Source organism: Bufo bufo, chromosome 1, assembly GCF_905171765.1.
Source record: "Bufo bufo chromosome 1, aBufBuf1.1, whole genome shotgun sequence".
In the NCBI taxonomy this organism is placed as follows: Eukaryota; Metazoa; Chordata; class Amphibia; order Anura; family Bufonidae; genus Bufo; species Bufo bufo.
Window position 1 is genome coordinate 502,553,551 of NC_053389.1, and position 144,179 is coordinate 502,697,729.

Genomic DNA, 144,179 nt, shown 5'->3' on the forward strand with positions numbered 1-144,179 from the left:
GGTCTTGTCGTCAGCACATTGTTTAGAGAAGTGCCATGCCAGGGAACTCCTTGAAGCTGCCTTTGGGGTGCTCGGTCCCAGATTGCGGCAGTCAGTAGCAGGCGGAGTCTCTTGGCGGCGGGTGTTCTGATTTTGCCCACTGCTCCCTCTTTTGCTACGCTGTTTGCTCAGTCTCACCACTGCCTCTTCCTCCGAACTCTGAAAGTCAGTGGCACGACCTTCATTCCATGTGGGGTCTAGGACCTCATCGTCCCCTGCATCGTCTTCCACCCAGTCTTGATCCCTGACCTCCTGTTCAGTCTGCACACTGCAGAAAGACGCAGCAGTTGGCACCTGTGTTTCGTCATCATCAGAGACGTGCTGAGGTGGTATTCCCATGTCCTCATCATCAAGAAACATAAGTGGTTGTGCGTTAGTGCATTCTATCTCTTCCACCCCTGGGGAAGGGCTAGGTGGATGCCCTTGGGAAACCCGGGCAGCAGAGTTTTCAAACAGCATAAGAGACTGCTGCATAACTTGAGGCTCAGACAGTTTCCCTGATATGCATGGGGGTGATGTGACAGACTGATGGGCTTGGTTTTCATGCGCCATCTGTGCGCTTTCTGCAGGAGACTGGGTGGGAGATAATGTGAACGTGCTGGATGCACTGTCGGCCACCCAATTGACTAATGCCTGTACCTGCTCAGGCCTTACCATCCTTAGAACGGCATTGGGCCCCACCAAATATCGCTGTAAATTCTGCTGGCTACTGGGACCTGAGGTAGTTGGTTCACTAGGACGTGTGGCTGTGGCAGAACGGCCACGTCCTCTTCCAGCACCAGAGGGTCCACTAACACCACCACGACCATGTCCACGTCCGCGTCCCTTATTAGATGTTTTCCTCATTGTTCCCGTTCACCACAATTTTGAAAATGGCAAATTTGGGAATAGTTTTTCAACCCAGAACAAAAACTGTGCTTTTACGGTCACTACAAATAATTTGACCAGCTCAAACAGTACAGATTTGGTTGAATAGAAATGTGAGGCCTATTTTTTTTTGCGCTGTGTGACAGGTATACGTTTAATCACAGAATTAGACTTGTATCTGCACGGTAGCGTGTGGGTGTTAAGTTTTTCTGAATGACACTATCAGCACCTTGAATCTAAGATATCCTTTTTGGGATAGATTTCAAGTAGGCCTCATATAGCATAAACTACTTATTTTGAGAATGTCAAATTTGGGAATAGTTTTTCAACCCAGAACAAAAACTGTGCTTTTACGGTCACTACAAATAACTTGACCAGCTCAAACAGTACAGATTTGGTTGAATAGAAATGTGAGACCTATTTTTTTTTGCGCTGTGTGACAGGTATACGTTTAATCACAGAATTAGACTTGTATCTGCACGGTAGCGTGTGTGTTAAGTTTTTCTGAATGACACTATCAGCACCTTGAATCTAAGATATCCTTTTTGGGATAGATTTCAAGTAGGCCTCATATAGCATAAACTACTTAGTTATTTTGAGAATGTCAAATTTGGGAATAGTTTTTCACCCCAGAACAAAAACTGTGCTTTTACGGTCACTACAAATAATTTGACCAGCTCAAACAGTACAGATTTGGTTGAATAGAAATGTGAGGCCTATTTTTTTTTTGCGATGTGTGACAGGTATACGTTTAATCACAGAATTAGACTTGTATCTGCACGGTAGCGTGTGTGTTAAGTTTTTCTGAATGACACTATCAGCACTTTGAATCTAAGATATCCTTTTTGGGATAGATTTCAAGTAGGCCTCATATAGCATAAACTACTTATTTTGAGAATGTCAAATTTGGGAATAGTTTTTCAACCCAGAACAAAAACTGTGCTTTTACGGTCACTACAAATAACTTGACCAGCTCAAACAGTACAGATTTGGTTGAATAGAAATGTGAGACCTATTTTTTTTTTCCGCTGTGTGACAGGTATACGTTTAATCACAGAATTAGACTTGTATCTGCACGGTAGCGTGTGTGTTAAGTTTTTCTGAATGACACTATCAGCACCTTGAATATAAGATATCCTTTTTGGGATAGATTTCAAGTAGGCCTCATATAGCATAAACTACTTAGTTATTTTGAGAATGTCAAATTTGGGAATAGTTTTTCACCCCAGAACAAAAACTGTGCTTTTACGGTCACTACAAATAATTTGACCAGCTCAAACAGTACAGATTTGTTTGAATAGAAATGTTCGGGTCCGTGTCACGGACACCCCAAAATTCGGTAAGAACCCGAACTATACAGTTCGGGTTCGCTCATCCCTAGTCACCACCAGTTCTGTGAGAATGTCTGGCAGACGTCCTTCTCTACCTCTTGCATGATGTTCTTTGTTTTGGTTTCACTTTGTCATCTCCTTTCCTTCTCCCAGGTGTCACCTATTTAGACTAATTGTCTCACTTTATATTCCCTCCCATACTGCCTCACTTTGCGGTTTATACTACTTCCTGGATGAAGTGTTCACTGCTGGAGGCTGCTGCTGTTTACTCAGATAAGTCTTTTCATGCATTGTGTTTCCTTGCTGGCTTGATTCTAGGTGACCCTGACTCGGTGGTCGTGTCCCCTCACTATTATAGGGTTTTCAGGTGTCGCACAGTCTTAGGTACGTGGGCATGAAATCGTCTGCCATTGAGACCCTTGCATGGGCATAGCAGTCAGGGAGAGCTCTTAGGGTTTTATAGGGCTCACCTATATGCTCCTTAGTTTGGGATCAAGCCAGTCGGACGTTTATTCATAAGTTCCAGCTATCTGCAACATCATCCGTGACATTATAAACCGCCATAACCGTCTTAAGCATGGATCCAGTTTCAGCCTTGATTGACCGCATGCAAGGTCTTTCGCTGGAGGTAGCAGATCTCCGTAAAACTGTGTCTCAGTTTCAGGTGACCGGTTCTGCTTGCGTTCATGGAGTTTGTTCCGAGCCTAAGATCTCGCTTCCGGATACGTTCCCCGGGGGTAGTGAGAATTTTGTTCGCTTTAGAGAGGCTTGCAAACTCCATTTTCGCCTACTTTCCCATTCCTCTGGTGATGAGGAGCAGAGGGTGGGGATCATCATAACGCTCAGTCTTGGGCCTTTTCGCTGCCGGTGGGGGCACGGCCCCTCCGATCGGCGGATGATTTTTTTTGTAGCCCTAGGGCAGATATATGATGACCCGAGTCGTATTGCTCTGGCTGAATCTAAACTGCGTTTTTTTTGCCAGGGTAAACAGTCCGCAGAGATATATTGTTCTGAATTTCGGAGATGGGCAGCTGATACTGGTTGGAATGATGCTGCACTCCAAAGTCAATCTTGCCATGGTCTTTCGGAAAGATTGAAAGATGCATTTGCTTTTCATGAGAGACCAGCCTCGTTAGAATCTGCCATGTCTCTAGCTGTTCGTATTGACAAGCGTCTTAGAGAGAGAGAGGAGACTACTCCTTCCTTTCATATTCAGCATAAGGACAGTGGGGCTGTCTCATTCAGTGCGCAGGGGTCTCAGTCGCTCTCAATCCCCTCTGAGGAGGAGGCCATGCAGCTGGGTTTGTTTGCCTCTGATAGTAGAGGATTCAGCTCTCAGAGGAGGCTTTGTTTCTGTTGTGGGGGTATAAATCATTTGGCTAATGTTTTCCCCTCTAGGAGATTCATGGAGTTTTCTGAGGGTAATAAAGAAAAAAACACTCTAAAAACTTTCCATTTGCTACTATTGGCAAGGTTGATGCAGGAATTGAAGGTTTGGCGTTTGCTTGTAGTTCCCGTTTTCTCCTACCTGCCAGGGTGGCGCTAGACTGCAAGAACATTGTTTGTGAGATTTTTGTAGATATTGGAGCAGCTGTCAATCTCATTGATAATCAATTTGCAATAACGCATGGTTTCCAGGTATGCACTTTGGAAAAGGTTATACCTGTTTTTGCTATCGATTCTTCTCCACTTTCTCAAAGATCGTTAAAGGGCATAGTTCACAATATCCGTTTGACTGTGGGTGACGCTCATGTTGAGGATATGTCATGTTTCATCCTAAGCGGTTTACCTACTCCTCTAGTGTTGGGGCTACCCTAGCTCACTAAACATAACCCCACCATTGATTGGCAAGCAAGGCAAATACACTCACCTAAAGAATTATTAGGAACACCATACTAATACGGTGTTGGACCCCCTTTTGCCTTCAGAACTGCCTTAATTCTACGTGGCATTGATTCCACAAGGTGCTGATAGCATTCTTTAGAAATGTTGACCCATATTGATAGGATAGCATCTTGCAGTTGATGGAGATTTGAGGGATGCACATCCAGGGCACAAAGCTCCCGTTCCACCACATCCCAAAGATGCTCTATTGGGTTGAGATCTGGTGACTGTGGGGGCCATTTTATTACAGTGAACTCATTGTCATGTTCAAGAAACCAATTTGAAATGATTCGAGCTTTGTGACATGGTGCATTATCCTGCTGGAAGTAGTCATCAGAGGATGGATACATGTCCTCATTCTGTTTACGCCAAATTCGGACTCTACCATTTGAATGTCTCAACAGAAATCGAGACTCATCAGACCAGGCAACATTTTTCCAGTCTTCAACAGTCCAATTTTGGTGAGCTCGTGCAAATTGTAGCCTCTTTTTCCTATTTGTAGTGGAGATGAGTGGTACCCGGTGGGGTCTTCTGCTATTGTAGCCCATCCGCCTCAAGGTTGTGCGTGTTGTGGCTTCACAAATGCTTTGCTGCATACCTCGGTTGTAACGAGTGGTTATTTCAGTCTACGTTGCTCTTCTATCAGCTTGAATCAGTCGGCCCATGTTTTTCCCTTTTCACACCATTCTTTGTAAACCCTAGAAATGGTTGTGTGTGGAAATCCCAGTAACTGAGCAGATTGTGAAATACTCAGACCGGCCCGTCTGGCACCAACAACCATGCCACGCTCAAAATTGCTTAAATCACCTTTCTTTCCCATTCTGACATTCAGTTTGGAGTTCAGGAGATTGTCTTGACCAGGACCACACCCCTAAATGCATTGAAGCAACTGCCATGTGATTGGTTGAGTAGATAATTGCATTAATGAGAAATAGAACAGGTGTTCCTAATAATTCTTTAGGTGAGTGTAAATCGTTGGAGTGAGTTTTGCAGAGAGAATTGCCTCACGGCATCTCTTTCAGAGGTTTCTACCAAGACTGTACCATCTTTTCTCTCTGAATTTTCGGATGTGTTTTCCGAGAGTGGTGTCCAGGAGTTGCCCCCTCACCGGGAGTACGACTGCCCTATTAATCTCATCCCAGGCGTCAAGCTGCCAAAATCACGTTTATACAATCTCTCCCAACCTGAAAGAGTCACTATGCGTACTTATATCTCTGAGAGGCTGAGAAAGGGACACATCCGACCCTCGAAGTCACCTGTTGCCGCTGTTTTTTTTTTTTGTTAAGAAAAAAGATGGTTCTTTAAGACCTTGTCTGGATTTCAGGGAGCTGAACTGTATCACAATTCGTGACCCATATCCGCTTCCTCTGATCCTGGACCTGTTTAACCAGATTGTTGGGGCTAAAGTTTTTTCTAAGTTGGATTTAAGAGGGGCATACAACCTAGTCAGGGTCAGGGAAGGGGACGAATGGAAGACGGCCTTCAATACCCCTGAGGGTCATTTCGAGAATTTGGTTATGCCCTTTGGTTTGATGAATGCTCTGGCCGTCTTCCAACATTTTGTGAACAGCATTTTTTATCATTTAATGGGGAAATTTGTTCTGGTGTATCTAGATGACATTTTGATTTTTTCTCCTGATTTCAAGATTTATCGGGACTACCTACGTCAGGTCTTGCTGATTCTGCGGGAGAATAAATTGTACGCTAAACTGGAAAAATGTGTGTTTGTGGTTCCGGAGATTCAATTTCTTGGTTTTCTTCTCTCCGCTTCTGGTTTTCGCATGGACCCTGAGAAGGTCCGCGCTGTGCTTGATTGGAAGCTTCCTGAGAATCAGAAGGCGCTGATGCGGTTTTTGGGTTTTGCCAATTATTACAGAAAGTTCATTTTGAATTATTCCTCTGTTGTTAAGCCACTCACTGATATGACTAAAAAGGGGGTAGAGTTTTCCTCGTGGTCGGTAGATGCGCTTAAAGCCTTTTCTAGTATCAAAGAGAGTTTTGCTTCCGCTCCCATTTTGGTACAACCTGATGTCTCTCTACTTTTATTGTTGAGGTGGACGCTTCTGAGGTGGGTGTGGGTGCGGTCTTATCTCAGGGTCCCTCTCCTGCCAAATGGCAACCGTGTGCCTTTTTCTCAAGGAAACTCTCCTCTGCAGAGAGAAATTACGATGTGGGAGATAGGGAGTTGTTGGTCATCAAATTAGCTTTTGAGGAATGTCGCCATTGGTTACAGGGAGCCAGAATTACTGTGTTTACCGACCATAAGAATCTGGCCTACTTGGAATCGGCCAAGCGTCTGAACCCGAGACAGGCCAGATGGTCTTTGTTCTTTTCTAGGTTTAATTTTGTTGTCACGTTCCGCCCTTTGGTTAAAAATGTGAAGGCAGATGCCCTGTCACGTTGTTTTCCGGAAAGGGGTGAAAGGGTGGTCATCTCTGCTCTTTATCCTGATTTGAAGGCAGAGGTTCAGGCAGCCCAGGCAGAGGCTCCTGATCTTTGTCCACCTAGGAGGTTGTTTGTGCCTCTCGCTTTACGACACAAGGTTTTTAAGGAGCACCGCGATACTGTCCTTGCTGGGCACCCGGTAAGTAGAGCCACAGTGGATCTCATTGCTCGGAGATTCTGGTGGCCGGCTCTTCGTAAGACGGTTGAGGGTTTTGTGGCAACCTGCGAGACCTGCGCTCGTGCCAAGGTCCCTCATTCACGGCCATCGGGTTCTCTCCTCCCGTTACCCATTCCTTCCCGTCCTTGGACGCATCTGTCCATGGATTTCATTACGGACCTGCCTCGTTCCTCGGGGGAGACTGTGATTCTGGTGGTAGTGGACCGTTTTAGAAAAATGGCGCATTTCATTCCCTTTCCTGGGTTACCCAATGCTAAGATGTTGGAGCAAGCGTTTGTTGATCACATTGTTAAATTGCATGGAATTCCTTCAGACATCGTTTCTGATAGGGGCACGCAATTTGTTTCCAGATTCTGGAAGGCCTTCTGTTCTCGCTTGGGGATTTAGTTGTCGTTCTCTTCTGCTTTTCACCCGCAGTCGAATGGTGAGACCGAACGATATGGAGACATATCTGCGCTGTTTTGTGGCGGAGAATCAGGAGGATTGGTATTCTTTTTTTGTCCCTTGCTGAGTTTGCTTTAAATAACCATTGCCAGGAGTCTTCTGATAAGTCCCTATTTTTTGGTGCATATGGGTTTCATCCGCAGTTTGGGACATTCTATGGAGAGGGGTCTTCTGGTTTACCTAATGAGGAGAGATTTTCCTCGTCTTTGTCATTTATTTGGCAAAAGATTCAGGGTAATCTGAAGAGGATCAGTGAGAGATATAAGCGTGTGGCAGATAAGAGATGTGTGCCTGGTCCGGACCTTAATGTGGGTGATCTGGTGTGGTTGTCTACAAAGAATATCAAACTGAAGGTTCCCTCCTGGAAGTTGGGTCCTAAGTTTATTGGGCCTTACAAGATCTTGTCCGTCATCAATCCCATTGCCTTCCGTCTTGATCTTCCTCAGACTTGGAAGATCCATAATGTTTTTCACAGGTCCCTATTAAAACCTTATGTCCAACCCACTGTACCCTCCTCTTTGCCTCCTCCTCCGATTGTTGTTGATGGTAATCTTGAATTTCAGGTCTCTAGGATTCTCATAAGTATTTTCAGTGCTCAGCTCTGCATTATTAGATGTTAATTTTCATAGCTTGCTAATGTTTGCAAGCTTTTGATATACATTTTTTCAGCCATTACACAGATTGTGCCTGCTGGAAAATGCATGCTATTTTTCTCTGTTTTCAGCCAGTTGGCAGGCAAACTGTTCTATTTTTCAGGGGTATCCTGACAGGATATGCAGTAGTCTTCCTGCCTCCAATCCTGGAATCTCCACAGAAATTGAATCAGTGTTTCTGAAATCTGATGTTCTCCTGAGACAGCTTCAACAGCTACTGTGTATGTGGGAATTAGCTTTGTTAATGTATACTATGGCCTTCAGCCTCCACTATATATGCAGGCCTCAGTTTTAGTCCAGCCTCGAGATATCTTAGTCTTGTAGCCAGACCTTTGCTTATAGATATACTGCATCTATTGCACCTGTTTATGCCCCAATCTCTGCTCTCTTGCTCCTTGTATCTATGCGGAGAGAGAGTAAAGAGCGAGGGCTAATCAGATCTTAGGGATCGATTCATCCGAAAGATAAGAAAAACTCGAGGTGCCAGTGGAATAGAAGTGTTTGTGATGATTAAATAAATTACTAAATAGCCGAAATAGTGGATGGAAAAAATAGAGAATAAAGTCGCCAATAGGTGATATAGGGGAACGGCTGCTACTGGGATAACAACACAGAAGTCAATCCGCATGTGTTCAACGTGAAATATATTGGGCGGTAGTGTTTGGGTTCATTAATTCAAGAATGGACCCAAAACAGGCTAGCCGGTATCTGTCCCAGATGAGAGCGCCAAACCCTTATGGTGAATAAGTAGTTCTGAGGTGGTGACAAATATAGAGGTGAGATACCAGAAATGTAGGTAGAGGTTATGCTACACGTGTTACTCACCTATTTAATACTGATCAGTATAGTACAGGGTTTTGAGTTTAGAAGTTTTAGGGAGACCACAGCGAAGAAAATTGCTCAAATGTTATAAAAAATGATGATAGTAATAAGGGAATGCTCAGAGAGGGCCACAGTGTCTGAATTAAGAGAAATATTAAAATGTTCTTCCAATATATGGTTTACTTACTTCACTGGGGGGTGGTTTGCTGGATAAACTCAAGACACCAGCAAAACCTCCTACCCCCCTAGCCAGAATGATGGCAGCCCAGTCACAGATAGCTTCAAATCAATTCCTTTATTGTAGAATTCGGCTCAACGTGTTTCGGGGTACAGGGATGGAGACCCCTTCATAAGGAGCTTTACATATAACAACAGACACACATTCCTTGACATATATAGTTTAAAAATACCGGCAAAATATACAGGACATCGCTCAGGGCCAGGGATGTGCACGCTGTTTGTGGGTTCCGGTGTCGCGCATGTTTTAGCTCCTACTTCCAGTTTCTTGCGTTCCACCGTGGAACGTATTATCTATTTCCGGTTTCCTTGTGTTCCAGCATGGAGCGCTGCTTCTGCTTCCGGTCCCCTTCGCTCCTTACATGATTAACATCGATGTATGATGGGATTCAAGAGACAATGTTTCTAACTATTTAACACATATAGTAAAATCATTAATTCAATAAAAGGAAACATTATTTGGCAAAAAACTATATATTTAGCTAAAAGATATGTGTGTATATATATATATATATATATATTCTCATTACTGGGTCAATCCTTATTCTTTTTTCTAAGTTAGGATAGGATTGTGAAAAGTAGCAGACTGGAAGATATAAAAAATAGCATACTGAAATATAAATATAAAAAATATATATAAAAAATATATGAATTATTCACAAAAATGTTGATCTGTATGAGAACATATATATATATAAAAAATGTATAAAAAATATATACGGTATACCGTATTTTTCACCCTATAAGACACACCGGCCTATAAGACGCACCTAGGTTTTTGAGGAGGAAAATAAGAAAAAAAATATTTTTAACCAAAAGATTTGCTTTTGGTGGGTTTTGAACTAAGGGTGGTCTGTGCATGACACTTTTATGGGGGATCTGTGGATGATGCACTGTCATGTGGGGGATCTGTGGATGGCACTGTTATGGGGGATCTGTTGATGGCACTTTATGGGGATCTGTGGATGGCACTGTTATGGGGGATCTGTGGATGGCACTGTTATGGGGGATCTGTGGATGGCACTGTTATGGGGAGGGGCATCTGTTGATGGCATTGTTATGGGGTGGGGGATCTGTGGATGGCACTGTTATGGGGGGGATCTGTGGATGACAGTGCTATATTTTGTCATCCACAGATGCCCCTCATAACAGTGTCCCCCAATACACCGGCCCTCCGCTCACCGCAGTATTTCTAGACATTAATCCTTAACCTGTTAATAAGTTTAACTAAAGCTGCGCTCTCCCCTGTTCCCCTGTATCAGTACAGCACTTACTAACAAGCTTCTATAGCAGGCAGAGCGGATGGCAGCAGTCGCGTGCCTGCTCCTCCCACTTTATGAATGAAGCAGGCGGAGCAGGCGCGTGACGTCAGTGAGTGACGTTACTGCTGCCGTCCGCTCTGCCTGCTATGGAAGCTTGTTAGTAAGTGCTGTACTGATACAGGAGAACAGGGGAGAGCGCAGCTTTAGTTAAACTTATTAACAGGTTAAGGATTAATGTCTAGAAATACTTCGGTGAGCGGCGGGGCCCGGTGCAAGAGTACAGTGACTGCATCGGGCCCCGCCCCCAAGTTACGGACTCCAGCCCCTCTTCTTTCCCCGCTCATGCATCGCAGGCTGCGATGTAAAATGGAAGCATTCGCCCCATAAGACGCAGGGGCATTTCCCCCCCACTTTTGGGGGAAAAAGTGCGTCTTTAGGGGCGAAAAATACGGTATGTTAGGGTGTGTAAAAAATATATAAAAATATATATACATTTTTATATATATTTCACACTCTATATTCTAAAATGTATACGGCAAATTATAAGACCTCCCTGTATCTAAAATATGTAAAAATATATATATAGAACTTACAAAAATATATATATATAATATAGATAAACATAAATATAAGCTAATAATTATATAATGTAATGAGAACACATATAGATAAAAAATAGATGTAAATATGGATAAATAAATATGGAGAGATATAGAAAAATGGACAAATATACAAAAAGGAATATGTAGAAGGAATCTCCTGAGGGTATTAGTGGTGTTCGTTGATATATTATATATTGGTATTAATTTGTATATTATATGTCGTATATTCAGGGATCCCTAATATTAAAGTTCAAGAAGATTAATCAGATATTTAGTCCCTTAGTGGCTCTTTTAAAATATATAAAAAGGATATATATAAAAAATTATATAAATGCAAAAGATATAAATGAAATTGAATTGGATATTTTAATAGTTAACATATTCAAGGGATTCATTCAGACCAAATGCTGTAAGGGTATTTAGTTGGTAGATCCAAAACATCTCCTTCCTACATAGTTGTTGAAAGGAGATGGGTACACATTCCAAGGGGGTTACTTTCAAAGCAGCCGGTTTCCATCATGCGTTATTGCAAAATGGCGTGACACACTATGAGTGGCAACTTTCCTACTTATATTTGATGGATTTTCGTTCATTCGCTCTTGTAATGTTTGTGTTGTGCGACCTACATAGTATAAGTTACAGGGAGACTGCAATAAATATATCACATTAGTGCTGCCACAGTTCATATGGTGTTGTAGAGTGATTGGATTTTTTATATGTAATAGCTGAATTTCCCATGTTGCACAATTAACCATCTTGCACTCACTCTTTACTCTCTCTCTCCGCATATATACTATGGATCGGTTGAGGAAGTCATCCCCACCAATCAGAGGAAAAGAGGCTGACTCTGGATGGAGCTATTTAAAGAATGATATCCATGAACTAACTAAAAGAGTCAAAAAAGAAGTTTCTTCACTCTTCACATCCAAGAATTCGAGAAATTACAAAACATCCCAAGCGACACTTGGTTGGATACAAAAATTGAACGGAAGGAAAGAATTTAAGGACAATATTGTGGACTCCACTAAAGGTTATATTCACAACGAGATTGACAGCCTTTTTCTTTCTATATATGTATCGTTGGAAATAATTCCAAGAGGTCTAAGATCAGCACTGAAACCTGCTTTTTATAATGACCCCATTTTTACCAGTGAATGGTTGAGGGTTAGTGACGAATGCTCGAGGAGATTTATGGAAACATTGGTCGCTAAACGTAAACTTATATGTCGTGATTTGGCTACCAAACTAAAAACTATCTAAATGTAAATGCTCAAAGACCCGAAAAAAGTCCCCCCCTCATTGATAAAAGAGAACACTTAAGGGGATATGAGTATAATGAGGTGAGGACCAAATGTAAAAAACTCATGAGAGACCTGAATGACTATAAAGAGAACCAGATAAGAATCTGGGAAATAAAAAACCACAGTAGATTCAGTTGTTCAAAACCTACTGGATCATTTGTCAATCTCCCGAATAACCGTGAAAGTACTGATGCCCGCATTCCCTCCCACAGAGACATCACCAAATCATACACTTACCCTGTAATTGACAGCCAAGAACATAGAATGATTAATAGACCATATACCTATGCCCAAGTGGTAAAAAAAACGCAGAAGAGTAGAATGATATGCAATAGTAAGTAGAACCAAAATCCCTCTACAAGGATGAATGGACGGGAAATCCCCCCTAAAATTTGTACTAATCATACTGCCCAGTTTAACTACCTTTCCCCTACAAATGAATCGGTTGGTAGTAATAAGGATCACGGGAACTGTACAGAGCCGGAGATACTTAACGGTTTACAAAAATATCCCTCAGCTCCCACTCCTACTTCTAGTCCTATCAACAGGACTGTTCCATTTGATGAATCACATCATTCCTTAAATAACTCAGTTTATACTACACCACTTCCATCCGGTAAACAAAGGAGTCCTATAATTTTTTTTACAAAAGACCGACAATACACATAGTCTAACAGTTTCGTTACATCAACGTACCCTCAATGACTCCTCCATAGGAAGAGTAGTAATGAATACCTCATTGCCCCACTTCATGCATGACACTTTACCCAACATTACTACTCATTCTACCTCTACCTCCAGTTCAGATCCTTTTTTAGCATTACCCTCCAGTCTGACAGAGAGCCCTTTTTTAGAACACATTTCAACACTAACAAGGAAACGACATCTGACGATCTCACCCACCCCTTCCCCAAAGAGCAGCATATCCAGCACACAAGACCTAAACACACTGATCTCCATATCAGGCCTTGCATGTACAATCACCCCGAACCCAATTCAACCATTGAAGATTACTCACTTTTACACCCTCATTTCGAGCCTACGAAAAAGACAAAATCCTGCTACAGAGGATACAGAGGAGGCCGAAATCGAAATGCCAGTAAAAAAACCTCAAACACAAAATTACACCCCCTCAGAATTAAATAATGATTTACTAAAAGAAAGAGGTATCTTTAATTTATCCAAATATCTGTTGGGACAGAATGAAATGGAACTTCTAAGCAAGGGCCTTTCATTCTGTCCCACGAATGAGCCCGATTTATTTGAGTTATTTATAGATCTTAATCATTTTAGGAAACTAACACTCCAACGGCATTTTAGCACAAAAGATCCCTTAAAAAAAAGATCCTTCTAACTGACAGGGATCCAACAAATGGGACTTCAGTCGCATATCAGGTTGCTAACTTAGAACAAGATGAAGCTACATCAAGCATGGAAAATCCAATCACTCCAATTCGCTCAGATGTCAAAAAGAAATCATCTTTCTTTCCTCTAAAAAGTAGGTGCCCTGACATCGAAAGCTTTTTTAATATGGTAATGGGAGACCTCAAAGATACATTCCCTACAATAGCTCTTCTAAATCCTCTGACTAATTGCAATAAGAAAAGGAAATCGATTATACACAACTCAGAACCCAATAATTTAAGCCCTGACCTTTTAGCAGCCTTAAAAAGCCTGAGAAATAACAGGGAGATAGTGATTAAAAGTGCAGACAAAGGGGGCGGTATAGTGATCATGGATGTGAACTATTACAAAGCCAAATCTCTCAGAATACTCTCAGACACTGATTACTTAAAAATGATCCCACAAAAGAATATAAGGAGTTATTATATGATTTCATAGATATGGGATTTGAAACCGGTGTTCTTGACAAAAAAGAGAGAAAATTTTTGAAAATAGTTCACCCTGCTATGGCTCGTTTTTATTTTTTACCAAAAATAGACAAGTCCTTATCCAATCCCCCCGGATGGCCAATCTGTCGGAATACATTGACGGTATACTTCAAAGATATGTCATCTCACTACCTTCCTACCTCCGAAATACATTGCATCTTATCAACGCCCTTGAAACCATCAATTGGGAGGAGAGTTACATTTGGGAAACTTTAGATGTAACATCTCTTTATAGTAACATAATACATACATTGGGGATCAAAGCAGTAAAGGATTTTGTAGGCGCCGATATTCGTATGCCACAAACACAGAGATTTTATCCTGAAATCCATCGAGTTCATTCTACAGCACAACTATTTTTCATATAATGACACCATTTATATACAAGAAAGAGGAACAGCAATGGGGACAAAGTTTGCCCCATCATATGCAAACCTTTTCATGGGCTCTTTTGAGAATCATATAGGCCTCCTTAGACATCCAAACATTGTCTGTTATAAAAGATTCATCGATGATATTATTCTGATATAGAAGGAAACATCAATGATCTGGAATCTTTCATAAGGACAGTCAATTCCAATAATTGGAATTTGAACCTCACTTTAGAATGCCATCCTAGAGAGGCCATATTTTTGGATTTACATCTTAGCAGTGCTGGTAATCATATCTCCACCAAAATGCATTTTGTGGACGCCAATAGCTGCCTAGATTTTAAGAGTTGTCATCATTATAAATGGTAAACAAATATACCTTTTAGTCAAATGAGTAGAATCAGAAGAAATTGCTCAGACGATGTTAATATGAGAGAACAGATAGATCTTTTGAGCACCAGATTCACTGAGAAGGGTTATCCCCCACAGCTTATCAAGGAATCTAAGAATAGAGTCCTTAAGGAGAGTCAGAAGGATAGTCTAAAACAAAAAAAATAATCGTAATAACACCTTACACCCACCGGTTTTAGGTCTGATCACATGATACAATTCTAAACATAAATTGATTAGACAAATTCTAACTAGACACTGGCCAGTCTTACAAAATGATCCCATTTTGGTAAAGACATTCGCAAAAAATCTAAATTAATTTTCCATAGAGCTAAAACTATTAAAAACATATTGGCCCACTCATGTCCAAAACTATCTCTGAAAACGCCAACCCAGATAGTGTCCTATGGAGAAACAAAGAAAAAGGGCTCTAAAAGAACACAATTTTTCAGCAGCCGGGACTGGGAAACTGGTCAGAGTTGAGGGTAAGATGGATGGTGCTAAATACAGGGATATTCTTGAGCAAAACCTGTACCACTCTGTGCGTGATTTGAGGCTAGGACAGAGGTTCACCTTCCAGCAGGACATTGACCCCAAACACACTGCTAAAGCAACACTTGAGTGGTTTAAAGGGAAACATATAAATGTGTTGGAATGGCCTAGTCAAAGCCCAGATCTCAATCCAATAGAAAATCTGTGGTCAGACTTAAAGATTGCTGTTCACAAGCAGAAACTATCCAACTTGAAGGAGCTGGAGCAGTTTTGCAAGGAGGAATGGGCAAAAATCCCAGTGGTAAGATGTGGCAAGCTCATAGAGACTTATCCAAAGCGACTTGGACCTGTGATTGCCGCAAAAGGTGGCTCTACAAAGTATTGACTTTAGAGGGGTGAATAGTTATGCAAATTTTTCTGTTATTTTGTCCTATTTGTTGTTTGCTTCACAATAAATAAAAAAATCAAACATCTTCAAAGTTGTGGTCATGTTCTGTAAATTAAATGATGCAAATCCTCAAACAATCCATGTTAATTCCAGGTTGTGATGCACCAAAACACGAAAAAAGTCAAGGGGGGGGAGGGGTGAGTATTTTTGCAAGGCACTGTATACACCCCCTCTAGTACTTTTCCAGGCACAGTGTTACAATTGGCATATAGGAATAAATACAATTTAAGGAGGATCTATAACTAGTGGTGTACCTTCAATGTAGGCAGACCACACAATTTCATATGCTTAGTAATTTAAATGTAAATTCAGAAATCTGGGGAGTTGTGCTTTGCGTTGCCTGGTAATGATTGTTGTTATGCGTACTGGGAAACTGGGTAGGGCAGGGAGGCCCATTCTAAGTTTTGGTATGGGACCCTATGAGATCTGTGTACGCCCCTGCCTGTATCCTCTCCTATAAACCAGGCATTCCTTTATTATCTCTGCTAGAAGCTAGCAGTTGCTAGCAGTTTGTAATGAAGGTCTATCTGTGTGTTACCAATTGGGGGAGTGTCCATAAATAGTCTGACACTATTTAATCAGTGCAGAGACACAGCTCTCAACTGGTAACATGCAGATGGACTTCCATTGCAAAATGCTAGAATTCATAACTTTTGGCAGGAATAATAACGGAATGGCACAGTATAGAGTCCTAAGAATGGATGCTCCATAATTGTTATTACCAGTCGGAGAGGGGTGCAAGTAGTTGCTAAAACAGACAGGTCAGGAGAGGTGACAGGTCCTTTTCAAAGGCGCAGTACAAAAAAGATCAAAAGTAAAAGTCACCTAATAGGACAAAAAAACATTTTAACACCTTCCTGACATGGTAATTTTCCATATTTACATTTTCTTTATTTATTCCCTGCCTTCCTGGAGCCATAACTTTTTGATTTTTTTTCATTCACATAGCCTTATGACGGTTTGTTCTTTTGTGGGACAAGTTGTACTTTCTAATAGTACCAGTTATTATTGCATATAATGTAGTGGTAAGCTGGAAAATTCCAGGTCTGGTCTTATTCAGTGGCTGGGAGAGGGAGACTGGTCAGAGTTGAGAGAAGATGAATGGAGCAAAGTGCATAGATATTCTTAATGAAATTCTGATCCAGTGTGCTCTTGACATCCAAGTGGACAGAATTCTTACCTATCAACAAGACAATGACCCTAAGCACAGACTACATAGGAGTGCGTTAGGGACAAATCTCTGAATTTGAATCGCTTTGAGTGGCCTAGCCAGTGCCCTGACTTGAACTCAACAGAACATCTCTGGAGAGACCTGAAAATGGCTGTCCACTGCCGGTCCTCATCTCAACTGACAGAGCCTGAGAGGATCTGCAGAGAAGAATGACAAACTCCCCAAATCCAGGTGTGTAAACCTTGTGGCATCATACCGAAGACTACTGGAGACTTCAATCGCTGCCAAAGGTGCTTCAACTAAGTACTGAGTAAAGGGTCTGAATACTTACAGTGGCGGAAATAATTATTTGACCCCTCACTGATTTTGTAAGTTTGTCCAATGACAAAGAAATGAAAAGTCTCAGAACAGTATCATTTCAATGGTAGGTTTATTGTAACAGTGGCAGATAGCACATCAAAAGGAAAATCGAAAAAATAACTTTAAATAAAAGATAGCAACTGATTTGCATTTCATTGAGTGAAATAAGTATTTGAACCCTCTAACAAAAAAAGACTTAATACTTGGTGGAAAAACCCTTGTTTGCAAGCACAGAGGTCAAACGTTTCTTGTAATTGATGACCAAGTTTGCGCACATTTTAGGAGGAATGTTGGTCCACTCCTCTTTGCAGATCATCTCTAAATCCCTAAGGTTTCGAGGCTGTCTCTGTGCAACTCTGAGCTTGAGCTCCCTCCATAGGTTTTCGATTGGATTAAGGTCCGGAGACTGACTAGGCCACTCCATGACCTTAATGTGCTTCTTCTTGAGCCACTCCTTTGTTGCCTTTGCTGTATGTTTTGGGTCATTGTCGTGCTGGAACACCCATCCACGACCCATTTTCAGTTTCCTGGCAGAGGGAAGGAGGTTGTCGCTCAGGATTTCACGATACATGGCTCCGTCCATTTTCCCGTTTATGCGAATAAGTTGTCCTGTGCCCTTAGCAGAAAAACACCCCCAAAGCAAAATGTTTCCACCCCCATGCTTGACGGTGGGGACGGTGTTTTGGGGGTCATAGGCAGCATTTTTCTTCCTCCAAACACAGCGAGTTGAGTTAATGCCAAAGAGCTCTATTTTGGTCTCATCAGACCACAGCACCTTCTCCCAGTCACTCTCTGAATCATTCAGGTGTTCATTGGCAAACTTCAGACGGGCCTGCACATGTGCCTTCCTGAGCAGGGGGACCTTGCGAGCCCTGCAGGATTTTAATCCATTGCGGTGTAATGTGTTTCCAATGGTTTTCTTGGTGACTGTGGTCCCTGCTAATTTGAGGTCATTAACTAACTCCTCCCGTGTAGTTCTAGGATGCTTTTTCACCTTTCTCAGAACCATTGACACCCCACGAGGTGAGATCTTGCGTGGAGCCCCAGAGCGAGGTCGATTGATGTTCATTTTGTGCTCCTTCCATTTTCGAACAATCGCACCAACAGTTGTCACCTTCTCTCCCAGCTTCTTGCTAATGGTTTTGTAGCCCATTCCAGCCTTGTGCAGGTCTACAATTTTGTCTCTGACATCCTTGGACAGCTCTTTGGTCTTTCCCATGTTGGAGAGTTTGGAGTCTGCTTGATTGATTGATTCTGTGGACAGGTGTCTTTTATACAGGTGACTAGTTAAGACAGGTGTCCTTAATGAGGGTGACTAATTGAGTAGAAGTGTCTAACCACTCTGTGGGAGCCAGAACTCTTAATGGTTGGTAGGGGTTCAAATACTTATTTCACTCAATGAAATGCAAATCAGTTGCTATCTTTTATTTAAAGTTATTTTTTCGATTTTCCTTTTGATGTGCTATCTGCCACTGTTACAATAAACCTACCATTGAAATGATACTGTTCTGAGACTTTTCATTTCTTTGTCATTGGACAAACTTACAAAATCAGTGAGGGGTCAAATAATTATTTCCGCCACTGTATGTCATAAAGATTTAAAAAATTCTGTTTTCACTTTCTCATCATTGGGTATTGAATGTAAAATGATGGGTAAAAAAGTTAACTTTTTTATTTTAGTACATGGCCCAACATAACAAAATGCAAAAAAAGTGAAAGAGTCTGAATCTGAAGACTTGAATGCACTGCATATACCCTAACTACAGAGTCTTTTGGTAATACTTTGCCTCTGGCTTGCAAGTACAGCAATTGCAAAAATGATTAATTAGGGAGTCTGAAGGTCTAGAAATAATCAGTATTTTCTCTCCTTACAGTTATTAGGTGGAGTGCAGCGTGCGGAAATATGGGTCATTTTAAAATTTAATTTAATATAGTTAATCCCCTGAGATGGGGAAGTTTGAGAAACAACAATTTCCTTGCATAATGCGGCCATCATTGTTTTTCTATTCATTATGAGAGGATAATGAACTTAAGAAGAAATAAGAGAAATCTGCCAATACAAATGAAACCATTGAAGCACCACTAATTGAGGTGAGGGAAAATCTTGAACATTATTTAGCTAAAGATGAGACATGCTGTACAATTAAGTTTATTAACTATATAATTCAATAATCTTCAGCATTCTTGTATATATTGTATACTTTGTGTATATAAATATTGAGCAGTACCAGTGATTGTTGAAGGGAGTTGGATATAAGAATTCATTATAGGTATTATATGTCCAGATTCTGGTGTAAAATGCAGCTTATAGCCGTCTGTACCTCCAATAAAATAGACCTGTTATGAAATATATAGAAGTGTTGATTAAAAAAACATATTTGTAGGTGTGTGTGGTATTCAGTTTAATTTCCATTTTCATCCTTCATTTTATAGAATAAGGTTCCTCTATGTTACATGGTGGCTGATTCAGCAATCTACTTCTAGCACATGATGGTAGAAAGAATAGGAAAGCCGCTTACAATGCTCTTTTTCAGCAGATTGTTCAGGACTAAAGAAAGAATAAGGAAACTCAAACACAAAGCAGAACAGTGTTGGGAGCACAATATATCATCATGACAGCAGACATTTATTGTGCTAAAGTGTCAGTTTACTAGGGATTCCAATGCAATATTTTGTATCAATGTGTAACATACACGTTAAGCTAAATATGGTTGAAATGCTGTAGGAGAGACCAGAGGCTTCATATGCTCCAGATGTCCATTCCAAAAGGTTTACACATTTTTGATTAGGGAACATACTGCCAAATTATAGATCAAGAAGTAGCTTAGGCCTATGATAAAATATGAATTGCCTGAGATATGAATATGAGACAGGCATTCACTTGACCTAGTCTTCTCCCAGCTCTGTTCAGTTTCTGACTTCAGTAAAGGGACGCACTACCATAATTTTTTTTGTCACATATTAACAGCATATACAGTTGCAAGAAAAAGTTTGTGAACCCTTTGGAATGATATGGATTTCTGCAAAAATTGGTCATAAAATGTGATCTGATCTTCATCACAACTTCGTCACAACAATAGACAATCACAGTCTGCTTAAACTAATAACACACAAAGAATTAAATGTTACCATGTTTTTATTGAACACACCATGTAAACATTCACAGTGCAGGTGGAAAAAGTATGTGAACCCCTAGACTAATGACATCTCAAAGAGCTAATTGGAGTGAGGTGTCAGCTAACTGGAGTCCAATCAATGAGATGAGATTGGAGGTGTTGGTTACAGCTGCCCTGCACTATAAAAAACACACACCAGTTCTGGATTTGCTTTTCAAAAGAAGCATTCCCTGATGTGAATGATGCCTCGCACAAAAGAGCTCTCAGAAGACCCACGATTAAGAATTGTTGACTTGCATAAAGCTGAAAAGGGTTATAAAAGTATCTCCAAAAGCCTTGCTGTTCATCAGTCCACGGTAAGACAAATTGTCTATAAATGGAGAAAGTTCAGCACTGCTGCTACTCTCCCTAGGAGTGGCCGTCCTGTAAAGATGACTGCAAGAGCACAGCGCAGACTGCTCAATGAGGTGAAGAAGAATCCTAGAGTGTCAGCTAAAGACTTACAAAAGTCTCTGGCATATGCTAACATCCCTGTTAGTGAATCTACGATACGTAAAACACTAAACAAGAATGGATTTCATGGGAGGATACCACAGAGGAAGCCACTGCTGTCCAAAAAAAAACATTGCTGCACGTTTACAGTTTGCACAAGAGCACCTGGATGTTCCACAGCAGTATTGGCAAAATATTCTGTGGACAGATGAAACCAAAGTTGAGTTGTTTGGAAGAAACACACAACACTATGTGTGGAGAAAAAGAAGCACAGCACACCAACATCAAAACCTCATCCCAACTGTGAAGTATGGTGGGGGGGGGCATCATGGTTTGCGGCTGCTTTGCTGCGTCAGGGCCTGGACGGATTGCTATCATCGAAGGAAAAATTAATTCCCAAGTTTATCAAGACATTTTGCAGGAGAACTTAAGCCCATCTGTCCACCAGCTCAAGCTCAACAAAAGATGGGGTTTTCTACAGGAAAACAACCCAAAGCATAGAAGTAAATCAACAACAGAAAGGCTTAAACAGAAGAAAATACGCCTTCTGGAGTGGCCCAGTCAGAGTCCTGACCTTAACCCGATTGAGATGCTGTGGCATGACCTTAAGAAAGCGATTCACACCAGACATCCCAAGAATATTGCTGAACTGAAACAGTTCTGTAAAGAGGAATGGTCAAGAATTACTCCTGACCATTGTGCACGTCTGATCTGCAACTACAGGAAACGTTTGGTTGAAGTTATTGCTGCCAAATGAGGTTCAACCAGTTATTAAATACAAGGGTTCACATACTTTTTTCACCTACACTGTGAATGTTTACATGGTGTGTTCAATAAAAACATAGTAACATTTAATTCTTTGTGTGTTATTAGTTTAAGCAGACTGTGATTGTCTATTGTTGTGACTTAGATGAAGATCAGATCACATTTTATGACCAATTTGCGCAGAAATCCATATAATTCCAAAGGGTTCACATACTTTTTCTTGCAACTGTATGTGAGTAGAGATGTGTGAATTTCTTGAAATTCGTTTTGGGTCCAATTGGTCAAAAAATGTGATTTGGGTCCGAATCGATTGCACCCAAATCAAAAGTGCTCCAATTGGCCTGAAAATTGGTATATTACCGGTACTCCTAGGACTCTTTTCTTATCTTTCTTTTTAATTAATTTATTTTTTTCAGTCTCTCTCTCCTCTCCCATTTTAAGCTCTTTAACAGAATGACAACAATAGTTAATAAGGTCAGAGTAATTCTGATATAGTTATGGGTAAATGCATGGTTGACAAGTGTTAAAAAACAGCTGGATTTACTGCTGGATTTGTTATGCTATTAAAAATTTAAATGCATTACAAAAATTGTCCCTCTTAGGGGTCAGATGCCTTCCCATATTTATACACACAAAATGTAATATTGGAATAAGCAGTGCCTTGTTCTGAACAGGTGGTCCAAAATGTATGCCTTAATAGGAGCCGATGCCTGCCCATGTTTATACGCACACACGGCAGTATCAAAAGAAGCAGTAGCTTGTTCTGAATAAGCATCTAAAATTTCTCCATTTTTCTGGGAGCAGCTCTGCCCGCCACTGTGATGATTGGTCATCATGGCCACTGTCGTTGTCATCATTATCATCAGCATTGTCCTCCTGCACCACCAACTCCTCCATTTCCAGTGGTATCTCATCCTCCTTCACTTCTTCCTCCATGAGACTTTGTCTGTGTGGGTCCTGAACAGCTACAGGGCAGCTAGCAAGATGTGGAATCTGTATTACTTCCACCATCCCTTATTGCATTAGCATGAGCATTTTCTCTATTTTAAATATCAGGTGAATGAAATAGTTGATGCCAGTTGTCCCTACTGAAAAATCTTGTGGCCTCTTAGAGGTCCTTAGTATCTGACATGCATCTCTGATGAACTGCCACTGCTTGAGCTTAAAGTAACAACTTATTTGATGGTCTGGTGCAAGTTGGACCATCGCAGAGCAAACAGTGAAAAGGCAGACCGTTCTGTATCTGAAATTCCAGCAGGATGTTTTTAGCCACATAAGAAAAGCTAACCTACCCCTGTCAGCACCCTGTTACACCCTAAGCCAATCTGACGCATTTCTCCCTGTATCCATTGTATGGTTTTTGTTATCTTATGCTACACATAGTCCTAGGACAGGTATCTTGCAGCATCTGCATCTGTATAGTATTACCCTTATGGCTGATTTGTCCCCTGATGAGCCTGACAGGGAGAACGCTTCTGGATGACTTAGGGTGTAATAGGATGCTGACAGGAGTAGGTTTCTGTGCAGGGTTCACCCACCATCAGGGCAATTCCCTGTGATTAGGAGTAGACAGGGTATTTTTAGGGAAAGACTTCCTGTCCCTGTTTATTGCTATGCCTGCCAATCTAATTTTGCTCCTGCCTATGCCCCCATTTTTCCTTGTCTATCGTTGTCACAACTAGTTGTATAATGCTAGCCCGGTTTGTCTATTTATGACTACAGCATGGCAAGGTGACATAGTATGGATGTGGAAGCAGCATCAGGAGACCACAGAGTGGCAAGGTCGCACAGTGTGGAGGTGGCAGCAGCATCAGGAGACTCCAGAGTGACCCGGTGACAGAGTGGGGAGGTGGGTGTCAATACCAGTACCAGCTGAAGATGGTGGGTAAAGAAGAAGCACTTGGCATCAGATGTGTGGCATGAGGCGGGTGGCAGCATCAAAATAGTAGCTTAGGCAGGTAGCCAAAAGAAACCGGTCTGTTTTGTCAAAGTGTTGGTGTAGCACCATTGATGATCTAGTCTGATACATCAGATATTGGTGGGTGGAAATCCTAGCTGATCCACGCCTAATTCATCTTTAAAAAGGTCAGTCTCTCCACATTTTGGGTAGACAGGCGAGTTCTTGGGGTAACTATGGTCCCCGCCGCACTAAGCACCAGCTCTGATGCCACACCACTGGCCGGGCAGGACAGCTTTTCCAGGTCAAACTCTGCCAGTTGCAGCCACAAATCCATTTTGGCTGCCCAGTAGTCCAGCGTATCTTTAATGTGGGGTGGCAGGGTGCTGTCGAAGTATGCCACCACCTGCTGGTTCAGGTGCTGCTGGTGAGTAGTTTCTTCAATATGCAGGTGAAGAAACTGCTCAGCAGCGACTCTAAACTTAAGTTGCTGCTCATGGAGCTGGAACTGCTTCCACCCCCCCACAGCAGCCATGGCAGAGGAACGTGAGCGCAGAGGGTCTCCCCGGTCAGACCTGTGAGAGGATGGACGATGGCGCAGATAGGGTGTTGCCAACTGACTACATAGGATGTCTCTATAGTAGTTCAGTTTGTCCTCCATCTCAGCGGGTGAAAAAAAGGCCCCCTTTTTGGACTGGTAGTGAGGGTCTAACAAGGTGGAGAGCCAGAAGTCATCCAACTGCTGAATGGTGACAATTCGGCTGTCACTACACAAGCAAGTGAGCATGGATCGGGTTATTTGTGCAAATGACTCGGAGGAACTCCCTGCCTCCATCTCCACTGTATACTGCCACGGTGTGTCTGGGTCCTCTGCCTCGTCTTCCTCAACACCCTGTAGCTCCTCTGGCTGCTCCTGCTCCTCCTCTCCTGTCACCTGTGTATAAAAACCAACCATTTTGCTACACATTGCTTGTGCTCCAATGTCCTTCTTCTCCTCCTCCTCCAGTTCAGCCCCCACAGGGCTCATGTGGCCGTTAGATCTAGGCGCCACATCTCCAGTTCCCTGACCAGTCAGATTTACCAGCATCTGTTCCAGGACATGAAGCAGTGCAATGAAGTTGTTCATCCCGTAGTCCTGGTGACTGACAAATAACGTGGCCTCCTCAAATAGCCTGAGCAAACAGCAGGTGTCACGCATGAGCTGCCACTGTGTGACATCGAAGTTATACAGGGGAGTACTCCTGTCCGCTTGGATCATCAAGAAATCGGTTATGGCCTTTCTCTGTTTGTATAGTCGGTCCAACATAAGGAGGGTGGAATTCCAACGGGTGGAAACGTCGCATATCAGCCTATGTTGGGGGATGCCGTTCTGCCACTGCAGCTCAAGGAGGGTGTGCTTTGCGGTGTACGAGTAGCTGGAGTGCATGTAAAGTTTCCAGGCCATTTTTAGGATGTCTTGCAGATGGGTGGAAGAGTTCAGGAACCGCTTGACAACCAGATTGAACACGTGTGCCATGCAGGGCGCATGGCTCAGCCCTCCTTGACGCAGCGCCAACACCATGTTCTTTCCGTTGTCGGTCACCATCGTTCTGATTTTGAGTTATCGCAGAGAAAACCAGGATTCGATTTCTTGATGAAGGACACGGAGCAGTTCCTCCCCTGTGTGACTCCGTTCGCCCAGGCAAAGGAGGTGCAGAACAGCGTGACACCGCCGTGCCCTGCACATGTGGTATGCTGGAGGGGCACTGTGAATTGACCTTGCAGTGCAGGATGAGGACACAGTGGAGGATGAGGAGGTAGGACATTGTCGCAGAACCAATGGCGTGAGAACGTGGAGGCAGAAGCGGCGTCACCTGGCCAAGTTGCTGGTGTGGCTATGCAGGAACCACATTCACCCAGTGGGCCTTAAAGGATATGTATTGTCCCTGACCGTAGTTACAGCTCCACACGTCGGCGCTGCCGAGCACTTTGGCAGACAATGACAGGCTCAAGGACTGGACTTTTTAATAAAATATTAATAAATTACAAAATTATTTACAAAGAACTTTTCAAGTTACTCAAACTTTTCAACTTACTAGAACCCCATCCCGACCAGTCTCCCACCCTAAACCCCCATCAACATTCACACATTAACTCATTCATACTTACCACAATATTTACATATTTACATAATCATCATCGAGTACTGTCCGCACGTCACTGATGTCCTTCTCAACGGTCTCTGGGTCAGGAGCCTGACCGCTCACATAACCAGCTTCCACGCCACTCTCCTCATCACTATTTGCCCGCCTACCGGAGGAAGCGGCGGATGTCTCCTCCACACCTCGGCTACAACTGCTGACTGTCCTCTAGTAGCTCGTCCTCACTGTATAGTGGAGCTGAGCCCACAGAATATAATACTTGTCTGGCTGAGGGAACAGAAAAGGACAGAGACAGGTTGAGGACAGGTGAGGACACAGGGCCTGTTCCCGGGCCATGCCAACTAAGGGTTGTGTCTGACGATCGAACCAACTCTTGGCTGGGGGTCTCTGATGTCACTTGGGCGGAAGTGGATGACCGAGTCAGCCATTCAAGAACCGCTGGGTTGCTGGTCAAGACACGACCGCTAGATGACACCGCTAGCTCAGGCCTCTTGATGCGACTCCTGCTGCCATGCCCCTTTACTCTGCTGCGGCTGTGCCTGCACCAGAAACATTTAGGCCTCTGCCACTCCCCTGTGCAGGGCCTGGCACTTCTCTGTTTGACATACTGTTAGATCAAATAAATAAATAAAAAGGAAATTAAAACACCCTAAAAAAGTCTGTAATTTTCTCACTTCACCACACTGCTATTGGCTAATAAGCCCTTTTTTCACTAATACACGCCAAAAGGGCTTTAGAACATATAACTGCACTGCTGAACGGCAAATAGGCCCTTATTTTTTCCCACTTATACACGCCACAAAAGGCTTTAGAACATATAGATGCACCTCTGAACGGCAAATAATATATCTTTTTTTGCCACTAATATACGGCAGAAAGGGCTTTAGAACATATAACTGCACCGCTGAACGGCAAATAATATATATTTTTTTGCCACTAATACACGCCAAAAAGGGCTGTAATTCTCACTTCACACAATGGCTAATAAGCCCTTTTTTCCCACTAATACAAGCTCAAAAATGCTTTAGAACATAACTGCACTGCACCAAGACAAATAAGACAAAGAAATATTTCCTTGTAATAAACCCTGTTAATGGCTGTATCAAACAGCACTTGCACCCCAATAACAAGAACGGGTTGCTGGAATAACAGAGCTGTATAATGGCAATTTTGATCAGCAGTCAGTGCAGCAAGGTGTAATAGGATTGTTCCTATTACCTAGGCTGTAAACTCCCCTACTGAACCCTGTTCTGCTTCATTACTGTGGAATTATTTCTCCCTATCCTTTCCCTGAACTTCTATACAGCAAAATAAAAGTTTTAAAGTCTTTTCTACCACTGTCCCTAGTGCCTGCTGACGTCTCTCCCTGCACTAAGTACACTGGAAAATGGCTAAATCCAAGATGGCTGAGGCTATTTTTAGGGCTGTGACATCACAGGGCTGACTGGCTGCTGATTGGCTGCATGCTTTGCATTGTGGGTGATCCCTTGTTCACAGAGTTCCTTGCTCCATGTCATAACACATGCAGCAGGCATTTTAGGAAAAAATGCGATTAGTTACCACGAGGCATGAGGAAATTCCGTGCAAATCAAATTTTTCCTGAAATTTTGATCGAATTCCACTTTGTCAACTTTGATTCCCTCATATCTAGGGATTACCATTAGATCAGTGGGGGTTCTACTGCTAGGAACTAGTGTTGAGCTCGAATATTCGAATAGCGAATATTAATCGCGAATATCGCAACTTCGCTAATTCGCGAATATTTCGAATATAGTGCTATATATTCGCTATTTCGAATATTCGTCATTTTTAACATGTGAAAACATGATTCCTCCCTGCTTCTTTCTTGTGGGTCAATGAGTTATTGGCCCACAAGCAACTTAAGCAGGAAGGAATCATGTTTTCATATGGAAAAAAAATGACGAATATTTTCAAAAAAACGAATATATAGCAATATAGTGAATATATTCGTTATTTAGAATATTTGCATTATTTTTTCCTATCTGTACAGTTGTTCGCATACTCCTCCCCGACAAGCGTCCCTGTCACCATCGGAATGCCAGTGGGTTAGAAAATACCATCGGATCTGAGTTTTCCCTAAGATCGTGAAAACTCAGATCCGATGGTATATTCTAACCCACAGGCGTTCCCATGGTGACGAGGACGCTTGTCGGGGAGCAGTATGCCAAAGTGGAATAACAGTACACATAAAAAAAAAAAAACCGAATATTCTAAATAACGAATATATTCGCTATATTGCTATAACTTAGTTTTTTAGAATATTCGTCATATTCTATAAAACAAAGTTATAGCAATATAGCGATTGTTTTTTTCATAGTCAAATTTTTATTGTCTCTTCTGATCTTCAGTTTTGGAAAAAATTGACACTCTAAAAAAATTACTATAGCACTATATTAGCTAAATTGCAGTCTATATGTGTATTTTACGAATATTCGCTATATTGCTATAACTGTTTTTTAGAATATTCGTAATATTCTAAAAAATGAAGTTATAGCAATAAAGCGAATATTCGTAAAATACACATATAGACTGCAATTTAGCAAATATAGTGCTATAGTTATAGCAATATAGCGAATATTCGTAAAATACACATATTAGCCATAGCCATAACCAACCAATAGGAAAGTTGCCTTATACAGTTAAAAGAAAATTGCAATACGCGAATAATTAAATCACATATTATTTGCGATAAATAGAATAATGCCGAATATTCCATTTTGACGAATATAAGACGAATATTCAATCGAATATTCGCGAAATATCGCGAAATCGAATATGGCATCTCCCTGTGCATAGGTGATAACTTCAGATTACGGAATACCCCTGTCTTTCTAATACAGACTCAAATTGTGCCGAGGAGTAAATGTTATACAAAGTTGGTAAGCACGCAAAAGAAAATATGGCTAGCAGCAACAACACAATATGAAAACTATGCAAAATACTCTTGGAACTGAATAGAAAAAGCAATGGGATCTTTGCGAAATCCAAACATGAACTGATCTACACTGAACAAAAATATAAATGCAACACTTTAGGTTTTGCTCCCATTTTGCGTGAGCTGAACTCAAAGATCTGAAATATTTTCTACACACACAAAAGACCCATTACTCTCAAATATTGTTCACAAATCTGTCTAAATCTGCGTTAGTGAGCACTTTTCCTTTGCCGAGATAATCCAACCCACGACAGCGTGTTCCAGTTCCTGACAATATTCTGCAACTTCGCACCGCTATTGAAGAGGAGTGGACCAACATTCCACAGGCCACAATCAACAACCTGATCAACTCTATGCGACAGAGTTGTGTTGCACTGCGTGAGGCAAATGGTGGCCACACAAGATACTGACTGGTCTTCTGACCTCCCCAGTAAGGCAAAACTGTGCACATTTCAGAGTGTCCTTTTATTGTGGGCAGTCCAAGGCACACATGTGCAATATTCATGCTGTCTAATCAGCACCTTGATATGCCACACCTGTGAGGTGGGATGGATTATCTCGGCAAAAGAGAAGTGCTCACTAACACAGATTTAGATAGATTTGTGGACAATATTTGAGAGTAATGGGTCTTTTGTGTATATAGAAAATGTTTCAGATCTTTGAGTTCAGCGCATGCAAAATGGGAGCAAAACCGAAAGTGTTGCGTTTATATTTTTGTTCAGTGTATTTTGTAAAAACAAGAAAAATCCTACTAGGCTCATGTGAAGTGCAGATGTAATTTTCTGGAGTGGCCATTCATCTTTTTGTTATATGGCCAAATATAAGCAGAAAACATCATAGAAATAGTGTTCAATACATAGAAGCAGTGTAGAGCGCAGAAATCATAACAAACAAACACAATGAGAAATGCTTGGGGAAAGCAATTTTGCTCTCTGGGGCATGTCATACTAACTCTATGGCTTTCAATTGTTACGTTTTGCGCAATCAGTAATGTGTGCTTGAAGACAGGACAACAAAGCAGTGTTAGTCGGCAAGACGCTTTCCGTTTAGAAAGATAGAGAGTTGTGACCTTTTGTGGCTCTATTCCCTAGCAGAATCTTAACTTTCTACAGATAGATTAAGTTAGCCAAGAGTGGTCTACATTATATGGCTTCAGCAACTGGGTATTAGATATCTGTTATTTTCCAATTTATAAAGCAGCAGGATAAAAAATGGTCATTGCCATCTTCCCTTTATGATTTTCCGACAAGTTCTATATTTCATTATTTTGATTCAAATAACGTTTGAATCAACTAAAAGGTTAAATCTGTAAAGATAGTTGTAATGTATCCCTTATCTATTTTTCTATTTATCTGGCTATCATTTATTCTGTTCATTTCTCTGTCTATCTCATTGCTATTCTATCTATCTATCTATCTATCTATCTTTTTATTTATCCATGTTACCTTACCTCCATCTCAATAGAGTTAATGTCGGAACTCTGACTTGGCCTTTCCAAAACACAAATCTTCATTTTTATCCATTCTTTAGTTGATTAACATCTGTTCTTTGTGGCGTTGTCTCGCTACATCACCCAGTGTCACTTTACCTTGAGGTCATAGACTGCTGCCTGAAAGGCCACTATACACATTAGGGTATTGTCTGTCAATCGAACCCACTGAGAATGGGTAGTTCGGCTGACTGTTTAATGTGTATGGGGAGCTCCTGACTCTCCCTAACATCATCTATATTTTCACTCTATCCGTTTGTTCTCCTGGGAGATATGCTGCCCTTCATAAATGTCTGGCAGAGGCTTTCTCCCCTCTCCCCATTAAATATACATTCGGCCGAGCCAAATGTGTATGAGGTAGTTATGAGGGGTTCAGTAGAGAGCTGTTGGCTGAATGATTGCTTGTCTGAAAGCTGTAGAATGCGTGTGGCTGTTTTCTCCTGAAAAATATTTTGATGCACGTTAGAATTTATTGTTCCCTGAATGATTGCAAGGTGTTTAGCAAAACAGACTACCATGCTTCACAATGGGGATCAGGTTTTGGTACTGGTGTTCAATGCAGTTTTCCTTCATAATATTGTGCATTTGTGCTAAAAAGCTCTTGTCTTATCTGTTCATTTCCACGAAGCAGTGAGGAGCATCCAGGTAGTCTAAGGTATATTCGAGACTGGCCATAATCTTTTTTTTTTAAACTGCAGTAGTATCCTTTGTGTTGTGCTTCCATAAGCACCATTCTTGTTCACTGTGTTTCTAACACTGGATACATGAACAAAAGTTTTTCCAGTTTGTGGAGTCTTCTGTAAGTCCTTTTCAGGATTGCCTGGAATGACCTTAACAGGATACTCACTACTAGGATGAGTAGCAACAGCCCTGAATTTTCTCTGTTTGTAGATAATTTGTCTGTGGATTGATGTACACCCAGATCTTTAGCAAAGCATTTTATTAGTCTTGTCAGTTACATGCATCTCTAAAACACATCTTCTGAGTTCTTTTGAAAGGGATTTGAATCAAGACATGGTTCACACTAATTAGTCATTCTTGAGAACGGATTTGTCAGTAACTAGGTGTTGTGTGCCTTTATTTAATGTGCAACGCACCTGTCAAACACACTTCCTATCATATCACTTTATTTGAAAAACCTTTTGCCAATTAGCTCTTGGAGAAGTCATTAACACAGAGGTTCACTTACTTTTTCTCCCGGCACTGTGGATGCTAACTCAATATGCTCATTAAAAAAACATTAAACTTTTTTGTGTTAATTTAATTAGATTGAATTTGTCAATAATCATGACTTACATTAGATTAGATAACAATCAGACCACATTGTTAATCAATGCTGAATTTCAAGTCAAATGAAAGGGTTAACTTAGTTTTTCTTGCAACTGTATGTGGACTGTGTGAAATATCTTTTTGCATTCATATTCTTTCATCCCTTTCATTTCTAATATTTTTGCATTATTGCCTCACATTTGCACACACACAGTTATATACAGTTTAAGACTGTGAATTTGGAACCCTAATGTATTGTTCAGAATCATAAAAGAAGGAATTACATTAGAAAAACTATTTCAGCCTGCTTATTGATATGCCAGCTCATCTCCACCCTTCTCCTGGGCTGAACAACTTTTATTAGGTATAAATAATAGCTGTCTCCCAGTCCTGACTCATTATACGCACACATAGCTAACAGATTGCACTTTGACCATAGCTTCTCAATCTGATTGTACTCAATATGGTAATTTCTGTCAAGCACTATGAAAGCTGAAGTAGCTCATAATTGACATTCTGGTTTACATTTGCAATGAAAACCCAAGAATCTTGCTGCTGTGCTATAATATAACAGTTTAGACTTATGAAATCTGATGCTAAAATAATCTTTGAATGCTGAATTGCCTCAAATAGCATGGATTTTTTGGTGTGAATATTAAATTACAGATATAGCACGTTGGCACCTAAATCTCTAAAATTATTTTATCATATTCTTAGAAACTTTTTTTCTGTCAGTACTTATTTATAGTGATGGACGAACATCGGCCGGAGCGTTTCGTGAACCGCGCGTTCGTGGCGGACCCCATTCACTTTAATGGCAGGGAACCTGAAAAACCTTCAGGTCATATTTGCAGCCACCAAATACTTACTAGAAATGCACAAATAGTCCCGCAACATGGACAGTGACATACCAGATGGGGATCAATGGCAAAAATTCCCACAAAAAATATGTATTTTAATCAGGGGCCATTTTTAAGCGCCTTAAAGGGAAACTCTCAAAAATGTGCCCTGCTGGAGCCTAGAAAAATGTTATTTTAGGCCACGGGAATACAGGCCCCAAAAATTAGACATTTACCTGACAGAAAAGAACAAGCGATTATGTAGCTGTAGTTACATTAGGCGTTCACTGAATAACAATTTTACTGTAGGGTAGTGGAGTACAGGCCCCAAAAATTAGGCAATCACCTTACAGAAAAGAATTACAACTTAAGAACGGTGGCTCACTCTGGGCGAATTATGGATAAGGTGCTGCAAAACCCAAAATGGAGGGACACCCACCCTCTAATTGTGAATATTATAGAAAGAACCAAGGCAATGGGTGAGCACTCTACATTTGGTCTTAGTGGTAAAACTGTTTAATAAACTTCATAAAATGAAATACTTATATAGCATAGAATAAAATACGTATTAGCATAAAATAAAATACAATTCACATAAAATTTAATTGCAATTCACATAAAATTAAAAAATCGCGGGTAGGAATAGTCCCTTGAATCCAACAAAAATTTGCTGAAAAGTTCTGTGCTACAGCAGAATGGTAAGAGTGCTTTGTAGTTGTTTGTAATCAGATTATATACATATATATAAGAATGTCCAGTCTGATCTCCGGTTTACAAGCAACCTCAGATAGTAGCTAACTCCAAATGGTGTTACACATGTAATTAGGTTCCTTATGTCTCTATAGGAAGACTGTTAGTAGTTTTTCAGTTTTGTGCCAGTAATTTACAGGCTTATATAAGTAAGTTCCTCTTACCTTCCTTTTTATTCTTGCGTGCCTCTGTTTAGTTAGGCGAGGGTCGGGCGGCGTGGGACAAAGCCGGCGTCTCGCTGCGTACTCCTCGAGCCAACTTACCCGGGATCTGAACAAAACAATGCCTCAACCATTATAACTAATATTAAGAATCGAGACAGATACTCTCTCTTTTTATTACGCTGGATGAAAGTCACGTGATCCAGGTAAATCCGAAACATCGCTCCAACTCCCCCGAGATCCCGCGTAAGTTGGCTCGAGGAGTACGCAGCGAGACGCCGGCTTTGTCCCGCGCCGCCCGACCCTCGCCTAACTAAACCGAGGCACGCAAGAATAAAAAGGAAGGTAAGAGGAACTTACTTATATAAGCCTGTAAATTACTGGCACAAGACTGAAAAAACGCATTACACGATTTGCCATATCATCTACTAACAGTCTTCCTATAGAGACATAAGGAACCTAATTACATGTGCAACACCATTTGGAGTTAACCTACTATCTGAGGTTGCTTGTAAACCGGAGATCAGACTGGACATTCATATATATATATATATATATATATATATATATATATGTATATAATCTGATTACAAACAACTACAAAGCACTCTTACCATTCTGCTGTAGCACAGAAGTTTTCAGTGAATTTTTGTTGGATTCAAGGGACTAGTCCTACCCGCGATTTTTAAATTTTATGTGAATTGCATTTCAATTTTATGTGAATTGTATTTTATTTTATGCTAATACGTATTTCATTTTATGAAGTTTATTAAACTTTTTTACCACTAAGACCAAATGTAGAGTGCTCACCCATTGCCTTGGTTCTTTCTATAACCTTACAGAAAAGGCCTTTTATGCCGCTGTATATACATAAGACAATGACCATTCTTTGTTCTGTGTGGTGGCGGATATATGTGGGCTGGCATGAGGAAATTTAATTACATGTGGTTGTCACAGGTGTTGAATTCCTCTGAGATCCATGCCTTATTCATTTTTAGAAATGTGAGGTAGTCCACACTGTCATGAGCTAGGCGAATGCGCTTATCAGTCACAATCCCCCCTGCTGCGCTGAACGTCCTTTTGGACAGGACACTCGACGAGGGGCAAGCCAAGAGTTCCATGGCAAATTGTGCCATCTCTGGCCACAGGTCAAGCCTGCACACCTAGTAGTGTAGGGGTTCCTCGCTTCTCAGAGCGTCTACATGGGCCGTTAACTCGATGTAGTTGGACACCTGTCGGTCTAGGCGTTCCCTGAGGCTGGATCCGGAGGGCAGTTCTCGATGGGTTGGCTGCAAGAATGATCTCATATTCGAAGTGACCAACACATCTTCAAACCGCCCTCTTCTTGCAGGCGCGGTAGGATTGGTACCTACACCTGTTTCGCTGTGGGTGGAAATTCCTCTGTCAGCGCCTGCAACAGCAGATACAGCATCTCTCGCAGCAAGGCCTGGAAATGCTGCATTCTGACAGCCCTGTGATGCTGGTAATATGTCTGCCCTTTTGTGTTTGTACCGGGGGTCTAAGTATGTTGCCACCCAATACTGGTCCTTGCCCTTTATGCTTTTTCTAAGGGGGTTCCTCTTCAAACACTGAAGTATGAAGGCCCCCATTTGCAGTAAATTGGAAGTGGTGGAGCACCCTGGCTCCTGGTCATTGCCCAGGAGAATGTCGTCCTCGCTCTCCTCCCCCAGCCATGGACAAGACCAGGGATCCCCGAAAAGTTTAAAGTCCCCCCCAAAGCCTGCTCTTCTTGCTTCTCCTCCTCCCCCCAGCCACCATCCTCCTATGACTCCTCTTCAGATTCCTGCTGACTTGTCTCAGATGGAGTAGCCCCCCTGGGAATTCATTCAGCATTGCGACTTCCTCATCTTCCAGCTCCTGCTCCTCGACGGCTTGATCAATGACACGGTGTAATCCACGCTTCAGAAAGAAGGCGTAAGGTACGATGTCACTGATGGTGCCCTGGCTGCGACTGACCAGTTTGGTGAGGTCATCAAATGGCCGCAGATGTCTGCATGCGTCGCTCATGAGCAGCCACTGGCACGGTGAAAAGAAACCAAGCTCCCCAGAACCTGTCCTGCTTCAGAGTTTGTACAGGTAGTCGTTAACGGCACATTGCTGATAGAACAGCCAATCAAGCATATACAAGGTGGAGTTCCAGTGCGTCGGGCTGTCACAAATGAGACGTTTGACTGGCAGGTGGTGTCGCCTCTGAACGTCAGCAAGGTGTGCCATGGCTGTGTAAGATCTTCTAAAATGGCCAGAGATTCTCCTGGCCTACCGCAAGACGTCCAGGACCCCGGGGTATTTGGCCAGAAATCGCTGCACGACTAAGTTCAGGACATGTGCCATGCACGGCACAGGTGTCATTTTGCCCTGCTTCAGCACGCTCAGCAGATTGGCACCGTTGTCGCACACCACTTTACCGACTGTAAAATTGAGCGGGGTTAGCCACTGATCGGCCTGTGACCGCAGAGCTGAAAGCAGTGCAAGACCGGTGTGGCTCTTGACTTTCAGGCACAACAGCCGCAGCACAGCAATGTCTCACCTGGCACGTCGAATAGGTTCTGGGGAGCTTGAGGGGTGCAGCAGAAGATGCGGTTTCAGTTGTAGGTAGGCGCAAGGGGCCGTCATTGATGTAAGGTATGTGTCACTGAGGTTCCTGGCCTCAGTGAGGTAAGAGCCGGTAGCTTTAAGTGTCAGCGGCAGCTAGTGCTGACTGACACTGTTTTGTTGTTAGTATGGCTGCAAAGCCGATCCGGGCCGGCTTTTAACTGGGAGTAGCCAAAGTGCTGGGTGGGTGGCTTCTCCCCACGCTCCAGGAAGGGTCTTTTTTGGCCTATATAAAACCCAGCCAGCAGTCTCAGCTATGTGTGGTTTATCCTCCATCTGACAGAGAAGCTGGGGAGTCTCTGTGTTTTGGAACCTGTGAATTTGAGCCGTGCTAAAAGGGCTAAGGGCTGCATGCCGTGAAACATGCCCCTAAAGCCTGCTGTGGACTGCAGATGGAAAACTGCTAACCAGGTGAAGATTTTGTTCTATGGACATTGCATGTTATGAACAAACACCAAGACTGTGAACGGTCTTTTGTTTTTCCTTATGTGTGAATAAACACCTTAACAACTGTTTAAGTTAAAGACTTTGTGATTGCCTCTATACTGCGTCCGCTAGCCTGTCTACCAGAGCAAAACTCCACACAGTGGAAAAGGAGGATTCAGTCGAGGAGGAGATGGAGGATGGAGTAGGAGGAGGAGAAGAAGAGGCAGGCCTTCATGCAATCCGTGGCGGTAGCACCAAATCCACACGGGTGCCACGGGTTACATGCTTGACAGCCTTCAGAAGGTTCACCCAGTGGGTAGTAAAAGTTATGTACCTTTCCTGCCCGTTTTTGCTAGACCACGTGTCTGTGGTCAGATGTATCTTGGCACTGACACTGTGTGCCAGAGATAAATTTAATTGCCGCTAAACGTGGCCATATAGCTCTATCCCAAATATTTCCTTCCAGGGACCTTCCATTGCGGTCTGCCAATGGCCACAAATTTTCTAAAGGCCTCTGAGTCTACCAGTTTATATTGCAGTAGTTGGTGGGCTAGCAGTTCCGACAAGCCAATGGTCAGCCATTGGGCAAGAGGGCTATCCGGCATCAACTTTTTACGCTCGAACATTTGGGCCATGGAAGCCTGCCTTCTGCCAGAAGAACGTGACGATGTCACGGTAAAAGGTGGAGGGGAGGACAAATGGGAGGAGAAAGGAGGAGAAGAGGGAGGATGTGGAGCGCCGGAAGAGTGGCTTTGTGGGTTCTGACGGTGGTGCTCCCACTGGGCTCGGTGATGAGAGGCCAGGTGCCTTCTTAAGGTGGTCATCCCTAGGTGAGTGTTGGGCTTACCGCGACTTATGCGTTGACAGCACAGGCTGCAAATGGCAACACTATTGTCAGCAGCTGACACGTTAAAAAAAGCACCACACCGCGGAGCCAGGTGCCGATGCCCTGGGAGCGCAAGATGTGACCTTGCATGGTGGATGGCTTGCTCCAGATACATTTGCAGTCTTCTTTTTGCCTCCTGTGCACTGCGAGTTCTGCCTGCTTCTCCTTCCTATCTGCTGCTCCGTCTCTCCCTCTGGACTCCCGTCCTCTTCCTCTCTTGTGGGCATCCAAGTGACGTCCATCGACACGTCATCATCGTCACCTTCACCACCACTAACATTAGAGATCTTGGAGTAGGCAGCAACAGCGGGGATCACCCTCTTTGGGCTGATCTGGGTACTGTCGCCAGACCGCTGGGTGGTGGCCGTTGCTACCTCCTCTTCCTCACCTGATGCCAAGAATGGCTGTGCATCAGTAAGGTCTGGGAATGGATGGGAAAATAATTCCTCTGACTCGAGTGGAGGGGCTATTGTGGTGGTGTCTTTGGGGGTGCACACAGCAGAGAGTGAGGAGGGTGCAGATACAGAGGATGAGGAGGGTGCAGAAGCAGAAGGCTGAGTGAGCCACTCAACCAACTCTGGTGAGTCCTTTGACGTAATCGCACGCACCTTCTCCAACTTCCCACTTAGGCTCTGGCCAGGTGCACCTGCCAAACCCTTACTACCCCCGCGGAAAGGCCCCAGCATTTGCTAAATGCCAGAATGATGAGGGAGAGAGAATGTTTTAAGGCATTTTTATTACTTAATTTGGGTCAAACTTTTTGGATATCCTTCCACAAGCTTCTTACAATTATTGTCCGGAATTTGGGCCTATTCCTCTTGACAAAATTGTTGTAACTGAGCCATGTTTGTTGGTTGCCTTGCTCGCACCTGCCTTTTCAGTGCTTTGTGATGGCCACTCCAAAACATTGACTTTGTTATCCTTAAGCCACTTGGCAGTAAGCTTTAACTTCCTGGCTGATGTCTTGAGATGTTGCTTCAGTATTTCCACATAATCTTCTTTCCTCATGATGCCATCTATTTTGTGAAGTGCATCAGTCCCTCCTGCAGCAAAACAACCCCACAACATGAGCTGCCAGCACCATGTTTCACAGTTGGGATGGTGTTCTTAGGCTTCCAATCTTTTCCCTTTTTCCTCCAAACGTAACTATGGTCATTATAGCCCAAAAGATCAATTTTAGTTTTGTCAGACCACAGGACATGTCTCCAGAAATGTAGGTATTGATCCCCCATAACAGTGTGTCATCCACAGATCCCCCATAACAGTGTGTCATCCACAGATCCCCCCATAACAGTGACTGGAGCAGACCTGCTGATAAACACACCTAGGCCACCACCAGTCAAGGTAAAAACTTAGTTGTCAATAATGTAATGTAGTGTAGGGGGCCATGTAATGTTTTGAGGCCAAAATGGCACAGATGACCACCAAGAACATCTAAAATTAGCTGGTCAAGTAAAATGTTGCATGAAACAATCATTAATTAGGTGGCCGACAAAAAGGGGCGGGCTAAAGGGTGTGGTCAATGGGCTGAGTCAAGGGGGCCCAGGCCTTGAGCTGTGTAAGGGGCCCCTAAATTTCTTATGGCAGCCCTGGTTGAGCCAGACTTGCAAGTCAACAATTCTCTTCCTGATATCTTGGCTGATTTCTTTAGACTTTCCCATGATGCTACACAAAGAAGTAGTGTGTTTCAGGTGTGCATTTAAATACATCCACAGGTGTGCCTCTTATTTACTCAGATGTTGCCAACAAACCTAACAGAAGCTTCCAAACACATGACATCAACATACGGGCAGTCCAGAATTGTTTAAAGGCATAGTAATCATAGTGTATGTAAACTTTTGACATTGCAGAAAGTAATAAAAAATGCCTTAAACCAATAAACCATTCTCTCTCTCATTATTCTGGCATTTGGCAAACAATAACAATTATAGTAATCCTAATTGACCAAAAACAGGAAAGGTTTATTCTGATTTCATGTCATATATTGAGAAAAACATGCATATGTGTCTTTTTATATAGTGTACACTGCGTGCAGAATTATTAGGCAAATGAGTATTTTGACCACATCATCCTCTTTATGCATGTTGTCTTACTCCAAGCTGTATAGGCTCGAAAGCCTACTACCAATTAAGCATATTAGGTGATGTGCATCTCTGTAATGAGAAGGGGTGTGGTCTAATGACATCAACACCCTATATTAGGTGTGCATAATTATTAGGCAACTTCATTTCCTTTGGCAAAATGGGTCAAAAGAAGGACTTGACAGGCTCAGAAAAGTCAAAAATAGTGAGATATCTTGCAGAGGGATGCAGCACTCTTAAAATTGCAAAGCTTATGAAGCGTGATCATCGAACAATCAAGCGTTTCATTCAAAATAGTCAACAGGGTCGCAAGAAGCGTGTGGAAAAACCAAGGCGCAAAATAACTGCCCATGAACTGAGAAAAGTCAAGCGTGCAGCTGCCAAGATGCCACTTGCCACCAGTTTGGCCATATTTCAGAGCTGCAACATCACTGGAGTGCCCAAAAGCACAAGGTGTGCAATACTCAGAGACATGGCCAAGGTAAGAAAGGCTGAAAGACGACCACCACTGAACAAGACACACAAGCTGAAACGTCAAGACTGGGCCAAGAAATATCTCAAGACTGATTTATCTAAGGTTTTATGGACTGATGAAATGAGAGTGAGTCTTGATGGGCCAGATGGATGGGCCCGTGGCTGGATTGGTAAAGGGCAGAGAGCTCCAGTCCGACTCAGACGCCAGCAAGGTGGAGGTGGAGTACTGGTTTGGGCTGGTATCATCAAAGATGAGCTTGTGGGGCCTTTTCGGGTTGAGGATGGAGTCAAGCTCAACTCCCAGTCCTACTGCCAGTTTCTGGAAGACACCTTCTTCAAGCAGTGGTACAGGAAGAAGTCTGGATCCTTCAAGAAAAACATGATTTTCATGCAGGACAATGCTCCATCACACGCCTCTAAGTACTCCACAGCGTGGCTGGCAAGAAAGGGTATAAAAGAAGAAAATCTAATGACATGGCCTCCTTGTTCACCTGATCTGAACCCCATTGAGAACCTGTGGTCCATCATCAAATGTGAGATTTACAAGGAGGGAAAACAGTAGACCTCTCTGAACAGTGTCTGGGAGGCTGTGGTTGCTGCTGCACGCAATGTTGATGGTGAACAGATCAAAACACTGACAGAATCCATGGATGGCAGGCTTTTGAGTGTCCTTGCAAAGAAAGGTGGCTATATTGGTCACTGATTTGTTTTTGTTTTGTTTTTGAATGTCAGAAATGTATATTTGTGAATGTTGAGATGTTATATTGGTTTCACTGGTAAAAATAAATAATTGAAATGGGTATATATTTGTTTTTTGTTAAGTTGCCTAATAATTATGCACAGTAATAGTCACCTGCACACACAGATATCCCCCTAAAATAGCTAAAACTAAAAACAAACTAAAAACTACTTCCAAAAATATTCAGCTTTGATATTAATGAGTTTTTTGGGTTCATTGAGAACATGGTTGTTGTTCAATAATAAAATTAATCCTCAAAAATACAACTTGCCTAATAATTCTGCACTCCCTGTATATAAGCTTCTGGTAAGTATGGCATTATTAACATCCTCAGTATTGCCCCTTTGCATTTATCACTTACTATTTTGCTACCTATTAAACAATTAAAATGTCAGAATTTAAAATGAAAATTAAGTGAATATCTTAAACTTTAAGGAAGCACATTTCAAATAATTTATATTCATATTTCACCATTTGCATGAAAAGTGATAAAGAATCTCTTCTATCTTGGGGGAGTATCCTCACTGGCTGTTTGCATTTGGTATTTTTCAATACAGTGTTTTTTTTAATCACTTTTTGTGATGTATTTATGTGGTTGCAGTAATTATTACATGAATCTATAACAACTGTATCTATTCGTTAGTGAAGTGTCCAAGTTCTCCACAGCAGAGGGTCCCATTGTTTTTAGCATGCAAGATACATTCAATTATGGCATGTGGTGTGGAGCCATACTGGGTATTAAAGGAAATTTGTCACCAAAAATGTTTTCTGCCAGTTAAAATCAGATAGTAACATTTATCCTTTTTACTAATCTGTTTTTATTCTCTCAGTGCAGATTTTTTTTATTCTATTTTCTGAACATGATTATGGGGGCGGCCATCTTGCCTGAGCTGTTCTTAACAGCAATTACTAAGCATTAAAAAAATAGCTTTACGGCAGCCCCATGGTCCATAGACACAATGGACAGGAGGGGACCTCATTGACTTCTATGGTAGAGTTTTCTAGGCTTACTCTGTGATCTGTATAGAGGTCATTATACAAGGAAAGAATAGATCAGCTTTGACAGTCACCTACTGTGTATGGTGGATCCTGGATTATCTGTCATTCTAATCCTGCCTGTAATGATATCACCTCTGTGTATAGATAAGCAGGGAACTACAGTAAAGTGATCTGTATAGACCAACAAGTGGCGCCTAATTTTAAGTTTAGTGACTAGTGTGAAATCTGCAGGAGTTTATTGTTTTTGTTTAAATATAGATACTGCCATGGAAAACTAAAAATAACATCCCCAAATATTATTCAAAAATGATCATTTAAAAAAATTATTCAAACAATAGGTCATTTTCTGATGACACATTCCGTTTAAGTTGCTAATAGCCTATTTATAAGGTATGCTAATGCTGCTAGTGGTTTGATATATGGTTTGATCCTGGCATCAAGTTCTGGTAACGCAATAACATTCAAAGTGCTACGAGAGCAGAACAGCAAGACTGGCCCTGGTGCTACTGGGGAGGTGGGGTGTGTGTGATGCAATAGAGAGTTAAAAATAAAAATAAATACATTTTTGTGTATAATGAATTGGACACTACTGATAGGTGCCTTATGCTTCCCTATAAGTAAAGGGCTATTTACACTGCCCGATTTTGGACAGATTGTTGCTAACGAGTAGAGATGAGCGAACTTCTGTTTTAAGTTCGGCGTCTAAAGTTCGGCTTCCGGTTAGCGGAGGATCCCGATATGGATTCCGAATTCCGTTGTGGTCCGTGGTAGCAGAATCAATAATGGCCGAACTTAAAACAGAAGTTCGCTCATCTCTACTAACGAGCATTTGTATGGATGTTTGTTAGTAATAACCTGCCTGTGTAAACTCTCATTCATCAGGCAATAGGATCGTTGGTGCGGACACCTAAACCATCATTTGTCGGCAGCAAACAGTGTCATCTAAACACACTCTGCTGCTGGCAAACAATGATTCTGTATGGGAAGGAGCAATGGCATTAGGGATTGCTCCCTCCCATACTGTGGAGGAGATCACTGCATGAGAATACAGTTGTCTCCTTCACTGACGAGCAGAGGATGGCTATGAAGGAACACTTTCTTCCTCACAATTGCTTGCTACATCAGGCAATGTAAAAGGACCTTTAAGGACAGAACCAGGACCCAGCAGCAGGGATTGGAAAATGGAAAGATATATAGGGATTATGTATTATAAAGAGCACTAGGGATTGGTGGGAGAAGGGCAGGGCCGGACTGGCCTATCGGGATACCGGGAAATTTCCCGGTAGGCCGCCGGCCCTGAGGCCGCTTTAAGATGTGGCTGCACTTTCGGTAGTCCGAAAACTCTGGTACAGTGGAGCTGAGCAGGCCGGCCGGCCAGCCTCCGCGGGAGCAGCACTGCCTCCCTCTGACCACCTGGTGTCGCTGTGATTTGCAGGCGCCGCCCATTCACTCGTCCCGGAAGCCCGTGATCCTGGCCCGCCCTGGAGGTCCTGTGTGTGGCTACTGGCCGCCCCTCTCTTCCTGCGAGTGGTCTCCGGCCGCCTCCCTACCCCGGCGCACGTCCCAAACTGGGGGTAAGAAGGGGCCAGGCTGTGTCCACATTTGACTGTGCAGGCTGTCAGAGTTATGTAGTGTATATTAGTTTACATACAGTCTTATAAATTATAAGACTGTATGTAAACTAATAGTATACACTACATAACCCTGACAGCCTGCACAGTCACATGTGGGCACAGCCCTGGCATCCAATACATATCACGGAGAGCTATACTGTGCATTATAAGTTATAATGCACAGTATACCTTTCCGTGATATGTATTGGATGCCAGGGCTGTGCCCAAATGTGACCGTGCAGGCTGTCAGGGTTATATAGTGTATATTAGTTTACATACAGTCTTATAATGCACAGTATAGCTTTCCCTGATATGTATTGGATACCAGGGCCGTGCCCACATGTAGCAAGTGTCGGTGCATTATACACAGCAGCACGGTGTCCGGTACTCACATGAAGACGTGGTAGACGAATGCCCAGCCCCGGGGTCTCTCCAGCACGTTGTATGGGTAGTTCTGCAGCCTCTGGTACTTCACTTCCCTCCGGCAGATCTGGCTGCTGTTGTACAACAGAGGCTTCCCCAATAAGCTCATGCGAGCTCCCTACTTCCCCCGGCAGCTCTCCTGCAAGCCCCCTCCCGGTCCCACACCGCTGCCCCTGCCAGTGTCACTTGTGCCTAAGAGAAGCAGCCCGTCCCCTCTACTGGAGCCCCGACCCGACTCCACATCTTTCATGCTGTAGTAACGGTCTCTGCCCCTGCCTCTTCCTCTAGAGCTGCTTTTCATCCAGAGCCCAGAGCCTCCCACATCACCTCCACTATGGTTGCGGGGCATGGCATCACCAGTGTGGGCACAGAGGGCAGAGCGAGGTGCACTGGGTGCATGCACAGAGCAGACCTGGGGACAGGGTGGCAGCACTTCCTGGCTTCAGACTGTCAGATCTGATCACAAGTTGGCACCAGCCATACATACAGGAAGGCTCTGTGTGCAGGGTGCCAGGGGGGTCCAGCAGTGTCTGTCACTTGGAGATGTCAGGGGCAGAGCTCCTGGAGACACGACGTATCCTCATCTAAACACTCTTCTGTGCGATTCCTCTGCTCTGTCACATGAAGCCACATATTCTTCTCCAGAGTACAAGCTCTCCTCAGTCAATCTGATTCCCTGCCCTCTGTGGAGGCACCATGCCCAGTCTTTTGTACAGCACAGTGACACCAGGTTACACACCAAGATGTTCTCCACTCCCAGCCCCTGACAACCTGTGTGACACCCTTTCACAAAGTGCTACCTCCAGCCAGAGCCCTGCTGTCAACTGCTCCAATCAGGGCCGGCCTTAGGTGTTCAGGCGCCCTGTGCGAGCTAACCTTGTGGCGCCCCCCCCCCCTCCTCCTTACACCTGGTCGCATAAACACACACAAAGAGGAAAAAAATCTTTGTAACAAATATTTTATTTTTATTACAGATAATTTAAGTGCAAACAAGTACAATAATAAATAACTGGATTGTCTGGTAACAATAATGTATGTCAAACACATTAAATACAGAAAAAAATTGCTAAATTATATAATATATGTGCAAATGCAATAATAACTGGGAACAGTGGTAGATAAAATATACACCTCCTGACAAGTAATATTAATCTAAACCTCAAAATACAACTTTACGTGCTTTTGTCTTTGCAAACTCATCAATCACGTTGTTCATGTCCAACATCTTCAATACATCGCTTTCAATTGATAATACTGATAAAGAGGTTAGTCTGTCATCAGTCATTGATGATCTTAGATACGTTTTAATGAGTTTTAACTTGGAAAAGCTGCGTTCTCCTGACGCCACAGAAACAGGAATTGTCAATAGAATCCGAAGTGCTATTCACATGTTTGGAAATGTGTCAGTCAGGCCATTTCTCACTATGAAATTGAGTGTATGGCGTGGTGCTGTGGCATCTTGAGGTAGTAGGCTTTGAATATGCCAAAGCTCCTCTGAAAGATCTAGACCATTAATGTCAGATTGGCTGCTCTTCTCTAATGCCTTCTGCAACTGCAAGCAACAGTCCCTTAAGTTTTCTCTTGCTGGAAGATGTCTCATATCGTATAAAAATCTCCATACTTTGTTGTGCTGTTCCATTTGAGTAAAACGCTCCTCCAAAGATTTAGAAGCAGTATCAACCAAAACATAAAAAAAATCAATCTTAAATTTCTTTGTGGGATCTGTTAAAGGTTCATCTTGGCATTCATAATCAAACAAGGCTTTTTTTTCTGTGGATACGCGAAGGCTTTTTAAAAACAGGCTCCACATTCACTTTTTCTGCTAGTTCCTTTGCAATTTGGAAGGAGCTTTCAAATCCAGACTCTGAAATTTATTAAAAATTTGTGACATTTCTGGATTAGGTTTGAGACTAAAATTATATCTGCAGCCTCATTCTGCATAGCTTTGCTCACAATATTAACTTGGTACAATATATCATACCAAACACACAATGACATTATAAATTTAAACTCCACAATCTGCTGAGATAGTGTGTTAGCCTCATGACAAATGTTTGGTTCAGTGTGGGTTTCCTCAGACAAAAAGATCAATGCTTCTTGTATTTCGCCTAGATTATGTCTTAGTGGTTTTAGGCAATTTATACGGCATTCCCACCGCGTGGTGCACAAAGGCTTTAGAGTGAGACAGAAACATGGTCAGACAAAATCTTCCATCTCTTCACGGATCCTGAGAATAGAACATAAAGGCGCTGAATGATCCCAAATAGTAGCATCGATTCCTTGCATGAACGTACTGCATCTCCAATAACCAGATTAAGACAATGACAACCACACGGTACAAATACTGCTCTTGGGTTTATGTTTAAAATTTTGGACTGAACACCATTGTTTTTTCCTGCCATATTGGCTCCATTGTCATAACCTTGTCCACGACAATTATCAATGTCCAAATTTTTTCCTGCAAGAAATTCAAGGAGGAAATCACTCAATCCTTTTCCAGTCGTATCCTCTACTTTACAAAAACCAAGGAAATGTTCCTTTACTTGAATATTTCCAGAAAGGTCTTCCAAAAAACGAATGGTAAAAGACATCTGCTCTTTATGGCTTATATCTGGAGTGCAATCAAGAATAATGGAGAAATATTTAGCATTTCTGCAGCGTTGTAAAATGTCCTCAATTACCTGTTTAGCCATAAGATTTATTATTTCATTTTGAATTGTTTTTCCACAGTAGTGGTCCGCAGTTTCTTTTGATACTACCCTGCGTAAGTGTTCTGCCATCACACTGTCATATTTTCCTAATAATTCGACGAGACCTAAAAAATTTCCATTATTAGATGTAAAAAGTCGATCTGAAGAGCCTCTGAAGGCCAGATTATGTTTTGCTAAAAACTGGACAATATTCAACAGCCTCTCCATCACAGATCTCCAGTGTTGCCTTTCATGGCTCATGAGATTTTGGTAGTTTTGATCAATCGCATGTTTTGATTTCAGTCTCAGTTGTGTTTCAGTCCACATCTGCTGGGCTGTAAAATGGCCGCTGGAGGTTTCATACGATTTCAAAATATTTGACATATGAGTCCAGTCATCTGATCCTCCAAGGGCAAGCAATGTTTTAGGAGTCTTATCAAATAATTTGCAAGAGAAACAGAATACTTTATTGGCCGATGTGGAGTATACCAACCATCGCCGTGTTTGTTCTTCACCACTGTCTAATTTTCTTTTATAGAATGCTGAAGAAAAATGCCGATTATAGGCATCTTTTTTAAAATCAACACCTTGTACCTGTACAGGACCAACATCTAAAATACTATCAATATTCTTAGATATCAATTTTGGCCATAAAGCAGGATCTGTCAAGTTTGATTTTTCATATGTGCTTATGGTTTCATCAAAAGGGTCTGGGCCAGAAGGTATATTAGAATCCTCTTCTTCCAAAGATGTTCTAGATGTTGAAGGCTCACTGACCTGAAGATGTACATCACTTTGGCTACTGCAGCTTTCTTCATCTTTTTCTTCTGTGGTTTGTAAACCACTAGGGGCTGGTGTTCCAAAATATTTTTTTTTATTACTCCAGCACTCTTTTTGTCCTCTAAATCCATAAGAGCCCTTCGTTTTCGATTCTGTGCACCTGACAGTTTTTTGGGACCCATAATGCTGCTACCTGCTACTACACTATACGGTATCTGAATCTATGGGACTCCTGTAAATATACCATAAAAGTTTTATCTGCAGTCCTATTTACCACCACAGATAACACAGTGATAACTCTATGAGTACAGATAATGTAGTAGATGTCACCTGCAGTCCTATGTAACACTACAGATAACACAGTGATAACTCTCTGAGTACAGTCTACAGATAATGTAGTACATGTCACCTGCAGTCCTATGTAACACCACAAATAACACTTAGCTCTCTGAATACAGATAACACAGACAGTGATGGCTCTCTGATTTCTGAAAATGTAGCAGTGTTACCTGCAATCCTATGTAAAACCACAGATAACTCTAGTGCTGATAATGTGGTAGTGTTACCTGCAGTCCTATGTAAAACCACAGATAACACTAGTGCTGATAATGTGGTAGTGTTACCTGCAGTCCTATGTAAAACCACAGATAACACTAGTGCTGATAATGTGGTAGTGTTACCTGCAGTCCTATGTGAAACCACAGATAACACTAGTGTAGATCATGTGGTAGTGTTACCTTAGTCCTTAGTGTGCCTTCCTGTGTCTATCGCACGGACTCCCTGCTGGCGGTGCTGCCTCCTATTCCTTCTTCTTCCTCCGCACAGAACGTCCTGATGCAGCTGCGTCAAGACATAGGAACAGTGGGCATGGTGATGGTGACACACAGGAAGAGACACACACACACACACACACAGGGACGGACACACACACATACATATGATAAATATGATCACATCACAGTTCCTGCCTGTCTGCTTTGGTAAAGCTGGGCATAGCTGGGCTATGCGAGGCTTTAGCAGAGTGGGCACAGGACAGTGGACACAGGGCACGATATGTATGCAAGCACAGCTGAGCGAGTGCAGGGCAAGGGCCCGCATACACATTACTCCTCCTGCCTTTCATACCCCCCCCACACCGGGCATTTTGGGGGTCATTAGGGGTTGGATGATGCGGATTGTGCACATAGCCACCAATCATATCCCCCCCCCCTCCTAAAGGTAACTGATGTGCTGGGGGAGAGGAATATGATTGGTGGCTATGTGCACACTCAACATCAGCAGCAAGGAGTTAAAGTCCAACCCTTAATGTCCCCCAAAATCCCTGGGGGGGGGGGGGGGGGGTTTGATGTAGTAGCAGGAAAGCACACTGTCCCCCTGTCCTCTATGAGCCCCCCCCTGAGTCCTCTCTGAGCCCCCCCCTCACCCATTGCACACTTTTCCCACTCCAGATGGGCCAGTGGGCTGGCAGCAGCACATCCCCCCCCCCAGTCACCATGGCATTGGCACATTTCTCCCTGTCCCCTCCAGATGGGCAGCATCAGCACATCTCTGTCCTGTCCCCCCATTCCCCATGGCACCGTTGGCACATTCACATAATCATTTCTCCAAAAAAATACCTACTTGTTCTTTTGCTGTAGAGTAGACTACTAGCTCTAGCTGTAGTGCTGCCGCGTGGGCCTTGCTCAGTGGCAACGTCAAAAGGATAAGGGAAAACGTGCCTGTGCGGCAGCTACGCTCCAGCAGTCACTGGTCTGCTCTCTTAAAGAGACAGGCAGGCCAGCCAGGCAGCAGAGCGGAGCTCAGAGCGGCCGCGGGCCCGCCCCCTCCTCACTCCTTCAATTGTCCGGAGCGCTACCTGTGTTAGTCGGCCGCCCGCAGGCCCCGCAGAATAAAGATTTGCGTGAGTAGAGAGTGAGACGTCACTCCTCTCTTCTAGACTTAGTTCACGGCGGGCTGTCGGCCGCCCGGCGCCCTTGTTGCTATGGCGCCCTGTGCGGCCGCACAGCCCGCACACCCCAAAGGCCGGCCCTAGCTCCAATCTCCTTGCTGTGATGCATAAAGAAGCATGTAAGGGCTACAGAGTGCCCATGGAGCCCAGATCCTAGAAGCTGATCTGCCCAGCTGATGTCACTCCTGGAGAGTCCCTTGCTGCTCTCTGTACAGGAGGGGCCAGTGATCACACAGCTCTCTGCATCCAGCAGGCTGCTCAGCCCTTACACAGGCAGCTCCCAGCAGTCTACTGTGCCTTCAAACATAGAAGCCTGGAGGTCACTTCCAGGCAGCTGAAACTCCATGCATGATGGTCAGAGTAGCTGTCAGAAGCTTGGAGCCCACCACTTCCAGGCAGCTGCACTTCAACAACTTTTCCAGGAGAATCCAGCAACTCTGTGACAGCAGGAAGGGGTTGCCAGTCACTCATTTGTCCCTGTGCAGCCTGCAGCTCCAGTCCTTCTCCTGGTGCTGCTGCTGACATACATTGAAGGGAGACAGAAGGGGAAGGCAGACATCCCAACCTGCAGAACCTCATTTCAGGGAGGCGCACTTCTCATTTCAGGGAGGTTTTCATTTTTTTTTCTTTCACAAACTTTTTATTACATTTTCCAGACATAAGCAGTATCTGCACACTTTGCTCTATGGTGTGGAGGACTGGGCTCATTACCCTGCCCCAAATTATCATATTTATGTATATGATTAAAGGGATTCTATCACCACCTATAAACCCTGTGAGCTAAACATCTGCTCATGTCCAGGGTAGCATTCTGATTTCTAAGGTGGCCTTATAAAAGCTATTTGTGGCTTTATTCTGCGGAAAAAACAGGTTTTACTAACCTGTCAATCATTGAATTAAGGTGCCCAAGCAGGGGAGGTCTGTGGATGCATGGTGCCCGGCCGCACGCATCGCCGTTAAATTAACACTGGGGTAAATAATATAATTAAAATGGAGGGTTAAATGTGTAAATGTATTTAAAAAATATACATCTCTCTCAATAGTTATATAGCTACTGAATGAGACAGAAGGAGGGATGCCTTTAACATAGATATCTCCTTGAGAAGCCAATTTGACCCTAAAGGGTTAATTCAACCTGTAATCTAAACTCTGTCCTGTCACTTCTCTTATCTCTCTGCTCTGCTATCAGTAAACCTTTCCGGGATATATTGTCTCACATGCGGGCGTCAGGGAGCCGCTATCTAATAGCGGGAGACTCCCTGAACCTCTGGGAGACTTGAGATCCCTGGGAAGGGGGGTGAGGAAGAGGGGGGGGGGGGGGGGGGGGAGGTGAGGAAAGGGGGGGAAGGAAGAGGGGGACAGAGGGGGAAGGAAGAGGGGGACAGAGAGGGAAGGCCAGGTACTTACAGGAGGACTATATCAAAGTATAAATTAAAGGGGTTGTCCGGGTTCAGAGCTGAACCCGGACATACCTCCATTTTCACCCCGGCAGCCCCCCTGACTTGAGCATCGGAGCAGTTCATGTTCCGATGCTCTCCTTTGCCCTGCGCTAAATCGGCCAGGGCAAAGGCATTTTTTGGAGATCTGGTGATCTGGAGATCCAGTAAAATGGCTAGGGCAGCGCTAAAGCCCACCCATCAGAGCCGGTGATGTCACTGAACACACTGCCGAGCGGAAGCTCTGCCCAGCAGTGTGTGATTGTAAACAAAAGAGTCTGTGTCCTGCGCGATTTAGCGCAGGGCAAGGGAGCGCATCGGAGCATGAAGTACTCCGATGCTGAAGTCAGTAGGGCTGCCGGGGTGAAAAATGAAGGTATGTCCGGCATCATCTGGATATCATTATAAATGTACAGCTAACAGCTGGTATAAATTATAAATCTTTAATGGACCATGCTGGTATAACCTGGGTACCTCCTGTATATAATGTGTAAGGGATCGTCCCTTTTCAGGGGGTCACACTCACAGATATCTTCGCAGACACGATTATAATGTCCAAACTCTTGCTTTATTTCAGACACTTTAGCAAAGCACAGGTTAAGAAGTCGCAGCTTCAACTTATCACATGTGACGTCCACACAAAATAACAAACCCTTGCCCGGCTAGGCTCTAACTAAACACATAAGCGTAACCCTGACTCACCTAGAGAGCCCTGTTCACACATGGAACACAAATGCGGCTTTCCTCAGCCATTCAGTCCAGCAACCTCCAGGCTGTGACACTTCAATAACTTTTGGGGGATTGTGGCCCAGTAGTCCTCCCGACTCTGGCCTCGTGATCCTTGTTTCACAGGCGTCACCGCGACCCCCAAAGTTCAGGCTATCGCCTAGCCTCGTGGCCCCTCAGCCCACCCGGCTGAGACCACTCACACAGAGCCTCACCAGCTTCACAAAACACTCCAGAGTGAGACACACAAGATCCAGAGCAGGGTTAAATAGGATCCCTGGACATGAGCATGCCCTAAGTCCCGGACTGGAGCATGGGGAACAGGCACCCCTTTTATCCTGCTTCCCCTTGACTTTACTGCACATCTCAATGTTCACATTGCCACAAATGATATATGTACAGTTAGTATAATCTGTGCATCTCCTGTATATAATTATATATGTAGAGCCGGTATAAGTTATACACTGTATACAAGAAGATGTATAACTTATATCAGCTGTACATATATAATTATATACAGATGCCCAGGTTATACCAGCATGCTCCATATCACTATATACAAGAAGATGTATAACTTATCCCAGTTGTACATATATAATTATATACAGGGGATACCCAGGTTATACCAGCATGATCCATATCACTATATACAGAAGATGTATAACTTATATCAGCTGTACATAGAAACATAGAATGTGTCGGCAGATAAGAACCATTTGGCCCATCTAGTCTGCCCAATATACTGAATACTATGAATAGCCCCTGGCCCTATCTTACATGAAGGATGGCCTTATGCCTATCCCATGCATGCTTAAACTCCTTCACTGTATTTGCAGCTACCACTTCTGCAGGAAGGCTATTCCATGCATCCACTACTCTCTCAGTAAAGTAATACTTCCTGATATTTCTTTTAAACCTTTGCCCCTCTAATTTAAAACGATGTCCTCCTATAACATATATAATTATATACAGGAGATACCCAGGTTATACCAGCATGGTCCATTGAAGATTTATAACTTATACATCTACTTGTATATAGTGATATGGACAATGCTGGTATAACCTGGGTATCTTCTGTATCTAATTATATATAATTATATTTGTAGTAGGAGCTGAGCTAGGAACAGAAGGGGCATGCCTACGTACTACCCTGACCTATCTGGCTGGAGTGTGCCCGGAGCCAGAGACGGGGTAAGGCCTAAATATGTGGGCCACCCAAGGAGGAGTAAATGAGAAAAGGGACGGAAGGGAGGGGTATGAAACGGGCGCCCTCCTGCTTGGACCGAGAGGTATAAATAGGGGAGGGAGCTCCTCCCACAATTGCAGGCTGTACACAGCCTTAATTATTTGTAGTAGGAGCTGAGCGAGGAACAGAAGGGGCTTGCCTACGTACTGCCCTGACCTATCTGGCTGGAGTGTGCCCGGAGCCAGAGACAGGGTAAGGCCTAAATATGTGGGCAAAAGATGAGGACTGGCACGGTGTAGGGTGCAACAGATTTATTGAGCAGTATGAGACCTATGAAGCTAACGAACAAAAGGCTCTGGCGATTTCAACCTGTGGATTGGGAATGTACCTTGTGTAGCATGACGACCGCCAACGACCCATCTTGCGGATGACGTGCGCCGGCACCTGATGACTGGATGCTGCGGAAGCGGCCCCTATGCGGAAGGAGTGCCCGGATATCGTGCTAGGGTTGTACCCCAACCCTGCTGCCAGCGTGCGGATGTTGGAGATGAAAAGGGCAGAAGAAAGGGGCCTACCGTTTATCGGGAGCAACGGGCCGTCTAACGCTGGCCACTGAAGAGAGGGTAGAAGCTCGTTGAGCACCTTGATAGGACACCAACAATTGGACGTGGGGAAGAACTCTACCTCGGTGGGAGGACCTGCCTGATCAGTTTTGGTAGATGGGATGGACAGTGTAAAATGGTCTGAATGCCAGGCAAGATGCCGCCTGAGCAAGGGCACACGGTTGACTGCGCAGCAGGTGAACTCCCCAGGCCTGAGAAACCCGTAGAACCCCAGGTACATGGCCGCTTTGGTGATAATGCTTGCTGAGTGCCCAAAAGGGAGACCGTCTAGGGCTACGGACAATCTGAGGATTAGCTCGCCTGAGACTGGTTGCCTGCGCACCTGGACCGCCGTGCTGACCTTCTGAATCAGGAGAAAACACGTGACACCTGAGTGATTCAGGGAATATCTGACCCTGAGCGAATCAGGAAAACATTGCACCTGAGCGATTCAGGGAATACATTGCACCTGAGCGATTCAGGGAATACATACACCTGAGTGATTCAGAGAATAAATTGCACCTGAGCGATTCAGGGAATACATACACCTGAGCGATTCAGGGAATAAATTGCACCTGAGCGATTCAGGGAACACATACACTTGAGCGATTCAGGGAATACATTGCACCTGAGCGATTCAGGGAATACATGACACCTGACCGCCTGGATGTGCCGAAGCACCAACTTACCGCTGGCGCCACGCTCTGGGACACACGGTAGACTCGGAACCGGAATTGGCGTCACGGATCAGCAGAGGTGAGAACCAAGCATGAAACGGGCGCCCTCCTGCTTGGACCGAGAGGTATAAATAGGGGAGGGAGCTCCTCCCACAATTACAGGCTGTACACAGCCTTAACTATATGTACAGCTGATATAAGTTGATTATTCTTAGTTCTGACCCAATTGAATGGGATAATGATCTACTGTAGTGTTTCCCTACAAGGATACCTCCAGCTGTTGCAAAACTACATCTCCCAGCATGCCCTGACAGCCAAATGCTGTCTGGGAATGCTGAAAGTTGTAGTTCTGCAACAGCTGCAGGCATCCTGGTTGGGAAAACTTGGTCTACTGTGATAATATGAACAATGGGGGTTCTACAAAAGAGCTATTGTGGGGCAAAGTTCATATTCGTGTTTACACACGTGTTTTAAAATGAACGCTTTCCCTTTTTATATAGTAAAAGTAAATAATGACGCAATGCTGTGGGGCTGGTATGCAACTTTTTCCAGGCCTGGTTTTTACCCCAGTCCGGCCCTGGAGAAGGGAGGTGGCAGGAGGCAATTTACTGATTGATTGTCCATCCAAAAGTTATTATGTTTATCTTTGAGTTTATCCTGTGCCTGCACAACAATAGCCAGTACTGCCAACAGTTGGGGCGCTAGTGCTACATGCAGTCACAGTTTGAGAAATACTGCTCTAGGCAATAACTTCTTAACAGCTTTGTTAGTAAGCAGCCTAACTGGAGATTTTTCCTGATCACTGCCCCATTGAAACAAACACATGTTTGTCAAGTGTATCTTTTATGTGTCACTAAAAGTCATTGATTGCCAGAGGCAGATCATCTTGTGTGAACAGGGATGTACCTCCACCTAATGAAAACTGTATGGAGACACACAGTCATATTAATGATCGTTTATCCACATACTCACAATGAAACGCCACTTGATAGTGTGGGGTTTCGATCTGGTAGACAGGGTGTGCGGACGCAGTACAGAGGCAAATTACTATTTCTTAAATCAAACTTCTGTGTTTATTCACACATAAAGCAAAAACAAAACATCACTTTGCAGTCTTGGTGATAGTTCACACGCAATGGAAGTCCACATAGCAAAAAGTCACCTTGTTGGCAGTTCTGCCTCCAGCAGTCCATAGCAGGCTTTTAGGGGGCCCGTTTCCCTTACAGAGGGGTCTCAGCCCTCCAGCACGGCACAAGCCTCAGATCCCAGCACACACACCTCCTGAGCTCCACTGTCTGAGGTAATCCCCCTCACCTGGCAGTGCTGGCTGGTTTTTAGGCCTGGCCAAACCCGGTCTGGATCATGGGGAGTAGTCACCCACCCAGCACTTTGACTACTCCTAGTAAGAGCCGTCCCGCATCAGCTATACAGCCATACTAAGTATTAAGGTGTCAAACAGCAACTGCTGCTGACACATAAAAAACGGCTCTTACTCCACCAAGGCCAGGAACCTCGTGACACATACCTATCATCCACGATGATTCCTTGTACCTTCTTACAACAGCCACCTATCAATGGCCACTTAGGGTCATTTACATATGGCAATCATCGTGTACATGGGGATGAATCATTGTTTACACACTTTTTATTTGTAGGCAGCACATCCCCTGTTTAAATGGTGTGATGGGCTGCTAACAAACAATGATTTTTTTTAGTGCTGAATGAAACGTGATCACTTGATTATCATAGTCATGTAATTGGCAGCATTTTTACTGAGGGCAATAATCAGGAGCAAGTTTTGCTCGTTCCTGATCGGTCCACGTTAAATGGACCATAGTCAAAGTCAGTCACCTCATATTGACCGTAATATGCCATAAATTGAAGACCACACTCATGCTCCAATAATCATAAGACTTGCTATCAGGGAATTGTGGGAAGATGTGAATGGAGACAGTTGTTTCAAGGTTATTTTTCACACACAGGGCAATGCATAGTATAATGTGTGGTGAAATGCTTAAACGACATTCCATTACAAAAAAAAGAAAGAAAGAAAGACTAGCATAACATTTCATTAAAAACATTGATAGTACAATACAAATGTCTCACAATTGTTAAGCTACATGACACACATTCATTTATCTGTCCCTCTATGATGTTCTGATTCGGCATCCGAATGGCCTGCATGAAGAAACTCATCTTCACTCTCGCAATGTTAGCTTTCAAAATGTCGTAATGTTTCCCAGACCACAGGAGAAAAGCAGACCGTTAGTTGGGTGTCTGTGGTCTTTCACCACTTTCATGGCCATGGTCAATCATCTCTCATTATAAATGAGCTGCAAATCAGGAAGGTAAGTGTGGATTATCCGCTTGGCCGAGACCACCACCCTATGAAATGCCCTGCTGTCCGGTTTCTTGTTACTACCAAACCAGGCTGTATTGTTTCCTGTCAGGATACTCGCGATCACAGGGGTGTAGAGGTTCTTTAGTATCCTGAGGGGCAGTCTAGAATCCCTCAGACATCTGAGATGATAAAGACGCTGACGAGCCTTCTTTACCAAGAAGTTGATACGACTAGCCCAAGATAATTCTTGGGTAATATGTACACCCAGGTATTTAAAACTGGCCACACACTCCACTATATTCCTATTAATCTTGACAGGGTGATCTTCTTCCACTTATTGTTGAAATCCACCACCACCTGCTTTGTTTTGCTGACATTCAGACTGGGATAGTTATCTCGGCACAGGGTTACCAAGTGATTGATCACCTCCAGGTAGGCCGCCCTGTTGTTATCGGAGATCAGACCTACTATAACAGTGTCATCAGCGAATGTAATAATTGTAGAGTAACTGGAAGTGGCCACACAATCATACGTATATAATGAGTAGAACAATGGATTCAGGACACAGCCTGTTCTACCAATTAAAAGGGTATTGCAGGATTTTACATACCGAAGTGGAGCTGGATTTCTTGAACCAACTGTTAGGTAGAAGCCAATTTCCCCCCAAAATTCCTTCCTGACTCCATTCAGGCAATCACAATAACTCCCTGGATCAACGACCACTCTCTAGTAGCTATAGCCTGTAATATTATTACACTCCAGAAATTCATCCAAGCCCCTCTTGAACTCTTTTAGTGAACTCACCATCACCACCTCCTCAGGCAGAGAGTTCCATAGTCTCACTGCTCTTACCATAAAGAATCCTCTTCTATGTTTGCGTACAAACCTTCTTTCCTCCAGACGCAGAGGATGTCCCCTCGTCACAGTTACAGTCCTGGGGATAAATAGATGATAGGAGAGATCTCTGTACTGACCCCTGATATATTTATACATAGTTATTAGATCTCCCCTCAGTCGTCTTTTTTCTAAAAGTGAATAACCCTAATTTTGATAATCTGTCAGGGTACTGTAGTCCACCCATTCCAGTTATTACTTTAGTTGCCCTCCTCTGAACCCTCTCCAGCTCTGCAATGTCTGCCTTGTTCACAGGAGCCCAGAACTGTGCACAGTACTCCATGTGTGGTCTGACTAGTGATTTGTAAAGTGGTAGGACTATGTTCTCATCACGGGCATCTATGCCCCTTTTGATGCAACCAATTATCTTATTGGCCTTGGCAGCAGCTGCCTGACAATGTTTTCTACTGCTTAGTTTGCTGTTCACTAAAATTCCTAGGTCCTTTTCCATGTCAGTGTTACCCAGTATTTTACCATTTAGTATGTACGGGTGACTTGCATTATTCCTTCCCATGTGTATAACCTTACATTTGTCAGTGTTAAACCTCATCTGCCACTTATCTGCCCAAGCCTCCAATCTATCCAGATCCCTCTGTAGCTGTATACTGTCCTCTTCAGTGTTAATTACTTTACACAGTTTAGTCTCATCTGCAGAAATTTCATTCATTAATAAATATATTGAAGAGAATAGGGCCCAATACTGACCCCTGAGGTACTCCACTAGTGACAGTGACCCAATCTGAGTGTGTACCGTTAATAACCACCCTCTGTTTTCTATTACTGAGCCAGTTACTTACCCACATACAGACATTTTCTCCCAGTCCAAGCATTCTCATTTTATATACTAACCTTTCATGCGGTACAGTGCCAAATGCTTTGGAGAAGTCCAGATATACGACATCCATTGATTCACCGCTGTCAAGTCTAGAATTAGTTAAATTAAATTAGTTTGACATGAACGATCCCTCATGAAGCCATTCTAATATGGCGTTATTTGCTTATTTTCATTGAGGTACTTCAAGTTAGCATCTCTAGTTTTGCTGATTTTATTAGTTTTTTTACATATTCTATTTTTTTCCTTATTGTTTATCAGTGCTTCCTCGCTACCCTCCTGTTTTAGAGATTTAAATGCTTTCTTTTTGTCATTTATTGCTTTCTTTACAGTTATTTTTATCCACATTGTTTTTTTTTGTTCCTTTACCTTTTATTCCCAAACGGTGTGTACCTCTCACAATTAGATTTTAGGATGCTTTTAAAAATGTCCCATTTTGTGGCTGTATTTTTATTTTTGAGGACTTTGTTCCAGTTAGTTAGGCCTATGGCCTCTCTTAGTTGGCTAAATTTAGCTTTTTTGAAGTTTGGTATTTTTGTTCCTCCCTGAAGAAACACTCTTTTGAGTGACAATTGGAAGGCTATTACTTTATGGTCACTATTTTCCAGGTGTCCCCCAAACTGCACATCTGTTATTCTGTCAGGTCTATTGGTTAATACTAAGTCCAGTATGGCTGTCCCTCTAGTCGGGTCCTGAACCAGTTGGGAAAGGTAATTGTCTTTGGTTATTGTCAAGAACCTGTTTCCTTTATGAGATATACAGGCTTCAGTTTCCCAGTCTATATCTGGGTAGTTGTAATCCCCATAATAATGACCTCATTATGATCTGTCGCCTCGTCTATCTCGTTTAGTTGCAGATTTTCTGTGGACTCTGGTATATTAGTATTTTATTATTGTTTTTGCCTCCATGTATTTCTACAGAACAGTGACTCCACATGTTCATATCCCTCACTTATATCTTCTCGGACTGTGGGCTTTAGACAGGACTTTACATAAAGGCAGCCCCTCCCCCTCTCCGGTTTTGGCAATAGTAACATAGTAACATAGTACATAAGGCCGAAAAAAGACATTTGTCCATCCAGTTCGGCCTGTTATCCTGCAAGTTGATCCAGAGGAAGGCAAAAAACCCTGTGAGGTAGAAGCCAATTTTCTCCACTTTAGGGGAATAAAAAATTCCTTCCCGACTCCAATCGTGCAATCAGAATAACTCCCTGGATCAACGACCCCTCTCTAGTAGCTATAGCCTGTAATATTATTACGCTCTAGAAACACATCCAGGCCCCTCTTGAATTCCTTTATTGTACTCACCATGACCACCTCCTCAGGCAGAGAGTCCCATAGTCTCACTGCTCTTACCGTAAAGAATCCTCTTCTAAGGCCTCTTTCACACTTGCGTTGTCCGGATCCGGCGTGTACTCCACTTGCCGGAATTACACGCCGGATCCGGAAAAACGCAAGTGTACTGAAAGCATTTGAAGACGGAACCGTCTTCCAAATGCGTTCAGTGTTACTATGGCACCCAGGACGCTATTAAAGTCCTGGTTGCCATAGTAGGAGCGGGGAGCGGGGGAGCAGTATACTTACAGTCCGTGCGGCTCCCGGGGCGCTCCAGAGTGACGTCAGAGCGCCCCATGCGCATGGATGACGTGATCCATGTGATCACATGATCCATGCGCTTGGGGCGCCCTGACGTCACTCTGGAGCGCCCGGGGAGCCGCACGAACGGTAAGTACACTGCTCCCCCGCTCCCCGCTACACTTTACCATGGCTGCCAGGACTTTAGCGTCTTGGCAGCCATGGTAACCACTCTGAAAAAGCTAAATGTCGGCTCCGGCAATGCGCCGAAACAACGTTTAGCTTAAGGCCGGATCCGGATCAATGCCTTTCAATGGGCATTAATTCCGGATCCGGCCTTGCGGCAAGTGTTCCGGATTTTTGGCCGGAGCAAAAAGCGCAGCATGCTGCGGTATTTTCTCCGGCCAAAAAACGTTCCGTTCCGGAACTGAAGACATCCTGATGCATCCTGATGCATCCTGAACGGATTTCTCTCCATTCAGAATGCATTAGGATAATCCTGATCAGGATTCTTCCGGCATAGAGCCCAGACGACGGAACTCTATGCCGGAAGACAAGAACGCAAGTGTGAAAGAGCCCTATGTTTGTGTACATACCTTCTTTCCTCCAGACGCAGAGGATGTCCCCTCGTCACAGTCACAGTCCTGGGGATAAATAGCTGATGGGATAGATCTCTGTACTGACCCCTGATATATTTATACATATTAATTAGATCTCCCCTCAGTCGTCTTTTTTCTAAAGTGAATAACCCTAATTTTGATAATCTTTCAGGGTACTGTAGTTGCCCCATTCCAGTTATTACTTTAGTTGCCCTCCTCTGAACCCTCTCTAGCTCTGCTATGTCTGCCTTGTTTACAGGAGCCCAGAACTGTACACAGTACTCCATGTGTGGTCTGACTAGCGATTTGTAAAGTGGTAGGACTATGTTCATATCACGGGAATCTATGCCCCTTTTGATGCAACCCATTATCTTGTTGGCCTTGGCAGCAGCTGCCTGACACTGGTTTTTGCTGCTTAGTTTGCTGTTTATTAAAATTCCTAGATCCTTTTCCATGTCAGTGTTACCGAGTGTTTTACCATTTAGTATGTACGGGTGACTTGCATTTTTCCTTCCCATGTGCATAACCTTACATTTATCAGTGTTAAACCTCATCTGCCACTTATCTGCCCAAGCCTCCAATCTATCCAGATCCCTCTGTAGTAGTATACTGTCCTCTTCAGTGTTAATTACTTTACACAGTTTAGTGTCATCTGCGAAAATTGATACTTTACTATGCAAGCCTTCTACAAGATCATTAATAAATATATTGAAGAGAATAGGGCCCAATACTGACCCCTGAGGTACTCCGCTAGTGACAGTGACCCAATCTGAGTGTGCACCGTTCATAACCACCCTCTGTTTTCTATCACTCAGCCAGTTACTTACCCACATACAGATGTTTTCTCCCAGTCCGAGCATTCTCATTTTATATACTAACCTTTTATGCGGTACAGTGTCAAATGCTTTGGAGAAGTCCAGATATACGACATCCATTGATTCGCCGCTGTCAAGTCTAGAACTTACCTCCTCATAGAAACTGATTAAATTAGTTTGACATGACCGATCCCTCACGAAGCCATGCTGATATGGCGTTATTTGCTTATTTCCGTTGAGATGCTCTAATATAGCATCTCTCAGAAAACCTTCAAACAGTTTACCCACAACAGATGTTAAACTTACCGGCCTATAGTTTCCAGGCTCTGTTTTTGGCCCCTTTTTGAATATTGGCACCACATATGCCACGCGCCAATCCTGTGGGACATTCCCTGTCAGTATAGAGTCTGCAAATATCAGAAATAAGGGTCTGGCTATGACATTACTTAATTCCTTTAGGATACGGGGGTGTATGCCATCCGGTCCTGGCGATTTGTCTATTTTAATCTTTTTAAGCCGCTGATGTACTTCTTCCTGGGTCAGACAGGACACCTTTAATGGGGAATTTATTTTTGCATTCTGCATGTCATCTGACAATTTATTTTCCTCAGTGAATACATTGGAGAAAAAAATATTTAACAGCTTTGCTTTCTCCTCGTCGCTCTCTGCGACTCCCCCCTCATTACTCTTTAAAGGGCCAACACCTTCAGCTTTATACTTTTTAACATTTATATAATTGAAGAACATTTTAGGGTTAGTTTTACTCTCTTTGGCAATTAATCTCTCGGTCTCTAGTTTGGCCGCTTTTATTTGTTTTTTACATGTTCTATTTTTTTCCTTATAGTTTTTCAGTGCTTCCGTGCTACCCTCCTGTTTTAGTGTTTTATATGCTTTCTTTTTGTCATTTATTGCTTTCTTTACAGTTCTGTTTATCCACATTGGCTTCTTTTTGTTCCTTAACCTTTTATTACCATACGGTATGTACCTCTCACAATGAGTTTTTAGGATGTTTTTAAAGATATCCCATTTTGTGTCTGTATTTGCAATGCTTTCTAAACAGACTGTAACCCTGTACATTAACTGCCCAGTCATAACTATCATCCAGCCATGTTTCAGTTATTCCCACTATGTCATAGTCCTCCTCACACATCACTAATTTCAATTCACCAGTTTTATTAGTCAAGCTTCTGGCATTAGTATACATACTATTAAGAGATTTATGTATATTTTTTACCCTACACCTTTCCTTCTCAACTGTTCTAGTCCCTCCTTCTATTCCTCTCCCAGTCCCATTACCTTGCCCCCGGTCTCTATCTGCACTATCTTCCCATCCTATAATGTAATTACCCTCCCCCCCAGTCCCTAGTTTAAACACTCCTCCAACCTTGTAGCTATCTTCTCCCCCAACACAGCTGCCCCTTCCCCATTGAGGTGCAGCCCATCCCTATGATAGAGCCCTTAGCCGACAGAGAAGCCCAGTTCTCCAGGAACCCAAACTCCTCCTTCCTACATCAGTTCTTGAGCCACTTGTTAACCTCCCTAATCTTCCGCTGCATTTCTTGTATGGCTTGTGGTACAGGTAGTATTTTGGAAAACACTACCTTTGAGGTCCTTGTCCTAAGCTTGTGACCTAAATCCCTAAAATAATTTTTAAGGACGCTCCACCTATCTCAAACTTTGTCATTGGTTCCGATATGGACCATGACTGCTGGATCTTCTCCAGCCCCTCCCAGTAATCTGGCAACCCGATCTGCGATGTGTCGAACTCGAGCGCCAGGAAGACAAAACATCGTTCGACGATCCTGGTCTTTGTGACAATTCGCCCTATATGTACCCCTAATAATTGAGTCTTCCACTACCAGCACCTGTCTGGTCTGCCCTGCTCTCCTGGTCCCCTGCTTACTGGAGCTGACATTCCCCTGACTGGCAGAGGAAGGATCTGGCTGCAGCAGTGCTCTCCCAGAACTGACATCCCCCTCATCTGCCAAGCTTGCAAACTTGTTGGGGGTGTCTGATCAGGGCTAGCCTCCCTGGCACTCTTCCCTCTATCCCGCTTTCTAACTGTTATCCAGCTAGCTACCTCACTTTCCTGAGCCTCCTTGCTACCACCCTCCCCCACATCTACCCCATAGAGTGCTTGCTCAGTGAGCAGCAAACTCTTTTCCAAATTGTCAACGCTTCTCAATGTTGAAACTCGCCCGGTTAGATACACGATGTGCGATTTCAAACAGGTAATTTGCTCACATTTTGAACAAAGATATGCACCCTCAAAGGTTGTTCCAGGACTGCATACATTAGACAAGATGTGCACTGGACTGCGCTGTCAATAATGGAACACATACTAAATGGGGATTAAGCAAGAAAAGAGAAAAAATGCAATATAGTGCAGTGATAAGAATCTAACTTGCTGTAGTCCCCTCCTAAAGTCGCTGAATCTGAAGTCACACACTTAATACAAACACACACTTGAAATCAAATACGCGAACACTCACAAACTCGTGTTGCTTGTCTGCTTGTATAAGTGCAGTTCTCAAACCAGACTGCTTTTTTTCTTCTTGATTCAAAGACTTTTCCTCTGGATTTCCTCTCCTCGTGCTGCTGCCACCTCACCACTCTGTGGTCTCCTCATGCTGCTGCTACCTAAACACTCTGTCATTGGGCCACTCTGTGATCTCTTGATGCTGCTGCTACCTCACCACTATGTCACTGGGCCACTCTATGGTCTCCTCATGCTGCTGCCACCTTACTACTCTGTGGTCTCTTCATGCTGCTGCCACCTCACCACTCTGTGGTCTCCTCATCCTGCTGCCACCTCACCACTCTGTGGTCTCATCATGCTGCTGCCACCTCACCACTATGTCACCGGGCCACTCTGTGGTCTCCTCATGCTGCTGCCACCTCACCACTATGTCACCGGACCACTCTGTGGTCTCCTCATGCTGCTGCCACCTCACCACTATGTCACTGGGCCACTCTGTGGTCTTCTCATGCTGCTGCCAACTCGCCACTCTTGGTCTCTTCATGCTGCTGCTACCTCAATACTATGTCACTGACCACTCGGTGGTCTCCTCATGCTGCTTCCACCGCATTACCATGTCACTGGGCCACTCGGTGGTCTCCTCATGCTGCTTCCACCGCACTACTATGTCACTGGGCCACTCTGTGGTCTTCTCATGATGCTGCCAACTCACCACTCTTGGTCTATTCATGCTGCTGCCACCTCACCACTCTGTGGTCTCATCATGCTGCTGCTACCTCAACATTCTGTCATTGGGCCACTCTGTGGTCTCTTCATGCTGCTGCCACCTCACCACTCTGTGGTCTCCTCATGCTGCTGCTACCTAACACTTAACATGGCCTTCTAATATACCTCCAGCCACATAATCACTTGATTATTTATGTATGGTGAATGCATAATTTTTGGGGCCTGTAATCTAACTGGCCAACAGTAAAATTGTTATATGGTGACCGCCTAATGTACCTTCATCCACATTATCAATTGTGCTTTTCTGTACGGTGAATGAATAATTTTTGGGGCCTGTAGTCCACTGGCCTGCTGTAAAATTGATATCCATTGACCGTCTATTATACCTCTGACCACATAATCACTTGATCATCTATGTACGTTGAATGCATAATTTTTGGGGCCTGTAATCTAACTGGCCAACAGTAAAATTGTTATATGGTGACCGCCTAATGTACCTTCATCCACATTATCAATTGTTCTTTTCTGTACGGTGAATGAATAATTTTTGGGGCCTGTAGTCCACTGGCCTGCAGAACAAAATGGATTTCCATTGACTGTCTAATATACCTCCGGCCACATAATCACTTGATCATTTATGTACGTTGAAAGCATCATTTTTTGGGTGTGTAATCTAACTGGCCAACAGTAAAATTGTTATACGGTGACCGCCTAATGTACCTCCATCCACATTATCAATTGTTCTTTTCTGTCCGGTGAATGCGTAATGTTTGGGGCCTGTATTACACTGTCCTGCAGTAAAATTGATATTAAATGACCTTCTACTATACCTCCAGCCACATAATTGCTTGTTCTTTTCTGTCCGGTGAATGCCTAATGTTCGGGACCTTGAAGGAATTCAACACCTGTGATGACCACGTGTTATCGAATTTCAACTATTATCATTTGTGTTTTTTTCAAGAGGGGGGGATTTCGTTAGCCATGTTTTTAACCCAATTTTATATTTTTTGTTCTTTTAAGCATATGTATTTGACATCTATTTGTACTATACTTTACAATCACGAAATTTGGCACACAGGTAGATCAGGTGTCCAGGAAGGTTTTAGAACAGGTCTCAGCTCTCTAGGAGATTTTTTCCTGAGATATTCCCAAAAAAATGCATTAGCCAATAGAAGCTTGGTCACATGACCCTTATCAGCCAATAGAAGCTCGCAGGTCCTCCTGTCTCCACATACACAGTTTTACTCCAGGTTTCCATAACAACTCCATTTTTCTTCACTGCTGTAGGTCAGTTTTAGAGGAAATCTGTCACCAGGAAAATTGCTATTGAAGTAAAGCCATGGCCTAATAGCACCTAGTACCTTATTTCAAGATGTGCCTTTGTTCCAGCAATAGATGTTTTTATTCTCAGAAAAATCCAGTTTATTTGGTATGCAAATGGACCAGTAAGGTGCCCAGAGGGGCGTCACTCTTGCAGGAAGGAGCACAGACACGCCCCCTGCCACAATGTGTCCACCCTCAAAAGACGAACTTAAAACCCTGGTTAGGTCACGCCCCCTTCCACTCCTTAGCCGACAGGGATTGAAAAAATGAAGTTAAAAATCAACTTCTAGGTACCACTAGGCCACGCCCCTGATTCCGTTAGGCCACGTCCCTCCCACTTCTTAGCCAACAGGGATTGAAAAAATTAAGTTAAAAATCAACTTCTGTCAGCTGCAGGGGTGGGAGGGAGGGTGACTTTCTCCCTGCAGTTCACACTCAGACAGCACAGTGCTGCTGTCTGAGAGTGAACTGCTCAAAAGGATATCCTTGTATCCATCCAGGCTCTGCGCCAGATGGAAGACAGGGAGTCTGAAAGCCGGACTGTCCGGCTTAAAACTGGACCTCTGGCCACCCTAGGGGCAGGCTGCTGTGGAGGTCACAGTTAGGCCTCATGCACACGACCGTATTTTGTTTCCGTGTCCGATCCGTTTTTTTGCGGATAGGATGTGGACCCATTCATTTCAATGGGTCCGCAAAAAAAGCGTACAGCACATCGTGTTGTATGTCCGTTCCGTTGCTCCGCCAAAAAAATAGTGCATGTCCTATTTTTTTCTAGTTTGCGGACAAGGATAGGCATTATTACAATGGATCCGCAAAAAAAAATGATCCACAAAAAAAAAACGGATGCCATACGGGACGTCATCCGTTTTTTTTGCGGACCGCAAAACACATACGGTCGTGTGCATGTAGCCTGAAGGGGATGGTCCGCTATGTAGATCAGTGCTAAGGGGCAGATTGCTGTAAAGGCCACTGTTAAGGGGGCAGGCCCCTGTGGAGGTCACTGTCAAGGGGGTGGTGTGCTGTGAAAGTCACTGTTTAAGGGGAAGGCTGCTGTTAAGGTCAAAGTTAAGGGGGTGGGCTGCTGTGGAGGTCCAATTTTAAGGTGTGGGGGGCTGTGGAGTTCACTGTTAACGGGTTATGGTACTTTAGATGTCCCTGTTATAGGGGATACTGTCGATATCTTTTAACGACACACACAAACATTAAATTAAATTGATTAAATATACCCAAGTGAAGCCGAGTCCTTCAGCTAGTATATATATATATATATATATATATACACTGCTCAAAAAAATAAAGGGAACACTTAAACAACACAATGTAACTCCAAGTCAATCACACTTCTGTGAAATCAAACTGTCCACTTAGGAAGCAACACTGAGTGATAATCAATTTCACATGCTTTTGTGCAAATGGGTTAGACAACAGGTGGAAATTATAGGCAATTAGCAAGACACCCCCAATAAAGGAGTGGTTCTGCAGGTGGTGACCACAGACACTTCTCAGTTCCTATGCTTCCTGGCTGATGTTTTGGTCACTTTTGAATGCTGGCGGTGCTTTCACTCTAGTGGTAGCATGAGACGGAGTCTACAACCCACACAAGTGGCTCAGGTAGTGCAGCTTATCCAGGATGGCACATCAATGCGAGCTGTGGCAAGAAGGTTTGCTGTGTCTGTCAGCGTAGTGTCCAGAGCATTGAGGCGCTACCAGGAGACAGGCCAGTACATCAGGAGATGTGGAGGAGGCCGTAGGAGGGCAACAACCCAGCAGCAGGACCACTACCTCTGCCTTTGTGCAAGGAGGAACAGGAGGAGCACTGCCAGAGCCCTGCAAAATGACCTCCAGCAGGCCACAAATGTGCATGTGTCTGCTCAAACGGTCAGAAATAGACTCCATGAGGGTGATATGAGGGCCCGACGTCCACAGGTGGGGGTTGTGCTTACAACCCAACACCGTGCAGGACATTTGGCATTTGTCAGAGAACACCAAGATTTGCAAATTCGCCACTGGCGCCCTGTGCTCTTCACAGATGAAAGCGTGTTCACACTGAGCACATGTGACAGACGTGACAGAGTCTGGAGACGCTGTGGAGAACGTTCTGCTGCCTGCAACATCCTCCAGCATGACTGGTTTGGCATTGGGTCAGTAATGGTGTGGGGTGGCATTTCTTTGGAGCGCCGCACAACCCTCCATGTGCTCGCCAGAGGTAGCCTGACTGCCATTAGGTACCGAGATGAGATCCTCAGACCCCTTGTGAGACCATATGCTGGTGCGGTTGGCCCTGGGTTCCTCCTAATGCAAGACAATGCTAGACCTCATGTGGCTGGAGTGTGTCAGCAGTTCCTGCAAGACGAAGGCATTGATGCTATGGACTGTCCCGCCCGTTCCCCAGACCTGAATCCAATTGAGCACATCTGGGACATCATGTCTCGCTCTATCCACCAATGTCACGTTGCACCACAGACTGTCCAGGAGTTGGCAGATGCTTTAGTCCAGGTCTGGGAGGAGATCCCTCAGGAGACCGTCCGCCACCTCATCAGGAGCATGCACAGGCGTTGTAGGGAGATCATACAGTCATGTGGAGGCCACACACACTACTGAGCCTCATTTTGACTTGTTTTAAGGACATTACATCAAAGTTGGATCAGCCTGTAGTGTGTTTTTCCACTTTAATTTTGAGTGTGACTCCAAATCCAGACCTCCATGGGTTAAAAAAATTGATTTCATTTTTTTATTTTTGTGTGATTTTGTTGTCAGCACATTCAACTATGTAAAGAACAAAGTATTTCAGAAGAATATTTAGTTAATTCAGATCTAGGATGTGTTATTTTTGTGTTCCCTTTATTTTTTTGAGCAGTGTATATATATATATATATATATATAAACCTCCCAACTTTTTGGACAGGGAAAGAGGGACACTTATGGTTTATGGTGTAATGCATTTTTTCTTCATATCTACTGTATTTAGAATTACAAAATTTTTACTCAATAGCTCAAAAATTATCTAAAAATAGACATTTCTAAAATCCTAATTTCATCAAATAGTGGAATAATATACAAGGAGGGCTCTAATATACAGATAGGAACCAGACATACACTTTATGGATCAATATTGTAAATGTAATAGTGACAATTAGAAATGAGCGAATTTCTAAAAAAATTTGATTCTGCCTGTTCGTCGAATTTTCCTAAAAAATTCGGTTTGATCTGAATTTATCCGTGGCGAATCACGTAAAAAACCGGCTATTTCCTGGCTGCTGAGAGCCTTTATAGTGGTGTAGAACACTGTACCTTGCAGTAACACGCATAGGGAGTCTGCTGTGGTAGTGAAAGAATACTGTGAGTTGGGGCTCATGCACACGGCAGTTGGCCCGCATATGGCGGGACCGCAATACATGGGGCACAGGCTGTGTGCACTCCGCATCACGGAAGATGCCTGGAGATGCGGTGCGGAAGCACGGATCGGAACCCCACGGAAGAACTACGGAGTGCCTCCGTGGCGTTTCTGGCCGTGCCTCCGCACCACAAAAAAGTAGTGCATGCACTACTTTTTTGCAGTGCAGACCGTCGGATGCGGATCGCGGACCCTATTCAAGTAAATTGGTCTGTGATCCGCATGCGGTTGCCACACGGTCGATGCCCGTGCATTGCGGACCGCAATTTGCGGTCCGCAGCACGGGCCCGGCCAGCACATGAGCCCTCAGTATGACATATAGATGACAGGCGTCGCTCTTAGAATCACTGCACACTTCACTCATTTCGGCAGTTACAGGGCCAAAAGTGACCAAATAACTCGAGTATTTTTGCCTAAGCGTGCCTTACAGGTAAATGTTAGTTCCAGGTAAAAAGAACCATGCAGAGGCCGAAGATCCTACTATAGCGTGAAATAGTGCACTCCTTTTACACCAATTTACTGATTCCACATAGATTTCTACAGAACCTGTTCCATTAAATGCTTATATAAGTAGAGCCCCACGACAGAGTGGAGTGGGTGTCAGCAGTAAGTTTGTGTTGACATCACTGATTATTTTGCCCTTCCTCTGATCCATCAGAATAATAACTCCCAAAAAACTGATCCTGTCTGTTGAGCATCCGCCTTCACTCGGTCAGTATTTGGTCAGTAATCCATCAGTATTGCTGACGGAATGACTGATGAGTAGTAGGAGGAGGAGCAAGAGCATCAGGACCAGCAAATGATGGGAAGGACAGACAGATCTCTTTGGCTGAGGTGGTGGAGCCTTGACTGCCTGAAATCAGGTGCGTGCCACTGGGTGATGCAGCGGTTGCTGCGGCAGGCTGGACCACCACATCGGAGCCACGGTTCTCCTAGGCCACTTTATGGTGATGCTGCATATGTTGATGCAGGGTTGTATTGCCAAAATTAGCACCCTGGCCATGCTACACCTTCTGCCCACAGATTCTACAAATGGCCATCATGTTCACCTCCTCCGGCGGCTTAACAAAAAACTGCTACACCACCAAGTAGGTAATTTTACCCCCAACATTCTGCACTGACTGACTGCTACCGCCGCTGCTTCCGTGAACCCCTGCACCACTACTTTCCAGGCAGGTAGGTTCCTGCAATGTGGGTGGTCTACCCCGGGCACGTTTGGCTCCCTACCTCCTACTGCTGCCACCCTGGTGACTCCTGGCCATGCTAGCGACTTGCTGGCTCCACTGCTGCCTCACGGGCAAGCTGCCACCCTCTTCTCCCGATGATGATGAAGCCCCTAATTCACCCGGCTCCCAAGTGTGATTGGCTACATCATCATCAAGTACTGTCTGCACGTCACTGATGTCCTCCTCAATGGTCTCTGGGTCAGGAGCCTGACTGCTCGCAACACCAGCTCCCACGCCACTCTCCTCATCACTATTTGCCCACCTACCGGAGGAAGCGGCGGATGTCTCCTTCACATCTTGGCTGGTCAGTAGCTGCTGACTGTCCTCTTGTCCTCGCTGTATAGTGGAGTTGAGCCCACAGCATATAACACTTGTCTGGCTGAGGGAACAGAAAAGGACAGAGGCAGGTTGAGGACAGGTGAGGGCACAGGGCCTTCTCCCGGGCCATGACAACTAAGGGTTGTGTCTGATGAACCCACCGACTCTTGGCTGGGGGTGTCTGATGTCACTTGGGAGGAAGTGGATGGCCATTCAAGAACCGCTGGGATGATGGTCAAGACACGACCTCTTGTGCCATGCCCTCTTAGGCTACTTTCACACTTGCGTTTGGTGCGGATCCGTCATGGATCTGCACAGACGGATACGTTCAGATAATACAACTGTCTGCATCCGTTCAGAACGGATCCGTTTGTATCATCTTTAACATAGCCAAGACGAATCCGTCTTGAACACCATTGAAAGTCAATGGAGGATGGATCTGTTTTCTATTGTGTCATAGAAAATGGATCGATCCCCATTGACTTACATTTGGCTCATTACGTTTGGCTCAGTTTCGTCAGCGTTTTGGAGTCTGCCTCCAAAGCGGAATGGAGACGGAACGGAGGCAAACTGATGCATTCTGAGCGGATCCTTTTCCATTCAGAATGCATTAGGGCCAAACTGATCCGTTTTAGACCATTTGTGAGAGCCCTGAACAGATCTCACAAATGGAAAGCCAAAACGCCAGTGTGAAAGTAGCCTTACTCTGCTACGACCTGTACCTGCGCCAGAAACATTTTGGCCTCTGACACTCCCCTGTGCAGGGCCTGGCACTTCTCTGTCTGACATACTGTTAGATCAAATGAATAAATAAAAAGGAAATTAAAACACCCCAAAAAAGTCTGTAATTTGAACGGCAAATAATATATATTTTTGTGCCACTAATACATGCCAAAAAGGGCTGCAATTTTCTCACTTCACCACACAACGGCAAATACTTTTTTTGGGCCACTAATACACGCCAAAAAGGGCTTCAGAACATATAACTTCATTGCTGAACGGCAAATACTATATATTTTTTTGCTACTATACACGCCAAAAAGGGCTTCAGAACATATATCTGCACCACTGAGTGGCAAATAGGCCCTTATTTTTTCTACTTATACACGCCACAAAAGGCTTTTGAACATATAACTGCACCGCTGAATGGCAAATAATATATATTTATTTGCCACTATACACTCCAAAAAGGGCTTTAAAACATATAACTGCAACGCTGAACGGCAAATAATATATATTTTTTGTGCCACTAATACACGCCAAAAAGGGCTTTAGAACATATAACTGCACTGCTGAACGGCAAATAATGTATATTTTTGTGCCACTAATACTCGCCAAAAAGGGCTGTAATTTTCTCTCTTCACCACACAAATACAATTTACCCACTAGTACAAGCCAAAAAATGCTTTAGAACCTATAACTGTACCGCAAATAAGCCGTAGAAATATTTCCTTGTAATGAACCCTGTTAATGGCTGTAACAAACAGCACTTGCACCCCAATAACAAGAACGGTTTGCTGGAATTACTGAGCTGTATAATGGTAATTTGGATCCCCAGTCAGTGCAGCAAGGTGTAATAGGATTGTTCCTATTACCCAGGCTGTATCCTCCCCTACTGAACCTTGTTCTGCTTCAATTCTGTGGAATGATTCCTCTCTATCCTTTCCCTGCACTTCTATACAGCAAAATAAAAGTTTTAAAGTCTTTTCTTCCATTGTCCCTAGTGCCTGCTAATGTCTCTCCCTGCACTAAGTACACTGGAAAATGGCTGAATCAAAGATGGCTGAGGCTATTTATAGGGCTGTGACATCACATGGCTGGCTGGCTGTTGATTGGCTGCATGCATGGCATTGTGGGTGATCCCTCATTCCCAGAGTTCATTGCTCCATGTTCTAACATGTGCAGCAGCCATTTTAGGAAAAAATTTGATTCTTACCACAAAGCGTGAGGAAATTCGACTTCAGTGCGAATTGAATTTTTCCTGAAATTCGGATCGAATTCCACTTTGTCAACTTTGATTCGTTCATCTCTAATGACAATCTATACTTCAGATCAAAAAGAAGGACATTTAAGGAGCAAAGAGGGACAAAGGGATTTGGGTCAAAAGTAGGGACTGTCCCTCCAAAAGAGGGACACTTGGGAGGTCTGTATATACAGTTTTGCGGTTGGAGTGCTGTGATCTCTTCTAAAACGTATTCCTTTGACCTGTGGATACGGATCTGGATTGCGGGCACCATTTTTACACTTTGTCAGCTCCAGTGCTGCTGATTCTTATATATAGAAACATAACATAGAAACATAGAATGTGTCGGCAGATAAGAACCATTTGGCCCATCCAGTCTGCCCAATATACTAAATACTATGGATAGCCCCTGGCCCTATCTTATATGAAGGATGGCCTTATGCCTATCCCATGCAGTCAGGTCCATAAATATTGGGACATTGACACAATTGTACCATTTTAAGATCTATACACCACCACAATGGATTTAAAATGAAATGAACAAGATGTGCTTTAACTGCAGACTGTCAGATTTAATTTGAGGGTATTTACATCCAAATCAGGTGAACGGTGTAGTAATTACAACAGTTTGCATATGTGCCTCCCACTTGTTAAGTAACCAAAAGTAATGGGACAATTGGCTTCTCAGCTGTTCCATGGCCCGGTGTGTGTTATTTCCTCATTATCCCAATTACAATGAGCAGATAAAAGGTTCAGAGTTCATTTCAAGTGTGCTATTTGCATTTGGAATCTGTTGCTGTCAACTCTCAAGATTAGATTCAAAGAGCTGTCACTATCAGTGAAGCAAGTCATCATTAGGCTGAAAAAACACAACAAACCCATCAGAGAGATAGCAAAAACATTAGGCGTGGCCAAAACAACTGTTTGGAACATTCTTAAAAAGAAGGAACGCACCGGTGAGCTCAGCAACACCAAAAGACCCGGAAGACCATGGAAAACAACTGTGGTGGATGACTGAAGAATTCTTTCCCTGGTGAAGAAAACACCTTTCACAACAGTTGGCCAGATCAATAACACTCTCCAGGAGGTAGGTGTATGTGTTTCAAAGTCAACAGTCAAGAGAAGACTTCACCAGAGTGAATACATAGGGTTCACCACAAGATGTAAACCATTGCTGAGCCTCAAAAACAGGAAGGCTAGATTAGAGTTTGCCAAATGACATCTAAAAAAGCCTTCACAGTTCTGGAACAACATCCTATGGACAGATGAGACCAAGATTAACTTGTACCAGAGTGATGGGAAGAGTATGGAGAAGTGAAGGAACTGCTCATGATCCTAAGCATACCACCTCATCAGTGAAGCATGGTGGTGGTAGTGTCATGGCGTGGGCATCTATGGCTGCCAATAGAACTGGATCTCTTCTATTTATTGATGATGTGAATGCTGACAAAAGCAGCAGGATGAATTCTGAAGTGTTTCAGGCAATATTATCTGCTCATATTCAGCCAAATGCTTCAGAACTCATTGGACGGCGCTTCACAGTGCAGATGGACAATGACCCAAAGCATACTGCAAAAGCAACCAAAGAGTTTTTTAAGGGAAAAAGTGGAATATTATGCAATGGCCAAGTCAATCACCTGACCTGAATCCGATTGAGCATGCATTTCACTTGCTAAAGACAAAACTGAAGGGAAAATGCCCCAAGAACAAGCAGGAACTGAAGACAGTTGCAGTAGAGGCCTGGCAGGGCATCACCAGGGATGAAACCCAGCGTCTGGTGATGTTTATGCGTTGCAGACTTCAGGCTGTAAGTGACTGCAAAGGATTTGCAACCAAGTATTAAAAAGTGAAAGTTTGATTTATGATTATTATTCTGTCCCATTAATTTTGGTTCCTTAACAAGTGGGAGGCACATATGCAAACTGTTGTAATTCCTACACCGTTCACCTGATTTGGATGTAAATACCCTCAAATTAAAGCTGACAGTCTGCAGTTAAAGCACATCTCGTTCGTTTCATTTCAAATCCATTGTGGTGGTGTATAGAGCCAAAAATTTTAGAATTGTGTCGATGTCCCAATATTTATGGACCTGACTGTATATATATATATATATATATATATATATATATATATATTACACACACGCACAAAATTTACCTAACAAAAATATGACTGAAGAAATATTCAAAATTTGCCAGCATGCTGGAGTTAAATATACCCGTACATTTTTGGTGCAGTTCCCTTCAATGTAAAACTGTAAAACCTCCCCAAAACACTTTAGCATATTCTAGCTTAATTTAAACTACAATGTTATTGCACAGCCGCTGTATTAAAGCTGCCCTAACAAGATTTTTGCCATGCATATGCCCCTAATGAGATCATTTGCACACGGAGTTCATTATGACCACATTGGAATTTTTAACTACCAGTAAGAAACACATTTTGCTGCAAACTGTAGACATTTACAACTGTTTGCTGGATCGGAATATAATTGTCTCACCCTGGATAACAGAGGCTGGTTTTGCAAAGTTAGCAAACAGCTGTATGTTTCTGTAAATGTTCCCACAGAGAAATTAGAACGACTGCTGTGCCAGTCCCAGCCTTCTACTTCAGGCATATTCTGTACACATGAATACCCACAGTGCTCTGGCTCATTGATAAACAAAAGGAAAATGTCACCACTAAGATACAAAAGAATACTAATCCCTACTCTGTCATTATACTTTTGTAAGCGAAACGTCAAAATGAAAAAAAATTGCCCAAAATAGTCCAGCCGTGTGCAATGCACAATGCCTATCGACGTGCTTCTTTGGCAGCGAAGCAATGGTTTTACAGTTGTGCTCATTTGTTCCTATCTCACATGCTATTACATTTATGCGATGAAGCACACATTGTATTTCTGGCACAAGTAAAAATGGAGAAGGCATATATTCAAGTCATTACAGCGAGGATGAACAGTAGAGTTGATTGCTACTGTAATCATTAAATATTTAAATCAAATTCCTGGTTAGCACAAAGCACCTTTTTACAGATGGTTTAACATACAATTATACTATTAGATGTTTTAGCAATTTTTTTTATTCAAATTCTAACAATGGATTCTGCAGTGCTTTGCTAGGCAACATTACATACGGTCCAAATTTAACCTGATTAGAAAGCTCAGCCCTATATAATCTTCAATATGCACTTCATGGATCATGTTTGGGGAAGACATGAGAGAAAACAGCTGGAGCAGGGATGTTTGCTAGTAGGAACCACACAGGGTGCTTTATTTGACAACTCGATTTTGTCACTCGAACAGTGACTTTGTCAGGCCATATACAGTATACAGTATAAACATGCAAAGGTAGAAAAGGTGGGAGAGATGCTGACTGACAGACCCTGGTGTCAAGAAGTCAAATATAACAAAGTTACCACTAGACTTGTCGACAAGCAGCAAAGATATACATAGAGTGGCATGAAAAAGTTTGGGCACCCCCGGTAACAACTACTGTTACTGTGTACAGCTAAGCAAGTTGAAGATGAAATTATCTCCAAAAGGCATGTTATAGATGACACATAATTTAAGCAAAAACAATTGTTTTTTTCACCTTTTACATTTTGAAAATAACAGAAAAGGAAAAAGGGCCCGAAGCAACACTTTGGGCATCCTTCATGGTTAGTACCTAGTAGCACTCTACTTTGGCAAGGGAAACCTGAAACTACCTCAGAAGGCGCAACATGAAGGTTTTACCATAGCCCTCACAACCCCCTGATCGGAACATCATTAAAAATCTGCAGATAGACCTCAAAAGAGCAGTGCAAGGTGGCCCTGGTGTCTCAGAGAATTAGGAGACTTTTGGAAGGAATATTGGATGAAAATCCCTCAATTAATGTCCATGGACCACATGGATGACACCCTTTTGTGCTATCCATTTTCTTCACTGATTCATTGACTTGAGTGCGCAAGTCTAGCACAAGATTCAGACCAAAGTAGCGCACATTGCAGTTTTCCTTACACAGACCAATGGTCGGTGTGGAAAGTCATCCATTGGCCATGTAAGGCCCATGTAAGGCATCAGTGTTCAGTCCATGTTATTGTCTGTTCTACACTCAAACAGTACATGGATGTGTACACTGCTCATGTGAATGAGCTGTATATATTCTGTATAGAGCTGCATGACGCCTGTACTTACTCTGTAAGCTTCTCGTTTTATAGAGAGGTTCACAGTTTTTTCGGTCAAATTTCATTTATAAAAAAAATTGCTGCATGCTCCAACTCCATATGTACAAGAGGTATTCTCTTCCCTCAGAAGTATTATTAGTTGCAGGGTATTCCTGACAGAGGTTGGCAGTGCCACAGGTAGTGTGGCTCAGTACTAAAGGATCGGCACTGTATACAGGATTTATGGCAGTGTGCATGAGCTTGGACTATCGTACGACAGTTATTACGCTAATTACGGCTGTATATTGAACAAACATGATAGATTAGCCCCTGTGACTTCCCTCACATTACCACTAGGAATGAGCAGTTGTCTGTAGTATATTATTTGTCACCTATGATGGGAGTCAGCAGCGATATATTGCTTCCGTGAGAATGAACAGACTCGTACTCACAGCCACGTAAAATATCTTCTGTCTTTTCATACGAGAAGCAGATCAATAGAACAAGCAGAAAATGATTCTTTGATGATATTACTAGCTGCCAGTTTGTTAAATAAATCTAGACTATTCCCTGATTACTAGAGATATAATTGTCAGATACATAGCGCTATTTCTCAGGAGATGTCAAATCTATATGTGAGCAATCAAGTAGCTGAAAGTGAATCTGCAATGTCCTTATTTTTAACATGAAATATATGAGAGTTGTACTTGCATGCTCTTGCATGTATTGAGATGGAATATTAACCACTTCACATCCGGGCCATTTGCCCCCTTCCTGACCAGGCCTAATTTTGCAAATCTGATATATCTCACTTTATGTTGTAATAACTTTGGAACGCTTTTAATTATTCAAGCCATTCAGAGATTGTTTTCTCGTGACACATTTTACTACATGATAGTCATAAATTTGAGTCAATATATTTCACCTTTATTTATGAAAAAAATAAAAAATTTACCAAAAATTTGGAAAAATTTGCAATTTTCAACATTTTTATTTCTCCACCTTTAAAACAGAAAGTGATAACTCATAAAATATTTATTATTTAACTTTCCCCATTTGTCTACTTTATGTTGGCATCATTTTGGAAATGTCCATTTATTTTTTTAGGACGTTAGAAGGCTTAGAAGTTTAGAAGCAATTCTTAAAATTTTTAAGAAAATTGCCAAAATCCACTTTTTAAGGACCAGTTCAGGTCTGAAGTCACTTTGTGGGGCCTACATAGTGGATCCCCCCATAAATGACCCCATTGTAGAAACTACACCCCTCAAGTTACTTAAAACAGATTTTACAAACTTTGTTAACCCTTTAGGTGTTCCACAAGAATTAAAGGAATATGGAGATCAAACTTTTTAATTCCACTTTTTTGGCAGATTTTCCATTTTAATCCAAATTTTTCTTTAACACATTGAGGGTTAACAGCCAAACAAAATTTTAGATTTATTACCCAGATTCTGCGGTTTACAGAAACACCCCACATGTGGTCATAAACTGCAGTATGGGCACACGGCAGGGCACAGAAGAAAATGAGCGCCACATGGTTTTTGGAAGGCAGATTTTGCTGAATTGGTTTTTAGATGCCATGTCCCATTTGAAGCCCTCCTGACGCACCCTTACAGTAGAAACTCCAAAAAAGTGACCCCATTTTGGAAACTAGGGGATAAGGTGCCAGTTTTATTGGTACTATTTTTGGGTACATATGATTTTTTGATAATTCATTATAACACTTTATGGGACAAGGTGACCAAACAATTTGTTGTTTTAGCACAGTTTTTATTCATTTATTTTTACAGAGTTGACTTGAGGGGTTAGGTCATGTGACATTTTTATAGAGCAGATGGTTACAGATGTGGCGATACCCGATATGTATACTTCTTATTTATTTAAGTTTTACACAATAATAGCATTTTTGAAACAAAAAAAAAATATGTTTTAATGTGTCCATGTTTTGAGAGCTATAGTTTTTATATTTTTTTAAATGATTTTCTTATGTAGCGGCTCATTTTTTGCGGGATGAGGTGACGCTTTTATTGGTACCATTTTGTGGGACATACTCCTTTTTGATCACTTGGTGTTGCACTTTTTGTGATGTAAGGTGACAAAAATTGCTTTTTTGACACAGTCTTTATTTTTTATGGTGTTTATCGGACTGGACGCGGCATGGACGCGGAAATACTAAATATGTCAATTTTCTTTTTTCTATTTTTAATTTTGTTTTTAATTCCCTACTTGGGGATTTTAGTGAAACCTTTTTTAACACTTTTTTTTTTTTTACACTTTGCGTCCCCCATAAGGTCATACAAGACCTCTGGGGGACATTTAACTTCACTTTTTTTTTTTTCACTATTGATTTCTCCTGTAACTGGGGCTGACATAGTAGCCTGGGAACTGTCCCTGCCTTCTCTAAGAGTTGCCCTGCTGTCACTGACAGCGGGCAACCTGATCTGCAGCTGCACGATTAGCATGCAGCTGCAGTCTCTGAATAGACGTTCAGAAACGTCCATTCAGCGATAGGGAACCACCTCCCGGACATTTATAGTCGACGTACAGACGGGAGGTGGTTAAAGGAGTATTCCAGGATTTTACTATTTATAGCCTATACTTAGATTAGGCCATCAATATCTGATAGCTGGGGGTCGGACATACCACACCCCGCAGATCAGCTGTTCTGCAGTAGTTCCGGGCTGGAAATTGTTGCAGAAACTACACAACTGTCTCTGCCATGTAGTGAATGGAACTGGTTAATGCAACACTGCTAAGATTGAAGTGAATGGGAGCAGTACTGAAGACAATGGACGTAGCTGTGTAATTTCAGTGCCAATTTGCAGAGCTACAGGTACCCTAAAACTGCTATTCGGAGTGGTTGAGGGGTCAGATATCGATGGCCTATCCTGAGGGGCATAGCTGCCTGTGATGAGAACATAGTCCTACCACTTTACAAACCACTAGTCAGACCACACATGGAGTACTGTGTACAGTTCTGGGCTCCTGTTATGGGCACTGGTGAATAAAAGTCACATTTATCTTACTTTTTTGGAGTGCAATGGAATATTCGTCTTTGCATTTTTTGGAGATCGGATCGCTTCAACATCCGCTGGCACCCAATTTTCTTTGGACCTGCGGTGCCGTTTACATTTTATGCTATTAATCTATCTCATGTCTATTTATCCTATCTATCTATCTATCTATCTATCTATCTATCTATCTATCTATCTATCTATCTATCTATCTATCTCATATCCATCTATTTATCTTTCTCCTATCTACAGTTGATTCATATTATTATGAACAATTCCTACTTGATGTTGACAGCATGTAGCTAATGAAAGAAGTCAGGTGTCATGAGGCTTGGTAGGAATATAAGGTGTGTGATAGGCTGTCTGCATACATAAACCTAATTGCTGTCATGGGTAAAAGGGGTGATTATTAGCTTTTGGGGCAAGGGTGGCAAACATTTCTGAAACTGCGCATTTTGGAGGTGGATACTGCAGAGCACAACACGCCATTGATATGAGAGGGGAACGTTGTGTCACTACCAGAGCTTTGGGACGTTCTCACAGCTCTGTTTCTCCACCCCTGTGATGATGTCACTACTAGAGCTGGGAGGAGTTCTCACTACTCTGTTTACTTTTGGTTTCTTTCACCACAGCTGTTCTTCATGTGTTTGATTTCCCTCTCTTTATATCAATCCTGTTGCCTTCCGTCTTGATCTTCCACGGGTTTGGAAGATACATAATGTATTTCACAGATCTCTCTTAAAACCATATGTCCAGCCCACGGTACCCTCCTCTTTGCCTCCTCCTCCGATTTTGGTTGATGGCAATCTGGAGTTTGAGGTTTCCAGAATTGTGGACTCTCGCATTGTCCGCGGTTCTCTTCAGTACCTCGTTCATTGGAAGGGTTATGGTCCTGAGGAGAGGATGTGGGTTCCGGTGTCGGACATTAAAGCCACTCGCCTCATCAGGGCATTTCATAGGGCTCATCCTGAGAAGGTGGGTCCTGGGTGTCCGGAGTCCACCCGTAGAGGGGGGGGGTACTGTCACTACCAGAGCTTTGGGACGTTCTCACAGCTCTGTTTCTCCACCCCTGTGATGATGTCACTACTAGAGCTGGGAGGAGTTCTCACTACTCTGTTTACTTTTGGTTTCTTTCACCACAGCTGTTCTTCATGTGTTTTATTTCCCTCTCTTTATATCACCCCTCCTCCTATGATAGGATGTGGATTATAGTTCTCACTTCAGTTGTAGCTCTTTCTTTAGTTTCTTCACTTGTGGCTATCAGTTCACTTGACCTGTGTTCTGCTGCAGCCAGCACTTCGGATATTGCCAGCCTGTCCTTGGATCCGTCTTCTCTGCGGCTGCAACACCTCCAGCTAAGTATGCGGACATTGTTGTGTTCCTGTTTATTTCTGACTGGATATGAGGTGGCCACAGTTCCCTCCATATACTGAGTAGGGCACTGGTGGCCGTGCCCCTTCCACTATTGTAGGGGTTACAGTGGTCATTAGTCTTAGGCACGTGGGCATGCCTCGTTCCGCCATTGGGATCCGGGCATGTGCTTTAGCAGAATAGGGAGAGCGTTGAGGGTTGGACAGGGGTCACCCTTTATCCTCCCTAGTTCTGGGTCCAGTCAGTAGCTCTGTACTGTGTATTACTATTGTTGCTCACAAACAGCCGTGACACGTTGGCTACGAAGGTTTACTTGGGTAGACCAACATGCTACAGTGGAGCAGCTCACCACCAAAATGAACCAGGGAACTACAAAAGGTGTGTCTAAAACAGTCAGTGAACACTACTGTGTATGGGGCTCTGAAGCAGACGGATGGTCACTGCAAATCTGCTAACAAAGTTGCATCTGCAGATAAAGCTTCAATTTTCGACGCATTATTGGAATTGGACCTCCACTGATTGTCAAAGGGTTGTCTTCTCTGTTGAGTCACATTTTCTGCTTTATCAAACAGATGGACTCTGGCGTGTCAGGCAAGAAACATCAGAAAACAAACAGCCTGCAACCATTACTGGAAGAACACAAGCTGGTGGTGGCAGCGGTATGGTCTGGGGAATGATATTGGGGCAATTTATCAAACTGGTTTAAAGTAGAACTGGCTTAGTTGTCCATAGCAACCAATCAGATTCCACCTTTCATTTTTCACAGCTTCTTTGGAAAATGAAAAGTGGAATCTGATTGGTTGCTGTGGACAACTAAGTCAGTTCTATGCCACACCAGTTTGACAAATCTCCCCCATTAAGTCACTTCTAGCTGCTGTCTGTGCTGCACACAGCTGTTACTCTGGATATTAGCTGGTGGTCATAATAATGTGACTTGATTGTGTGTATATATATATATATATATATATATTATCTATCTATCTATCTATCTATCTATCTACATATACACACTATAAACAGTAATTTAAATGAAATAAAATTAAAATTCATTTTTTTTAAATTTATAATAAAATATATATTTTTGGATGCACATAATAACCTGCACACAAATTAGCTGTGGCAGATAAAAAGATATAATGACTACATACAAAAACTCTGGTAACCATGGTAAGAAATGACATCTCCATTTGTGAATAATAGCCATGCAGGGAAATCTATTTGCAGATCTCGTCCCCTCCTGTGTTCTTTAAAAACCTATTCATTTTTAGCTGTCCTCTTGAGACTGGTAGATGCTTGGAAAAAAACCCACTCCAGGTGAAATCTCAGCCTCTCAATATGCTTTCTCCTACTTATTTATCATTTCAACATAATTGGCTCATATGTTGTTGACATTTTGTAATATTTGGGGAATTGACCACCGATTCCAAAGAGTGAAATAAAATGTGATTTAAATGTATCTATTTTTAACTCTGCAATGAAAGGATGTTGCTGAATATGAATTTATGGGAAAGTTTTTTCTTGCCATCTAAGCAGCTCTGTGAACTGTGAGTGAAGTTGCTGTCTCCAGAGACAGCCAGACACACTAATGTGTTCTTCTTAATTGATCCTTTGTAAAGGTTAGTAAACCAGAAAAATAAGCTGATTGATTATGATTAGAAGAAAAGGACATGACACCTATTTAAAATGCTAAATTCTTTTTACTGTCAACGTAAGGTGGTTTATGGGCAACCCATTCATATAGAGTCTATGTGATAAGAGTGTGTCACAGCAAATTCACAAATTAAACCGTTCCAGGTGCTCTTCATGTACAGTGTCCCAAACGTAACTCGATCTGGTTTTTGATATAAAAACATTTTAATTCACAATGAAATTACTTGAAAAGAGGCCAAGAGACAGTCCAAGGCTCCCCCATCTAAATGGACACCTGCTCCTCCCCTCAGTACTGATTCCACTGCCGCTCCTCCCTCAGACTTTTTCACACGTGAGGTCTGGGTGAGACTGGAACAAAGCTTTTTATCTGTGGTAGCTGGCTAATGATTTCTACATGCCACATGTCCTTGTGTTGTTTTGTGAACATGTTATCTGAACCGTCCAAAGGTCACTTTGAGGAAGGAGCTGAGCTGTGACCATCACCTATTAGTGAAATTCGTGATCCTGCATTATCTAAATAAAGTATAGTTACCTTTCATTGTAATCCTGCCTGTGATAATAATGGGATGAGTGCTGGGAAATGATTTCTATGGAGACTGACAGCTGTCTCTGCGTGATTGTGTATACAGACGTAGCGGGAAATAGCCAATCAGGAATGCCCACTGGACTTCTAAGCCCAGAATGAGCAGAGATTTAAAGTTTTACTGAATCTTTTCCAATAAAACTATATATATATATATATATATATATATATATATATATATATATATATACACACAAGAAGACTCAAATGGCTGCACTGAACACCTGAAATGTTGCCGTCTGACATTATCAATCTGCTAAACTCCTTCTGATCCATAACTTGTTGCCTGCAGATTGGATTGCATTTCCATAGGGGAAAGATTGTCTTTAGGCCTCATGCACGCAACCATTGTTTGGCTCACATTTGGCTGCATTATTTGCGGATTGCACACTAACCCATTCATATGTATGGGTCCATAAAAATGTGGACAGCACATGGATGTCATCCAAACTTGCTCCAAACTTATGAAATTGTGCACAATAATAATTTGTTTACAGGGGGAGAGACATAAGACCTGTAGCAGTTATGGGGGAGTGAAGGAGCCAGAACCCAGAGGCAGGTATCAGGTAAGTATGATGCCAACTGCTGTCCATGATGGGAGGGCTTCCCAAAAAGCCTCCTGGGGGTGAACAACCCCTTTAAGTCTCAGATATGAATTTTGCATGCATTTTATTTTGAATGTATGCTTTGATTTAAAGTTGCATGAAGACATCTAAGTGCTGGGTTGTATTTTCACAATGTGCCAGGCACTTAATTTCAGAAAATATATGTGTTTGGAGGTGGAAAAATGATTGAAAGGGAGGATGTGTAGGATCTTATACAGTTTGGAAAATCTTTGGGGCCAGTTTGATTATTTTTACCTTGTTCTTGACTATAGGCTTGAATTACAAGATCATATTGTGCTATAACCAAGAGTTGAACAAAGCACCTGGGCATGTCTACTGGTTAATCCTCCTGTAACATAACAGAACAGTGGTGCAATAAGAGGTGTATATACAGGCAGTGTATCCCGCAAATTGCATGAAGACATATTTTATTTATAGAGTATATATTCCCTATGCAGTGTGATGTCATCCCATAGCTTTTGTACTGAGAACAACTCGTTCACAATAGGACAGATTCATCCATTTTTTCACACCAGTTTTATGGCATACAAAATAGAAGTGGGCTTAGAATTCTCTAGATACGGTACTGCCGAATGCAACTGGAATGAACACTGGCCATATTAAGCATAATGGGGTCCGGTGGAGGTTCAGCTGCATTCCGGCAAAAATGCAGAGGATCAGCTGGACACAATTCGCTGCACGCTGTGGTTTGTGTCCCGCCGATTCCCAGCATTCTTTGCCGGAACTGATGGCCGGATCATAGTACCACAGATGTAACTGTAGCCTTAGCAAGATGGAGGGTGGTCTCCTGCAGCCCAGCCGATCCCTTAGTGTAAATTAAGGAGTCACAGGCTAAAGAAGATATATATGTGTTTGCGTACCTTCATAAATGGATTCACTGACGGTGGAGGAACGCTATACTTAAAATCAACCTTTATTATTTATTTGTAAAAACAGTGTGTAACACACTCGGGGAAGGATACACATAAAGCCCAATACCTACATACGAGCACCAGGATTGAATGCCTATAACTGTGATATCAGAAGACTGTAAGCATATAAGTCTTGAATAATCAGATCAGGTGCAAATATCCCAACTTGGGCAATTAGCTGGAAACTAAAGGGGATATTACAGCAGTCCAGAAGGCAAAAAACGTGACATCCGAATGTTCCATCCGAACATTCATAACCGGGTGTCACTGCTGAATATCACCTAAGGCCTCTTTCACACGAACGTGTGTGCTCCGTGGCCGTATTGCAGACTGCATTTGCGGATCTGCAATACACGGGCACTGTTCCATGGGCATTGCGCATCACAGATGCGGACCCATTCACTTGAATGGGTCCCCAAATCCAGAGATGCGGAACGGAAGCACGGAACGGTACCTTACGGAAGCACTACGGAGTGCTTCCGTGGGGCTTCGTCCCGTACTTCCGTTCCGCAAAAAGATAGAACATGTCGGATCGTAGAACCATTAAAGTGAATGGGTCAGCGATCCGCTTCTGCTGCCCCACGGACGGTGTTCGTGCATTGCGGCCTGCAATTTGCGGGCCGCAGCACGGCCACGGGGCGCACACGATCGTGTGCAAGAGGTCTAAGAGCAGGGTGTACAGGCTCACTGGTTGGGGGGCAACCAAAGCCCCAAGTAGCCTAATGTGAGCCAGTAACCTAGCAGAGCATGTGCGGCATACATGCACCTTAAATGCCCAGGTACAGTGCAGCACAGCCATACGCTAGTAAACACACCCCGAGCTGCCTATTAGAAACTAGTAACCTACATCTAAAGCGTCATATTCGATGAGTTTCATTGGTGGCAAATCATCAGGAGTACATAGAATGCGCTGGTAGGTTAAGTAGCTAGTAGGTGCAGCTGCCACACTGAAGGTGTGTTACAGCCTTCCGATGCTAGAATGGTTATAAAGTGGCCGCTCAGCGCGCTGGTTTTTAAAGGCTAAGCTCCACCCCAAAAGGTAGGGGCTAACGATGACGCGTGAGCGGGCAACGCTACTCAGGAGACTAAGCTTCTCCCCCCAAAAAGGGAGGGGCTAACGAGGACGAATGAGCCAGCAGCGCTGCTCAGAAGGAGGCGTAACAGCAGAGATCCCGCCCAGCAGCACTGCCCCCGTGCCTAGAAAAGTCATCTGCCCCATGTATTGGACATTCTCCAGATGGACAAGGATGTGGGACACCTTGTTGGAGATGCCCCAGCTTTTACTTTTCGTAGAGACCGCAATTTGAAGGACTGACTTGTCCATAGCTTTTTTCAAACTCCACGCTCAGGCAGCTGGCTTGAGGGCTCAATAGCAGGCACATTCTAAAGACAGCCGACCGGCGCATGCGCAATATGAAAAGCTGTTCCTCTGCCCATAATAGGCAGAGCAGTGCACAGGTGCGGGCCAGTTCCCAGCCTGACTTCTTCTCTTGCCGCTTGTGACGTCCGCCGGCTGGAGGCAGAGGAGGAGGTAATAATAGGACAGAAGGGCGGGCCAGAGGGCCGAAAGAGGTGTGTTTTTCTGGGCACATTGCCCAGTAACGCCGCCCCTGGGCACCTTCAAAAGCTAATTTGCATACGTTTAAAAAGTTTTTAAACGTTTTTTTCAATATCTGAACAAGGGACACATAAAACAAAGGTAACATTGTAATGAGGGTCAAAGAGTCTATAACCTGATCTGAGCGGTCTAAAACGCTCAGATTAGGTGAAAGACTACCTTTAAGTTTTTGGTCAGTGATTTCTATCAGTGACAGTGAGTCAAAACAGAAAAGAGATATAAATCTTTCCATTATGTTTTATCTCTGTGGAGGCTCCACTCCTGGTTTTGGCTTACAATCACTGATGGAAATCATTGACCAAATCACTGAAGTATGAACTAGGTAAAAAAAAATTCTGTATATATTTGCCCAATTAATGTATGATTTTTTGAGGTCTGCTAGCACTGCGGATTTTGAACAAGAACACGTGTGAGTTATATATCATTTGATTTATAGAAAAGTATGATTTGTCAAGCAAAGATTGCATTTCTTTCTCTACTCTTGCAATTTATTCATGAGAAAATAATCCTGAGATATTATTAATGACGTGAAAGAAAATAAATTCTGATATTGGAGTGTAAGTAAAAATGCATATTGGGCATAAATCTTCCATGCACTTGCACCTGTGATTTGTAGGCCTTTGCTGGTCTGGGAACAATTTCTTATGGTTGCTCTTTGATTTCAGGAACATGTCACATTTGCATGCTTGATATGTAATTAATCACGGTCTGATTACAAAAATTATCTATCATTTAAAGAAAAGGATTAACATTAAATGACACGCTGTAAATAATAACTTCATTATTCAATGCATATTTTTTGTTCAATAAGAACTCCATGAAACAGTATAATTTATCCTGTCAATTAAGTTAAATTACATTGCAATTAGTATATATCAGTTGTTTCAGAATATTCTGACTTCGTGAATAAAAAAAGACGTGTTTAATTGCCTTTGACAGAAGACACTGCAATACAGATATTAACCATATACACATTTATCCATAAATCAATCTATCAATCTATCTATATCTATCTCATATCTATCTCATATCTATCTATCTATCTATCTCATATCTATCTATCTATCTATCTATCTATCTATCTCATATCTATCTATCTATCTATCTATCTATCTATCTATCTATCTATCTATCTATCTATCAATCTATCTCATATCTATCTCATATCTATCTCATATCTATCTATCTATCTATCTCATATCTATCTATCTATCTATCTATCTATCTATCTATCTATCTATCTATAAATCTATCTCATATCTATCTATCTATCTATCTATCTATCTAGCATCTATCTATCTATCTATCTATCTATCTATCTATAAATCTATCTATCCATCTCATATCTATCTATCTATCTATCTATCTATCTATCTATCTATCTATCTATCTATCAATCTATCTCATATCTATCTATCTATCTATCTATCTATCTATCTATCTATCTATCTATCTCATATCTATCTATCTATCTATCTCATATCTATCTCATATCTATCTATCTATCTATCTATCTATCTATCTATCTATCTATCTATCTATCTATCTATCTGTCTATCTATCTACCTCATATCTATCTATCCATCTCATATCTATCTATCTATCTATCTATCTATCTATCTATCTATCTCCTATCTATCTATCTATCTATCTATCTATCTATCTCTCTATCTATCTATCTATCTATCTATCTATCTATCTATCTCATATCTATCTATCTATCTATCTATCTATCTATCTCATATATATCTATCTATCTATCTATCTATCTATCTATCAATCTCATATCTATCTATCTATCTATCTATCTATCTATCTATCTATCTATCTCATATCTATCTATCTTAGCCAATTTACAACAATGATTCATACAATTATGAGCAAATCGATGCAAAATAACATGATTATATAGTGTATATAAAAAATATATCTAGTTTCTTCTCTTTTTGAACAGGGTCGTACACTCTAGTATGTTATGGTCTTATATTGACATCTATAAGGGATTTCATATGAGCTATACCAGTAAACTTGGTGTAAAAAACTGAAATAGGTATAGTGAGTATGCGTCCTTCTACACAATTGAGCAAATAAATGTGGGGGTAGGACGCTAAAACAAAATAACAAATATTTTATTAACTTATTCTGTTAGAATCTAGGGGTATCTGCCTAACACTGCAAGAAACAGCAAGATAAATCTACACTAATACAGCCCAAAGCCTTTAGCTTGTATATTTAACCGAGGCTGTGAGCGTCTACTATCAGTGATATAGCCCTGATAGTAGACGCTCACAGCCTCGGTTAAATATACAACCTAGAGGCTTTGGGCTGTACTACTTGCGGTGTATTTGTTCACAGCCTCTATCTAACACCTACGTCAGAGACTCTGGGCTATATTTCTGATAGTGGACGCTCACAGCCTCGGTTAAATATACAACTTAGAGGCTTTGGGCTTTACTACTTATGGTGCATATTCGCTCCTGATGAAATGCATGTTTAATGCATGGAAACGCGTAGAGCTTTGACCACCAAGGATAGGGTTAAAGGAAGTATTGCTCCAGATATACCAATTGGAGCTAATTTGTTGCCCTACCACAATCCTGCACCAGTATTATGCTAGTGCAGTGAATGTTGGTTCACTGACATTCACTGTTAGGAGTATACCTGGTTTCCTGCTGGTACCAGGTATCCACTTGTGAGTATCGTACCCAGGTCATACATCTGGTACCTGTGGTACCGTAGCCCCCTTAGTGGTGGTGGGTTTTAGTTTGTGGGATCCATCCTATGTCACGTGGTGGTTAATTTGCCATCTGTGTGACTGCTTTAGGTGGGGTCCCACAAATTAGTGTAGATTTATCTTGCTGCTTCTTGCAGTGTTAGTCAGATACCCCTATATTCTAACAAAATAAGTTAATAAAATATTTGTTATTTTGTTTTAGCGTCCTACCCCCACATTTATTTGTAAATTTGGGGTACACCTTTTTGTGACCTTTCAGATACTGGGACGTTCCCTTTAAATAATGTATGTTTGGATTTAGGCGATCGGCGTTGATCGGAACTATACATGACGTACCGGTACGTCATGTGTCCTTAAGTACCAGGACAACATGCTGTACCGGTACGTCATGTGTCCTGAAGAGGTTAAATAAGAATATTTCAAACTTTATTAAAACAATTCAGTTGATCACAGACTAGTTTGCCTGATGTGTTGCTCTACTAATCTGCATCAAGCAGCAAATTTCCCACTGGATATCTCCCCTCTTCCTGCCAACTACAACTCACCAACCTAGTCAGCAACAATGGCAGGAACATCATGGCTATGCTGGATTTTAGGGATATAACACACGTCATAAATGTGGTGGTGTAATGTTTTTTTTTTTTTTATGTGTGCTGACTTGCTGACTGCATCCAGGAAAGTATCTGCACATTTCAGATGTTCTTGTGTGGCTAAGAAGGCCCTCTTGGACCTGCAACGACAAAACAGTCTGCCTTTGTACCGCTTGATCTGAGATGTTCCAGCTCACTGGAATTCCACTTTGCATATGCTGGAGCATCTGTACAAGCAGTGTAAAGTGATGAATGATTTCATCATGCACCAGACCACCACAGCAGGGAGCATGTGGTATCTCGAGGTCAGGCAGCGGCAGCTTATCTGGGATGCGTGTTGTGTACTTAGGCCCCTTGAATGGACAACCTGGTTTGTAAGTAGGGACAACAGCGGCATCAACAATGTCTTGCTCCTGATATTTTTGCTAAAGCGAAGCTCACGCTGATGCAACGGGATGGTGGAAAAGAAACTTCCACACCTTGTTTGTCGCCAAGTCGCTATTGGGGAACTGCTAATACAGGAGGAAGTGGAGGAGGAGGAGCTAGAATTTGAGGAGGATGTGGAGGAGTTAGTGGTGGAGGATGACATAGAGTTTTCACAGGCGCAGCTAGGGGAAGAGGCTGGCACATGATGATGGTGCTGAAACTGATCATGAACAAATATCATAGTGCAGAGAGGAGAGTGAAACAAATGGGTCCACACTAGCAAAAATGTCAAACTGTATGTTCCGTTGATTATGAGCTGACAGACGAATTGTAAACATCAAGCAAAGGGATGATTATTGAATAAGTATGCATTTAGATACTTGTCAAAAAAGGAAGTGGGAGTATTTTTACCATATTCCAAAAGTTAAGCAAAATTGTCATATTACCAGAATACACCCTGCACCCAACTTTCTGAAGACGTCTACCACCTCATGACTGGTCAAGAGACTTCTCTCTGCTCCCTGCTGCATCACTGCTTCACCAGCACTACCGCTACAGCAAGCAGCAGAAGCAACAGCACCACCAGCAGTATTACCGTTTTCTGAACATGATGGAACAGTTTTTTCAATTTTTGGGCTAACCTCACGAACATCAGAAAAGGGATACGCACCACTTGAATGATTAAGTTCAGTCATACTTTTTTCTGGAAAATACTATGATCCATGAACCCATGGACTTCTGGAACAGCCAACTGCACAAGTGTCTGAAACTGGCCCAGTTTGCCATTGGTGTACTCAGGGCCGGCCTTTGGGGTGTGCGGGCTGTGCTTGTGTTCTCCCTTGGGGCGGGGCAGGCACTGAGATGAGCCAGGGCTGGAGATGATAGTTCTCTGCCCCGCCGCCGATGTTCTATTCAGCAGCGCAGTGGAGAAGGAGTCTCTCCCTCCCCCCTGTGCTGCCCCCGCCGCTGCCAATAAGAAGAGAGACGGGAGGAGGAGGGGAGGGGCTGTGGCCACTGCGCCACCAATGAAGATAACTGACCTGTAATACAAATACAGGAGGCGGGTGCTGGAATCAAATAGCCGACACCCGACCTCTATGACAGGGAGCTGCGATTTGCGGCAGTTGAGTTAACCCTTTAGGTGCGGTACCTGAGGGGTTAACTGTCGCTGATCGCAGCTCCCTGTCACAAAGGTCGGGTGCCGGCTATTTGATTCCGGCACCCGCCTCCTGTATTTGTATATGAAACGTTGGTGGCACAGTGCGCTTCCCCCCCAACACCCCAGTATAAGAAACATTGGTGGCTCAGTGAAAAGTGCCAATGAGGGTTAAAAAATAATTAAAAAAATTAACTCACCTCCTCCAGTTGATCGCGTAGCTGCCGGTCTCCTGTTCTTTCTTAAGGACCTGTGGTGACGTCACTGAGCTCATCACATGGTCCATTACCATGGTGATGGATCATGTGATGTATCATGTGATGAGCACAGTGATGTCACCACAGGTCCTGAAGAAACAACAGGAGACGATCAATTGGAGGAGGTGAGTTAATTATTTTTTTATTTTTTAACCCTCATTGGCACTGCCCACTGCACCACCAATGTTTATTATATTGAGGGGGGGCGCACTGCACCACCAAGGTTTATTATATTGCGCCACCAATGTTTATTATATTGGGGGGGCGCACTGCGCCACCAATGTTTATTATACTGGGGTGTTGGGGGGTGCACTGCACCACCAATGTTTATTATACTGGGGGGCGCACTGTGCCAATGTTTATTATATTGGGGGGGCGCAGTGCGCCACCAATGTTTATTATACTGGGGTGTTGGGGGGCGCACTGCACCACCAATGTTTATTATACTGGGGGGGGGGCGCACTGCACCACCAATGTTTATTATATTGGGGGGGCGCACTGTGCCAATGTTTATTATATTGGGGGGGGCGCACTGCCCCACCAATGTTTATTATACTGGGGTGTTGGGGGTTGTGCCTATGGAGGGAAAAGTAGGGTAAATTAATGATGGCACACCAGGGCCGGTGTAACGTTATACTTCCCTACTTCGTGAGATTTCCCTACATTCGTCACTTCCGGTCGCACCAGACATGACGTGAGGAGGTGTTCAGCACCGCGCAGGCGCACAACAACGGGTTAGGGAAATTTCACAGCAGAGTGCGCATGCGCTGGGAGCCTCGCCGGCGGTTAGGGTAGGGAAAAATTATGGGCCAGTGCACAGGTGCGGTGATCGGATGGATTTTCTCAGCTGGACACCGGCCGACACTGCGCATGCACTGGGAGCCTCACCAGCGGTTACGGTAGGGAAAAAGCACTCACCGCTGGTGAGGCTCCCGGTGCATGCGCAGTGTCGGCCGGCGTCCAGCTGAGAACATCCATCCGATCACTGCGCCAGCGCACTGGCCCATAGTTTTTCCCTACCCTAACCGCCGGCGAGGCTCCTGGCGATGCGCACTCTGCTGTGAAATTTCCCTAACCTGTCGTTGTGCGCCTGCGCGGCGCTGCACACCTCCTCACGTCATGTCGGAAGTGACGAGGGTAGGGAAATCTCACGAAGTAGGGAAGTATAACATTACACGGGCCTTTGGGGTGTGCGGGCTGGTAACTACTTGGTTGGATAGTCAGACAGCCTATGCCATGATGCCAGCAACAAGCAGTGTTTTTGGTTTTTTTTTTGGGGGGGGGGGGGGCCACAACAAGGTTAGCTCGCACAGGGCGCCTGAACACCTAAGGCCGGCCCTGGGTGTACTGTCTTGTCCAATCTCCAGTGTATTGCCAGAAAGGATGTACAGTACAGCAGGTAGCATCATGCTGATACATGGCCCATGCCCGCTGCCATATCATTCTTCCGAGTGCACATGGGCGCTGCTCCACTCACCTCTCCTCTCCTGCTCTGGCGGCCAAGATGCGCCTGCCTTCCTCTGCTTCCTTGTGGAGGGCCTGGCTGCTGGAGCTGTCTGCCCATCCTTCCCTACAGGCCGCAGCTTTGCCAACTAGGCCTCTCCTCTTCGCCTGTAGGGCACATGCTTCTCTTGGCTCTTAGGCCAGTGTGTGCACCTTAATTCACACCAGCCAAATGGTTGTTGTCTAGCTTGTCTAGGTTGTCTAGCTTGGTAGTTACCTGCGAAGGTGTGCTGTGTTTATTTGTCTGCTCATGTACCAACCTCAGCCCATTTACTGAATTCTGACCCTCCAATGCCTTACCTGGTCTGTGCCTGACCTCCATATTGACCCTTTTCCACACCCACTATTCATATATCCATATATATCTGTAGACAATAGATATATGGGCCTGATCTCGTTCAAAAGCTGACATTAGCTCCTCTACTGTCACTCCCGACCTGACTTCTATAGGTTATATCTTCCTTTGTACAGGAGATAAAGCTGGTGCTTCTAATGCTGTTTTAAACATTAGATTGACAGTTTTCAAACAAGATAAGGCTCATATCTCTCTCCTTTACAGCGCTCAAGATATGAAGGCTTAAACAGCCCTCCCCCTGTTTTCTTGGACTTAGGTCATCTATAACTATCTTCAGGATAGGTTATTAACGTCAGACTGGCAGGGTTCTGACACCCGGCACCCCCACCAATCAGCTGTTTTAGGCAGCCAATGGTTCTGTAAACAATATTGAGGAAAGGCTCTATCCACTGTATACAAGCTGGCCAGGGAACTGCAGATCAACTCTCATTCAAGTTAACTGAATAGCCTTTAATCCTATTTATAGTTTATATTTCTGGTGGCTGCAGAAAAAGCTGATCAGTAGGGGTCTTGGGTGTTGGACCCCCACCAGTCTGAAATTGATGACCAATCTTGAGAAGAGGTCATCAATATCTAAGTTCCGAAAGATCTCTTTAAGGCTGAGTGTAAGAGCCATTAGTGTCATAAAAAAGGATTAGTTTCTATGATTGCAAAGTAATGCTATTCATTGAGCTACTGGGCCTTGGATTGAATGAATCCTGGCATGGGTATTGGAAAAAAAATGAAATAGTGATAAGTGTTAATAAATATTAAATGTAAAGAACCATTGAAATATTCATAAATATGTACATTCAGTTGTATGAAAATCCTGAAGGTAAATTACATTTACATATTTTATGATGCCATTTCATGGGCATTATATGAAAGTCTCATAAAATAAAGCAGATTTATTTTTAAAAGTTCAACAGAGATTGCACATTAAAATAATCATATACAGCATGCCCTGCAGTCACATTTTACAGTTCGGAGATCATTGCTGAACTACAAATAGGGAACGAGTTAATATGTTTGTGAAAAATTTAGAGAAACAACAGTGTCGGCAGCTATAGTCTCATTGAATCTCATGTCTGTGAGTAGATGTATTAATTCATTCATTTACAATTTGAAGATTATGGGAGAGAGTTGCCAAGACTCGTGTTCCCACACTTGATCCCCTGTGCACTGGAGTGAGATATATGCCTAATTTAAAGAGAAGCATCTTAATGTATTACGTGCATCTCTGGCACTCTTATGGGGCAAGCGCTATAATTTGCAACTTTGTAATGCCAACTTTCTGGCATAAAACATTATTACATTTCCCCCTTAGCTGCAAAAAAAACCTGCTTTAACTGCCTCACTGAATTTATGGGCCTGTATAAACCTCAAGATGAGGACACTTTCCGTACACTCTGAGGTCAACAGTGCCTGTATAGCAGTGCATGGAGGCTATACATGGGGGTGCCAACAAATGGATCTTTTTTCTAATGTCCTTGTAAAAAATGGATGTATCCACTAATATCTTAGAGGACGGAGGAGCTTTTACAGGTTATTAAGATTATTATCATCATTTTACATTTCTCAGTGCATGCTGCTAATGTGTTCATTTCAGGATTCTGGCCCTTGCGCATACATCAGGTATAATCTTTAATAATAATTTATTATGGATCTCCCCTTTGTTCTAAAAAATATTAGTTAATAAGTTGTTCCACAAAAGAAATAATCAGCTGCCAACCCTAGCTGTATGGCTTTGTATTAAGGCGGCCCTATGATCCCTGTGCACAGGGCTCTGCCTTTAGCCACATGTAAATACCAACAGATTGTGAATAATGCCGCATGATCCAGTCACACAGCTGTGATCTGTGCACGCTCTGATATAAAATGCAATATGGAACAGAGGGGGGAAGTGTGACTGCAACAGATTAAGGAATTAGCTGTATCGATGCAATAGAAAAAGGTTTGTAAATCATGGAATATACCGTAATTCAAAATAGGATTTTTAGAAATGGGTGAGCAAAATAAAAGGAGTGTGTTTTCAGGATGCAATTTAAATAGCACATTTTAGGTACACAAATATAGTAAATTATAGTATGGGACCCCCTGGCATAGCAAAACGCAAATTGTGACACCCCAGATTTCTGATGCATTTAGGCTTATTTTTATTAACAGAAGAAATTTTTATTTAAAAACTTGTAATCAAAGGAAGTTGCGCGTGGTCTCAAAAACTTTATCCAACTTTTAGGTCAGAAAAAAAGAAACAGGTGTTTAAAAAATAAGTCGATCATCTTGAACAGCATATTTTCACTGGATAACTACATTGATACAACTCTAAATCACTGATTCCCGTCAGTTAATATATTACAAAATGGGCTGTCTGCAGCCACCACTAAGGGGAGCTCAGTGCACAGGAATTCAGTTACTGCATTAATCTCTCTGCACTGAGCTCCCTCTATTGGCAGCTGCATGACAATGCAGTGCTTTCATGTAGTAGTAGTCTCATGGTCTGTCGCCATTGAAGGTACACCACTGTTAGACATCATGCAAATGACAGCTGAGTGTACCTCTGTGTAACACCACACAGAGTCCTCATTGCTTTTTATTACAGAGCCATGTGCCTCTATATAGCACTGTGTGGTACAGAATTTCAAGGCTTTGAAAGTGAGAACTCCAGTACGCAGCCCTGCAGGGTATTGCGATGTGAGGTCACGGTTACTTAGGCAAACAAGGGTTGCTATGGGCTACTAACAGTACGTAGGAAGACCCTGGGCAGGCGTACAGCAGTGATGGAGAGGCTGGCACAGAAGTCCTCTGGGGCACTCTCTGTATATAGGGACCAGGCCTGATGGTAGGTGAGGTGCCCTGGGTGTTGCAGGTGTTTAATGTGCCGGGGGAAAGGTCCCTTTAAGGTTCGTGACGCCAGTGCCTGTAACGGTGGCACACCGGTTGATGATAGTGGTAATAAGTGAGGAACACGATGTTGTGGTGAACCAAAACTTCCTTTACTGGAAACAGTTAACTTTATACAGTCTTTTGTAAAGTTCCTGGTACAGCAGCAGTAATAAGCAGGCTTGATATATATGGCAGGCACAATGTTCTTGCAAGATACACAGAGGGTAAAAACACTTACAGACCAGGCTGCACTTTTCCTCAGAAATCCTGTGCACCATTCCTCAGAACTCCTGGCTGTCTTTATCCCAAGGCCCGTATGCCCTAATGCTGGCTTTATCCTTGGTAGCAAACTTCCTCAGGTATATATCCTTGCTTTGTGTGAATCCTTCTGCCCTTCAGCTCACTTGTCTAGCTGGAATACTGGCTCTGCTCTGCTTATGGGAACTTGGTTTCTCAGGAGGCAACTCTTCCCCTGGTGACAATCTTCTGAGCTAACTCTGGCTCAATATCCACAGGCTGGCTAGTCTTCACTCACTAGCCTCCTGGACTACACTACTCTTTCCTGTCAGGGCCTAACTATATATATTAGGGGTTCCCTAGCTCCCTCTAATGTCTAGGAGGAGGAACTACACCCTAACAGGCCTGATACCCAGATAACACAGGGAAAATACACATAACACATCATATCACTTATAATGATCATATTAACCCTTGTGTAGTGCCCGCATTTACCTATTGGGACACTACAGAACCATAAAGTAGCAACTTTACTATTACTAGGTTGTCCATAGATTATGTTGACAGACAGGTTTTTTTCAATATTTTCTAGTTCTTTTACCCACTGGTAATATTGTATAAAAAAGAGTATGAAATACAAGTGCTATATGACATGAAATGCCTGGGGCTAATTAATGAACAGTGTAATGTACTATAGCCAGACACCAATTTTTTTTCCTGTTGTAAATATGGCTGGGCCTTCTGCTGATATAATAAAATATGGAATTTAATAGCGTGTAGTGCATCGTCTGCATGTTACAAGTCATACTTCTTTGTGTGACCAGAACATTTAAGTGCAATGTGTTATGCTGTGGATCATTAACTATGCTCACTTCATGTGAAGGATGCTTAAATGTGTAGTAGTGCTTAGGGCTAAAATATGCTGCGTACTGGCATAAAATATTTCTCCCTTTACTTTGGAAGATACATTTACACTAGAAGAAAAGTTGACCATGGTTTTATAACTTGACTTCAGGCGGTTAATAGAGTAGCATATAGAACTTCAAATTCTTAGTGGTAAAAATAACTATACTGCGTCATTTTTATTTCATTTTATTTACTCTACTACAATCATCTATTACATGATTGCAAGTGAGTTAAGCCTATGTATTGATATGTATGATTTGCAGGGCCGGCTCCAGGTTCATGTGGGCCCTTGGGCGATAAATTTCAGTGGGCCCCCTTGTGGCATTTTCTTACATTTACATGTACCCCTGTGGCTCCCACACAGTATAATGACCCCCAGTGGCCCCCATACAGTATAATGACCACTAGTGGCCCTTCAGACAGTATAATGACCCCCCCAATTCTCCCTCACACAATATAATAACCCCCAGTGGCACCCCACACAGTATAATGACCCCCCAGTGGGCCCCCACAAAGTATAATGACCCTACAGTGGCCCTCCATTCAGAATAATGACCCTCAGTCGCCCCCCCATTCAGAATAATGACCCCCCAGTGGCCCCCAGGTCTAACAGCTCAGCTTCTCACTTTGTTATTAACCGGGAGCAGAGCTGAACATGTTCCACCATAAACCATCCTTTTACCTTTGAGGAGGGTTAGCTGGAGTAACACATCCCATATCAAAGAATACATGTGCACTAGAGAAGCAGAGCCTATGCTCCTATCTGACCTGACCCTAACACAGCTCTAAGTTTCCCTGCTGTGGTAAAGGGCCCTGTTCTCCTGTCATCAATTCTCACCTCACCCTGAGCTCCATCAGTCACTCAGAGCACTTCTGCTGCTTCCTTCTGACCTCTCACCCGGCCTGGGAACGCAGCAAATGATTGTGTCTGGCAGTGCCGAGGAGCAAACAAAAAAGGGACGTGCGGAAGGAGAGTAAGCACGTGGGTTACCCACAATTATTATATAGCATGTATGCTCAATCTGCGGCCCTCCAGCAGTTGCAAAACTACAACTCCCATCATTCCCTGACAACCTACAGCTATCATCCTACAGAAGGGCATGGTGGGAGTTGTAGTTTTACAACAGATGGAGGGCCGCAGGTTGAGCATTCCTGTTATATAGTGATTACAGGGCAGCCCAGTAGTTTACTGCCAGCAGCATGTTAACCCTAGCTAGCTCTGGACATCAGAGAGGGGCGGGCACACCAGGCACTCAGCAATTGCGGTCCCCAATGCACGGAACGGCCGCACAACGGCCGTGTGCGTGAGGCCTAAGAAGCAGTGATTTCCCGTATTATCCATATGAGAGTTCCCCCTAGAGGCTGCATATCGAAACAAAAGTTTCAGTTATTAAGTTAAAATCATTCATATGTGCAATTGGTATGCCATAAACCGGTAGATTAAATTAAGGATTGTGGAAAGTGTATTGAAGGAAAAGAGATGTGTATTGAAGGATAATAATAGGCTGGTGCAAGCTGAGTTATGGTGAAAATTGTCTATGAAAGTGATTGAGAGAAGTGGAAGTAAGTTGGAGAAATAATCAGCATTTCTTATTACAAGATGGAGGATTTTGAATCCTATAAAGAACAAAAGAAGAAACCATGTGGCATCCCATCCCGCTTTTTAAAAAAACATGTGGCATCCCATCCCCCTTTCTCAAAATCTGCTGGTTAATCTGTGTCTTGTAGTACCACAATAACTTTTCCTGTTTTCCCTCTGGAATGTACTCTCAACAGGATCACCTCCTATCTGTATTTTTCTCTTTCCTCCACATCACCCTCCTGTGCTCTTACTGAAACCCACCCTCAGGAATTCAATCCCCCTCCATATGGGGGTTGGGGGAGGTGGGGCTGTTAATGCATCTGCAGACTGTGAAGCTACTAACATGTGTGTTATCAATAGATCTTCCAGATAGGGCTCCATTCATTAACCTTTCCCAATTGTATGTTTCACTAGTTAAGAAAGTGCCTGAAGTGATTGCCCCATAATGCCAATTAGAAATGTCCAATCCTATCAATCTCGGGACTCTTAGTCCTTATTCAGACTTATTTGGGTTGCAGTCAGAGAAAAGTGTAGCGATATCTGCATCATTGTATGATGTATGACATCTACCACCCCCAGTTGTAACATCCACATCTGCCCTACCTAAACCAAGTCTACTCCATTGTACACCTAGGCACTTAATCCCTGAAATTGCTCCTCCCAGAGGTCCAAATAATAGCCCTGATGAACCAATATATTGTCCTTGGTCCCCTAGTGAGATGCCATGATGAGTAGAATTCCAAATCCAGAGGATTTACCTATGTTGCTTTGTAGAAAATTAGTTAAAATATGGAGGGTTTTCTCATGTTATTGGTGAGATTTGGAAAATTTAGTCCAATGTAGAGCTGGGGATTTAATGCATAGTGAAGATCAGTGGGTGGAGAAGGAAGCATTTAGTTGATTAGCCTGTCACATTGTCTGAATATGCATCAGGACAGGGCAGAGAGTGCGGAGAAAATTTTCACTATACTCCAGGAAAGTTAGGTGGATTTGGATTTTTGAGCTTACCTTAGATATGCATGAGAAAATCCAAAATTCTGCCTTTGTGGATGGTCTTAAGGATCATCTGGAAAGGTCTAGTGTTGGCTAGGCTTGAGAGAAGTTAATTTTGTCCCTCCATGTTGTTAAAGTTAAATTGAACAAAGGCCTAAGGCGGGCGTGGCTGCCTATCCGTCCTCCCCCCTAGAAGGAAGGAAGGAAGACTTTGCATGTACTTGTCTACTTTCTTGCCTGTGGGAGGAGCTACAAATATTCAGCCTTTCAAGTGCAACGCCCATAGGGAATTAACCTAGAATCAAATGTTGGATCCCTATTATCTATACAAGCCTTAGGATCTAATTCCATTGCCTCATAGCAAACATGTTCCATGATCTCTCATGGCTAAGGGTAGTATCACATGTGTAGGAGTAGATAGTAATGCAATTCCTACTTCTCTCACCAATTAATCACAGTCTTAAGGGTGTACAAAATTAGATCAGACTACTCTGCTGCGTCTGGAAGGGGGGAGGGAGTAGTAGTGCTTTTTGAGAGCAGTAGTGCTTTCCCATAAAACCACCTAGTGTGTCTGGTCTCATTATGAAAGCTGTATGGCATGCACATACTTATACTTCCAATTGATTTGGCACCACACAAAAGAAGAAGGGAATCGCATAAATTGCGATGACACGTTCTCCATGGAGAGCCCGTTCCAACACTGGATTTCCAAAAAATGTACTTTGCCCTGTGAAAATGACCACAGAACAAAGGAAAACAGTTGAGCAATTAACGGTGGTATGTCCAGTTTAAGGTCCCAAACAAGGCCATCCAAATAATATAGCTAGTATTGTTTTTTTGTGCATTTTTTTAAACATATTTGCTCATCTTTATTTACACTCTTGTTTTTATTTTCTTCTGATCGATTTCTGGCAACAGGAGAAAGTTTAATGTCCCTCCACTATCAGTTTCGTCTCGGAATATCCACAGTTTCCTTGATTGTTAAGGATACGTGCCGTTCTTTGTGGGAGCAGTTGCATGCAGAATTTATCCCACATCCAACTAGTGACAGTGGATCGAAATTTCTGAAACATTTTTGGAGGTGTGCCAGTTTCCAAACTGTCTTGGGGCAGTAGATGGGAAACATACGTATTATCAAGCCCCAAGGCACTGGTTCTGAGTACTTTAATTACAAAAAATATTTTTTTATTATAATAATGGCCATAGCTGATGCCCAGTACCGTTTTGTGGCAATCGATGTTGGGGCTTATGGCCGAACCAATGATTCCATGGTCTTTAAAAATTCTGACATGGGGCGAAGGCTATACAATAGACAATTTGATTCTCCACCACCTCAACCTCTACCAGGTGCTGATGCTCTCCCCATGCCCTTTGTGTTGGTTGGTGATGAGGTGTTTCAGATGTGTGGCAATCTAATTAAACCTTATTCCAGCCATGGATTAAACCGGAGCAAAGGCGTATTTAACTATCGCCTGAGTAGGGGTCGAAGAATGGTGGAATGCACATTTGGCATTCTGGTAGCTAAATGGAGGATTTTCACCAAATCCATTCAACTGAAAATAGAAACTGTTGATGAGGTAGTAAAGGCATGTGTGGTGTTACACAACTACCTCCTCATAAAAGAGCTGCTAAATGTCCAGGAGATTCCTGAAGACAGCAAGTTGGCCAGTATTGAAAGCTTTGGACTGCGGACCATTGTAGCAGTTTCCAGGATGAGAGACTCCTTTGCTGAATATTTCTGCTCCGATGCAGGAAGAGTGGACTGGCAGGACCAAATGATTAAAATTATTTGTATTTTTGTTTCTTGAAAAATGAAGGTAATTTGAATATATTCTTGATGCAGTTTGGTTGCGTGGTTATATTGGTGGGTGGATACCGTAGTGTGTATTGCTTTTCAAAACCTGATTTGTAAAATTAGTTTGTTTTATAAACTTTTTTTAAAACCATACATTGAGTCTTGTTGCATATATTGATCTCCCCACACTGAATCGGCAATTGAAAAATTAGCTATAAAAAATTTGCATTATGAAAATTCGCATTTAACACTACACCTAAAGTCAAAGATATTGCAGCCTTCTCATTGGCCCACAAGCTAGAAGCAGGGAGGGATCATGTGTACTGATTAAAAAAAATCTTGAATATTCGAAATTATGAATATATTTCACTATATTCTAAATATTCACGAATACTCGAAGTGCCGATATTCGCGATAAAAATTTGCAATTAGAATATTCGTGATTAACACTACCCCACGCTGGAGGAGCGACAAATACTTGTGTTGCTCTGCCGGCGCTGGGAGATTATGTCAGGCCTCTCTTCTACACACTACTCCTTGTCAACATAATCTCCCCTCGCTGGAGGAGTGATAAATACTTGTGTCGCTCTGCCAGCCCTGAGAGATTATGTCAGGCCTCTCTTCTACACACTACTGCTTGTCAACATAATCTCCCCACTCTGGAAGAGCGACAAATACTTGTGTCGCTCCGCCAGCGCTGGGAGATTATGCCAGGCCTCTATTCGCTCTACACACTACTCCTTGTCAACATACTCTCCCCATGCTGGAGGAGCGACAAATACTTGTGTCGCTCTACCAACCCTGGGAGATTATGTCAGGCCTCTCTTCTACACACTACTGCTTGTCAACATAATCTCCCCACGCTGGAGGAGTGACAAATACTTGTGTTGCTCTGCCAGCACTGGGAGATTATGCCAGGCCTCTATTCTACACACTACTCCTTGTCAACATACTCTCCCCATGCTGGAGGAGTGACAAATACTTGTGTCGCTCCGCCAGTGCCAGGAAATTTTAAGGATTCCAAAAGAACCTATTTTGGATCCACTTGTTTAAAAACCCTTTAAACAAAAAACAAAAACAAATACAATTTCAAATGCAAATAAAATTTATTAGGAATAAATAACATTTTTCAGAAAATAAATATATAAAAAAACTTAAAACTTATTTACAGTTGCCTAAAAAAGGCCTGGGGGAACTAGAAGAGCGGGGGGTGGAGGGCAGTGCACTGTTTGGGACCTGTTGTTCTTCTGCCACTGTGGACAAATAAATGCATTTTGGGGGAAGTGGAACAGAGGGAGTATTTAAAGTTGAGGATTGGGCAGGAGATGGAGTTTTCCGAGCTAGAGTAGAGGGAGTTGTGAAAGAGGTTAGAGGATAGTAATGAGGAGGAGAGGGAGAAAAGTGGTGAGAAAATAACTCAGGGGTTTGGGACGGGGATGGGGTATGGGAAGTGGGATGGGGCGGCTGGGAAGTGGGATGGGGAGGCTGGGAAGTGGGATGGGGAGGCTGGGAAGGGGGATGGGGTGGCTGGGAAGGGGGATAGGTGTGGAATGGGGGATAGGTGTGAGATGGGTATAGGTGTGTGATGGGGCAGGAGAAGGGATGTGGGCCAGTGTTGCACTTGCCAGAAGACGCAGTCCACTTGTCTTCTGGCCTCAAACAGTTGGTCGGACATCAACTGTTCCATCATGGGGGGAAAGGATATCAAATAGTGATGCATCGGACTCATTTGAAGCGTCAACACCGCCCCCTCCTGAAGACGCCACAAATTATATTCCAAAGTGGCAACTCTATTTGTAAATCCCATCAAGGACTCGTAAACGAGCCTTGTGAGATCCTCATAGTCCTCCTGACGGCTCCTACCTGTCCTCTGGCGACGCATGAGGGCCTCAAATAGTGGGGCTAATTGGGCCATCGTTGCGTGGCCAGAGGACACAGGTAGGAGAACATTGAAGTCCTGACCAGTTGCTTGAGCTGGACAAGAGGGACCCGCGGTGGCCGGCTCATCAGGGACCGCCTCCTGGGTAACTTCGGACGCCTGAGTACTGTATTTTCTGTAAAGCAAAGAGGAAAAAAAACACAATTAGCAATTGTATTTCAGTGGAGAACCTCTGGATAGAGGTGAGCAAAGCGACTTGTAATGCTACATAGGAAGTTGCATTGCAAAAAAAAATTCATACAAATAGTGTACATACGTATATAGAGCTCATACATTCTATTAGTGTACAGAGAAGTTTCTACAGTATGTACAGTATGAATATTTTTTGTGAAAGAAACTTCAGATGTATAATCTGAAGCACGCTTCGCTCAACTCTACTCCACAAAATACTATGTGGATGTCCAAGACAGAATGCCAAATGACAGTCTGCCTGGGCCATACACATAGATTGGATAACATAATTCAGAATCTCTATAAACATAATATTTTACCTTCGCAGTTCTTCGTAGGAACCCTAAAGCGTCAGTATAGCAATATTCCCGCCTTGATGTTTCTCCCGAACCACTCGAGCGCCGGAGTTCCTCGTTAAAGTCTTTCTTTTAGCGGTCCCTGATGGACCGCCACCGAACCATGATTGTCGACCCTGGAACAAAAAAAACAACAAAAAATAAATAATGGTTAGTCTTTAAAATACATGATTTGTTAACATAAAAAATGGTTTACTATTTAATTGATCTAGCTACAACAACAATAAAAATAAATTTGTTGTTAAACTATCGGTGGCAGTGACCCACATCAACTAGACGATAAACCACTTCTGAGCAATAAAACATACGTGTATGCTATCTACAAATGAAATACTATATACTTATGGCACTGATCCCGTTGCCTGTCTCCGAGGTCCTCCCAATTTTGTCACAATTGCCTCACATATTTTGTGCCAGAGGAGGCGGTTTGCTTGGTGGTCTGCGTGGCGGCGGTCAGTGTGGTCCCACAGCGGTGGACACTCCTCCACCATCTGGAAGAGGAGGTCATTGTCGATGAAAAAACTGCCGACGTCCTCCTCATCCATTCTGGTGGAGACTCGGGAACCCTAAAAAAAAATATATAAAATTAACATAATGTTTGAAACTTTTGAAATTACAAAGATTTTGATTTAAAATACTCAAACGACCCCAACCGCCGGGTGCTCACCGACTTCCTCTGGCAGAGGCTCAACGACCTCTCTGAGAGGCAATGGGACAAGATGGCTGTAAAATACATAAAAAAATATATAATTTAAGAACATACAATAACATGTATTTTTGAGGAAAAAAATTATTATTAGAATAATGACACAACATTACAGTTGGGAATGCTATCCAACGTGACATACTGTATCATGTCGGCGACGTTGTTGAGGAGGAGAGCCCCCTGCCTCACTTGAAGAAGATATGCCTATATAAAAAACAACAACTTATATTTGAACTTTACAACAGACCCACGTAAATATTACTTACTTGTCATTTTTGAAAATGGAATGAAGGCGGGCGGGCTGTCTACAAGGCTGGAGGGCTGTCTGGAAGGTGGGCTGGCAGGCAGGCGGGCTGTCAGACGGGTGGGCTGGCAGGCAGGTGGGCTGGCAGGCAGGTGGGCTGGCAGGCGGGCGGTCGTGCTGTGTGACCGACTGGCGGGCTGTCTGCCAGGTCTGTTATATTTATTTTTTTATTAATAAAAGGAGTGGTAGTCATATTCTTGTACGTATGACTTCTACTACTGGCATCCACTATGTACTTATACTACCTGCAGTCCCTATGTACTTTTGCATAGGGACTGCAGGTAGAATAAGTACCGTATTTTTCGCTTTATAAGACGCACTTTTTCCCCCCTAAAAGTGGGGGGAAAATGGCAGTGCGTCTTATAAAGCGAACACTGCCATGTTTACTTTGGTCACGCTGATACATCGCAAGCCGCGATGTATCAGAGGGGTGGGAGGAGGGGACGGAGGCTGGCAACACTCGCGGCGGGGCCCGATGCAGTCACTGTACTGTAATACATCGGACCCCGCTCACGGTAATTATCACATGTAAAGTCTATAATCTTCAAGCAGTGTCTCTGCTTTAAACTAGGGCAATCCTCTGTAGTGTAACTCACTATGAAAGCGGCAGGCAGAGCGGCAGCGTAACCTCGCGATTCTCACTCATTCATGGGAAGGAAGTGGGAGGAGCATTAATGAGTGAGAATCGCGAGGTTACGCTGCCGCTCTGCCTGCCGCTTTCATAGTGAGTTGCACTACAGAGGATTGCCCTATTTTAAAGCAGAGACACTGCTTGAAGATTGACTTTACATATGAAAACGGCTTCATTACACTCTGCTTTCTTCTATACCAGTACTCACTATGAAAGCAGCGGTCCTGCCGGCACGTGACGTCACTCACTCGGTCATGCTTCTCCCACTTCATTAATGAAGCTGGCAGGAGCGTGACTGAGTGAGTGACGTCACGTGCTGGCCGGACTGCTGCTTTCATAGTGAGTACTGGTATAGAAGAAAGCAGAGCCATTAAAAGATTTTACATATAAAGTCTACTGTGTGCCCGGTGGTGTAATGGGGGTCACTATTCACACAGGGACAATATACTGTGACACATGATACTGTGACCAGCATAAGATCATCTTATGCTGGTCACAGTATCATATGTGTCACAGTATATTGTCCCTGTGTGAATAGTGACCCCCATTACATAAGATGCTATATATGATGCTACATCCCCCGTAGTGCGTCACCCACAGGTCCCCCCATAACAGTGCGTCACCCACAGGTCCCCCCATAACAGTGCGTCACCCACAGGTCCCCCCATAACAGTGCGTCACCCACAGGTCCCCCCATAACAGTGCGTCACCCACAGGTCCCCTCATAACAGTGCGTCATCCACAGACCACCATTAGTTCAAAACCCCTCCAAAAGCACACCATTAGTTCAAAACCCCTCCAAAAGCACACCTTTTGGTTCAAATTTTTTTTTTCTTATTTTCCTCCTCAAAAATCTAGGTGCGTCTTATCATCAGGTGCGTCTTATAAAGCGAAAAATACGGTACATAGTGGATGCTAGGAGTAGCAGTACCTAGGACTACTACTCCCCGCATCCACTATGTACTTATACTACCTGCAGTCCCTATGCAAAAGTACATAGGGACTGCAGGTAGTATATGTACATAGTGGATGCTAGGAGTAGCAGTACCTAGGACTACTACTCCTAGCATCCACTATGTACTTATACTACCTGCAGCCCCTATGTACTTTTGCATAGGGACTGCAGGTAGTAACATAGTAACATAGTACATAAGGCCAAAAAAAGACATTTGTCCATCCAGTTCGGCCTGTTATCCTGCAAGTTGATCCAGAGGAAGGCAAAAAAGAATCCTGTGAGGTAGAAGCCAATTTTCACCACTTTAGGGGAATTAAAAATTCCTTCCTGACTCCAATCAGGCAATCAGACTAACTCCCTGGATCAACGACCCCTCTCTAGTAGCTATAGCCTGTAATATTATTACGCTCCAGAAATACATCCAGGCCCCTCTTGAATTCCTTTATTGTACTCACCATCACCACCTCCTCAGGCAGAGAGTTCCAAAGTCTCACTGCTCTTACCGTAAAGAATCCTTTTCTATGTTTGTGTACAAACCTTCTTTCCTCCAGACGCAGAGGATGTCCCCTCGTCACAGTCACAGTCCTGGGGATAAATAGATGATGGGATAGATCTCTGTACTGACCACTGATATATTTATACATATTAATTAGATCTCCCCTCAGTCGTCTTTTTTCTAAAGTGAATAACCCTAATTTTGATAATCTTTCAGGGTACTGTAGTTGCCCCATTCCAGTTATTACTTTAGTTGCCCTCCTCTGGACCTTCTCCAGCTCTGCTATGTCTGCCTTGTTTACAGGAGCCCAGAACTGTACACAGTACTCCATGTGTGGTCTGACTAGCAATTTGTAAAGTGGTAGGACTATGTTCTTATCACGGGCATCTATGCCCCTTCTGATGCAACCCATTATCTTATTGGCCTTGGCAGCAGCTGCCTGACACTGGTTTTTGCAGCTTAGTTTGCTGTTTATTAAAATTCCTAGATCCTTTTCCATGTCAGTGTTACCCAGTGTTTTACCATTTAGTATGTACGGGTGACTTGCATTATTCCTTCCCATGTGCATAACTTTACATTTGTCAGTGTTAAACCTCATCTGCCACTTATCTGCCCAAGCCTCCAATGTATCCAGATCCCTCTGTAGTAGTATACTGTCCTCTTCAGTGTTAATTACTTTACACAGTTTAGTGTCATCTGCGAAAATTTATACTTTACTATGCAAGCCTTCTACAAGATCATTAATAAATATATTGAAGAGAATAGGGCCCAATACTGACCCCTGAGGTACCCCACTAGTGACAGTGACCCAATCTGAGTGTGTACCAGTAATAACCACCCTCTGTTTTCTATCATTGAGCCAGTTACTTAACCACATACAGACATTTTCTCCCAGTCCGAGCATTCTCATTTTATATACTAACTTTTATGTGGTACAGTGTCAAATGCTTTGGAGAAGTCCAGATATATGACATCCATTGATTCGCCGCTGTCAAGTCTAGAACTTACCTCCTCATAGAAACTGATTAAATTAGTTTGTCATGACCGATCCCTCACGAAGCCATGTTGATATGGCGTTATTTGCTTATTTCCGTTGAGATGCTCTAAGATAGCATCTCTTAGAAAACCTTCAAACAGTTTACCCACAACAGATGTTAAACTTACCGGCCTATAGTTTCCAGGCTCTGTTTTTGGACCCTTTTTGAATATTGGCACCACATTTGCCATGCGCCAATCCTGTGGGACATTCCCTGTCAGTATAGAGTCTGCAAATATCAGAAACTGGCTATGACATTACTTAATTCCCTTAGGATACGGGGGTGTATGCCATCCGGTCCTGGCGATTTGTCTATTTTAATCTTTTTAAGTCGCTGATGTACTTCTTCCTGGGTCAGACAGTATAAGTACATAGTGGATGCTAGGAGTAGTAGTACCTAGGAATACTAGTCGTAGCATCCACTTTGTACTTATACTATCTGCAGTCCATAAGCAAAAGTACATAGGGACTGCAGGTAGTATAAGTACATAGTGGATGCTAGGAGTAGCAGTACCTAGGATCACCTATGCACTTATAACATACAGCTCCTATGTATAAGTATATAGGAGCTGCTTATATAAAAATTTTCTTTAGTTGCACACAAAAACAAAACAAAAAAACGTTATACTCACCTTTAATGGTGTGCTGCCTTCTCCCTCGCAGGCTGGAGCAAAAGAGGCAAACAGGAAGCTGCGCAACCAGCTCCTCCTATATCCTGGTGCAGGCGCAGAATGGAAAACCGTCAATGCGGCAATTTCCAGAAAACTTGGTACCGGATCCGGCATTAATACATTTCAATGGAAATGAATGCCGGATCCTGCATTCCGGCAAGTGTTCCGGACTTTTGGCTGGAGAAAAAAAACGTAGCATGCTGCTGTATTTTCTCTGGCCAAATACCGTAAAGGGACGGAATGGAAGACAACCTGATGCTTACTGAACGGATTGCTTTCCATTCAGAATGCATTAGGACAAACTGATGTTTTTTTTCTATGACGGAACTCAATACCGGAAAACTTTAACGCAAGTGTGAAAGTATCCTAAAGGACATGGAGGCAGCGCCAATGAAGTAGTGGAGAAACAAAAATTTTCTTTTATTCCATGTGGCATTGCAAACACATGCTTTGGAATCCCTTCATTAGCTGTAGAATGACTGTGTGTCACTATTAGGCTTAGTTCACACTTCACTTATTTGGTCAGTTATTCTCATAATTTATTGTTAGCCAAAAATAGGTGTGGGCCAAACTACAGAATAGATGTAGATCTATTAATGATACCTAATTGGTTGGCTCCTGAATTTGGCTCAAAGACTGATGGAAATAACTGACCAAATAATTGAAGTGTGAACTCAGCCTTACAGGTCAATGTTAGGTCTAATTTATTGGCGCAGACTGAACCATGCAGTGGCCCAAGATTCAAGAACTGGCCCCATGACGGTGGGGAGGGTATCAGCAGTAAGTCTGTGTTCATATTAATGTTTATTTTTCCATTCTTCTGGTCCGGCAGAAGAACAGCCCAAAAAAATCATATGCTGTATTTTGAGCATCCTTTTTCAAACTGTTAGTATTTGGTTAGCATTTGATCAGTATTTGTAAAGCAAAGTGTTTTGGACCCACTCCTGCTTGTTGGCTTCCAAATCATGATCAAATCCTGATGCAAAATACTAATGGTGTGATAGAGGCCTTTTGGAAACTCAAATGACAGGACCTGTTTTTTGGTTATTTTTCGGTTCTTCTGACGGATCAGAAGAATGGAAAAATAAGTGACCCCAGAACAGAGTGATGAGGGTGGCAACAGCATGAAGAGTCAGCATAATGTGGCCAGAAGAAACAGGCCATTTGTCACAATGTTCCTGTGTGGCAGTACACTACAGTCAGATCATTATTGTCAGAATGATCTAGTCTGTTGCATCAGGCACTAGAAATCCTGGTTGATCCACACCTGATTCATCTTTTTAAAGCGAGTTCTCTTTGAGGTAACTATACCCCCTCCACAATAAACACCCACTCTTATGTCACACTACTAGTCGGGCAGGAAAGCTTGCCCAGGACAAACTCAGCCAGTTGCAGTCACGATTCAAGTTTGGCTGCTCAGTAGTCCAGGGGATCTTGGATCTGGGGTGACAGGGTACAGTCCAACTATGCCACCACCTGCTGATTTAGGTTCTGCTCCATGTCCTGCTGCTGCTCCTGGGTGGTTTCTTCAGTAGGCAGCTGCAGACAACTGCTCATCAGAGACTCAACAGTTAAGTTGCTGCTGATGGAGCAGGTGCTGATCCTGCCCCCCCTCCCACCCCTTCCAGCAGTCATAGCAGTGGATTGAGTTCAGAGGGTTTCCCTGGTTAGACCTTCATGAGAATGGGCAATGGCGCAAATAGTCAGCAACCAGCCGACTACAAAGGATTTCTTGATAGTAATTGAGTTTTTTATCCCTCTTAGATGGTGTAAAAAAGGTCCCCATTTTGGACCAGTAACGAGGGTCTAACACTGTGAAAAGCCAGTAGTCACCCCTCTAGAAAAGCCAGTGATAATGTGTCTGTCACTACGCAAGCAACCCAGCATGTATCTGGTCATTTGCGCAATAGACTCAGAGGGTCTCCCTGACTCTATCTCCACTGCATACTGCCTTGGTCTGCTGGGGTCATCTGTGTTGTCTTTATCACCGCCCTCTAGCTCCTCATGCTGCTCTTGCTCCTCCTGCTCCTCTCTTGTCACTTGGGCAAATAAACCAACTAGTTCTATATAGAATTCCTGGGTATTTATTTCCTCCTCAGCGTACTCCTCCTCCTTCTGTGCCAGTTCAGCCTTCACAGGGCTCAGATGGCCGTGAGATGCAGGTGCCACGTCTTCTGTCCCCTCGCCAGTCAGATTTTTCAGCATACCCTCCAGGACGTAAAAGGAGTGGAATGACATCATTCATCCCATAGTCCTGGTGACTGACAAATAAAGTGGCCTCCCCAAAGTGCCTGAGCAAACGGCAAGTTCCAACATGTGGAGCGTGTAGTTCCAACGCATGGAGACGTTGCATAAGAGGCAACCTACAGGAACACCATTCTGCCTTTGCAGCTCAAGGAGGATGGGATTTGCATGGTAAGAGTGGCTGAAGTGAATGAACAGTTTCCTTGACATTTTCAAGACGTCTTTCAGTTGGGTGGAAGACTTCAGGAACTGTAGGACAACCAGATTTAAGACCTGAGCCATGCAGGGCACATTGGTCAGCCCTTCCTGATGCAGTGCAGACAGAATGCTCTTCCTGTTATCAGTGACCATGGTTCCTATCTCCAGTTGGTGAAGAGACAGCCAGGATTTGATTTCATGGTTGATGACGCAGAGCAGTTCCTCCCCGATGTGACTCCGTTCACCCAGGCTGACCAGATGCAGAACTGCTTGACAATGCCGTGCTTTGCATAGGTGGTATGCTGAAGGACCACTCTGAACTGTGTCTACATTGGAAACTGAGGACAAGGTGGAGGAGGGGGAAATTGACACAGAAATCCCACAATTACAATGCAGAGGCAGCATTGCCATCACCTGACCAAGTTGCTGGTGTGCCTAGGCTGGAACCACATTTACCCAGTGACTGTTAAGGACATATATTGTCCTCGACCATAGTTACAGATCCACATGTCAGTGCTGGCAACTGTGCCAGATGCCAAAAGGCTCAAGGACTGGCCCACCTTCTGCTCAACATACGTGTGCAGGACTGTAACAGCTTTTTTAAAGAAGTAATGATGGCTTGGGACTCTCCACTTTGAGTGGGAACAAGCCATCAGTTCTCTGAAATGTTCAGAGACCACGCTAGAGAAAGGGAGGGACTGTAGTACCAGAAACTTGGCCAGGTGCACATTTAGCTTCTGCGACATTGGATGAGTGCACACATACTGTTATCTCTTTGCAATAGCCTCAGCGATTGCTGGTGAAACAGGTGACAAGGAGTAGGAGAAGCAGAACAGATTAAGTATTAATGGCACAGCAAGTGAACTACATAAATGCGCCTATATATTAGACCACCTGGTGGGACTAAGTCTGATGCACATTAAGTCTGCGTACAGCAGAACAGATTAATTATTAATGGAACAGTAAGTGAACTAGGTAAATGCGCCTATATATTAGACTGATGCACAGTAAGTCTATGTATAACAGAACAGATGAAGAATGAATGGCGCAGCAGGTGAACAAGATGCACAGGGCAATTACACTGAGCCCGCACTGTCCCTGCACTGTTCCTGCAGTCTCCCTGCGCTCTCCCTATGCTCTCCCTACAGTGTCTAAAAACTCTCCCTACGATCTTCCTACACTGTCCCTGCACAGTCCCTATCTAATATTCTACAAATAAAAGCTTTCTAAAACACTTTCCGTAGCGCTTGCCACATCTCTCCCTATGCTCAGTTCAAAGTGAAATGGAGGCTTTTATAGGGCTGTGTCATCACAGGGGATGGTTATCTGCTGAATGGCTGGCTGCACAGCATTATGGGTCATCTCACGTTCCCGGCCATCTTACATTCACTTTGTAACATGTGTATGCGCTATTTTAGGGAGAAAATGTTTTGTTACCATGAAGCGTCAGGAAATTATGAATACAGTTTTGAATGGATAATATTAGATCAAAGTATAGCATCAGATGCATGTTTAACACACAAATACAGTGCCAGAACCAAGATCACTACATACATACAGCACCAGAACCAAGCTTATAAGTCAAACTCAGCACCAGAACCAAGTTCACTGCATGAATACAGCATCAGAACCATGTTCACTACATAAATACAGCACCAGAACCAAGTTCACTATATAAATATAGCACCAGAACAAAACCCATAAGTCAAATACAGTATCAAAATCAACTAAATAGATATAGCACTAGGACCAAACCCATAAGTCAAATACAGCACCAGAACCAAGTTCAATACAGATACCATTTGAGTAGTCAAGTCACCCCTTGCCATATAAGCTTCTATGGTGCGAAACTACGGCTCTCAGTATGGCCTGAATAGTAGATAACCTACAAAAGAACACTGAAAGCTGATGAACTATAAAAATATTGTTTTATTTAAATACATGATTAAAAGCATACAAAGAGATGACAGACAAATGCACAAAGTGCAGCACAATCCTGGGAGAGTTGGTAGAGTACAAAAAATGTAAAAAGACAGAAGTGACCCAAATATAAATATATCTTGATGAAACAAAGTTACCATATAAAATATATGTTAAAGGGATACCCACTATTGGTAAGAGTACACATGATCTCATCAAATGTAAAGTGCAAGTGCAAGCTTATGTATACAAGCAAAAGACAGGAGAAATAACCCTCCAATGTGGGTCCCTGAATACATATATATGTATACCTATTCAATTAATCTAGGCGGATAATAAAGGGTTATTTCTCCTGTCTTTTGCTTGTATACATAAGCTTGCACTTGCACTTTACATTTGATGAGATCATGTGTACTCTTACCAATAGTGGGTATCCCTTTAACATATATTTTATATGGTAACTTTGTTTCATCAAGATATATTTATATTTGGGTCAGTTCTGTCTTTTTACATTTTTTGTACTCTACCAACTCTCCCAGGATTGTGCTGCACTTTGTGCATTTGTCTGTCATCTCTTTGTATGCTTTTAATCATGTATTTAAATAAAACAATATTTTTATAGTTCATCAGCTTTCAGTGTTCTTTTGTAGGTTATCTATTAGTTTCTGAGTTAAGCTCTTTTGAGGGGCCCTTACTGCGGCTTCACGCCATTTTCTTGTGTAATCTACCTCTGTACTAATTGGCCTGAATAGTAGTAAAGGTATGCTTGGAGTAGTTGTTTCACAAAACAGCATGCTACCACCCATCAGCACTCATCATACACAGTTAGTAGCAGAATAACCATTTCCATTTAGGGACTTACAAGTGACGTCTCCTCCTGAGTTTTTCTACATCTGGTTCAGGCCACCATCTCCTGACCACAGTTCGGCTCTGCAGATTTTGCCGAGATGTCTTCAGCTTCTCAGTTTATCAACACATTGGCACCCTGCATACTAGCACAAAATCATCTTAGTGCCACATGCTATGCCCTGAATATAATAGCAGCATTAGTGCTACACACAGGGCCCCAATGGTAGTGCTGCATACTCTGTGCCTTCTGTATATAGTGCCAAATGCGCTGTGCCCTCTGTATATAGTGCCACATGCTCTGTGCCCACTGTATATAGTGCCACATGCTCTGTGCCCTGTGTATACAGTATAGTGCCACACACTCTGTGGCTTCTGTATATAGTGACGCATGCTGTGTCCTCTGTATATAGTTTCACACACTTTGTGGCTTCTGTATATAGTGACGCACACAGTGTTCATAATGCTAGTGCCACATGCGCTCTGCCCCTGTATATAGTGCTACATGCTTGGTGCCCCTTATAACTAGTGCTTCTTATATGTGCCCCTTTACTTTTAGCACCTCTTTTATGCGCCCCCTGTATGTACAGTGTCTCTTATATGTGCTCCCTTTAGGCATAGCGCCTCCTATATGTGCCTTCTTTATGAATGGTGCCTCTTATATGTGCCCCCTTCATGTACAGCACCTCTTATATATGCCCGCTTTATGTATAGTGCCTCTTATATGTGCCCCCTTTAAGTATAGTGCCTCTTATATGTGTCCTCTTTATGTATAGCACCAATTATATGTGCCCCCTTTTATGTATAACGCTTCTTATATGTGCCCCCTTTATGCATAGCGCCTCTTATATGTGTCCTCTTTATGTAAAGGCGCCAATTATATATGCCCCCTTTATGTATAACGCCTCTTATATGTGCCCCCTTTATGCATAGCGCCTCTTATATGTGCCCCCTTTATGCATAGCGCCTCTTATTTGTGTCCTCTTTATGTATAGCGCCAATTATAAATGCCCCCTTTATGTATAGCGCCTCTTATATGTGCCCCCTTTATGCATAGCGCCTTTTAAATGAGCCTCTTTTATGTATATAGACTCTCATATGTGCCCCCACTATTAGGGTTGAGCGAACCCGAATTGTAAAGTTTTGATTGGCCAGTGCAGCATGTGACCCAGCCTCTATATAAGCTGGAGTCACGTAGCGCTGCACGTCACTCTGCTGTGCTTAGTGTAGGGATAGGATGCTGCTGCTGTGAGGGAGATAATAGGAAAGAATCTTTAATCTAAAGTGCTTGTTAACTCAGCGATCTACATAGATTGAGTTTTTTGGGTGCAGTGCACAATCTTTTTACCCTGCCCTGAGCCCTGTGACAGAGAAAAATAACTTTTATCCATCTGTTAGTTAGGTGGGCTGCGGCGGCCATTTTATGCAAGCTCAGTGCACCAGCACAGCATATGTGCTTTTGCGACATTCAAATCCAAGCTTGAAATACTGCAATAATAATCTTGTTTTAGAAAAACACTCATTTTTGGCAATATCCTACATCTGGTGCCTTTGCAGCATTTGTCAGTGTGCAATTTAAGCTATAAATACAGCAATAATTTTCTGGGTTTAGAAAAATATTTTTGAGCAAAATACTCAATTTTACAGCCCTTGCTGCATCTGTTAGTTTGAGATACACCCTTTAGATACTGCTGTCATATTCTGTTAGTAAAAAAACACCCATTTTGGGCAAAGTACAGGGTGGGCCATTTATATGGATACACCTTAATAAAATGGTTAGTGATATTAACTTCCTGTTTGTGGCACATTAGTATATGTGAGGGGGGAAACTTTTCAAGATGGGTGGTGACCATGGAGGCCATTTGGAAGTAGGCCATTTTGAATCCAACTTTTGTTTTTTCAATAAGAAGAGGGTCATGTGACACATCAAACTTATTGCCTTCAGATGACCCCAAAGATAAAAGTCTAAGGGGGTCAGATCGGGAGACCTTGGGGGCCATTTAACTGGCCCAAGACGACCAATCCACTTTCCAGGAAACTGTTCATCTAGCTGGCACGTTCCCTGAGTTTTTCCAGCAAGATGGTGCACCACCACATTATGGGTGTCAGGTCGAGCATTCCTAGATGAACAGTTTCCTGGAAAGTGGATTGGTCATCGTGGGCCAGTTGAATGGCCCCCAAGGTCTCCCAATCTGACCCCCTTAGACTTTTATCTTTGGGGTCATCTGAAGGCAATTGTCTATGCTGTGAAGATACGAGATGTGCTGCACCTGAAACTACGGATAATGGAAGCTTGTGCTAGCATTTCTCCTGTGGTGTTGCTATCAGTGTGTGAAGAGTGGGAGAAGAGGGTTGCATTGACAATCCAACACAATGGGCAGCACATTGAACACATTTTATAAGTGGTCAGAAACTTGTAAATAACTCATGAAAGAATAAAGTTACGTTAAAACTGAGCACACCATTGTTTTTCTTGTGAAATTCCTAATAAGTTTGATGTGTCGCATGACCCTCTTCCTCTTGAAAAAACAAAAGTTGGATTCAAAATGGCCTACTTAAAAATGGCCGCCATGGTCACCACCCATCTTGAAAAGTTTCCCCCCTCACATATACTAATGTGCCACAAACAGGAAGCTAATATCACCAACCATTCCCATTTTATTAAGGTGTATCCATATAAATGGCCCACCCTGTAGTTAATATTGCAGCCTTTGCTGCATCTGTGATTGTTAAAAACAAACTTAAAATACTTCAATAATTTTCTGGGTTTTAAAAAACACCCATTTTTGGCAATACCCTCCATCTGGGGCCTCTACGCATTAGTCAGTGTGCAATTTAAGCTAGAGATACAGCTATAATTTTCTGGGTTTTAAAAAACACCCTTTTTGGGCAAAATACTCAATTTTACAGCCCTTGCTGCATCTGTACGTGTGAAATTCAAGCGTTATATACTGCTGTCATGTTCTGTTATTAAAAAAACACCCATTTTGCGGCAAAGTACTTAATATTGCAGCCTTTGCTGCATCTGTGATTGTTAAAAAAAAGCTTGAAATACTTCTATAACTTTTTGAGTTTTAAAAAGCACCCATTTTTGGCAATACCCTCCATCTTGGGCCTCTGACGCATTAGTCTGTGTGCAATTTAAGCTAGAAATACAGCTATAATTTTCTGGGTTTTAAAAAACACCCTTTTTGGGCAAAATACTCAATTTTACAGCCCTTGCTGCATCTGTACATGTGAAATTCAAGCGTTATATACTGGTGTCATATTCTGTTATTAAAAAAACACCCTTTTTGGCCAAAGTACTTAATATTGCACTATTTGCTGCATCTGTTATTGTTAAAACAAACTTGAAATACTTCAATAATTTTATGGGTTTTAAAAAACACCAATTTTTTGCAATACCCTCCATCTGGGGCCTCTGCCGCATTAGTCAGTGTTGTAACGGTCACGTCCACACACACACAGGGGGAAGGGTAGTGACCACTGCGCTCCACCCTCACCCCTGGCCCTGCCTACTTGCCTCACGAGTCCTGATGACAGGGGACAACTGGACGGCAGTCCCTAACTTAGGATATGTGCAGGGAAGACAGACAAGACAAAATACGGAACATGAACGGACCGGGTCAGAACCAAGAGAGCTACGCAGTACAACGGATTAAGCAAAGAATGGTCAGGAGAAGCCGGGGTCAAATACCAGGAGAGTAGCGAAGTACAAGAGGAGTCCTAAGAGAGTAGTCAGGTGGGAGCCGAGGTCACAATACCAGGATGGATGCGCAGTACAGGAGGAGCAGGCAGAGGATCGTCAGGGAACAGGATCAGGTAAATATTCAGTAGTCCAACAAATAGCCAGGAACCTAGAAATTAACAGGCAACCTGTGGCTAGCAGGCTGCCTGTATTTATAGTGGGGAGTGAGGGTCATGTAACGTGGCCAGCGTCACATGACCGACAGACCAACCAGTTGAGCACCGAGTGATCAGCTCGGCGCTCAAGGCAGACTTAGGAGCAAGGAGCCACCCAGCTAGTAAAGCCGCCCTGGGAATGAGGTCAAACACAGAACCTCATTCCAAAAGCTAAGCAACAGTTCTGCGGGCAATGGGGGACCGAGTGCACCTTCGGAACCCCGTGACAAGTGTGCAATTTAAGCTAGAAATACAGATATATATTTTTCTGGGTTTTAAAAAACACCCATTTAGGGCAAAATACTTAATTTGCGGCCTTGTCTGCATCTGTCAGTGTGAGATACAGCAATTTAGATACTGCTCTGCTATTCTGGTATTAAAAAAACACCCATTTTGGGCAAAATACTTAATTTGCGGCCTTGTCTGCATCTGTATGTGTGAAATTCAAGCGTTATATCCTGCTGTCATATTCTGTTATTAAAAAAACACCCTTTTGGTGCAAAGTACTTAATATTGCAGTCTTTGCTGCATCTGTTATTGTTAAAACAAGCTTGTAATACTTCTATAATTTTCTGGGTTTTAAAAAACACCCATTTTTGGCAAAACCCTCCATCTGGGGCATCTGCCGCATTAGTCAGTGTGCAATTTAAGCTAGAAATACAGCTATAATTTTCTGGGTTTTGAAAAACACCCTTTTTGGGCAAAATACTCAATTCTACAGCCCTTGCTGCATCTGTACGTGTGAAATTCAAGCGTTATATACTGCTGTCATATTCTGCTATAAAAAAAAACACCCTTTTTGGGCAAAGTACATAATATTGCAGTCTTTGCTGCATCTGTCAGTGTGAGATACACGCTTTAGATACTGCTGTGCTATTCTGGTATTAAAAAAACACCCATTTTGGTCAAAAATCTTAATTTGCGGCCTTGTCTGTACGTGTACGATACACGCTTTAGATACTGCTGTGCTATTCTGGTATTTAAAAAACACCTATTTAGGTCAAAAAACTAAATTTTGCAGCCTTTGCTGCATCTTCATTTGTGAGATACACACGTTAGATACTGTTGTTCTATTCTGTTATTAAAAAAACACCCATTTTGGGCAAGATCCTAAATTTGAGAAATATGAGGAGAGCGTCAAATAAGGGACATGGCCCCGGTCTGGTGCTGCTGGTGGAGCTCCTGTTGCAGGGAGAGGACGTGGTCGATCTGTGCCAGCTACACGCACAAGTGAAACACCTTCCTCAGGTGCGAGTAGGCGACAGAACCTTTAGCGGTATTTGGTCTGGCCTAATGCGGCTCTATGAATGGTGAGGCCAGAACAAGTACAGGCGATAGTAGATTGGGTTGCTGACAGTGCCTCCAGTTCCTTTACATTGTCTCCCACCCAGTCTCCTGCTGAAAGATTAGAGTTGGCACCTGCAGCCGATGTCCATCAGTCTTTCACCTCACCCCCTTGCAAATCAGCCAAGCAGTCTGAGCCCTGTGTCATGCAGCAGTCTCTTCTGATTTTTGATGACTCTGCTAGCAGGGTTTCCCAGGGCCATCCACCTAGCCCTGCCCCAGAAGTGGAAGAGATTGAGTGCACTGATGCCCAACCACTTATGTTTCAAGATGAGTACATGGGAGGACCATCGCAGCACGTCTCGGATGATGACGAAACACAGATGCCAACTGTTGTGGCTTTCGAAAGTGTGCAGACTGACAAGGAGGGCAGGGGTGAAGACTGGGTGGAAGATGATGTGAAGGACGATGACGTCCTCGACCCCATATGGAATCAAGGTCATGCAAATGACCTGTGTAGTTCAGAGGAAGAGGCGGTGGTCGTACAGAGCCACCAGCACAGCAGAAGAGGGAGCAGTGTGCAAAAGTGGAGCGGCCGTTCCCTAGACAGTACGCCTGCTACTGCCCACCGCAGCAAGGGACCGAGCACACCAAAGCCAGCTCCAAGGAGTTCCCTGGCGTGGCAGTTCTTCAGACAATGTGCTGACGACAAGACACGAGTGGTTTGCACGCTGTGCAATCAGAGCCTGAAGCGAGGCATAAACGTTCCCAACCTGAGCACAACCTGCATGACCAGACATCTAAGTGCAAAGCACAAGCTGCAGTGGAGTAGACACCTCAAAAACCAAGAAAGGTCTCTGGCTCCTCCTGATTCCTCTTCAGCTGCAGTCTCGGCCTCTTCATCCACCTCTGGAGTGACAGTGCCACCCCGCAAACAGAGGATCTGCCAGCAACACGTGGGTGGGTCACCAAGCATCTCCACAATGTCCTACGAAAGCGTTCAGCTCTCCATCTTACAAACACTGGAGCTGAAGAGGAAGTACCCCCCTACCCACCCACGATCCCTGGCCCTGAATGCCAGCATTTCAAAATTACTGTCCTTTGAAATGCTGTCATTCCGTCTGGTGGAGACAGAAAGTTTTAAAAGCCTTATGGCGGTGGCTGTCCCACAGTATGTTGTGCCCAGCCGCCGCTACTTTTCCAGGCATGCCATCCCTTCCCTGCACAACCAAGTGGGGGACAAAATCAGGTGTGCACTGCGAAACGCCATCTGTGGCAAGGTGAACAGCACACTGGGTAAATGCAGTGGTGGCTGGGCCTGAGGCGGATAGCAGTTTGGCACATGTCCTTTCACCACCGAGGATTGCAGGGCGCTTCAGTTTGCCTCCTGTTGCTTCCTCCTCCTACTCCGCTTCCTCATCCTCTACCGGCTCCTCATCCGGTCAGCGTAACACCTTCACCACCAACTTCAGCACAGCCAGGGGTAAACGACAGCAGGCAGTTTTAAAACGTATCTGTTTGGGGGACAAACCCCACACCGTGCAGGAGCTGTGGACGGGCCTTGAACAACAGACCGATAAGTGGTTGGTGCCAGTGAGCCTCAAACCTGGCCTGGTGGTGTGTGATAATGGGCGAAATCTCGTAGCAGCTCTGGGACTAGCCGGTTTGACGCACATCTCTTGCATGGCGCATGTGCTGAATTTGGTGGTGCAGAGATTCCTTAAAAATTACCCCGATATGTCAGAGCTGCTGCATAAAGTGCGGGCCATCTGTGCGCGCTTTCTGTGTTCTCACCCTGCTGCTGCTCGCTTGTCAGCACTGCAGTGTAACTTCGGCCTTGCCGCTCACCGCCTCTTATGCGACGTGCCCACAAGGTGGAACTCCACCTTGCACATGCTGGCCAGACTGTGCGAGCAGCAGCAGGCGATAGTGGAGTTTCAGCTGTAGCACACATGGGTGAGTCGCTCTGCGGCACAGCAACACTTCTGGGCCTCAATGCGAGACCTGTGTTCCTTGTTGCGCTGATTCGAGTACTCCACCAACATGGCCAGTGCCAATAACGCCGTTCTCAGCGATAGAGGAGGAGGAACCGTATTCACAGCAGGGTGGCACCCAAACCAGCTCATGGCCATCTATGGTGCGTGGCTGGGGGGATACAGGGGACACAGACGATACACCTCCCACAGAGGACAGCTTTTCGTTGCCTCTGGGCAGCCAGGAACACATGAGTGATTACATGCTGCAGTGTTTCCGCATCGACTACCGAGTTGTCCACATTCTAACTTGTGCTGATTACTGGGTGGCCACACTGCTGGATCCCCGTTACAAGGACAACGTACCGTCCTTAATTCCATCACTGGAGCGTGATCGTAAGATGCGCGAATTCAAGCGCACGCTCGTAGACGCTCTGCTGGTGCCATTCCCACCTGATAGCGGGGGCACAGTGGAAGCACAAGGCGAAGGCAGAGGAGGAGGAAGAGGTAGCCAACGCAGCTGGGGCACCACCAGCACCTCAAAAGGTAGGGTTAGCATGGCCGAAAAGTGGAAAAGCTTTGTCTGCACGCCACAACAACCAGCACCACCAGCTGATATGAAACGTCTTAGCAGGAGGCAGCATTTCACCAACATGGTGGAGCAGTATGTGTGCACACGCCTACACGTACTGAATGACGGGTCTGCCCCTTTCAACCTCTGGGTCTCCAAATTGGACACATTGGCTGAGCTTGCCCTTTACGCCTTGGAGGTGCTGGCCTGCCCTGCAGCCAGTGTATTGTCTGAACGTGTGTTTAGCACAGCGAGGGGTATCACTAGTGTTGAACATGAATATTTGAATTGCTAATTTTTATTGCGAATATCAGCACTTCGAGAATTTGCAAATATTTAGAATATAGTGATATATTCGTAATTTCGAATATTCGAGATTTTTTTTTAATCAGTACACATGATCCCTCCCTGCTTCTAACTTGTGGGCCGATGAGAAGGCTGCAATATCTTTGACTTTAGGAGTAGTGTTGATTGCGAATTTTCGTAATGCTAATTTTTGTAATGAGAATTTTCGTAATGTGAATTTTCCCAATATTATATTTCACTATATTGCTATATATTCTTGTTTCAGAATATTATGAATATTCTAAAAAACTAATATAGAGCAATATAGAGAATATTCGAAAAAAACAAATATAGAGCAATTTAGGTAATATAGTGCTATACTCTTCTTTGTCTAATAGTTGTAATTTTTTTCTCATCTGAAGTTCAGATTGGAAAAAAATTACAACTATTAAAAAAAAAGATTCTATCACTATATTAGCTAAATTGTTCCAAATTATTATTTTTTTGAATATTCGCTATATTGCTATATATTCATGTTTTAGAATATTACAAATATTCTAAAAAACTAATATATTAGTTTCTTAGAATATTCTTCTTTTTTTTTTATCTGTACAGTTGTTCCAGTTTGGCATACTCCTCCCCGACAAGCGTCACCGTCACCATGGGAATGCCTGGGGGTTAGAATATTCCATCGGATCTGAGTTTTCACGATCTCATTGATTCTCATTATGAAAATTCGCATTATGAAAGTTCTCATTACAAAAATTCGCATTACGAAAATTCGCAATCAACACTACTCCTAACGGATATTCGAATTCGCAAATATTCAACGAATATTCTATGAAATATTCGCAAAATCGAATATGACCCCTGCCGCTCATCACTAGTTATCACAGACAAGCGCAGCCGCCTGTCCACAGCCAATGTGGACAAGCTCACGTTCATTAAAATGAACCAGGCATGGATCCCACAGGACTTGTCTGTACCTTGTGCAGAATAGACATGTATACCGGCCTTAACCACCCGTTGTTATACTACAGCGCAATTGCTCATTGTGGTATTTTGGATATTTCACACTCTTTTAGAGTGAACCCTAATTAAAAAATAGAAATAAAAAAATAAAATAAAACCAAAAACCAGTGTTGGCTACCTCGTCCTCCTCCACCCGTCCTCCTCCACCGCCGTTTCCACCTACACCGCTACGTCCACCGCCTCCTCAAACTCCTACTCCATATGGACCTCCACCTTATAAATCAAGTTTATTTATTTTTATTTGTACGTATTTTATTTTATGTAATTTCACTAATTTGTCTGTTACATTTTCGGGTGAAATTTGCCAATTTTTGGATGTGATATACCACTGCTATACCTAGTATACAGGTAAAAAAAAATCACTAATTTTTCTGTTAAATTTTCGGGTGAAATTAACCAATTTTTGGGTGTGATATACCACTGCTATACCTAGTAGGCAGGCAATTTTTTAAAATTAATTTGTCTGTAACATATTCAGTTGAAATTCACCAATTTTTGGGTGTGATATACCCCTGCTCTACCTAGTAGACAGGTAACATTTCACTAATTTGTCTGTTACATATTGTCACGCCTTGCCCTGTGAATATGCGGAGGTCTGTCAGACTGGCTGCACATGTCTGACTTCTCTGTTTGTTTTGATTTGGGTTTGAGCTGGATCCACCTTCCCTCAGGTGGAGTCTATTTATCCCTCCATTACGCCCAGTGGCCTGTGCGGGTTATTGTTCTTTCCTGGGAGCTCTTGATGTGTGGTGGATTGTCTGCTCCAGCTCTGCTCAAGATAAGTCCTCTCCGTTATTTCCCTTTGTGTGTTTTATCTAGGCCTCTAGGGAGATGCTTGCTTCCTCCTGGTTTGAAGAAGCAGGTTGCCTGTTCCCTTTTCCCTGCTGCTTAGGGTTTGCCCAGGGTGTTTAGATTTCGGCACAATTGCATGTGCATATCCACCATAAGGTTATGCACATGGGCACAGCAGTCTAGGGAAAGCTTTTAGGGATCGCTTGGAGGTGGCCCTTTTCTCCCTAGCTTTTGGGCCTAGTTGTTTGTTCTGTATGTTTTCCTGTGTTTGGTTATTTCCCCGCTTACCTACCTATCCTGACATTATAGCCCACCCAAATATCCCTGCTTTTTGCGAAATGGAGGCTATGGATGCCTTGGTTGATCGCACGCAGGGATTATCGCTGGAGGTTTCTGATCTCCGCAGTTCTGTTGCACGATATCAGAATGCTCTGGCGTCGGGCACCATTGGAGGAAATCAGTTCTGCTTAGAGCCTAAAGTCGCTCTCCCTGATAGGTTCTCAGAGGGTGGTGATGACTTTATTCGGTTCAGGGAGTCCTGCAGGTTGTATTTTCGTCTGCGGCCGATGTCATCTGGTGACGAGAATCAAAGAGTGGGGATCATTATATCTCTGCAAAAAAGGGCAGTCCTGGGCTTTTTCTATACCGACCGGTTCACCATCCCTCCGGTCGGTGGATGAATTTTTTAGAGCCTTGGGCTTGATTTATGATGACCCAGACCGGGTATTTATGGCTGAATCTAAGCTGCGCAGTTTGTTACAGGGAGAACGTACTGCGAAGTCTTATTGTGCAGGATTTAGAAGATGGGCAACTGATTCGGGGTGGAATGATCCTGCACTCCGGAGTCAGTTTTGTCAGGGGCTATCTGGGAGGTTGGCCCTTGCTTTTCATGAGTATCCTGATTCATTGGAGATGGCCATGTCTTTGGCAGTGCGGCTTGATAGACATCTCAGAGAGAGGTATAAAATTCCACTCGAGCGGGGGGTCCCGTCTGTAAGTGGATCCGTCCCACCTAGTCCCCGGGGGAATATGAGTTTTGAATCTGGGGCAGGAGAGGAGCCTATGCAGTTGGGCCTGGTTTCCTTTCGCTTAGGTGATAGGGATTTTAGGAAGCTGAATAAGCTATGTTACTTCTGTGGAAAAGAAGCTAATTTTGTTTGTGCGTGTCCTTTTGTTAAACCTCAAAGCGGTAATGAAAAACTACGGAGGTATTCACATAAAGAGGAAAAAAAAAACTTCCCTGACTCTTGGTAGTGTGAATGGGGAGTCTGAGCAAGCAAATATGCATTCTCCCTGCAATACCCATTTCCTCCTGCCTGCCATGGTGGCGCTAGGCTCAGGAAATTTAGATTTTGAGGTATTTGACAGTTGACAATGGTGTGGGGGTAAACCTTATTGATTTTCAGTTCCTCCAAAATCTTGGTTTTAGAACTAGATTTTTAGATAGAGATACCAGTGTTTGCTATTGATTCCTCCCCTCTCTCACAAAAGAGTCTTACTCATATCGTTCATGACATTCAGTAAGGGTGGGTCATTCACATGTTGAGTCCATTTCTTGTTTTGTTATGAAGGGCTTTCCTGCTCCGATGGTTCTGGGTTTACCGTGGTTGATAAAGCATAACCCTACTATTGACTGGCTATTGACAAATCAGTAGCTGGAGTGAATTTTGTTTGGAAAACTGTCTTTGTGCTTCTATCGCAGGGGTGTCAACTACGGTCCTACCTCAGTTTCTCTCTGATTTTGCGGACGTATTCTCGGAGGGTGGAGCTCAGGAGCTGCCCCCCCCCCCACATTGAGAATATGATTGTCCGGTCAATCTCATCCCTGGAGCTAAACTGCCAAAATCTCGACTATACAACCTTTCCCAACCCGAAAGAGAAGCTATGCGGAAGTATATCGCAGAGAGTTTGGCAAAGGGACATATTAGGCCATCTAAGTCCCCTGTGGCCGCCGGCTTCTTTTTCGTAAAAAAAGAAAGAAGGATCACTTAGACCATGTTTAGATTTCCGGGAATTGAATCTCATTGCGGTCCATGATCCGTATCCCCTTCCTTTGATTTCTGATCTATTTGATCAAATTGTCGGAGCCAAGGTGTTCTCCAAGTTGGATTTAAGAGGAGCTTATAATCTGATCAGAATTAAGGAAGGAGATGAGTGGAAAACGGCCTTCAATACACCCAAAGGTCATTTCGAGAATCTTGTCATGCCCTTTGGTTTAACTAATGCGCCAGCGGTCTTTCAGCGATTTGTCAATGATATTTTCCATCATTTAGTGGGAAGGTTCATTGTTATTTACCTTGATGATATACTAATTTACTCACCCGATTTGGAGACCTATCAGGATCACGTGAGACAGGAGTTGTCGATCCTTCGGGAGAATAAATTGTATGCAAAATTTGAAAAATGTGTATTTGCTGTCCAGGAGCTACCGTTTTTAGGATACCTGCTTTCTGACTCTGGTTTTTGTATGGACCCCGAAAAGGTCCGGGCGGTACTGGAATGGGACCGGCCTGAGAATCAGAAAGCTCTGATGTGGTTTTTGGGTTTTACCAATTACTACAGAAAATTCATCTTGAATTATTCCACCATTGTAAAAACTTTGACAGATATGACTAAAAAAGGTGCCGACTTTTCTGTCTGGTCGGATGAGGCATTACAGGCCTTTTCTGCTATTAAGAAATGTTTTGCGTCTGCTCCCATTCTGATGCAACCTGATGTGTCTCAAACTTTCATCGTGGAGGTTGATGCATCAGAAGTGGGGGTCGGAGCAGTTCTGTCGCAGGGTCCATCCCCTAGCAAATGGCGTCCGTGTGCTTTTTTCTCCAAAAAACTCTCTGCCGCTGAAAGAAATTATGATGTAGGAGATAGAGTTGCTGGCCATTAAATTGGCCTTTGAGGAACGGCATCATTGGTTGGAGGGGGCTACTCATCCTATAACGGTATATACTGACCACAGGAATTTGGCTTACCTGCAGTCTGCTAAGCGCCTGAATCCTAGACAGGCTAGATGGTCACTGTTTTTTACTAGGTTCAATTTTGTGGTCACCTTTCGCCCTGGGGTTAAAAACGTCAAGGCAGATGCATTGTCACTTAGTTTTCCTGGGGAAAGTGATTCGGAGGATCCCGCTCCGATTTTGGTTGATGGGGTGGTGGTTTCCGCTCTGTACCCCGAGTTGGAGATGGAGGTATTGGGGGCCCAGGAGGAGGCTCCTGATTCTTGTCCTCCAGACAAGTTATTTGTTCCTGCTGAACTGCTTTACAAGGTGTTCAAGGAACATCATGATACGGTCCTTGCGGGACATCCTGGAAGCAAATCCACCATAGATCTTATTTCTCTGAGATTCTGGTGGCCAGGGATGTGCAAGGGTGTGGAGGGTTATGTGACAGCTTGTGAGACCTGTGCACGCGCAAAGGTGGCTCACACTTGGCCTTCAGGATCCCTTCTTCCTTTATCCATGCCGTCTCGTCCTTGGACGCATTTGTCCATGGACTTTATTACCGATTTACCGAGTTCCTCTGGGAAAACTGTGATTTTGGTGGTAGTGGACCGTTTCAGTAAGATGGCCCACTTTGTACCGTTACCTAGCTTGCCCAATGCCAAAACTCTCGCTCAGGTTTTTATCGATAACATTGTGAAACTATATGGCATTCCCTCTGATGTGGTGTCTGATAGGGGGACGCAATTTGTTTCCAGGTTTTGGAGGGCGTTCTGCTCTCGTCTGGGAATTCAACTGTCTTTTTCTTTGGCTTTTCATCCCCAGTCGAATGGTCAGACAGAGCGCACTAACCAAAACCTGGAGACCTATTTGAGGTGTTTTGTTGCCGAGAACCAGGATGACTGGTCCTCGTTCTTGTCTTTAGCCGAATTTGCCTTGAATAACCGTAGACAGGAGTCCACTGATAAGTCGTCATTTTTTGGCGCATATGGTTTTCACCCACAGTTTGGTACTTTTTCTCGGACTGGATCTTCTGGGATGCCAGAAGAGGAGAGATTCTCTTCCGCCTTGTCATCTATCTGGCGGAAGATCCAAGTTAATTTGAAAAAGATGGGTGAAAGATATAAACGGATGGCTGACAGGAGACTTATGACTGGTCCGGACCTGTGTGTGGGTGATTCGGTGTGGTTGTCCACTAAAAACATTAAGCTGAAAGTACCATCTTGGAAATTGGGTCCAAGATTTATTGGCCCTTACAAAATCACTGCGTTTGTCAACCCGGTGGCGTTTCGTATGGATCTTCCACAGACCTGGAAGATCCATAATATGTTTTACAGGTCTTTATTAAAGAAATATGTGGAACAATCTCCATTGCCACCTCCCCCTGTCCTGGTGGATGGCAATTTGGAGTTCGAGATCTCTAAGATTCTCGACTCACGTGTTCTTCGGGGTTCCCTCCAGTACCTGGTGCACTGGAAGGGATACGGTCCCGAGGAAAGAATGTGGGTTCCGGCTAATGATGATAGGGGCCTTTCACAGGACACACCAGGATAAAGTTGGTCCTGGGTGTCCAGATGTCACCCGTAGAGGGGGGGTACTGTCACACCTTGCCCTGTGAATGTGCGGAGGTCTGTCAGACTGGCTGCATATGTCTGACTTCTCTGTTCTCAGGTGTACTGGGTTTCATTGTTAGTGAGGCTATTTATCCCTCCTTCCCCCAGTGGCCTGTACGGGTTATAGTTCTTTCCTGGGAGCTCTTGATGTGTGGTGGATTGTCTGCTCCAGCTCTGCTCAAGATAAGTCCTCTTCGTTATTTCCCTTTGTGTGTTTTATCTAGACCTCTAGGGGACGGTTGCTTCCTCCTGGTTTGAAGAAGCAGGTTGCCTGTTCCCTTTTCCCTGCTGCTTAGGGTTTGCCCAGGGTGTTTAGGTTTAGGCACGAGGGCATGTGCATATCCACCACAAGGGTATGCTCATAGGCACAGCAGTCTAGGGAAAGCTTTTAGGGATCGCTAGGAGGTGACCCTTTTCGCCATAGCTTTTGGGCCTAGTCGTTTGTTCCCTGCTTGGTTAGTTCCCTGCTTACCTACCTATCGTGACACATATTTGGGTGAAATTCACCACTTTTTAGGTGTGATATACCCCTGCTCTACCTAGTAGACAGGTAACATTTCACTAATTTGTCTGTTACACATTCAGGTGTAATTCACCAATTTTTGGGTGTGATATACCCCGGCTGTACCTAGTAGACAGGCAAAAACATTTCACTAATTTGTCTGTTATATTTTCTTGTGAAATTCGCCAATTTTTGGGTGTGATATACTACTGCTATACCTAGTAGACAGGTAAAAAATTTCATTAATTTGTCTGTTACATTCTTGGGTGATATTTTACCATTTTTGACGTGAATAAACCCCTGCTCTGCATAGGTAACAGGGACCGAAATTTTTAAAAATCATCTGTTCCATTGGTGGGTGACATTAACCCATTTCTGGCGATGAAAAACCCCTGCTCTGCATAGGTGACAGGGAATTAAATTTGTAAAATTTGTCTTTAATTGGCCCTTTCATTTGATCCTTCTGCTTTAATAATTTGTCCCACATTTTAGCTCGATCACATTGCAGCCATTGACCTCCCTTTCTCACGCTCCCTCTCCGGCGAGGAACCCTGATTCGCCGATAACCGTGATCAACATGGTAGGCTCAGAAAAGAACATCGAAAGTTGATAGAGAAGATATCCAAATGGATCGTGGACGTGCGATCAGGCAGAAGTTATCTAGAGTCAACAAAGCGTCAGCAGGGCCTCTCCTGTCTAACGTTTCCAAATCCAAAATACCCCAGTAAAAATCCCAATAATTTTTTTATTAATCATTCCAATAACAGGGCATCTTAAGAGTCCTGTATTGTTATTTATCATCACTACCTTCCCAAGTCAGGAGCGGGTAATTGCCGCGCGCCCCCTCCTTTCCTTCAATTCTTCAGTTTTAATAGCTTCTCCCACATTTCCGCTCCATCACAATTCAATTTCATTGATCTCCTTTGGATGTGGTCTCTCTTTCTCACGCTCCCTCTCCGGCGTGGAACCCTGATTCGCCGCAAATCGGTAGGCGCAGAAAAGAACATCGAAAGTTGATAGAGCAGATATCCAATTGGATCGTGAACATAGCTGGGACGTGCGACATGGTGGGGCAGTATGTTTGCACACGCCTACACGAACTGACTGATGGGTCTGCCCCCTGTAACTGGGTCTCCAAATTGGGCACATGGCCTGAGCTTGCCCTTGACGCCTTGGAGGTGCTGGCCTGCCCTGCAGCCAGTGTTTTGTCTGAACGTGTGTTTAGCATGACTGGGGGGAGGGGGTTATCACAGGTTATATTTTTCCCAATGTTTTGGGGTGTACCCTAATTTAAAAAAATAAAAATGAATTTAAAACCAAAAATCAGTGTAGGCTACCTCCACCGCTGCTTCCACCTACACCGCCACATCCACCGCCTCCTCAACCTCCTACTCCATATGGACCTCGTCCTCCTAGATCAAGATTATAATTGTTTATTTTTACGTATTTTATGTTATTTAAAGTCATTTCCCTATCCACATTTGTTTGCAGAGCACTTGCCATGCTCCTAACCACATTTTGATGCCATTTGCAGCCCTCTAGCCCTTTTCATGACATTTTTACAGCCATTTTAGTGCTCAAAAGTTCGGGTCCCGAACTCAAACTTTTTTGTGAAGTTCGGTCGAACCCGAACATCCAGCTGTCCACTCAACCCTACCCACTATGTATAATGACTCTAATATGTGCCCCCTTTATGTATAGTGCCTCTTATATGTGCACCCTTTATATATAGTGCCGCTTATATTTTCCCCCTTTATGTATTGTGACTTATATGTGCCACCTTTATGTATAGTGCCTCTTATATATGCCACCTTGATGTATAGTGCCTCTTATATGTGCCACCTTGATGTATAGTGCCTCTTATATATGCCCCCTTTATGTATATTGCATCTTATATGTGCCCCCTGATACATTGTGCACACACTGCATTATAATACTCGTTAGAAGCTAGAATGCAGTGGGTAACAGAAGGTGTGATGTCACAGGTTACATGTTGCTGATGGTCACGTGGTAAAAGGTATAATAGATGCAGTTGGTATATATAGTATATATAGCAGTGTACTGGTATGACCTTGTACCTTACATATTAGTACACTGCTTTATATTATTGAGATAGACAGGCACACTTCATTTGGAGTAATTCAGAGATATTGAGTTTACATCATCCATATATAAATTTATTAGTCAGTACAAATATACACAAATGTAGATGAAAAAAAATAAAAAATAAGAAAATTAAAAAATAGCGGGCATTAAAATATAATTAAAATATACAAATGCCCCTCTGTTTTCTGTGTATGCAGCGAGCGGATTAGATTACCTCCTACACAGCAACCAATGAGGGAATACAAATATGGTCTCTATCTGCTACATATATTTATTTTCCTCTAATTGAATACAGTTTTTAATGTTTTGTAGATATCAGAAAACATTTTCAAAAAGGTATATAGCATATGTAATTATATTGTCTCTTTCTTTCCAGTATAATATAGAATGCAATGAGATAAATGAACAGTTCCATAGGATACTCTGTATTATTATATAATTATATAGTTCATTTATATTTCCAATGCACGGATCGGTGATATAAACCAACAACCACTTCCAATGGATACTTTGTATTGTTATATGATTGTATCATTCATTTATATTCACAATGCGCTGATGACGTTATTCACTTTATAATAGTTGAGAGTTTGTACACTGTTTCAAGATAATATATTGCTCTTCTCCATGGCGTCCCACGTGGTAGCTACAGTGCTCCTCTCAGATACAGGGTCATACCTTTATTGCGATGACTGAATCCTGACGTCCCACGTGGTGAGGGAATCACAGAGTCCCACGTGGTGAGACGCGCTGTGTCTTGAGTGCCCGAACTTTCACAGTGTCTCTCACATATGTGGAGCTCTCCACACTTCATCTATCCTTGTTCCAAAGAGCTCAATATTCCATATGTGAATTTGTGGGTTATTTTGGTGGGTCCTGGACTTTATAAATGTCTATCAATTGTACCAGATGCGTTTCGGAGTTATGCTGACTCCTTCTTCAGTGGCCATAATTGTTTTGGAGTCCTTCCCACTTTTATACCCACTTTCCAGTCCCATCCAAAACCCCCACTGGAATTCCTCTTTCTTAAACCTCATATTGTCCACATATTATTTGGGGCATATTTCATTGTCTTTTTCTCCAAAGGATTTAAAATATGGTCTTTCTTTAATTATTATCAGTAAATTGTCTATTACCATCCAAAACATATACATAAAACTCATTACGGTTTTAGGTTGTTTTTGATGCGTTTTTTTTAAATTGTTGCCATTCCTGTGATATAATAGCAATTTTTATTTATTTTACCCAGATGATGCATAAAAACATAAGAAATGTATATAAACTAGTGATGAGCAGCATAGGCAATATTCGAATTGATGATATTTAGCGAATTTTATAGCTGAATATTCGCCATAAATTTGCAAATTTGTGATTGCAAAAATCGCCAATGTAATATGCACGTATTTCATGCGCAATTTCATTACCTATAACATATAACAAACAATCACACAAAGGCTATATGCCAAAAGCCAGCTATGTGCAAGCCAACAACCTACAGGTACAGTCAGCAAACCTTGCAATGGCTGCCTTGTGCACTATGAGACATTCAAGACCAGCTTTACATTTTTATTATAAAACAAAAAAACTTACAAAAACAAACAATTTAATGAAAAATTACTCAATAAGCACATTCCACATGTTAATATTCCACAATGTAGGCTGAGGAGTAAGGTCGGGGCCTTTACTTGCATTTATCCCTGTGGAGGTTGGCTGGCAATGCGACGGTCCTCCTCTCTCTTGCACGCATCCAGATCTCGCGATCCGCAAGCGTACGTCACACACAAGTCCCGTGTGCGGCGCCTCTCTTCAACGCGATCCACAGCCAGAAAGGGCGGTGCTACACTCTGCATACAGCTCGGCCTCTCCGGACCGCTACAGGAGTAGTAGGCGGCACTCTGACTTATTATTTTGCATATGGGGCGGTACACCAACTCTTTCCGCTCTGAGAGGAGGTATAACTTAGTTTTTCACGCCAGGCTGCTCTGTGATGGCGCAGCAAACAACTACAAGTCCCTTAGGCGGCCATCTTAAGTGCAAAACAGTCCATTCAAATAAAGCAAGCAGCGCCATTGAGTTTTGCAAAATACACAATTTAGCAGTTTTAAAGATGCGGTTTTGTAGTAGAAGTGTAGCACAATACATGCAGACAGTCTCTAAACAGCCTAAACAGTTCTTTGGCCCAATAAAAGCAATCAAACATTTGGGGCTCATTCACATTAGGCAGTCTATAATGGCGCAGGGGTTTGCAAATCCTGTTCACACAGTTCATTAAAGGCACAAAGGAATGGATCCTGTTCGTGGTGACGCCAATTTATTTTATGCAGTATGCCAGACCGACAGGGGAATTATACGTAAGGTCACGGTGTGAGCATTAGGTGGGCCAAGGGAAATACAGTTCTGGTTACTCACGGTTATGTCGTCCCTGGGCAGGCCTGCATAAGTGATGAGGAGAATGGCACAGGAATTCTCTGGGGCACACTCTGGTGTAAGGAACAGGCCAGATGGTGGTTCGAGGTGCCCTTGATGGTCTGAATTAATGTGCCTATGGCAAGGTCCCTTGTAGTCGTGACGCCAGTACCTTTTGTGGTGGTACAACCATTTACTGTAGTGTTAACTGAGGAATTGGAGACTGAGACAAGGATAGTGCAATCCAGCTTATAACTTTTACTGAATGTTGCTCCTGGTAACGGTTACATCCAAGTATAAAACAGTCTCTAGTACATCCTGATATGAAATACAGTCTTTTTAAGATGGACAAAGGTAAAGCTGCAAGAGGTCCACTGCTTACAGGTGTTATGTCTGTCTCTCAGGCTATTAATTATATAAGTTTTATGCTTACTGGTAGAGGACTTCTACGCTGGTCCCTGTTATCCCTATGCAGGTCAGTGAGGCTGCCGGAGGCCGGTAAATCCTTCACTTTTAACTCCAAAGGTCCTAAGATGCGTATAGCGATGGCCGTAACCCTTTGGGTGTCTGTTTCTCTAGTGCTTTCTGAATTAATATCCTTCTGAGTATGTGGACCACTTCAGCTCAGGGCTGAAGACTCCAGACTGAGAGCTAAGACTAAACTGAACTGAACTGCCAAGACTGACTAACTAGGCCTGAGCTGAGCTATATATATTGTGTTGTCTCCCCCTAGTGGTAGGCTCAGTGTAATGGAATCTAACACATCTGTAGGCAGGGATTATGCATAAAGATGCACTGCAGCATAAGGCTACTTTCACACTAGCGTTCGGGGCTCCGCTTGTGAGCTCCATTTGAAGGCTCTCACAAGCGGCCCCGAACGCATCCGTACTGCCCCAATGCATTCTGAGTGGATGCGGATCCGCTCAGAATGCATCAGTCTGGCAGCGTTCAGCCTCCGCTCTGCTCAGCAAGCGGACACCCAAACGCAGCTTGCAGCGTTCGGGTGTCCGCCTGGCGGTGCGGAGCCAAACGGATCCGTCCAGACTTACAATGTAAGTCAATGGGGATGGATCCGTTTGAAGTTGACACAATATGGCTCAATTTTCAAATGGATCCGTCCCCCATTGACTTTCAATGTAAAGTCTGGATGGATCCGTCTGAACAACTTTCACACTTTTTTCTAAACTATAATGCAGATGAATCCGTTCTGAACGCATCCAAACGTCTGCATTATAGGAGCGGATCCGTCTGTGCAGACACCAGACGGACCCGCTCTGAACGCAAGTGTGAAAGTAGCCTAAAACTGCAAAGCAATCACACTTCGTTCTAATAAGATAAAAGGCAGAAGCTTGGCAAAAGAATTCCGTAATTTGTACTGCTCTCCTCAATGCAGGTGTTGTTGTACACAAGATTGTGACATCATCCATGTGGGCCCCTGTTTTAACAGTTAGTCCATTACCACCAGGTATAGAGACACCCTTCATTACCTTGTCTTTTTGTAGTAGCGAGAGTACTGGCTCCAAAACAGAAATAAACAGAATGGGTGACAAGGGGCAACCTTGCTCGACTCCGGAAAACAAAGTGACTTTTCCAGACAGAAAACCATTAATAAGAATTTGGCTGAAGGATTCTTTGTAGAGCAATGATATCTGTTTTATTGCAACATCTGGAAAGTTGATTTGCTTCAGCACCAATAACAGAAAGTCATGTGACACTCTGTTATATGCTTTGAGAAAGTCCAAGGATGGCATAGCTAGATCTGGTTTTCTGTCATTCTGATACCAGATACAGTCTCTTATTATGTTGCGATTTTCCCATACTCCTCTACCTGGGACTGCACATACTTGGTATTTACACTGCGTGCAGAATTATTAGGCAAATGAGTATTTTGACCACATCACCCTCTTTATGCATGTTGTCTTACTCCAAGCTGTATAGGCTCGAAAGCCTACTACCAATTAAGCATATTAGGTGATGTGCATCTCTGTAATGAGAAGGGGTGTGGTCTAATGACACCAACACCCTATATTAGGTGTGCATAATTATTAGGCAACTTCCTTTCCTTTGGCAAAATGGGTCAAAAGAAGGACTTGACAGGCTCAGAAAAGTCAAAAATAGTGAGATATCTTGCAGAGGGATGCAGCACTCTTAAAATTGCAAAGCTTCTGAAGCGTGATCATCGAACAATCAAGCGTTTCATTCAAAATAGTCAACAGGGTCGCAAGAAGCGTGTGGAAAAACCAAGGCGCAAAATAACTGCCCATGAACTGAGAAAAGTCAAGCGTGCAGCTGCCAAGATGCCACTTGCCACCAGTTTGGCCATATTTCAGAGCTGCAACATCACTGGAGTGCCCAAAAGCACAAGGTGTGCAATACTCAGAGACATGGCCAAGGTAAGAAAGGCTGAAAGACGACCACCACTGAACAAGACACACAAGCTGAAACGTCAAGACTGGGCCAAGAAATATCTCAAGACTGATTTTTCTAAGGTTTTATGGACTGATGAAATGAGAGTGAGTCTTGATGGGCCAGACAGATGGGCCCGTGGCTGGATTGGTAAAGGGCAGAGAGCTCCAGTCCGACTCAGACGCCAGCAAGGTGGAGGTGGAGTACTGGTTTGGGCTGGTATCATCAAAGATGAGCTTGTGGGGCCTTTTCGGGTTGAGGATGGAGTCAAGCTCAACTCCCAGTCCTACTGTCAGTTTCTGGAAGACACCTTCTTCAAGCAGTGGTACAGGATGAAGTCTGCATCCTTCAAGAAAAACATGATTTTCATGCAGGACAATGCTCCATCACACGCGTCCAAGTACTCCACAGCGTGGCTGGCAAGAAAGGGTATAAAAGAAGAAAATCTAATGACATGGCCTCCTTGTTCACCTGATCTGAACCCCATTGAGAACCTGTGGTCCATCATCAAATGTGAGATTTACAAGGAGGGAAAACAGTACACCTCTCTGAACAGTGTCTGGGAGGCTGTGGTTGCTGCTGCACGCAATGTTGATGGTGAACAGATCAAAACACTGACAGAATCCATGGATGGCAGGCTTTTCAGTGTCCTTGCAAAGAAAGGTGGCTATATTGGTCACTGATTTGTTTTTGTTTTGTTTTTGAATGTCAGAAATGTATATTTGTGAATGTTGAGATGTTATATTGGTTTCACTGGTAAAAATAAATAATTGAAATGGGTATATATTTGTTTTTTGTTAAGTTGCCTAATAATTATGCACAGTAATAGTCCCCTGCACACACAGATATCCCCCTAAAATAGCTAAAACTAAAAACAAACTAAAAACTACTTCCAAAAATATTCAGCTTTGATATTAATGAGTTTTTTGGGTTCATTGAGAACATGGTTGTTGTTCAATAATAAAATTAATCCTCAAAAATACAACTTGCCTAATAATTCTGCACTCCCTGTATGTATTACTTTGCCAATTACTTTTTTAATCGGCTTCACAAGCAACTTGGCCAGAAATTTGCAATCCGCATTTAGGAGTGTAGTTGGTCTCCAATTTTCTAATTGCGATTTGTCGCCTTTTTTGTATAATAATGTCACGATACCTTTCCTCCAAGATTCTGGCAACACTTCTGTATTTAAAGCTTCCTTGAAGACAGCCATCAGGTCTCTTTTCAATACATTCCAGAATGTTAAGTAAAATTCTACTGTAAGTCCATCAGACCCTGGCGTTTTGTTTTTTGAAAAAACCTTTAAAGACAGCATGCACTTCTTCTAGTGAGATGTCCTTGCAGAGCATTTCTTGCTCCTCTTTCTCCAGCTTGTTTTCTGAAGAGTTTAACCCCTTAAGGACACAGCCATATTTCACGTTAAGGACCAGGCCATTTTTTTGCAAATCTGACCACTGTCACTTTATGTGGTGATAACTTTAAAACGCTTTGATTTATCCAGGCCATTCTGAGATAGTTTTTTCGTCACATATTGTACTTTATGACACTGGCAAAATGAAGTAAAAAAAAATTCATTTTTATTTATTAAAAAATACCAAATTTACCCAAATTTTGGAAAAATTTGCAAATTACCAAGTTTCAATTTCTCTACTTCTATAATACATAGTAATACCTACAAAAATAGTTACTAGTTTACATTCCCCATATGTCTACTTCATGTTTGGATCATTTTGGGAATGCCATTTTAGTTTTTGGGGACGTTACAAGGCTTAGAAGTTTAGAAGCAAATCTTGAAATTTTTCAGAAATGTTCAGAAACCCAATTTTTAGGGACCAGTTCAGGTCTGAAGTCACTTTGTGAGGCTTACATAATAGAATCCACCCAATAATGACCCCATTCTAGAAACTAAACCCTTAAAGGTATTCAAAACTGATTCTATAAACGTCATTAACCCTTTAGGTGTTCCAAAAGAGTTAATGACAAATAGAGATAAAATTTCCGAATTTATATTTTTTTGCAAATTTTCAATTTTAATCCATTTTTTCCAGTTACAAAGCAAGGGTTAACAGCCAAAAAAAATGCTATATTTATTGCCCTGATTCTGTAGTTTTCAGAAACACCCCATATGTGGCCGTAAACTACTGTACGGGCACACGGTAGGGAGTAGAGAGAAAGATGCGCCCCCTGTGCTTTTTGGAAGGCAGATTTTGCTGGACTGGTTTATTTACAACATGTCCCATTTGAAGCCCCCCTGATGCACCCCTAGAGTAAAAACTCCACAAAAGTGACCCCATCTAAGAAACTACACCCCTCAAGGTATTCAAAACTGATTTTACAAACTTTGTTAACCCTTTAGGTGTTGCACAAGAGTAATTGGCAAATGGAGATGAAATTTGAGAATTTCAATTTTTGGGCAAATTTTCAATTTTTATCCATTTTTTCCAGTCTAAACTACTGTATGGGCACACGGTAGGGCGTAGAGGGAAAGGAGTGCCGTGTGGTTTTTGGAAGGCTGATTTTGCTGGACTGGTTTATTTACACCATGTCCCATTTGAAGCCCCCCTGATGCATCCCTAGAGTAGAAACTCCATAAGGTGACCCCATTTTGGAAACTACGGGATAAGGTGGCAGTTTTGTTGGGACTATTTTTAGGGTACATATGATTTTTGGTTGCTCTATATTACATTTTTGTGAGGCAAGGTTACCAAAATTAGAAATTCTGAAATTTCATCTCCATTTGCCATAAACTGTTGAGGAACACCTAAAGGGTTAACAAGGTTTGTAAAATCCGTTTTGAATACCTTGAGGGGTTGTAGTTTCTTAGATGGGGTCGCTTTTATGGAGTTTCTACTCTAGGGCTGCATCAGGGGGGCTTCAAATGGGACATGGTGCCATAAAAAAGGCCTTCAAAATCTGCCTTCCAGAAACCATATGTCGTTCATTTCCTTCTGCGCCCTGCCGTTTGGTCATACAGCAGTTTACGACCACATATGGGGTGTTTCTGTAAACTACAGAATCAGGGTAATAAATATTAAGTTTTGTTTGGCTGTTAACCCTTGCTTTGTTACTGGAAAAAAACGGATTAAAACTGAAAATTTGCCCAAAAATTTCTGTTTTGGCACCGTTTTTATTAAATTTTTTTGACCGTGTTCATCTGAGGGGTTAGGTGATGGGGTATTTTTATAGAGCAGTTTCTTACGGACGCGGCAATACCTAATATGTCTACTTTTTTAAAATTTATTTATGTTTTACACTATATTATCTTTTTATAAACAAAAAAAAAACATTTTAGTATCTCCATAGTCTAAAAGTCAGTTATTTTAAATTTTTAGCCGATTTTCTTAGGTAGGAGCTCATTTTTTGCGGGATGAGAGACGGTTTTATTGGCACTATTTTGGGGGGTGTATGACTTTTTGATCGCTTGCTATTACAATTTTTGTGATGTAAGGTGACAAAAAAAACTTTTTTGCACCGTTTTTATTTTATTATTTTGACCGTGTTCATCTGAACATATTCTAACGGACGCAGCGATACCTAATATGTCTACTTTTTTTTTTTTATTTTGATTTTACAAAATAATATTTTTGAAAAATAGTTTTTTAGTTTTAGTGACTCAAGTCTGAGAACCATATGTCTGTGAAGGTTCTCATTTATCCAGGTCATGGTATATCTGTAAAGAATAAATCAAGGCAACTGGACGTACTGTAGATTTCTTGAAAACGTTTTACTCGTTCTTCCAACGAGCTTTCTCAATTCTGAGTGACTGTACAAGAATTCTCTGGGAATAAATATGTAACTGAATCAACATCTGATAATTATACCCAGCATGGGGTCAAAGGTGTTGATTCCATTATCCTAATTGGAGTCAGTAGGTGATAATGACCTCCCAGAAAATGGTGTCAAGACAGCATTGTATGTGGCAGACAATTGATGTCTAACCCCCCCGCCTCTATTCAAGCTTGGCTTCTCCATTTTTATGTAGATGGCCTCTTTCACACCTCATTTGTACCAATCGGCCTCCTTATCCAAAACACGTACTTGACTGTCTTCAAAGGTGTGACCTGTTTCTTTTAAATGTAAGTACACGGCTGAATCTTGACCAGAGGTTTTGGCTCTTCTATGCTGAGCCATACGCTGATGTAGTTGTTGTTTTGTTTCGCCGATATACAGTTCTGAGCATTCCCCATTGCACTGGACTGCGTACACAATGTTGTCCATCTTGTGTTTAGGCGTTGGGTCTTTGGGGTGAACCAGTTGTTGCCTCAGTGTGTTACTGGTATTAAAGCAGACAGGGATGTGATGTTTATTAAAAATCCTTTTCAGATTCTCAGACACCCCAGCTACATATGAGATAACCATATTCTTGCGTCTGTCATGCTTCTCGCCCTCACTGGTAGTCTTGGTGCTTGGAAGGAGAAGAAAGAGCAGGATGGTGATTGGTGGTGTAATATCAGACCACCGATCTCCAAACTGTTCGGGGTTATTGGGTCCTCAGAGACCCGAATAACCCGTAAACGCAATTGACCTGCGGTTTGCTGCGATCGCCGACACGGGGGACCCCCCCCGGCGCATTGTCCCAGGGTGCCTGCTCAATGATTTGAGCAGGCACCCAGTTCCGATCACCGCCCGCCGCGTGGCTGTGATCGGAACTACACAGGACGTACCAGTACGCCCTATGTCCCTAACAGGTAAAGGCATCTTCAACATAGGCTTAATCTATTTGTTTTTTATTAAACAGCTCTTGATAGAATTGTTTGACTTTTTTAAGCATTTCCTATTTCTTTGTTTCACCACCGATATTTGATATTACTGTTTTTTGCCCAGTTGTTTTTTTTTGAAGAATCTTGAACATTTTTCATTAGCTTCAAGCTGCTTCACTTTGGTATTAAATATTATTTCTTTGCCTTTCTGGTAAATTGCCTTTTTAATTTCTCCTTTTGTTTTCTCTATCAGGTCTGAGACATTGATGCCTCCATTTCTTACCTTCAGGTAAGTCTGTAGTTTGGTATTAAGATTTTTGAACCACAGTTTTTTCTCTTTTGCTTTTTTAATTCCAATTTTTAGGAAAGATTCTTTAGTTTTGGCTTTTACATATTCCCACCATAGCAATATTGATGTGAGCTTTTCTTTATAACAAGTGCATTTTTTGTAGTTTTGAACAAATACTTTCTTTACATCTTCATTATTCAATAGATCCACATTTAGCCTCCATTCGCCTTTGCTTTTTCGACCTTCAGTTACTTGAATTTGCGCTAGAAGCAACTTATGATCAGAGAAGATATTACCCTCCAGGGACATTGTCACAGGTTTCAGGACTTTTGAAATGAAGAAGTAATCTAGTCTTGATTGAACTAAAGAGTTACTCCATGTGTATCCTGGTTCATTGTCCTTTACATTACTCCAAATGTCTATTAAATTAAAGTCCAAAATCAAATTTTTAAGTTGCTGCACTGTTTTGTCCTTTCTTACTTGCTCACCATTTCTGTCTTCCTCTTTTAGGGCACAATTAAAGTCTCAGGCCGTGATCACTGGTGATTGACCAGCTAAGAAATGTTGTATGTCCTCTAGCATCTCAGCTCTTTCATGAAGTTCAAGTGAAGCATATACAATCAATATAAAAAGTCTACACACCCCTGTTAAAATGTCAGGTTTCTGTGATGTAAAAAAATGAGACAAAGATAGATCATTTCAGAACTTTTTCCACCTTTAAAGTGACCAATAAACTGCACAACTCAATTGAAAAACAAACTGAAATCTTTTAGGTAGAGGGAAGAAAAAATATAAAAATAAAATAATATGGTTGCATAAGTGTGCACACCCTTAAACTAATACTTTATTAAAGCACCTTTTGATTTTATTACAGCACTCAGTCTTTTTGGGTATGATTCTATCAGCATGGCACATTTTGAGTTGGCAAGATTTGCCCACTTTTCTTTGCAAAAACACTACAAATCTGTCAGATTGCGAGGGCATTTCCTGTGCACAGCCCTCTTCAGATCACCCCACAGATTTTCAATCGGATTCAGGTATGGGCTTTGGCTGGGTCATTCTAAAACTTTAATCTTCTTCTGGTGAAGCCATTCCTTTGTTGATTTGGGTGTATGCTTTGGGTCGTTGTCATGCTGAAAGATGAAGTTCCTCTTCACGTTCAGCTTTCTAGCAGAAGCCTGAAGGTTTTGTGCCAATATTGACTGGTATTTGGAACTGTTCATAATTCCCTCTAGATTAACTAAGGCCCCAGGTCCAGCTGAAGAAAAACAGCCCCACAGCATGATGCTGCCTCCACCATGCTTCACTGTGGGTATGGTGTTCTTTTGGTGATGTGCAATGTTGTTTTTGGGCCAAACATATCTTTTGGAATTATGGCCCAAAAGTTCAACCTAGGTTTCATCAGACCATAACACCTTTTCCCACATGCTTTTAGGAAACGTCAGATGTGTTTTTGCAAAACGTAGCCTGGCTTGGATGTTTTTCTTTGTAAGAAAAGGCTTTCATCTTGCCACTCTACACCATAGCCCAGACAAATGAAGAATACGGGAGATTGTTGTCACATGTACCACACAGCCAGTACTTGCCAGATATTCCTGCAGCTCCTTTAAAGTTGCTGTAGGCCTCTTGGTAGCCTCCCAGACCAGTTTTCTTCTCTTTTTATCAATTTTGGTTTCATAGTCTTATGACATTACTATTACTCTTGTCATAAGACTATGAAACCAATAGATGGCGCTGTTCATGACATGAACAGCGCCATCTATTGGTTTCACAGTCTTATGACAAGATTATTAGTATAGTCTTAGGCATGGAAAATTCGCAATAAAAATTTGCGATTAGAATATTCACAATCTACACTACTCATGAACAGCGCCATCTATTAGTTTCATAGTCCTATGACAAAAGTAATACTATTGTCAAGAAAAAAAGAGGGTCAGTCAGCACATCCCAATGCGCAGGTGCACATTGCTATGGCTGAAACACAACATAGAACAAAACATACAATGCAACAACTCTCTGCAAACCAAATAAAGTACAAAAATTATTTATATTGCTTATGCTATGCTTATAAATTAGAGATGCTTGGCAAATCATTTTGTACAAAATATTTGAGCCCGTCTGCCGCACGTCAAGGCGATCTCTGTAAGACGGGAACCTAACACTAAATTCTACCTGTTATGTGCCATGATGGCTACCATACAATTCAGGGAGTGTAGGTTCCACATGCATGCTGGGCCCACTTTAATTTTTATCATCTTTGGTGCCAAAATGGCCTCCATTATATCCAGGGAATGCAGGTACCAACATGCATGCCGAGCCCACTCCACACCTCTCCTTATAAGCATAGCATGAGCAATATAATTCTTTTTTGTACTATATTTGGTTTGCAGAGAGCTGTTGCATTGTATGTTTTATTCTAATAGTATTGTCATAAGAATATGAAACCAATAGATGGCGGTGTTCATGACATGAACAGCGCCACCTATTGGTTTCATAGTCTTATGACAAGAGTAATAGTCTTTTTTCAGCTGAAAAACAAGGCAGATTCTGCTCATTTGCATGTCATTCCCATATGCCCATGTTTATGCAAATAAGTTTTTACATGCAAAACTGTATAGAAAGGTTATAGAGTATAACATGACAATCAGAAAACTTTGTCTCCCTAATGATATTGATCTAGGTGCACAGGTCCACCCAAGCCATCCAACAGATCTGAAGTAACTTTGAGGCTTACTGGCTCTCAGTCAGATGAGAGCTGGTTTGGAATGTCTCATAGTGCACAAGGCTGTCATTGTAAGGTATACTGACTAAGCCTGTCATCTGTCTCATGGATATATTGATGGCTTGCATATACCTGGCTTTTGGCATATAGCCTTTGTGTGGTTGTTTATTGTATGTCATAGATAATAGGAGTCCAAGATGCATCCAGCTATCCTCTTAATGCTGTTTCCAAACCATTTTGATGGGGTTTCCATCAATTTCTAACCTTTTTTTGTGAACCAGATACCCTCTTCTCTTCCGAGCAGGGGTTGCCTGGGGTTCTCCCATTGACTTCCATTGTGCTCGGGTGCTTGGTAGAACACACGAGCATACCGTTGTGTTCGGCCAGAGCACCCGAGCACTTTGGTGCTCGATCAACACTATTTGTCCCCTGACCACAATTAAGGACCCTGTGTCCACCTTTCCCTTAGGTCTGCGCAGTTTGGGGAGTATTCTATTTCACATTCTTGTAAAAAGATGATGTCACACTTGACTGTCTCCAGATAAGCCAAAACAGCAGCTCTCTTGGGTGTTCCCTTAATACTCCTTATGTTAAGGGAGGAGATTGTTAGCGTATCAGACATTGTCCATTAAGAAAAAAATGTAAATAATAGAAAGTCTCTTTGCATACAAAAGCAGCTCTCTTTGTTCAGCTCTCTAGAAATTTCTCACTTTCTGTGAGATGAATTTGTAGGAAAGCATTGCGCATCAGGTCATTTCATCAGATGAACTACTTGACATAAATGGAACTAATGGCTCTGGTGATGCTAAGCTATCAAACTGAAGAATGTGCAAAGGATCAGATAAGGTCACGCTTGGTCTTAAGCCGCTGTCGCTCTCATCTGCACTTTGACGGGATGCTCTTTTGACACTGAGAACCTGTTCTTCATGACCACTCCCTTTTCTTTTTGTTTCTTTTATCTGTAGGTCCATGGCTTCGTCTCCTGCGATCGTCCCCTTCACTCCTGCGTCAGTAGCAGGTTCC